Genomic DNA, 144,179 nt, shown 5'->3' with positions numbered 1-144,179 from the left:
TTGATGAGTTGCCACCACAATCGAAGAAAGAACCATGCAAATTTGGTGATAGATTTTGGTAGTCTTACTCGGGTTTCCAGTGCGTTAGATGCTGCGACAGATATTGTCAAGAAGCACATGCGTGGGGCACGTCATGAGATCCGAAATCTCAACATGTTAAGGAAGAAGAAGCCGGCAGTACCTCCCACTGGGCCCACTGGTGATCCTCCACCATCAACTGGTGGTTTCTGCACCACCACCGAGTAATACTCGGGCAACTAGAGGCCCTGCGTTGGATGCTGATGGACCTACAAAAGGACCTTCTGGTTCTAGGCAGCAGAAACCTACTTCTGCAGCATGCAGAAAAAAAGCAGCACTGCAAGCTGGTAACTCTGTGATTGAAGGTGGATGCTACTGCAACAAAAGACCTTCCAACGGCGCCAGAAATAGGAGTGTTGTTTGATACTCCTCAGGAACGGCACCAGGAATTCTTCTGCTACGGCTACGCCTGAAGGGACTTCCTAGGCAAATATGCAAAGGATTTCCCCCGTGGCCTTGGAGCCTTGCGTTGGTGTTCCCTCGAAGCGGAAAGGGTGATGTAGCACAGCGGTGGTAAGTATTCCCTCAGTTTGAGAACCAAGGTATCAATCCAGTGGAGGAGTATCACAAGATCCTACACAAACACAAAAGCTTGATCCCAACGCTATGAAGGGGTTGTCAATCCCTTATAGATTGTTCGCCAAGTGAGAACTGAAAGCAACAAAGTAACAAAGCAAAGTAAAAGCGGAGGTGTAAACGATGGATGTGAATAGACCCAAGGGCCGTAGTGTTTACTAGTGGCTTCTCTCATAAAAGCAAGTAGACGGTGGGTGAACAAATTACTGTCGAGCAGTTGATAGAACCACACAAAGTCATGACGATGTCTATGGCAATGATTATATCTATAGGCATCACGTCCAAAACAAGTAGACCGGTACTTTCTGCATCTACTACTATTACTCCACACGTCGACCGCTATCCAGTATGCATCTAGTGTATTAAGTCCAAAAGAACAGAGTAACGCCTGAAGCAAGATGACATGATGTAGATGGACAATCTCATATCAACGCTAGATCCCATCTTGTTACCCTTGATGGCAACTACTTAATGTGTGCCTTGCTACCCCTACTGTCACTGGGAAAGGTCACCACATGGTAGAACCCAAAACCAAGCATTTCTCCCATTGCAAGAATCATAGATCTAGTTGGCCAAACAAAACCCAAGACTCGGAGAGACTTACAAGGATATCAAATCATGCATATAAGAAATCAGCAAAGACTCGAATATATATCATAGATAATCTAATCACAAATCCACAATTCATCGGATCTCGACAAACACTGCCAAAGAAGATTACATCGGATAGATCTCCATGAAGATCATGGAGAACTTTGTATTGAAGATCCAAGAGAGAGAAGAAGCCATCTAGCTACTAACTACGGACCTGTAGGTCTGAAGTCAACTACTGACGAGTCATTGGAGGGGCGATGATGATGATGAAGAAGCCCTCCAACTCCAAAGTCCCCTCCGGCAGGTCGCCGGGAAGGGTCTCCAGATGAGATCTCGCGGAAACGGAATCTTGCAGCGGCGGAAAAGTATTTTCGAGGCTCCCCTGATTTTTTGCTGAATTTTTGGGAATATATAGGCCAAAGATCTAGGTCAGGGGGCGGCCAGGGAGGCCACAAGCCCTGCCACCGCCGCCTCCCCCTGGTGGCGGAGTGGGAGCTTGTGGGCTCCCTGGAGCCCACTTGGCTTGGCCCAGAGGCCCCCTGATCTTCTTCCGTTCGAAAAAAATTCATTTCGGGATTTTTATTCCGTTTGGACTCCGTTCCAAAACCAGATATGAAAAGAGCCAAAAACACAGAGAAAACAGGAACTGGCACTTGGCACTGAATTAATAACTTAGTCCCAAAAAAGATATAAAAGGTACATAAAACATCCAAAGATGACAAGATATCAACATGAAACCATCAAAAATTATAGATACGTTTGAGACGTATCAGTGGACAACAACAAACAACGCTGAGGGCTGCACCACTTCCTAGGAAACCTCCAGTGCCAAGCTAGTGGCATGCACAACAGCTGTCAGGATATATGCCAGAGCTTTTGGGGGATTCAACAATGACAAGGCTTATGCAAACACTAAGAGGGGTTGTGCCACATATATTTGGGGATGCAACACTGGTGAGAGGCCCTGTACCAACCCATATGGGTCCTAGACCAATAAACTGGCCTGCATCACAACTTATGGGGGCTATACAACCAAACCAGGGGCCTAACGCAGCAAACACAATGTATGTGACTAGTGTTGGACTTGAACCATCACCTAGAGCGTCAGCAACAGTTGATGGTGGGTATGGACAGCGTCCCAGTTCTTTTACTGTGCAAGAAGAAAGTCGCAGCGCAGTTTCAACTACCATTGGGCAACCTCCTGGTGGACATGCACACCCGCCACTCAATATAGCATCACCACATCCAGCTGCTGCGGCCGCGCAAGGTGCTTCCATGGTTGAACCACATTTCGGAAAAACTACTACCACACCTGATCCTACAATTCCTAGAGACCCTCCAAAATCAACTACAAAAGGTAGGGCAAAGTTAAAAATAATTGAATCAACACTTGAGCTGCACCCGAAGAGGAAAAACAAGTGCAGCTATTGTGGGTCTGTTAACCACAATGGTGCACAGTGCCAGACCAGATTGGTGTGATGTACACACAATGACCGGATGGTTGAAAAGATTTTGCATTGACAAATTCCTACTATCTACCCCCACAATCTTTAAAATTTGTTTGAACACCCTAAACTTCTTGTGTAATGATCATACTATGGGTTTCTGTTTTATGGTTTTGTGACTATCGTGCCTCACATTGTAGTTTATTTTGCGTGTTGATGGGATGTGAGTTGCTTGTTGGGGTACTTTGTATTGCGTAGCAAAAAACGAAAACAGGCAACTCACCCTGGTGGTCCAAAATTTACAAGCAAAAATCTGTAATGCTGAATATGCAATAATCTTCTACTTATGTAATGATCATATTAATTTTCTTTTATCATTTTTATTATTAGTTTTCCTCACAATATAATTTGGGATGTTTGGATATGCCATTTGAGTTGCCTGGTCCCAGTTTCTTATACAGGCAACTCCCGGGGTCCAAAAGAATTCAATCCCGCGGTCCAAAAAAATTCACATGCATTTCCGTAGTGCTGATGATGCAGTAATCTTTAAAAATGTTGGCAAACTTCAGTCTTAATAAACAAGAACATAAAGAATAGTACACGTGAGGGAAGAAAGAAGCTGACCTTTGCTATGTTCAGGATGGCTTTCCATGGAGCATTGTTGTACACGTTGTCAACCCATGAGTTGGTCAGGTGTTTCCTCATGTTTGGGACAACCTCGACCGTGAATTTTGGAACAACCCTTCCCTCCCAGCTATTTCTATTGTAAGGGAAAAAATACCAGAGTCGAACCTATCCATTTACATTATGTTTTCTAGTTAGCTGGTTTACTCTATGTACTACTGTCACTTGAAAAATTCTGAAAAAGTAGAGTTTGTGTGACTGGATGCTTACTCGTTGTCTTGTTGTGGCACATCAATGCTGATAAGTCCAAATTCATCCAATGAGATGTGAGACCTGGCGTAGTGCTCTTTCCACATAACACGAAGACTTGCAACAATTTTCCTAGCACAAACATCTAGACTATTGTTCTTAAGCGTCCTCCAAGAATCAAGAACCTCAAAACATCGGTCGCTGATGTTCACATTGAAAATCCAATAATGATTCCCTATAACTGGCTTTGTCTTATCAATGTTCTCTAAACCCGAGAACATAATCTGTTAGAAAATAACATCTGCGGTTAGTAGTAAAAATAAGCAACTTCAATAGTCGTACACGCGCAAAAGTACTACCATGCAAAAAACATGCCACGTGTTGGATGTAAGCAAGCTTTTTTGTCTACTCATGTAAGCAGCTTGCATAGATAGATGCAGAGGCGAAAAATATCGTGAGTGTAGGCAATTTGGCAAGCCTAAATTTTTTTCCATTTGTGTGAGGAAGATTTAAGCAGGAAAAAGTGATAGAAAAAAGAAAAAAAAGGAAAATGCAGTTGTAGAAAATCAAGAAACCATTAACTTACCATATCTTGACGGTCCAAGTGATTTGATTTCTTGAAACGAGAAATGAGCTCCTGGTCGGTCAATTCCATTTTTTGCAGCCAAATCTTGTGACCAAGAGAATATGGAGATGACTGATACGTCCATTTTGCATCATGCTTTCATGTTGATATTTATTTCTTTTTGGGTTGTTATATTATTTGTGGTACCATATTCATGCCTTCTCTCTCTTATTTTGCAAGGTTTATTTGAAGAGGGAGAATTCAGGCAGCTGGAATTCTGGACTGGAAAAGGAGCAAATCTTAGTGCACTATTCTGCACATCTCCAAATGCCCTGAAAAGTTACGTGGATTTTTTTGGGATTATATAAAAAATACTGGGCGAAAGAACTACCGGAGGGGCGCTGCCAGGGCGCCACAAGCCCTGCCACCGCCACCACCCCCTGGTGGCGGAGTGGGGGCTTGTGGGCTCCCTGAAGGCCCACTAGCCCCCTCTTTTGCTATATGAAGGGTCTTGGTCCAGAAAAAATCATACGGGAGCTTTTTCGTGGTTTCGCCGCCGCCACGAGGTGGAACTTGAGCAGATCCAATCTAGAGCTCCGGCAGGACGATCCTGCCGGGGAAACTTCCATCCGGGAGGGGGAAATCGTCGCCATCGTCATCAGCAACACTCCTCTCGTCGGAGGGGAGGCATCTTCATCAACATCTTCATCAGCACCATTTCGTCTCCAATCCCTAGTTCATCTCTTGTAACCAATCTTCGTCTCACAACTCCGATTGGTACTTGTAAGGTTACTAGTAGTGTTGATTACTCTTTGTAGTTGATGCTAGTTGGATTACTTGGTGGAAGCGTTTATGTTCAGATCCTTGATGCTATTCATTACACCTCTGATCATGATTATTATTATTATTTGTGAGTAGTTACTTATGTTCCTGAGGACATGGGATAAATCATGCTGATAATAGTCATGTGAATTTGATATTCATTTGGTATTTTTATATGCTCTATGTTGTCTTTTCCTCTAGTGGTTTTATGTGAACGTCGACTACAGAACACCTCACCATATTTGGGCCTAGAGGAAGGCATTGGGGAGTAGTAAGTGGATGATGGGTTGCTGGAGTGACAGAAGCTTAAACCCCAATCTATGCGTTGCTTCGTAAGGGGCTGATTTGGATCCACTAGTTTAATGCTATGGTTAGACTTTGTCCTAATTCTTCTTTTGTAGTTGCGGATGCTTGCGAGAGAGTTTAATCATAAGTGGGATGCTTGTCCAAGTAAGGGCAGTACCCAAGCGCCGGTCCACCCACATATCAAACTATCAAAGTAACAAACGAGAATCATATGAACATGATGAACTAGCATGACAGAAATTCCCGGGTGTCCTCGGGAGCGTTTTTCCTCCTATAAGACTTTGTTCAGGCTTGTCCCTTGCTGAAAAAGGGATTGGGCCACTTGCTGCACCGTTGCTACTACTTGTTACTTGTTACTTTTTTCTTGCTATGTTTCACCTCGCTACAGAATCACTTGTTACCGCTACTTTCAGTGCTTGCAGTTATTACGTTGCTGAAATCCGTTTATCAGAGCCTTCTACTCCTCGTTGGGTTCGACACTCTTACTTATCGAAAGGAATATGATTGATCCCCTATACTTGTAGGTCATCAAGACTCTTTTCTGGCGCCGTTGCCTGGGAGTGAAGCGCCTTTGATAAGTGGAAATTGGTAAGGAAACATCTATATACTATGCTGAAATTTATTGTCACTTGTCACTATGGAAACTGTTCCTTTGAGGAGTTTGTTCGGGGTATCTTCACCATGAACGGAAGCACGAGGAGTTGTTCCTCAACCTGAGGTACCTACTGAAAATATATTTTATGGAAGTCCTTCGGATATGCTTGAGAAACTGCTGGCTAATCCTTTCACACGAGATGGATCTTCACATGCAGACTTCCATCTGATCTATGTAGATGAAGTTTGTGGTTTATTTAAGCTTGCAGGTTTGCCCGAGGATGAGGTAAAGAAGAAAGTCTTTCCTTTACCTTTGAAGGATAAGGCGTTGACATGGTATAGGCTATGTGATGATACTCGATCATGGGGCTACAATCGGTTGAAATTGGAATTTCATCAAAAGTTCTATCCTATGCATTTAGTACATCGTGATTGGAACTTTATTTATAACTTTTGACCTCGTGATAGGGAAAGCATAGCTCAAGCTTGCGAGAGGCTTAAATCAATGCTATATTCATGCCCCAATCATGAGCTCTCGAGATAAATCATCACACAAAACTTTTATGCTCGGCTTTCTCATGAAGATCGTACCATGCTTGACACTTCTTGTACCGGTTCTTTTATGAAGAAGGATATTGATCACAAGTGGAATTTATTGGAATGAATCAAACGCAACTCTGAAGATTGGGAACTGGAGGAAGGTAAGTAGTCAGGTATGAATTTCCAGTTTGATTGCGTTAAATCTTTTGTTGAGACAAACACTTCTAGAGATTTTAGCGCTAAGTATGGACTTGACTCTGAGATAGTAGCTTCTCTATGTGAATCTTTTGCTGCTGATGTTGATCTTCCCAAAGAGAAGTGGTTTAAATATCATCCTCCTGTAGAAAGCAACATAGCCAAGACCAATCTAGTTGAGGAGAAAATCATTGCTTTTAGTGATCCTTTTGTTCGTTGTGCTTACACTCAGAAACCACCATACCCTGCTAGGATAAAGGATTATTCTAAAGCTCCAACTGTGATACGCAGGGGTTACATTAGACCACTTGCACCCCTGAGGAGATTAGAGTTGAACCTAGTGTTGCTATTATCAAAGATCTCTTAGCCGAAGACATAGATGGGCATGTTATCAAATTCCGTGAGGACTCCGCTAGAATTGCTAAACCTCGCACGAAAGACAAACACAGACCTGTAGTTGGCATGCCCGTTGTTTCTGTCAAGATAGGAGATCATTGTTACCATGGTTTATGTGATATGGGAGCTTGTGTTAGTGCAATACCCCATTCTCTATATGATGAAATCAAAGATGAGATTGCACCTGCTGAGTTAGAACCCATTGATGTCACTATCACGCTAGCTAATAGAGACACTATCTGCCCTCTGGGAATTGTGAGAGACGTAGAAGTCATGTGTGGTAAGACGAAGTATCCTACTAATTTCCTCGTCCTTGGTACTGCACAAGATAGCTTTTGTCCCATCATATTTGGTAGACCCCTTGTCAACACTGTCAATGCTCACATTGATTGCATTAAGCAGACCGTCACAGTTAGTTTCGAGGGTGTGTCTCATGAATTTAACTTCTCCAAGTTTGGAAGACAACCCCATGAAAAAGAGTTGTCTCGTAGAGATGAAATTATTGCTCTTGCCTCTATTGCCGTACCTCCTACGGATCCTTTAGAGCAACATCTTCTTGAGCATGAAAATGATATGCATATGGAGGAGAGAGATGAGATAGATAAAATTGTCTTAGAACAATATCCTATTCTCAAGAATAATCTGCCTGTTGAACTGCTTGGGGATCCTCCCCCACCAAAGGGTGATCTTGTGTTCGAGCTTAAAGAGTTGCCTGATACTCTTAAGTATGCATATCTTGATGAGAAGGAGATATATCTTGTCATTATTAGTGCTCTCCTCTCAAAGCATGAAGAGAAGAAGTTACTAAAGACTCTGAGGAAGCACCGTGCTGCTATTGGATATACTCTTGATGATCTTAAGGGTATTAGTCCTACTCTATGTCAGCACATGATTAAAACCGATCCTGGCTTTAAACCAGTTGCTGATCATCAAAGGAGATTAAATCCTAAGATGAAAGAGGTCGTTAGAAAAGAAATATTAAAGCTTCTGGAAGCAGGAATCATTTATCCTGTTACTCATAGTGATTGGGTAAGTCCAGTACATTGCATACCTAAGAAGGGAGGTATCACCGTCGTTCCTAATGATAAGGATGAACTAATCCCACAAAGGATTATTACCGGCTATAGGATGGTGATAGACTTCCGGAAACTGAACAAGGCAACCAGGAAAGATCATTATCCTTTGTCGTTTATTGACAAAATGCTAGAAAGGCTATCCAAACACACACACTTTTGTTTCTAGACGGTTATTCAGGTTTGTCGCAAATACCTGTTTCACAATCTGATCAAGAGAAAACCACTTTCACTTGCCCCTTTGGTATCTTTGCCTATAGACATTTTCCTTTTGGCTTATGCAATGCACCTGCCACCTTCGAAAGATGTATGATGGCTATATTCTCCGACTTTTGTGAAAAGATTGTCGAGGTTTTCATGGATGACTTCTCCGTTTACGGGTCTTCCTTTGATGATTGCCTCAGCAACCTTGATCGAGTCTTACAGAGATGCGAATAAACCATCCTCATCTTGAATTAGGGGAAGTGCCACTTTATGGTTAATGAAGGTATCGTCTTAGGACACAAAATCTCTGAAAGAGGCATTGATATTGATAAGGCTAAGGTTGATGCAATTGAGAAAATGCCTTGCCCCACAGATATTAGAGGTATACGAAGTTTCCTAGGTCATGCTGGTTTCTATAGAAGGTTCATTAAAAACTTCTCTAAGATTTCTAGGCCTCTTACCAACATCTTGCAGAAGGATGTTCCTTTTGTTTTTGATGAGGATTGTGAGGAAGCTTTCGAAATACTTAAGAAGGCTTTGATAACCGCACCTATTGTTCAACCACCTGACTGGAACTTGCCCTTTGAAATCATGTGTGACGCTAGTGATTATGCTGTTGGGGCTGTTCTAGGGCAAAGAGTTGACAAGAAGTTGAATGTTATTCACTACGCAAGTAAAACTCTAGACAGTGCCCAAAGAAACTATGCCACTACGGAAAAGGAATTTTTAGCAGTCGTGTTTGCATGTGAAAAGTTCAGATCTTATATAGTTTACTCCAAAGTCACTATTCACTCTAATCATGCTGCTATTAAGTACCTTATGGAGAAGAAGGACGCTAAGCCTAGGCTGATCAGATGGGTTCTCCTGCTACAGGAATTTGATTTGCACGTCGTTGACCGAAAGGGTGCTGATAACCCTGAGGCAGATAACTTGTCTAGGCTAGAGAATGTCCTTGATGACCCACTACCTATTGATGACAGCTTTCCTGATGAGCAACTAAATGTCATCCGCACTTCACATAGTGCACCGTGGTATGCCGATTATGCAAACTATATCATAACCAAATACATACCACCCAGTTTCACCTATCAGCAAAAGAAGAAATTCTTCTTTGATTTGAGACACTACTTTTGGGATGATCCTCACCTTTATAAGGAAGGAGTAGATGGTGTTATTAGACATTGTGTGCCTGAACATGAACAGGGACTGATCTTGCAGACGTGTCATTCCGAAGCCTACGGAGGACACCACGCTGGAGATAGAACTGCCCATAAGGTATTGCAATCAGGTTTCTATTGGCCCACTCTCTTCAAGGATGCTCGTAAGTTTGTCTTGTCTTGTGACGAATGCCAAATAATAGGGAACATTAGTAAGCATCAGGAAATGCCTATGAACTATTCACTTGTCATTGAACCATTTGATGTCTGGGGCTTTGATTATATGGGACCCTTCCCAAGTTCCAATGGGTACACTCACATCTTAGTTGCTGTGGATTACGTCACTAAGTGGGTAGAAGCTATCCCCACTAAACATGCTGATCACCACACCTCTATTAAGATGCTTAAAGAAGTCATATTCCCAAGAGTTGGAGTCCCTAGATACTTGATGACTGATGGCGGTTCACACTTCATTCATGGTGTTTTCCGCAAGATGCTAACTAAGTATGATGTCAACCATAGAGTTGCATCTCCTTATCATCCTCAGTCTAGTGGTCAAGTGGAGCTGAGTAATAGGGAGATCAAGTTGATCTTACAAAAGACCGTCAATAGATCTCGAAAGAAGTGCTCTAGCAAACTTCACGATGCACTATGGGCTTATAGGACTGCTTATAAGAATCCCATGGGCATGTCACCGTATAAAATGGTTTACGGTAAGGCCTGTCATTTACCTCTTGAGCTGGAACACAAAGCTTATTGGGCAATCAAAGAGCTCAACTTTGATTTCAAACTTGCCAGTGAGAAGCGGTTGTTTGATATCAGCTCGCTAGATGAATGGAGGGCCCAGGCATACGAGAATGCCAAGTTGTTCAAGGAAAAGGTTAAGAGATGGCACGACAAACGAATACAGAAACGAGAGTTCAATGTAGGTGATTTTGTCTTGCTATACAATTCTCGTTTGAGATTCTTTGCAGGCAAGCTTCTCTCTAAATGGGAAATTCCCTATGTTATCGAGGAAGTATATCGTTCCAGTGCCATCAAAATCAATAACACGGAAGGAAATTTTCCTAGAGTGGTAAATGGGCAAAGAATCAAGCATTACATCTCTGGTACTCCCATAAATGTTGAGACCAATATCATCAATGTCATAACTCCAGAGGAGTACATAAGGGATGTTTATCAGCCTGTTTCAGACCCTAAAAGCGAAGAGGTATTTGTTTCGGTAGGAAATTGGACTCCGATGCTTTTCCAATAAGAAATTTCCTCCGTTTTGGATTTTTTGGAAAACTAGAAAAATAAAAAGCAGTCCGGAGAGCGAACGAGGCGGCCACAAGCCCTGCCACCGCACCGTACCCCTCTGGTGGCGGTGGGCAAGCTTGTGGGCACCTCGTGTGCCTCCCTGACTCCGTTTTCTTGCAGAGGACTCCTTCTGGTCCAGAAAAAATCAATATATATTCGCCCGAAGGTTTTGATCTCCGTATCTTGTAGTTTTCCTCAGTTTTCATTTTGAGCTTGTTCTGCCGCAGATCTAGGTCAAGATGTCTTCTCAGGATTCAGAGGAGGAGAGCTATGTGGTTGAGTACCTTGCTAACCCCAAGGTCTATGGGGACTTGGAACCATATGGCTGGACCACTGATGAGGAAGAGGACTATGAGCCCAAAGGGAAGGATCAAACGAGTTCCGATGAAGAGGAGGCTCCTCTACCTCAACCTGCAAACACCCATGTGGAGTTCAAGAAGTCAAGCCTCCCTGACCATAGGAAGAAGCCTAAGACCTTGTTTATCCGTTCTCGTTTCTTGCAAGAGAGCAAACAGGAACTTTGCCATAGAGTGTTGAAACTTGAGGAAGAAAATGACGATCTAAGGGAGCAGAACTTTTTGCAAAAGTGGAAATTAGACAAGCTCAAGACTGCTCCAACAACACCACCATCACCACCGAAGGAAGACAACTAAGCATTGGTATGGGCAATCCCCTTGGCTTCTGCCAATCTTGGGGGAGTTGCCCTGGTATCGTATCACCTTTTTATCTTTTGCTTTTACCTTTGTTTTAGTTCTTTCCTTTTCAGTTTTTATTTCTTCTCTTAGAGGAATAAGTATTTAGTTTTTAGTTTGAGTCTTTTGCTTCTGTCTCTCCCTCGATATATTCGAGCTTACGAGCTATATAATAAAGAGTATCTTAGTCAAGGGCTTTGCTTTGTGCCATGATCAAAAGTATGAAAAGAACGATAGCATGAAAGATCATGAGACGATCTTATGGACAGTGATAACTTCACATATGCCACGTATGATGATTGAAACTTGTTGAGAATAAATCAACATAGACCTCAGTCATTGTTGCAATTAATAAGAAGTAATAAGGAAAGAGAGGTTCACATATAAATATATCATCTTAGACACTTTTTATAATTGTGAGCACTCACCAAACTATTACATGCTTAGGAGTAGATGTTGGCCAAGGAAGACAACATAATGAATTGTGTTTGCTTGGTTCCAAACAATGTTATATGATTAGAGATCCCTTAGCATGTCACGATTGCTTCCACCTCATCTTAGCCAAAACTCCCGCACAAAGTAGAGATACTACTTGTGTATCCATAAACCTCTAACCAGTTTTGCCATGAGAGTCCACCATACCTACCTATGGATTGAATAAGATCCTTCAAGTAAGTTGTCATTAGTGCAAGCAATAAAAATTGCTCTCTAATATGTATGATCTATTAGTGTGTGGAAAATAAGTTTTATACGAACCTGTGATGAGGAAGACATAAAAGCGACAGACTGCATAATAAAGTTCTTTATCACACGAGGCAATATAAAGTGACGTTCCTCCGCACTAAGAGGACACACATTCAAACCTCAAAAGCGCATGACAACCTCTGCTTCCCTCTGCGAAGGGCCTATCTTGTACCTTTACTTTTTGCCCTTGTAAGAGTCATGGTGATCATCACCAATTCCCTATTTTTGCCTTTGTCTTGGCCACCGTCACATGTTTGGGAAAGATCTATATTCATATATCAACTTGGAGTTGAGTACTTATGCTATATTGTTGTTGACTTTACCCTTGAGGTAAATAGTTGGGAGGCAAAACTATAAGCCCCTATCTTCCTCTGTGTCCAGCTGAAACTTTCACACCATGAGTACCACGTGAGTTGTAACAATTGTGGAAAACAAAAGAGATGATTGAGTATGTGGATTTGCCTTACAAGCTCTTATTTGAATCTTTCTGATGTTGTGATAAATTGCAATTGCTTCAATGACTATGGATTATTGTTGGTTACTTCTCGGTAAGGTTTTTGATTCATGCTTTACTTTGTGATGGAATTGTTACTTTCCCATAAGAGTCTTTATGATGTATTGTTGTTCTATGTGTGATCATGATGCCCTCATGTCCGTATTATGTTGTATCAACACCTTCGTCCCCAAACATGTGGACATGTTTATGGAACTTGGTTTTCGCTTGAGGGAGTTGATACGTCCATTTTGCATCAGGGTTTCATGTTGATATTTATTGCTTTTTGGGCTGTTATATTACTTGTGGTACCATATTTATGCCTTTTCTCTCTTATTTTGCAAGGTTTATTTGAAGAGGGCGAATTCAGGCAGCTGGAATTCTGGAATGGAAAAGGAGCAAATCTTAGTCCCTTATTCTGCACATCTCCAAATTCCCTGAAAAGTTACGTGGATTTTTTTGGGATTATATAAAAAATATTGGGCAAAAGAACTACCGGAGGGGGGCTGCCAGGGCGCCACAAGCCCTGCCACCGCCACCACCCCCCTAATGGCGGATTGGGAGCTTGTGGGCTCCCTGACGGCCCACTAGCCCCCATCTTTTGCTATATGAAGGGTCTTGGTCCAGAAAAAATCATACGGGAGCTTTTTCGTGGTTTCGGTGCTGCCACGAGGCGAAACTTGAGCAGATCCAATCTAGAGCTCCGGCAGGACGATCCTGCCGCGGAAACTTCCCTCCCGGAGGGGGAAATCGTCGCCATCGTCATCACTAACACTCCTCTCGTCGGAGGGGAGGTATCTTCATCAACATCTTCATCAGCACCATCTCTTCTCCAATCCCTAGTTCATCTCTTGTAACCAATCTTCGTCTCATGACTCCGATTGGTACTTGTAAGGTTACTAGTAGTGTTGATTACTCTTTGTAGTTGATGCTAGTTGGATTACTTGGTGGAAGAGTTTATGTTCAGATCCTTGATGCTATTCATTACAACTCTGATCATGATTATGATTATGTTTTGTGAGTAATTACTTTTGTTCCTGAGGACATGGGACAAGTCATGCTGATAATAGTCATGTGAATATGATATTCGTTCGGTATTTTGATATGTTGTATGTTGTCTTTATCTCTAGTGGTTTTATGTGAACGTCGAGTACATAACACTTCACCATATTTAGGCCTAGAGGAAGGCATTGGCGAGTAGTAAGTAGATGATGGGTTGCTGGAGTGACAAAATCTTAAACCCCAGTCTATGTGTTGCTTCCTAAGGGGCTGATTTGGATCCACTAGTTTAATGCTATGATTAGACTTTGTCTTAATTCTTCTTTTGTAGTTGCTGATGCTTGCGAGAGAGGTTAATCATAAGTGGGATGCTTGTCCAAGTAAGGGTAGTACCCAAGCACCGGTCCACCCACATATCAAACTATCAAAGTAACAAACGCGAATCATATGAACATGATGAAACTAGCATGACAGAAATTCCCGTGTGTCATCGGGAGCGTTTTTCCTCCTATAAGAGTTTGTTCACGCTTGTCCCTTGCTGCAAAAGGGATTGGGCCACTTGCTGCACCGTTGCTACTACTTGTTACTTGTTACTTTTTGCTTGCTACGTTTCACCTCGCTACACAATCACTTGTTACCGCTACTTTCAGTGCTTGCAGTTATTACCTTGCTGAAATCCGTTTATCAGAGCCTTCTGCTCCTAGTTGGGTTCGACACTCTTACTTATCGAAAGGACCACGATTGATCCCCTATACTTGTGGGTCATCAATGACCATGAGCAGATATTCACAAAAGGAAAATAATTGCAGAACTACATGTATTAATGCTTCAACTTTTCTTACCAAGGGCCTGAGCGGCATCACGACCTTCTTTGAGTCTGGTGGCAAGTTAAACATTATAGATCGAACTCCAACTTCCATTACATGGATCAAGACAAAACCTTCCTTCTTCATTGACTTTGTGAGGTCCCTCTTCATGACAAGGTATCCACCATATTCAAATACCATTGGGCTGCAAGAAAACAAAGACATTTAGCTAAAAAATCCTTCTTGATTTTCCTATCACCATCCAGCTAAGAAAAACAATGAGGGAATGGTCATATGAAAAATAAAAAAATGCAGAAAACATTTCAAACTAAACCAAATTGCCCGATTCTATGATTTGGATTGCGTGTAAAATTAGTTTGAATTGCTTGCATAAAAGCATTAACTTGCTTAGAAAAAGTGCATTGTGCATTACTTTACAAGGAAAATGGAATGGGTATATTGTCATACCTAGTATCTGCATCTGGTGATGCTTCTTCATTAAGTCTCCCATGCAAGATAACCGATGCACACAATCTATTTGCTTCAGGTTTGGACATATAGACTTTTTTCTCATTGTAGTCAATGACTCGGGACCTCTTGAAAGGAGGTGGCTTGATAATCCTTCTTTCAAATCGATGTGGGGGCATCTCTCCTGAGCTACTACTGCTATAATCTTGCTGCGTGATCCCACTTCTTGGTTGGAAATTTTGTCGGGTGTTTGATACATGTTTCGCTCAGTTATGATACCAGCTGAACAAGCTGCTTCTACACACTGTTCATCTATGCCTTCAAGGTCCAAAACATAACCGTCATCGATTATTTCAATGGTTGGGTGCATAGGTACAGACAATTCCTTGAACTCGTCCTCTGTCATCTAGAGATGCTGTGGGCAAATCATCTATGCCTAGATTGAAACTTGGTGCTGGGCAGTAGTCACTATAAAATACAGGTGATCTTTCACTGTTGCTTTGCTAAAACTGTTGTTGTTCTATCTTTGCTGGGGCATGATTTGTGGAGTCTTGTTGTTTGGATGGACAAACCTTGCTAAGAGCTCACTGACATTTAGAACATAGATTTCTAGTGCATTTGTTGTCTTCCCACTAAGAGGCACAAACTGCTGGAACAGCTCCTCCACATCAGAGAAATGGAAAAGGTTGTCCTGGCTACTTGCTTGTACTACTTCTGAAACACTTTTGGCTTCATGTTGGCCAATTGTAGTTGAACATATGATACCTCTTGATCTTGCGTTGGATTTTCCCTTGAAGAGGTAAGGGTGATGCAGCACAGTAGCAGTAACTATTTCCCTCAGTTTGAGAACCAAGGTATCAATACAGTAGGAGTATCAAGGACGAAGCACCAATGTACCTGCGCAAACACGGACGAGCTTGCACCCAACGCTATAAAGGGGTTGTCAATCCCTTCAAGATTGATTGCAAAGTGAGATCTGAAGGCAGAAAGTGCGACAAAGTAGAATTGTAAGGCTGAAAATATGATGTGAAGTAGACCCCGGGGCCAAAGTGTTCACTAGAGGCTTCTCTCAAAATAGCAAATATTACGGTGGGTGAACGAATTACTGTCGAGCAATTGATAGAACCGCGCAAAGTCATGACGATACATATAGGCATCACGTCCGAGACAAGTAGACCGATACATTCTCAATCTACTACTATTACTCCACACATCGACTGCTATCCAGCATGCATCTAGTGTATTGAGTTCATGACGAATAGAGTAACGCCTTAAGCAAGATGAAATGATGTAGAGGGATAAATTCATGCAATAGATATAAACCCCATATTTTTAGCCTTGATGGCAACAACATGATGCGTGCCTCGCTACCCCTTCTGTCACTTGGTGAGGTCATCGCACGGTATGAACCGAAAACCAAGCACTTCTCCGATTGTAAGAATCATAGATCAAGTTGGCCAAACAAAACCCACAAATTCGAAGAGAATTACAAGGATATGAAATCATGCATATACGAGATCAGAAGAAACTCAAATAAGATTCATAGATAATCTGATCATAAATCCACAATTCATCGGATCTTGACAAATACACCGCAAAAGAAGATTATATCGGATAGATCTGCATGAAGATCATGGAGAACTTTGTATTGAAGATCCAAGAGAGAGAAGAAGCCATCTAGCTACTAGCAATGGACCCGAAGGTCTATGGTGAACTACTCACGCATCATCGGAGAGGCAATGGTGTTGATGGAGAAGCCCTCCGTATCCGAATCCCCCCTTCGGCAGGGCAGCAGAACGTGCCCCAGATGGGATCTTGTGGAGATAGAAGCTTGCGGCAGCGGAAAAGTATTTTCGTGGATCTCTCTCGTGGTTTTGGAATTTGCGGGGATTTATAGGCGGAAGAAGTAGGGTAGACGAGCCATAGGGGCCCAGAAGCCTGCTAGGCGCGCGACCCCGTGAACGCGCCTAGGGGGCTTGTGGCCTCCCCTGGTGGCCTCTGCCTTGGTTCTCACGCCCCCTGCGTATCTTCAGTTCTGGAAAAAAATCTTTTCGGAAGTTTTATTCCGTTTGGACTCCGTTTAATATTCTCCTCTGAAAAGGGTAAAAAACACGGAAACAACAGGAACTAGTACTTGGCACTGAGTTAGTAAGTTAGTCCCAAAAACAATATAAAAGGCATACAAAACATCCAAAGTTTGACAAGATAATAGCATCGGACCATAAAAAATTATAGATGCGTTGGAGACGTATCAAGCATCCCCAAGCTTAACTCCTGCTCGTCCTTGAGTAGGGAAGTGATAAAGACTGAATTTTTGATGTGGAATGCTACCTTGCATATTTGTCCTTTGTAACTTCTTTCATGTGACATGAATGTTCAGATCCGTAAGATTCAAAACAATAGTTTGCTATTGACATGAAAAGAGTAATACTTCAAGCAAACTAGCAAGGTAATCATGAAGTTTCGAAATAACAAGGCCAAAGAAAGTTATCCCTACAAAATCATATAGTCTCGCTATGCTCCCTCATCCCCACACAACTAATTTAAATCATGCACAACCCCGGTATTGGCCAAGTAATTGTTTTCGCACTCTTACTTTCTCAAACATGTTTCAACTCTCACGCAATACATGAGCGTGAGCCATGGATATAGCACTATAGGTGGAATAGAGTGTGATGGAGGTTGTGAGACAAAAAGAGAGGAGATGGTCACATTGACTCAACATATCAAAGGGCTATGGAGATGCCCATTAATAGATATCAATGTGAAAGAGTAGGGATTACCATGCAATGGATGCACTTAGAGCTATAAGTATGTGAAAGCTCAAAAGGAGAACTAGTGGGTGTGCATCCAACTTGCTTGCTCACGAAGACCTAGGGCAATTTTGAGGAAGCCCATCATTGGAATATACAAGCCAAATTATATAATGAAGATTCCCACTATCATATGGTGGTGACAAATCAAGAGACTCACAATCATGAAGAACATGGTGCTATTATGAAGCACAAGTATGGAAAAGATAGTAGCATTGTCCCTTCTCTCTTTTTCTCTCTCTTTTTTTGTTTGGGCTCTTTGGCTTCTTTCCATATCTTATTTTTGTGTGGGCAACTTTGGCCGCTTTTTTTTATTTCCTCACATGGGACAATGCTATAATAATGATGATCATCACACTTTAATTTACTCAAATCTCAATGCTTAGAACAATGATGACTCTATAGGAAATACCTCCGGTAGTGTACCGAGATGTGCAACGATCTAGCTTGGCATATGACTCGCTAGCTATCTTACGATCATGCTATGGCAATATGAAAGTGACGGCACAAGTCATGAGATGGAACGGTAGGAGTTGCATGGCAATATATCTTGGAATGGCTATGAAAATGCCATAATAGGTAGGTATGGTGGCTGTTTTGAGGAAGGCATATGGTGGGTTTGTGCACCGGCGAAAGTTGCACGACAATAGAGAGGCTAGCAATGGTGAAAGGTGAAAGTGCATCTATACCATGGACTCACATTAGTCATGAAGAACTCACATACTTATTGCGAAAGTTTTTATTAGTAATTGAAACAAAGTGATAAATGCATACTCCTAGGGGAAGGGTTGGTAGGTGTTAACCATCGCGCGATCCCGACCGCAACACAAAGGATGACAATCAATGAATCAATTATGCTCCGACTTCCTAACGTAGCGGATCACCATACGTGCATGTTACGGGAATCACCAACTTCAACACAAGTATTTCTAGATTCACAATACCCTACTAACATAACTCTTAATATTACTAAATCCATGTCTCAAAACTATTTGAGAGGAATCAAACTTCTCTTTCTAATCAATGCACATGAAGATGGAAGTTTTATTGTATCCTCTTTGGGTGCCTATCACCTTTGGGACTACTTTCATAGCACAAGCCAACTACCAAGTTACTCAGAGAGATCACTCTCAAAAAGATATAAGTGAAGATCGAGAGTTCTCATTTCTCCAAAATATAACACCGCCGTGCTCTCAAAGATCTGAGTGAAGAACATGTGAGCTATATTGCCTAACTCAAAAGATATAAGCGAAGCTCAAAGAGTATTCTAGAAAATTCACAATGAGTGCATGTCTCTCTCAAAAGGTGTGCAGCAAAGATGATTGTGACACAACAAAAAGAAAAGACTCCTACGATAGAAGACGCTCCAAGCAAAACACATATCATGTGGTGAATAAAAATATAGCTCCATGTAATGTTACCGATGGAATGAAGACGAAAGAGGGGATGCCTTCCCGGGGCATCCCCAAGCTTAGGCTTTTTGGTGTCCTTGAATTTGGCTTGGGGTGCCTTGGGCATCCGCAAGCTTGAGCTCTTTCCACTCTTTATCTCATCGTCCATGAGAACATCACCAAAAACATGAAAACTTCACAACACAAAACTTAAATACAAACTCGTGATATCATTAGCACAAGAAAACAAACTACCACCTCTTTAGGTACTGTAGCAAACTTGATTTCTATTTATATTGGTGTTAGATTACTGTATTCTCACTTTTCCATGGCTAGTACCCCCGATACTATCCATAGTTTCATCAAAATAAGCAATCAACACAACAAAAACAGAATCTGTCAAAAACAGACCAGTCTGTAGCAATCTGTAAACTTCGTATACTTCTGGTATCTCACAAATTCTGACAAATTACTACAGACTGGGCAATTGGCATATAAACCAGCAGCAAAAAGAATCAACTCAAAATCTCTTTCTGGATAAAAATGAAAAATAATTTCGTGAGCGAAAAGTTTCTGCCTTTTTCCAGCAGGATCAAACAACCATCACCAAACTAGTCATAAAGGTTTTACTTGGCTCCAACACAAAAATAAACACAAAAGACACAATCATAACAGAATTATGATGGTGTGGACGCAACAAAAAATAAAGCAAAAAATCAATGATAAATTCATTGGGTTGCCTCCCAACAAGCGCTATTGTTTAACGCCCTTAGCTAGGCATAAGATGATAGAATCACGTATCGTCGTCTTTGGTACTCAAACCATAAGTAGCCATGTGATACGTCTCCATCGTATCTACTTTTCCAAACTCTTTTGCCCTTGTTTTGGACTCTAATTTGCATGATTTGAATGGAACTAACCTGGACTGACGCTGTTTTTAGCAGAATTGCCTTGGTGTTGTTTTTGTGCACAAATGAAAGTTCTCAGAACGTCCTGAAAATTTATGGAGAATATTTCTGGAAAATATGAAAAATACCTGCGCAAAGATCCACCGGAGGGGATGGGCCAGTGGGCCACAAGCCCTGTAGCCGCCTCCCCCGTGGTTGCGGCTAGCAAGCTTGTGGGGCCCACGTGGCTCTGCCGCCCCCAATCTCAGCTCTATAAATTCACTTTCGTCCCAGAAAAAATAAAAAGAGAAGATTTTGTCGTGTTTGCGATATGGAGGTGCCGCCACATCCTGTTCTTCATCTGGGGGGCAGATCTGGAGTCCGTTTTGGGCTCCAGAAAGGGAAAATCGTCGCCATCGTCATCATCAACCTTCTTCCCTCTCCAATTCCATGAAGCTCTTCGTCGTTCATGAGTAATCTATTCGTAGGCTCGCTGGGTGGTGATGAGTAGGATGAGATCTATCATGTAATCGAGTTAGTTTTGACGGGGATTGATCCCTAGTATCCACTATGTTCCGAGATTGATGTTGCTACTACTTTGCCATGCTTAATGCTTGTCACTAGGGCCCGAGTGCCATGATTTCGGATCTGAAATTATTATGTTGTCACCAATATATGTGTGTTTTAGATCCGATCTTGCAAGTTGTAGTTACCTACTATGTGTTATGATCCAGCAACCCTGGAGTGACAATAACCGGAACCACTCCCGGTGATGACCATAGTTTGAGGAGTTCATGTGTTCACCAAGTGCTAATGCGTTGGTCCGGTTCTTTATTAAAAGGAGAACCTTAATATCCCGTAGTTTCCTTTTGGACCCCGCTGCCACGGGTGGGATGGATAATAGATGTCATGCAAGTTCTTTTCCCTAAGCACGTATGACGACACACGGAATGCATGCCTACATCACATTGACGAGCGGGAGCTAGCCACATATCTCTCCGTGTTATATCTGTTGCATGATGAATATCATCCAAACAAATCACCGACCCATTGCCAACGAGTTTGTCCCACTGCTGCTGTTACTTGTTTTGCTCTGCTGCTGTTACTACTGTTGCTGCTGCTATTACTTGCTCTGTTGTTACTTGCTACTGTTGCCGCTGCTGTTACTCCCTCTGTTGCTACTTTGCTATCAATACTTTGCTTGCAGATATTAATCTTTCAGGTGTGGTTGAATCTAACACATTCAGCTGCTAATACTTGAGAGTATACTCTCACTTCCTGTCCAGCGAATCAACAAATTTGGATTGAATACTCTACCCTCGAAAACTGCCTCTATCCCACGCGCTGGTGGGTTATTGCAAGACAATTTCTAATTGTTGAGCAATTGAGAATATCATTCGTCTAGACATTGCGAGAGAGTGCCAATCAGCATTTTTCTGGCACCGTTGCCGGGGAAGGATTGCTATATTCTCTGAGTTACTTGGGATTTATATCTGCTGATCACTATGAATAATCTGAAGGATCCAAAAACCAAAGTCTTGCCCTCAACTACGAGGGGAGGTAAGGAACTGCCATCTAGCTCTGCACTTGATTCACCTTCACTTATGAGTAAGTTTGCGACATCACCCCCTGCTAGAAATATTGATATGTCGCTTGTGCTCGATGATGCTAGAGATGCTATTATGCCTGATGATGCTATGCCTGATACTGCTTTGCCTGATGATGCTAGAGATGCTATTATGCCTGATGATGCTATGCTTGATACTGCTAGAGATGCTATGCCTGATGATGCTATGCTTGATACTGCTAAAGACACTACTTTTCCTGATGTTCCACTAGGGGTATTCCTTGATGCTCATATTGCTAGAGTTACTGCCAATGCTCGTGATGCTTCTAAAACTGCTGATACTACTGAGATAGAACCTGCTTTTGCTCCTGCTAGATCTAGCTCTCCTAGATATGAATTTCTTGATATACCTGAGGGTTATGTTATGGAGGGAGAGATAGCTGAGGATTTTCTTGCGTGTAAGGATGCTTATGACGCTGAGAAATTACTTCTCAAGTGGAAGGAAAAATCTCAGAAAGCTAGGATGAAATACGACCCGAAATTTGCCACCTCACCTATCTTTATCACCGATAAGGATTATGAATTCTCTGTCGATCCTGAGATAATCTCTCTAGTCGAATCTGATCCGTTCCACGGTTATGAGTCTGAGACGGTCGTAGCCCATCTTACCAAACTACACGATATAGCCACCCTTTTCACTAGTGAGGAGAAGATCAGTCACTACTATGTCCTTAAGTTGTTTCCTTTCTCTCTAAAGGATGACGCTAAAGCCTGGTTCACCTCTCTTGCTCCTGGATGTGTGAGTAGTCCCCAGGAAATGGTCTATTACTTCTGTGAGAAATATTTCCCTACCCATAAGACGCAAGCTGCCTTGCAGGAAATATACAACTTTGCTCAACTCCAAGAAGAGAGTCTCCCACAAGCTCGGGGGAGGCTCGTCCAGCTACAGAATGCTTTGCCTGATCACCCTCTTAAGAAGAACGAGATACTTGATATCTTCTATAACGGACTTACTGATGCTTCTAGGGACCACCTAGATAGTTGTGTCGATTGTGTTTTTAGGGAACGAACTGTAGAACAAGCAGAGATCCTTCTGAATAATATCTTGATCAACGATAATGCTTGGACTATTCCGAACCACCTCCTAAGCAAACTCCAAAGAAAAGAGGTATTCTATTCCTAGTCCCGAAGATATGCAATAAGCCAAGAAATCTATGCAAGAGAAAGGTATTAGATCTAAAGATGTCAATAATCTACCACCTATCGAAGAGATCCATGGTCTCGATAACCCGATACGGGTAGTAGAAGTAAATTCTCTACGTAGGTTTGATGAGAGTGATATTCCTTTTGACAAACCTGCTAGCCTATGCTTTGATGAATTTGACAACTTTGTTGCCAAACAACAGAGTTTCAATGATTATGTTAGCAGACATTTGGAACCAAGTACGTGTATGCTTAGCCATTTAAGTGCTTGTGTAGACAGAAATGTCAATGATCTGAAGCTTCTCAGTAAACATGCCTCTATGATTACTACTCAGGTAGAACAAGTACTTAAAGCTCAGAATAACTTGCTCAATGAATTAAATCACAATTCTGTGAGAGTCATTACTAGAGGAGGCAAATGACTCAGGAACCTTTGTATCCTTAAGGTCATCCTAAGAGAATTGATCAAGATTCTCAAGGAATTAATGCTGATACACCCAGTCATCCTAAGGAGAAGAAGAAGGATGATAGAAACCTACATGCCAGTTCACCAAATACTGTCACACCTGAAGAACCTAATGATATTTCTGCGTCTGATGCAGAAACACAATCTGGTGATGAACATGAACCTGGTGACAATATGGACAGTGATGTTCATAATAATGCTCAAACTAGCAATGATGAGGATGTGGAGATTGAACCTACGGTTAATCCTGATAACCCACAACCGAAGAGATACGATAAAAATGACTTCACTGCTAGGAAGCATGGTAAAGAAAGGGGGCCATGGGTTCAAAGACCTATGCCCTTTCCTCCTAAGCCATCCAAGAAAAAGGATGATGAGGATTTTGAGCGCTTCGTTGAGATGATAAGACCCATCTTTCTGCAGATGCGGTTAACTGATATGCTCAAAATGTCTCCGTATGCCAAGTACATAAATGATATCGTGACTAATAAACGGAAGATACCAGATCTTGAGATCTCCACCATGCTTGTCAATTACACTTTCAAAGGTGGAACTCCTAAGAAACTTGGTGATCCCGGAGTGCCCACTATACCTTGTTCCATTAAAGGAAACTACGTAAGAACTTCCTTATGTGACCTTGGAGCCGGTGTTAGTGTTTTGCCGCTCTATCTTTATCATAGACTTGAATTGGATAAGTTGTCACCCACTGAAATTTCTCTGCAAATGGCCGACAAATCAACTGCTTTCCCTGTCGGCATTTTGCGAGGATGTCCCTGTTGTGGTTGCTAACACCACTATCTTAACAGACTTTGTTATCTTGGATATTCCCAAGGACGATGCCATGGTTGTCATCCTCGGAAGACCCTTTTTGAACACTGCAGGGGTTGTTATAGATTGCAACAAAGGCAATGTCACTTTCCATGTCAACGGTAATGAGCATACAATGCACTTTCCAAAGAAACGATATGAAGTACATTGCATCAATGCTATGGAAAAGACTTCATCGATTCTTATTGGGAGCTTTGAATGCCCTATTCCTCGTGTCAAGATGAAGTATGATTTGCTTGTTGGGGAGATACAAATCCCCATTGAGGTGACTTAGTGGCTATTTGAAAATTCTCCGTTCTCTCTTGCAATTCGAAAAGGTTTTGTCATGAGGACTTGATCAACCCCATTGACGGAATTCTTTCGATGACCATGAAATGGATGAATCAAAGAGTCACATACCTCTGTTTTGAGCTTTCATTTTCTGTTGCTTAGAAGAAAAATGATAGATTTAGTTTAGTTTTTCTTATTTTCTGTTTTAGCGTCCCAGAGAAAAATACCCCCAAAATAAAAGTTCTACGATGGTCCTGAAAATCTAGTATGATTTTTTCGGGAATATTTGAAAAATACTGGGCCTGAGAGCTGGCCTGGGCGCCAGACCAGTGGGCCACAAGCCCTGCAGCCGCCGCCCCTGGTGGCGGCTACCAAGCTTGTGGGGACAACAGGGACCCCCTCCACTCATTCTAGCTCCCATCCTCTTCTTCCACCTCTAGAAAAAATTGTTTCGCAACTCAAACCCGTGTTCTTGCTCATTTGGCTATGATTTTCGATCTCCTTGCTCAAAGCACCATTCTCCGAACCGTTTTGGGGAAATTGCTCCTTGGTAAGTGACTCCTCCATTGGTCCATATAGTGTTTGCTCTAATGCTCTATCCTTCGCGTATTCTTGCTACCTTGGTGACCCTGTTCTTGAGCTAGAAATGTTGATTTTAGCTGGTCCCAAGTAGTTTTAGCGCGTGATACGGTCTCTAGGAACTAGTAGGAGTAGTTGCTACAAGGTGTGGTTGGCCTTCATTCACTTTTCTCTTGAACTTCAAAAATTTCAGCAAAAGGAAATTATGTTCGGGAGGAAGTTTCATGGTGGTTCCTCGAGTAAGAAGGGTCCCTGTCTTTCTTTTCGGGAGCCCGAACCTTTTCAACTAAGGGACACACCGGTACAACCATGTGAATGGCCTTCCGATGAGTTCATGATCGAACCAGGTTTCAAGTATGAGTTTGATACACTTGTCCGCAATGCCGAGTTAGAAGAATTCCTCTCAGATAAATGTGAACAGTATGCTATGCTCACTGCCTCTTTCGTGCGTAGATTTAAATTTTCAGTTGGTCGTGATTCATCCATACTGTTTGATCTATATGATAAATCCTACGCCATGGATTTGGAGGATTTCAATAGGATTTGCAAGATACCCGATGGGGGTAGTATTAATGATCGTCTTCGGTGAGAGACTTTGTCTCCAGTATAACTGTTGGAGAAACTAGAGATATCACACAAGCCACCATAGGAAGCATCCATTTCCCTGCCTTGCACTACTTTGCCCTCTTCATAGGTAGGTGCATTAACGGCAAGGGTGCACATTGTCACCTATGCGCTTCTGACCTTAGTATCCTTAAGAGCGCAGTAACAGGTGACAAGAGCTCCAATATGGGAGCTATAATAGCAAGGAGGCTGAATAATAATGCCATTGAGGGGGATTTCTTTGGTGGAATTTATGCTACACGCTTAGCAAATTTTCTTGTAGTATCCATCCGTTCAGAAGACCCTCCTCTCCGTACAGCCTACCTTGATCGTGTCGCTCTAACACGCTACGAGTTCCTTGAGAGGGATCATGGATCCCTCCTATACCGCTTGATGTTTAACCGGCAGCGTGTTTTCCATATTACCCTTCCTGCTCCTGCTTTCTTTGACTTTCAGGTAAAACGAAGATACTACGTAACCATAGGAGAAGCAGAGGAGTATGAGAGGGAGGCGACGACTGCTCCACTTTGAGAGGCAGCTATTTAGGCAGTGGCTGCAGCACTCCCGTATAACACCCATTATTATTTTGGGTTTCATCAGGACCATCCTTGGGAGTAGACCAAGCTGGGCCAAAAGCCTAAGCTTGGGGGAGTAGGTGTTCTCACCGACTTTACATTCATGCTTATGCATTCACTTTGTTAGCTGGTGTTTACACTTTGTCACTCTATTATCCATGCTAGTTTATTTTCGTTTTCTTGTTTTGTGTCCTTCTGATAAAACCCAAAAAGATTTTCCTTTCTTCGTTTGCTTGTTGGGAGCTTTCCCGTGTAAATAGTTTTCTTTTTCTTTGGGTCAAGGTAGAAGATATTGGTTACAGTGTTTAGTGGTTCTTGCATGCATACATGTTTAGCTTTCAAAAAGCCATATTACTTTGTGTTTGCGTGCAGATTCAGCTTAGTCCAATGCACGAGCACTCGTAGTATTGTTCTCATCATTCGATCGTGCAAATGAAAGGCAATAATGATGATATATGATGAAGTGACTGAGACTGGAAAAGCTGGTATGAACTCTATCTATTTTGTTTTTGTAAATATGACTAGCTTGTCATCCCAGATTTAGCTTTGTTGTGAGAGAACCATGTTTGCAATGACAACTTAGAGATCATAGTTTCTGATGCCATGCTTAATTAGCTAGGAGTTTATAATGGTTTGTCTTGAATGCCAACATAGATTATGAGATGACTATGATGTACTATGATAGGATGGTATTCTCCTTTGAATGATTCAAGTGGCTTGACTTGGCGCATGTTCATGCATGTAGTTGAAACAAAATCAACATAGCCTCTATGATCTTCGTGTTCATAGTGATTTATATGTTGTTCATGCTTGCATTCAATGTTAGTCAAACTTATTGCATTTTGATGACTGTTGTCGCTCTCTAGTTGGTCGCTTCCCAGTCTTTTGCTAGCCTTCACTTGTACTAAGCGGAATACTGCTTGTGCATCCACCTCCATAAACCCAAAAGTTTTTCCATGAGAGTCCACCATACCTACCTATTTGCGGTATCTACCTGCCGTTCCAAGTAAATTTGCATGTGCCATTCTCTAAACCTTCAAGAAATAATCTGTTTTGCACGCCCGAACCGCTCATGTGGTGACAGGGGTCTATTGGTATCTTCCATGCTAGGAGTGTTATCCTCTACATGTGTTTATTCACTGTCTTTCACGAGAAAGGGGTCGGTAATTGGAATGCCCAGTTCCACGCTTAAATGGAAAACATAACTGGAAAACAAGACTCCCCCCGGACTGATGTTAGTATGGACGGTACCCAAGGATTCGGCTAGCTGTGGAGTGTGATTGATTGGTGGTGGGGGAGTTAAAACTTTACTTTTTTGTTTGGGAACCGCCTATAGCATGAGTAGCATGGAGGATATTGAGAACTCTTGGTCATTGCGTTGACAATGAAAGCATGCCACCCAAAATTATTATCTCTGTTTTCAAAGCTTGAGCTCTGGCACCTCTGCAAGTCAATGCTTCCCTTTGCGAAGGGCCTGTCTATTTATTTTCCAATTGAGTCATCCTCTTCTTATATAAACACCAATTAGAGAGCACCTCTGTCATTTTTATGCTTTGCTTTTGATTGTTATTGAGTAAGACTATGACTGGATATTCGTTGCTATGAATTACAATGTTTAGTCAGCCCTTGATCTTTGAAAGTGCTCTGCATTTATGTTTTGCGGTCTCAGAAAGAGCTAGCGAGATACCACCTATTCATATTGCTTCATGCTTGTTCTGATTGAAGTGTTGGTATTTGAAACTCATTAATATTTGCTCGCTAGCTAATTATGCCATTGATATTAGTTTACAGTGAGACCTTTGAGTCACTTGCTTATGTGGTTAACTTGTGATCTTGCTGAAATTCTGGTTATGAGTTAGACATAGTTGCAACAACAAGATCAAACAGAGTTTTTCAAAGTTTTTCTTTCTCCCTCAGTTTGTCAACTGAGTTGCTTGAGGACAAGCAAGGTTTTAAGCTTGGGGGAGTTGATGCGTCTCCATCGTATCTACTTTTACAAACTCTTTTGCCCTCGTTTTGGACTCTAGTTTGCATGATTTGAATGGAACTAACCTGGACTGACGTTGTTTTCACCAAAATTGCCTTGGTGTTGTTTTTGTGCAGAAATGAAAGTTCTTAGAACGTCCTGAAAATTTACGGAGAATATTTCTGGAAAATATGAAAAATACCTGCGCAAAGATCCACCGAAGGGGATGGGCCTGTGGGCCACAAGCCCTGTAGCCGTCACCCCCCTGGTGGCGGCTAGCAAGCTTGTGGGGCCCATGCGGCTCTGCCGCCCCCAATCTCAGCTCTATAAATTCACTTTCGTCCCAGAAAAAATAAAAAGAAAAGATTCCATCGCGTTTGCGATACGGAGGCGCCGCCACATCGTGTTCTTCATCTGGAGGGCTGATTTGGAGTCCGTTTTGGGCTCCGGAGAGGGGAAATCGTCGCCATCGTAATCATCAACTTTCTTCCCTCTCCAATTCCATGAAGCTCTTCGTTGTTCGTGAGTAATCTATTCGTAGGCTCGCCGGGCGGTGATGAGTAGGATGATATCTATCATGTAATCGAGTTAGTTTTGACGGGGATTGATCCCTAGTATCCAGTATGTTCTAAGATTGATATTGCTACTACTTTGCCATGCTTAATGCTTGTCACTAGGGCCCGGGTGCCATGATTTCAGATCTGAAATTATTATGTTGTCACCAATATATGTGTGTTTTAGATCCGATCTTGCAAGTTGTAGTTACCTACTATGTGTTATGATCTGGCAACCCCGAAGTGACAATAACCGAAACCACTCCCGGTGATGACCATAGTATGAGGAGTTCATGTGTTCATCAACTGCTAATGCATTGGTCTAGTTATTTATTAAAAGGAGAACCTTAATATCCCGTAGTTTCCTTTTGGACCCTGCTGCCACGGGAGGGTTGGACAATAGATGTCATGCAAGTTATTTTCCCTAAGCACGTATGACGACACACGAAATGCATGCCTACATCACATTGACGAACGGGAGCTAGCCACATATCTCTCTATGTTATAATTGTTGCATGATGAATATCATCCAAACAAATCACCGACCCATTGCCTACGAGTTTGTCCCACTGCTGTTGTTACTTGTTTTGCTCTGCTGCTATGACTACTGTTGTTGTTGATGTTACTTGCTCTGCTGTTACTTGCTACTGCTGCCGCTGTTGTTACTCGCTCTGCTGCTACTTTGCTATCGATACTTTGCTTGCAGATATTAATCTTTCAGGTGTGGTTGAATCTGACACATTCAGTTGCTAATAATTGAGATTATACTCTCACTTCCTGTCCGGCAAATCAACAAATTTGGGTTGAATACTCTACCCTCGAAAACTGCCTCGATCCCACGCGCTGGTGGGTTATTGCAAGACAATTTCTAATTGTTCAGCAATCGAGAATAGCATTCGTCTAGCCACTGCCAGAGAGTGCCAATCACCCTCATAATGGATTCATAAGAAAATCTTATTTTCTTTCTAGGAAAATGTTCCATTCCCTTCTTTAAAGGAAATTGAAATTTAATATTCCCTTCCTTCATATCGATGACAGCACCAATAGTCCTTAGGAAAGGTCTAACAAGAATGATAGGGCATGTAGGATTGCAATCAATATCAAGCACAATGAAATCCACAGGTACATAGTTCCTATTTGCAATAATAAGAACATCATTGATCCTTCCCATGGGTTTCTTAACAGTAGAATCCACGAGATGCAAATTAAGAGAGCACTCATCAATCTCATTAAAGCCTAGAACATCACATAAAGACTTTCGAATCGCGGAAACGCTAGCACCCAAATCACACAAAGCATTGCATTCATAGTTTTTGATCTTGATTTTGATAGTAGGTTCCCACTCATCATGAAGCTTTCTAGGAATAGAAACTTCCAACTCAAGTTTCTCTTCAAGAGATTTCATCATAGCATCGACGATATGATCGGTAAAGGCCTTGTTTTGGCTATAACCGTGTGGAGAGTTTAGCATGGATTGCATCAAGGAAATGCATTCAATCAAAGAGCAACTATCATAATTGAATTCCTTGAAATACAAAGTAGTAGTTTCATTACTACTCAGAGTTTTGATATCTTCTACTCCACTTTCAATGCTTTTAGCATGAAGATAGATAGACTCCGAATCATTGGGGCGTTTTTCAACCAAAGTGGATTCATATCCAGCCCCATCATCATTAGGTTTGACACTAGAAAACAAGGATTCCATGGGAGTCACACCAAGCACTTTAAGATCTTCGTGATTCTCATCACGAGAACACGCCTTTTTAAGCCATTCATGTCTAGCACGAATTTGGGTAGTTCTTTCTTTACTCTCATTCATAGAAGCACGCATAGCTTTCAAAGTTTCATCCATATTGATCTTGGGAGGAGCACATGTAGCTTTTAAAGCATCAATATCAAGAGACATTCTATCAACGCTCCAAGCCAAATCATCAATTTTGAGTAGTTGTTCCTGTATGGACGCATTGAAAATGTTTTGGGAGTTGATAAACTCTTTAATATTACTCTCTAGATAAGACGGCAATTTATTGTAATTTCCGTGAGTATTGTTGTAGGATTTGCCAAAGTTATTAGAGGGATTACTAGGAAAAGGCCTAGGAACATAGTTTCCTCTAAAAGCATTGTTGTGGCCAAAATTATTCCTACCAACAAAATTAACGTCCAGGCTCTTATTGCTACTCTTAATCAAGGAAGACAAGGGCATATCATTTGGATATAAAGGAGCACCTTTACTTGTAAATAATTTCATTAACTCATCCAACTTAGCACTCAACGAGTTAATTTCTTCTATAGCGTGTGCATTTTTACTAGTAGGTGACCTTTCAGTGTGCCACTGAGAATAGTTTGTCATGATGTTGTCTAGGAGTTTTGTGGCTTCTCCTAATGTGATTTCCATGAACGTTCCACTGGAGACGGAGTCCAAGATATTTCTAGAAGCAAAATTCAAACCAGCATAGAAGATTTGTATAATCATCCATAGACTCAAGCCATGAGCGGGACAATTTCTAATCATCAATTTCATTCTCTCCCAAGATTGTGCCACATGTTCATGATCAAGTTGCTTAAAATTCATGATATCATTATGGAGAGAGATAATCTTAGCCGGCGGAAAAAACTTGGATATGTAAGCATCTTTGCACTTATTCCAAGAATCAATACTATTTTTGGGCAAAGATGAAAACCAAGTTTTTGCTCGATCTCGCAACGAGAACGGAAATAGCTTCAATTTAATCACATCATTGTCCACACATTTCTTCTTTTGCATATCGCAAAGCTCAATGAAGGTATTAAGATGGGATGTGGCATCTTCACTGGGAAGGCCGGAGAATTGCTCTTTCATAACAAGATTCAGCAAAGCAGCATTGATTTCATATGATTCCGCACTAGTGGCGGGAGAAATCGGAGTACTAATAAAATCATTATTATTAGTACTCGAGAAGTCACAAAGTTTGGTGTTTTCACTCATGGTGACTTCAGCAAGCAGACAAGCACACAAGCGAACGGAAAGCAACCGAAGGAAAAGGGAGAACGAAAAAGGCAAATATTTATGTTTTCTTTGAGAAGTGGGGGAGACGAAAACGAGAGGCAAAAAAGTAAATGCAAGAGATGAGTTTGCGACACTTACTTGGATAAGCTTCACTTGATGCTCCCCGGCAACGACACCAGAAATTCTTCTTGCTACCTCTTGAGCTTGCGTTGGATTTTCCCTTGAAGAGGAAAGGGTGATGCAACACAGTAGCAGTAAGTATTCCCCTCAGTTTGAGAACCAAGGTATCAATCTAGTAGGAGTATCAAGGACGAAGCACCAATGTACCTGTGCAAACACAAACGAGCTTCCACCCAACGCTATAAAGGGGTTGTCAATCCCTTCAAGATTGATTGCAAAGTGAGATCTGAAGGCAGAAAGTGCAGCAAAGTAGAAGTGTAAGGATGAAAATATGATGTGAAGTAGACCCGAGGGCCATAGTGTTCACTAGAGGCTACTCTCAAAATAGAAAATATTACGGTGGGTGAACGAATTACTGTCGAGCAATTGATAAAACCGCACAAAGTCATGACGATAATTAAGGGAATGATCATACATATAGGCATCACGTCCAAGATAAGTAGACAAATACTTTCTCCATCTACTACTATTACTCCACACATCGACCGCTATCCAGAAGCAAGATGACATGATGTAGAGGGATATATTCATGTAATAGATATAAACCCCATCTTTTTACCCTTGATGGCAACAACATGATGCGTGCCTCGCTACCCCTTCTGTCACTGGGTGAGGTCACCGCACGGTATGAACCCAGAACCAAGCACTTCTCCCATTGCAAGAATCATAGATCAAGTTGGCCAAACAAAACCCACAACTCAAAGAGAATTACAAGGATATGAAATCATGCATATAAGAGATCAGAAGAAACTCAAATAAGATTCATAGATAATCTGATCATAAATCCACAATTCATCGGATCTCGACAAACACACCGCAAAAGAACATTACATCATATAGATTGCCATGAAGATCATGGAGAACTTTGTATTGAAGATCCAAGAGAGAGAAGAAGCCATCTAGCTACTAGCTATGGACCCAAAGGTCTATGGTGAACTACTCACGCATCATTGGAGAGGCACTGGTGTTGATGGAGAAGCCCTCCGTATCCGAATCCCCCTCCGACAGGGCACCAGAACGTGCCCCAGATGGGATCTTGCAGAGACAGAAGCTTGCGGCGGCGGAAAAGTATTTTCGTGGATCTCTCTCGTGGTTTTGGATTTTGCGGGGATTTATAGGCGGAAGAAGTAGGGCAGACGAGCCAGAGGGGGCCCACAAGCCTGCTAGGCGCGGGCCCCCCTGGCCACGCCTAGGGGGCTTGTGGCCTCCCCTGGTGGCCTCTGCCTTGATTCTCACGCCCCCTGTGTATCTTCTATTCCGGAAAAAGTCTTTTCTGAAGTTTTATTTCGTTTGGACTCCATTTAATATTATCCTGTGAAAAGGGTCAAAAACACGGAAACAACAGGAACTGGCACTTGGCAGTGAGTTAATAAGTTAGTCCCAAAAATGATATAAAAGGCATACAAAACATCCAAAGTTTGAGAAGCTAGTAGCATGGAACCATAAAAAATTATTGATACGTTGGAGACGTATCAACATACACGCAATTTCCCAATGGCTATTAGGAACTTTTGTTCTGAACTTTTCCGCATGGTTTCAGTGATTTTTTCTTGCCCCCTTTTGATCTCCATACATGACACTGTCGGAGATATGTTCTCTTTCTCCTTTTCCTGACTTGCATCATTTAACGCTACAACCTGTGGTGATGCCTTGAGATCTTGCACCTTGCCCCTCTAGATAACATTGCCTCATTACGTTACATTTCCTCGAGACGAAAAAGGCACCTGGCCATTTAAGTCACCTAGTGGTTGTGTTCCACCAGGTTTTGCTTTACTTACTGACAGAGTGTTGCCTCCTTTTTAACTTGAACTTGTACTACTTTTGTGGGGTCAAGTGTTGCCTCTGCAAGATTTGCCTGAAAAGTAGTTGGACTTGCCTCCTGCTTGGACTCATTTGCCAGAACTTGTGTGCAACTTGCCTGTTTACCAGTCTTCTTTGAGGCTAGCCCTGGAGATACTGAGCTTGGTAGGATATTGTTTAGCAGTTGTGTTTCATCAATTCCATTACTTGCCCCCTTTTACTTCACTTATTGCATCGTATTGCTGCTGAGAAGCCTCGGATTTTTTCATGGATGCCTGCCTTGCCTTCGCCCCTTGGTCATATTTTCTATTTTCCGCACGAAATGTTTGTGGACCCCCTACTATTTTATTCATCACAATTGTCTCTAATATGAAGCTGACACTTTTCCTCTTCCTCTTTGGTGGTGGAGGTGGTGGAACTTGGTTGTGACCAACTTGCTTTTGTTCTCCAACTTCAAGTGCAGAACCAATTTCTCTCATAATTTTTCGGCGAATCTCCTTTGGGCATATTTCCTCAGGGTTGAATGTGTACGGCAGATCCAATTCTTTTCCCCTCAACAACTCTTCAAAAATCATCCTCGCTTCCAATGCAAGGGATGTGTCATCAATGTCCAACATTTCTCTCACTTCAAACAATGAGAAGCATGGCATTGGGGATGCAGCAGTTTTAAGGTTTGTCATCACAAGATCTCTGACACATATGCTATCTGCCTCATCCAGTGCTTTTTTCTTGTTATCTCTCCTCTTTTCAAGTAGAAATTGCAGTGTGCATTCTTCATCATCATCGCTGGCCGATGTCCCAATTGAGCCACCGTTGCCACCTGAGGCAGCGTTGCTGCTTGAGCCACCGTTGCCTCCTACATTGTCGTCATCATCACCCCCTACTCATCATCTTCCTTCTCTTCTTCGTTGTCATCACCTTCATCATCATCATCGTCTTCCTTTCCTTCCTCCTCATCTTCTTTGTCCTTGTTTCCATCAATTTCGACTTCCCTCCCAATGTGAACACTTGCCTCCACATAATTTAGGTTTGCGTGTTCTCTTTCCTAACAACTTGTTCCCACCTCGTCACCATCATCATTGTCCGAACTTCCATCTTCTTTGCTTTCATCATTATCTTTCTCCTCATAAACTTCGTCATTTTCACTATCATCTTCCTCACTGCCATCATCATCGGAAATAAATAACTCTTCATCACTTGGCAAGCTGTCTATGCCGGCTGGTACTTGTTGACGTCTTCTCTTTGACTGTCACATGCTTGTCTCCACATCAATAGGATCGGTCGTCCTTGCCCCCCATTCATCATCATCGATCCTACAAAACCCAGTCATGAGTTGTCCAACTGCATTTGAAATTATGGAACACATTTTGTGCACCATACATGTGAGCTTCTTTTGCTTCTACAAAACATAAAAGTGGGTAATAAAAACCCTGATAAGAATCACCATATGTTGAGGGTTCAAAAAATAGAACAAATATATAAATGATCAAAAAAATAGAATCACTGTTACAAGAAAAACAGCCATCGGTTGACTTACTGTTTTGTCATATTACTCGGGCAATCTTGTGGCAACAAATTTGGTGATGTGATCCATGCTTCCAAACAAGCTATCATCCGCACACCGTGAAAACTCGGTCTTAAGCTAGTGTTTTGTTATCAAAAAGAGGGAAAATATGAGTCACAAGAAATGTGGCAGATGCATATTTCAAATGAAAAAAATGGTAATTCTAATTGTATGAATTTGCCTGCATCCACTATCAGATTTCTTGATGGCCACTATTAATATAATGGATAGTTAAGATTCAGTAGGTGTTAGAGTTGCAGAAAAATGTCTTTAGTTTGCTAGTTTTCAGTGCATAATTTGCTTCTGTTGCATGAGAAACTACCTGCTATTAAACATATAAAATGGTAATTAGTTAAACTATGCATTGTTTGCCTACTTTTCATTTCAAAAGGTAGTACAAAACATGTGCATTACTGTCACAAACACAAGTTCAAAATAAAACTGAAAATTACTTCAAATATGTGTAAAGGAGTTGCCTAGAAAGAATTATGAACTTGCTTGCTCTTTCAAATTCAGTTGCCTCCTCCAGTAGAGTGCATCGAGTTTCTTTAGAAAACGTAGGTCCTTACAAACAAAAAAGGATTGCGTTTGCACATGAAAAAAGTCTAACAGAAAAGAAAAGAAATGACGTTACCTTCAAATTGTCGTATTCTTCCATGGCCTTCCTGCCCTTCTTGATAACTTTAGCAATTAAATCTGAATTCCAAACTAACACCCTTGGTACCAAGTTGGGAATTGGCTCATCAACATCCAATGAGTCTAGATGCAACGAGTGTGTGATGACAAAAAAACCCGACGTTTGAAAAATAGTGGATGCTAGCAACAAATAGCTACAAGCACTTACAACAAGGTGGAAGACACAACAACAAACAGCCTTGTTGTTGTAACGACCCAATGTGAATGCTACCTTCAGTTCATCAACAACAAACTGACATATGTTGGTCTCTGTTATCACAATTACATCCATGCCCGCCGGGAAGCTTTTTGTGGAAATACTTAAACTAGTTGAGGGGGCAAGGAAGCAAGAAAAAACAAAGAGCTATCCTAGTGATACGTCCCAAACGTATCTACAATTATTTGGGTGACATTGTTATATGTTTTGCTACACTTTTATATCTTTTTACACAAATTTGGACTAACCTACTAACTCAGTGCACCCAATGTCAGTTTCTGTCTGCTGATGTATTTTTTGTAGGGGCTTTTACCCAATTTTCCGGACCCCCAAAAATCCCGAGATAAATATATAAAAATCAGCGTAACGGAAGCTTCCGGATCACCGAAGATAGGCCAGAGGGGGGCCAGGGCCTGCCCAGGCAACCTCCCGGCCCAGCCTGGCCCCTGGCCGTGCCCACAGGCCGCCTGGGTAGGTCCCACCTCCTCTGAAGTCCTCCTTTGGCTTATATTTACTCCTCCACGAGGAAACCCTTCCAACACATCCAAATTAACGAATTTCTCCATCGTTCCGCCGGCGCAGCACTTCCGAGATCGGGAGCACCAGGAGACCTCTTCCCGGCACCCTGCCGGAGGGAGTATTGACCTCTGGGAGCTTCTCCACCGCCATGGACGCTTTCCGGACGTGTCGTGAGTAGTCCTCCTTGGACCATGAGTCCATGACCAGCAGCTATGTGATGTCTTCTCTCCAATCTTGTGCTTCAATGATTAGCCCTTGTGAGCTGCCCTACATGATCAAGGCATCTATGTAATTTTCCTGCTATTGCTATGCTCGGTTTGTTGGGTTCCGATGGATTATGAGATTATGTTATGATTGTTATGAGTTATATATTTGATTATCCTTTTATATTATGTTCTTTAGTGATTCATGCATGTTCTCCGTTGCTTTGTATTGCTTTGGCAGAGTAGTAGCTTGTAACTCCAAGAGGGAGCGTTATGCATGATTGTGGGTTCATGATCCCTGATGTCTAGCTTGAGTGACAAAAACATGAGACTAGGGGATGTGCTGTTGCCACCAGGGAGAAACCAACGGTGCTTGTGACTACAGTTGCAAGGATTGTTTACCTTACGCATAGTTCGTTAATGCAGTTATCCGTTGCTTTGAGTTTACACTTTGGGTGGGGCTCGCATCTTAATACGAGCGAGATGTTCTGAATAGATATATCAAGGTGGATGATTAGTAAGTAGATGCTGATGAATAAACAGTCTACTTGTCTTGGTGTAGTGCCCATTACTATTGAGCCTCTAACTTTCAAGTAGCATAATTAGCATTGCGATGCGTCTATAATTCCGTCAATTGCCCAGTTGTAATTTGTTTACCCAAGCATAGTTGTTTATCGTCTTTTGGGAGAGAGACATCACTAGTGAGCATCATATGACTCCGGTCCATATCACCACCATTGCTTACACCTCCATCATTTACCGCTTTCATTTACTTTTCCGTTGCAATCACTATCACTATTCCTGCTTGTGTTTTGATCCTTTGCAAACTACAAGGCCGAAGAGATTGACAACCTCACTGTACTCGTTGGGAGAAAAGTTATTTGTGTGTGTGCAGGTCCACGTCTTCTGCTTGCGCCTTCGCATGGGACATCTACTTGTTGATCCTCGGAGTCTTCCTGGTTCGATAACCTTACAGTCTTCGTGTAAGGGAAAACTTGATGCTGACTACATCTCCACCTTCCACTTGGGGTAACCAACGAGGTGAGAGAAGTATATTCATCATCTCGTCATCAAGCAAGTTTTCTGGCGCCGTTGTCGGGGACTCCAGTCTTCAAGATAGGGGAGTTGCATGCTATCTTTTACTTTTGCTTTTAATCTTGTTAGTTTGCTTTCTAGTTTTTTCTTTAGAGTCCTATACCAAAAAACACAAAAAAATTAGTTGCTTTGTTCTTTCTTGTTGCTGCTGCTATGGGTTCCACTGAGAACACCAAGTTGTGTGACTTCACTAGTCACAACAACAATGACTTTATCTCCACTCCTATTGTTTCTCCCGCCACTAGGTTACCTCCTATGAGATTAAACCTGCTTTACTGAACCTTGTTAGGAAAGATCAATTCTCCGGTGCTAGAGATGATGTTGCCTTGCACTTGAACAATTTTGTTGAGCTTTGTGATATGCAAAAATATAAATAAGTAGATGGTGATATTGTTAAACTTAAGCTTTTTTCCTTTCTCCTTGAGAGGAGGAGCTAAAGTGTGGCTTCAATCTTTGCCTAGGAATAGCATAGATTCTTGGGATAAGTGCAAAAATGCTTTTATTGGGAAGTATTACCCGCCTACTAAGATTATCCAGTTAAGAAGTAACATTATGAATTTTAGGCAACTAGATAATGAACACGTTGCTCAAGCTTGGGAACGTATGAAATCTCTTGTTAAGAATTTCCCTACACATGGTTTGACTACTTGGATGGTTATCCAAACTTTCTATGCAGGATTGAACTTTACCTCGTGGAATCTCTTAGACTCGGCCGTGGGAGGAACCTTTATGTCAACTACACTTGGTGCTGCCACAAAGCTATTGGATGAGATGATGAAAAATTATTCTCAATGGCACACCGTGAGAGCTCCAATAGGTAGGAAGGTAAACTCTGTTGAGGAGTTCTCCTCCCTTAATGATAAGGTTGACATGATCATGACTTTACTCACTAAGCAAGGTCCTATTGATCCTCATGATGTTCCTTTAAATTCTTTGGTTGCTCAAGAAAGAGAGCAAGTTGATGTTAATTTCATCTCTAGGAATAACTTTAATAGCAATGCTTATAGGAGTGATTTTGGTAGCAATCCTAGACCTTTCCCATTGAACAACCATGGGAACAACAACACCTATAGTTACACTCCTAATGATAGAAGAATGCCTAGTTATGAAAAACTTTTAGAGATAGAGAAGGCTACAAAGAATTATATGCACACCCAATATGAACAAAACAAGTCCTTCTCTAGACAATTAGATGAGCATTCTTCTATTTTGCAAAACATTGGAAGACAACTTGAGAGCCTGAACAGTGAAATTTCCAATCTCCAAACCAGACTCACCACAACGGAGACTCAGGTCTCCAATATGTCTCACACACATGCCGCTTTGATAAATCAAATGGTGGCCAAACCTGAAGTGGTTGTACTTCAAGAATAGGAAGATAGGATTAAGAGCCTTCCTACACACACCACCATTGCTACTATACAAGTTGTTGAGGATCTCAAAACCTTTAGCACCCATCACACCCATAGTCCCAATGGACCTATTAATGTTGATGTTAATACCTCAACTATAGGACAAGAAGGCCCTTTGAATTTAGAGACTACCAAAAGAATGAGCTTAGATGACATTACTACCACTTTAATTAATGGTAGTAACCTTGATTTTGACATTTGTATTCTTTCAGAAGTTATCACTTTTTTTTCCAAAGAATGGCTAAAGACCCCCACACTAGTACACTCAATATTGCCTACACCGAGCATATTACCAATGCTCTTATCAAAGCTAGGGAGGAGAAGCTCAAGCTAGAGACTTCTATTCCTAGAAAACTAGAAGATGGTTGGGATCCTATGGTCAAGGTTAAATTGAATAATATCTCTTGCTTTGCTTTTATGTGATGTTGGAGCTAGTGCCTCCATTATGCCCAAAAGAATGTATGATATGCTTGATTTGTAACCTTATGATCAATGTTATTTTGGTGTTCCTCTTGTTGATTCTTCCATGAAGAAACCTTTAAAAATAATTGATGATGTTCTTATTGTTGTCAATGATAATTATGCGCCCGTTGATTTTCCTATTATGGAGATTGAGTGAGACCCTTCATGTCCAATTATTTTGGGACGCCCTTTTCTCCGCACCGTGGTTGCTATCACTGACATGAAAGAAGGGACCATTAGATTCTAATTTCCCCTTAAAAAGGGAATGGAACACTTCCCTCGAAAGAATATTAAGTTACCTTATGATTCTGTCATTCGGGCAAGCTATTCTTATGGAGTTGATAATACTTGATCTTTTGCATCATGCCTAGCTCAAAGGCATAAAAGAAAGCGCTTGTTGGGAGGCAACCCAATTTGTTTTTACATTCATTTTTAGTGGTCTTTATGCTTGTTACTACTGTAGCAATATCATTATATCTTTATTTTCAAGCTTTATGCCAAGTTTTAGCCTCCGATTGCAAGAAAGTTCAAAAGTTGTGACATGTTGTCCAGAAACAGATTATGTCTGCTTGACGGAACAATTCACCAAAAATCACCAGATCATCTTTTTGATCTGAATTGTTTTGACAGCATGCTCTATATAATTGTATTTCTGGCATCTGTTCTGAGTTTTTTGATTTGAGTTGCAGAAGTACCCCGAATAAATTATTTACTACATGTTGTTCTGTTTTTCACAGATTCTGCCATGTTTTGCGTTTTCATCATTTTGCAAATCTTAAGCTTGCTTTTCCTGTGCAAAAACCTTTTGGCAATCATTATAAACAGTATATTTTCATGAAAATATTTATTTCTAGTAGGTAATGAATTATTTTATCATGGGTACTAACCACTCTAATCAGCTTATGTTGAGTTTCATATGAAGGGAGTTTTCAAGTATGCGATGGAAGATGATGAAAGAAGATCCAGGAGTGTCAAACGCTCAAGCTTGGGGATTCCCCCATGCACCCCTAAGAAATATTCAAGGATACTCAAGCGTCTAAGCTTGGGGATGCCCCCGTGAATCCCCTTCTCTATCAACAATCATCAGTTCGTCCATCTCCATGCTATACTTCTATCACTTCATATGTTATGTCCTATACTTGGAGTGTCCCACTCTTTACTCTTCAGTTTGTTTTAGTTTTGCTTGCTGTTCATAAGAATTCGGAACCTAGCCTTCTTTGTTTGGGAGGGAAACACGCTCTGTTCCACTCTAGAACACAACATAAGTTTTCATGCTTATCTTTTGTGTGTGTTCTTTATCTTTACATAGCTACTGTCACGCTTAGCTCTTATTTTTCATGCTATATCTTTTTAAGAGATTTTATTTAGTTTGCTTTTGGAAATCTCTTGAGTTATCATCCTTATCTTGTTCAGAGAGTTGGCTCGTTGCACTGACTTGTGTGTCTTGCATGAGTACGTAATTGAGGTTGCTATTTAAGTATAGTAGCAACTTGCAATAGTTTTGAGGTATGGATTTGAGTAATGTTTGGACTATTGGTGCCAAGAGCTTGAACCTATTAGTGATATGTGTCGTATTTTGGGAAATCTGTGTGTTCTTCAAAAACTAAAAAAATTAGTTGAGAACTCTAGCTACTAAATTGATCGCTAACCTCTGGAGGGGTTGGAATATATAGAGTACCCTCACATTACCATGGGTCGAGGATGCGCAAGGATAACCAAATCCCCAAACACTCCTCCTCGGGGTACTTGTCTCTTTGTGAATCTCCTAACTAGATAGAGAGTTACTGATAATAAGTGTATGAGTTCTTCGGACTAATGTGAGTATTCGATTGTTGGCACTTCCACCATCCATATTTTGCTAGCCTCTTCGGTACCGTGCATTGCCCTTTCTCATTTTGGGAGTTGGTGCAAACTTCGTCGGTGCATCCAAACCCTTGGCATGATACGCTCTTTCATCATAAGCCTCATTATATCTTTCCTCAAAACAGCCACCATACCTACCTATTAAGGCATTTCCATAGCCTTTCCGAGATACATTGCCTTGCAACATCCACCATCTCATGACTTGATCTTCATGTCATACAAGCTTTTGCTTGATCGAGGAGCCGCATGCTAGTTGGGCCTTGCCCTTATTATTGCTACATGACACGCTAGTTTCATTGCATATCCTGCTACACTGGAAGAGGCATACATTTGCATACATCATGATAGTCTTCACTTGTCTTCATGTTGAGTACTTCTTATAAAGTGTGATGATCTTCTTTTTATTCTTGTAAAACATAGAGTGTTGCCCTTAAGTGAGGAAAAGATCCCAAAGAGGACAAATGAAAAGATCCCAAAGAGGACAATTGAGAGATAAAAATAAAGAGCCAAAGAGGCCACAAAAAAAGAGAAAAGAAAAAAAAGAGAGAAATAAAAAGAGAGAAGGGGGCAACACTACTATTCCTTTTGAAAGATCCACACTCATACTCCATAGCTATATTTGTACTACATGGAAATTATCATTCATGCATAACTATGTGGGAACCCTTACACTATAGAACTTGGTTTGCATATTCCAATGATGATCCTCCTCAAATGAGCTCTAGGTCTTCATGAGAAAGCAAGTTGGATGCACCCCCACTAGTTCCATTGGAGATCTTACCTTAGCTCATATGTGCATCCGTTGCATGGCAATCCCTACTCCTCACATCATATCTATCATTTGGCTTTCTCTCGCCTATGGTTGTCCTCATTGATGTGAGCCTTTCACACCTTTTTGTCTTCCTTCCCCATCATTATTCTCTTTGCCATCCTAAGTGCCAACATATCTTGCTTGCGCTCATCCATTGCATGAGTGCTCAAAGTCGAAAGGGAGAGGATCATTTTGGCTTGTGCCTGACTAGTGGTCTGGAGATGAGTCAAAATAAGATTACGAAGGAGACCAAGTGTGAGGTTTAGTAGATTGAGTTCTCAATTAAAAAATATATTTTATGATCTAAACCCATCTCCCACTTCTTGCACGCAAACATCATTTGGAGACATTCGAGTCACGGACAGCGAGAGCTCTTGCACTTTTATGTTCTTACGTTGCTAAAATCAATATTAAATATAGACTCTTGCATGTTATTGTCTTGACTTGAATTGCATATCTTACTTGCTTTACTTCTTATATGTGTGTTAGCATGTCACCACATAAATTATTGTGTTATCATTTACCTACTTGAGGACGAGCAGGAAATAAGCTTGGGGATGTTGATACGTCCCAAACATATGTATAATTTCTGCTTGTTCCATGATCTTTTGGGTGATGTTATTATATGTTCTTCTACACTTTTATATCTTTTTACACATATTTGGACTAACCTACTATCTTAGTGCATCCAGTGCCAGTTTCTGTCTGTTGATGTCTTCTTTGCAGGGGCTTTTACCCAAATTTCCAGAGCCCCAAAAATCCCGAGAAAAATATATAAAAAACAACGGAACGGAAGCTTCTCGATCACCGAAGATTCTCTAGAGGGGGCCAGGGCCTGCCCAGGAGACCTCCCGGCGCGGCGTGGCCCATGACTGCACCCACGGGCCGCCTGGGTGGGTCCCACCTCCTCTGACGCCCTCCTTTGGCCTATATTTATTCTAGCACGAGGAAACCCTTCCAACACATCCAAAATCGCGAATTTCTCCATTGTTCCACCGCCACAGCGTTTCCGAGATCCGGAGCGTCAGGGAACCTCTTCCCGGCACCCTGCCGGAGGGAGGATTGACCTATGGGAGCTTCTCCACCGCCGTGGACGCTTCCAGGACGTGCCGTCAGTAGTCCTCCTTGGACCATGAGTCCATGACCAGTAGCTATGTGATGTCTACTCTCCAATCTTGTGCTTCCATGATTAGCCCTTGTGAGCTGTCGTACATGATCAAGGCATCTATGTAATTTTCCTGCTATTGCTATGCTCAGTTTGTTGGGATCTGATTATGTTCCGATTTTTATGAGTTAGATATTTGATTGTCCTTTTATATTATGTTCTTTAGTGATTCATGCATGCTCCCTCTTGGAGTTACAATCTACTACTCAGCCAAGGAGAAAATAGTGGTGCTTGTAACCACGGTTGCAAGGATTGTTTACCTTACGCATAGTTCATTAATGCAGTTGTCCATTGCTTTTAGTTTTCACTTTGGGTGGGGCTTGCAACTTAATACCAACGAGATGTTCTGGACAGATATCTCAAGGTGGATGATTAGTAAGTAGATGCTGATGAATAAAAGGTCTACTTGTCTTGACGTACTGCCCGTTACTATTGAGCCTCTAACTTTCAAGTAGCATAATTAGCATTGCAGTCCATTTATAATTCTGTCAATTGCCCAGTTGTGATTTGTTTACCCAAGCATAGTTGTTTATCGTCTTTTGGGAGAGAGACATCACTAGTGAACATAAAGTGACTCCGGTCCATATCACCACCATTGCTTACACCTCCATCATTTACTGCTTTCATTTACTTTTCCCTTGCAATCACTATAACTATTCCCGCTTGTGTTTTGATCCTTTGCAAACTACAAGGCCGGAGAGATTGACAACCTTTCTGTACTCGTTGGGAGCAAAGTTATTTGTTTGTGTGCAGGTCCACCTCTTCTGCTTGCGCCAGGGCATGGGACACCTACTTGTTGATCCTCGGAGTCCTCCTCGTTCGATAACCTTACAGTCTCCGTGTAAGGGAAAACTTGCTGCTTACTGCATCTCCACCTTCCACATGGGCTAACCAACGAGGAGCGAGAAGTATATTCATCATCTCGTCATCACCAAGCGCGAACGAAGTCATCATCATGAGATCCATTCATCTCCTTAATCATCTTGCACCAATTTGTGAGACTCGGTGAATTCTTGGAGGTAATATTGTAAATGTTGTACATTGCCTTTGTGATTTCGGGACGGTTATCAAAGAACACCTTCATCCCCCTATTTGGCAAACCCCATATCCTATGGACACTTGCAGCATCTATAGGAATATTGCCCCTTTCCAGAATAACTATCTGCGACATCTTAGGATCATAATGCCTCATTATCCATTGGCTCAGATCTCTAGGCATGCTATTCGCTGCAAGGTCCAGAAGGCCACCAAATTCTTTTTCAATGATGACACCTTTTTGCTGAATAATCAAGTCCTTGTTCAACTTGAAGAGCCTTGCAGGTTATGCCCTATTCCTATGTCCCTATTGCACAACAAGATGAAAAAGAAGGAAGGAATTAGCAATAATGTTCGTTAGTGGACAAATTGTTGGGCAACTGTTTTGAAAAACAAAGGCAACCATGCAAATACCTCAGTTCCTCCGGTCCTGTGTCGTTTCGGATTTTAAGGTTGATCCACAATTGGACCTTTAGCATTTACATTTTTAGAATCTCCACCTAGGCTCTGATTTGAATAAATATCATGAGGATGCATCCCTTGGGGAATAATAGCCTTGCAACTCTGACGCTTGTAACCAATCATTGTTGAACCACTCGGTGGAGGAAGAGTAAAAACACACAATTCAGTAACAAAAAAATATGTTATATCCAAAAATAACATAAAACTTCAAAGGAATAGGAATAACATAAAACTTTTCTGTTTCGCACAAAAAAGGGAAACAATTAGCAACATCAAACAAAACTCAAACAATTTAGTTCTAGAAAAAACCGTATATCCTGCGACTTAAAAAATTTAGGTGAAGTATACAGAAGACAACACGATAACAAAGCACGACTAAAGGGCCAAAAGGATTGTTGGACAAATATAGGACTGTCCACTATATGAAATTCAATCTGTTCCAACAATAGAAACTACTTAAGTAGGAGAGATCCAACATTAGAAACTACTTAAGTGGCAGAGCAATGTAAACAAAAAATAGAAAAAAATCTGGAACACAACAGGCAAGTGGAACATAAAACCTAGGCAACACAGGATACGATAGTGGGTAAGTGAAACCCAAAACTGAAGCAACACTCAGAAAATTAAAGCACCAAAAAACAGCCCCCTAACCCGTAGCCCTGATGAGCATCATAACACCAACACCCCTCCCTCACACACACATGACCTACAACATTAAGCCTTGCCTTGTTCAACAGGATAGCAATATGCAACTCAGGAGCCATTGTTGGGCAACTCAAACACAAAACTGGAGCAACAAACATTCGCCTGATCTACAAACGATGAGCTAATCCTAGGCCCAATGTTGACCCCCCGCACACCCACCCACCTACTTAGCAATCATAAAAACCTCGCAGGAGCTCGCATGCATTCAAACCCTAGCTCAAGTCGTCGCATATATGCACTAGAAGGACCCTAGGACAACAGTACTCAAAACGATGTGCCAAAACAGAGGAGATCTCAAACCCATGCCTCAAAACGGAATCCATAAACTCACCATGTGGAGCTCACGGCGATTGTACCCTGCGATGATGTCCTCGGCTGTTGTTCCTCTCTGCCGCGTCTCAGGTGCTGCAACACCTTCCACCGTCGATTCCTACTACCATAGCAACAACTATTGGGGAACGTTGCATGGGAAACAAAAAATTTCGTACGCACACGAAGACCTATCATGGTGATGTTCATCTACGAGAGGGAGATCCGATCCACATACCCTTTCAGATCGCTAAGCGTGAAGCGTTAATAAACGGGGTTGATGTAGTGGTACAACTTCGTCATTCAAATCACCATCATCCCATGATCCATCCCACGATCCGTTCCGATCTAGCGCCGAAATCCGGGACTAGTAAAACATGGGTGCCCAATTTGCTTTTCCGTGCTCCGCCACCTCCGCGTTTGATACGTCTGCAACGTATCTATAATTTTTTATGGTTCCATGCTATTATCTTGTCAACTTTAGATGTTTTGTATGCATGAATATGCAATATTATATATTTTTTGGGACTAACCTATTAACTCAGGGCCAAGTGCCAGCTTCTGTTTTTTCCGTGTTTTTGACCTTTTTTAGAGAAGAATATTAAACGGAGTCCAAACGGAATAAAACCTGTGGGGTGATTTGTTCCATAACAGAAGATACGCACGGGACTTGAGAACCAAGGCAAAGACCTCGGGGGAGGTCACAAGCCCCCTAGCCGCAGCCGGGGGGGCGCCTACCAGGTTTGTGGCCCCCCGTGGCTCCTTTGCCCTACCTCTTCCGCCTATAAATTCTCTAAAAATCCAAAACCACCAGAGAGAGCCATGAAACTACTTTTCCAACACCGCAAGCTTCTGTCTCCGCAAGATCCCATATGGGGACCGTTCTGGTGCCCTGCCGAAGGGCGATTCGGACACGCAGGGCTTCTTCATCAACACCATTCCCTCTCCGATGATGCGTGAGTAGTTCACCACAGACCTTCCGGTCCATAGCTAGTAGCTAGATGGCTTCTTCTCTCTCTTGGATCTTGAATACAAAGTTCTCCATGATCTTCATGGAGATCTATCCGATGTAATCTTATTTTGTGGTGTGTTTGTCGAGATTCGATGAATTGTGGATTTATGATCAGATTATCTATGAATATTATTTGAGTCTCCTTTGATCTCTTATATGCATGATTTCGTATCCTTGTCATTCTCTTTGAGTTGTGGGTTTTAGGTTCGTACCGTGCGGTGTCCTCACCTAGTGATAGAAGGGGTAGCGAGGCACGCATCGTGTTGTTGCCATCAAGGGTAAAAAGATGGGGTTTATATCATATTGCATGAATCTATCCCTCTACATCATGTCATCTTGCTTAAGGCGTTACTCCATCGATGTGTGGAGTAATAATAGTAGATGCAGAAAGTATCGGTCTACTTGTCTCGGACGTGATGCCTATATGTATGATCATTGCCTTAGATATCATCATGACTTTGCGCGATTCTATCAATTGCTCGACAGTAATTCGCTCACCCACCATAATACTTGCTATCATGAGAGAAGCCTCTAGTGAACACTATGACCCCCGGGTCTACTTCACATCATATTTTCAGATCTACACAATTACTGTGTTGCACTTTTCGCCTTCAGATCTCACCTTGCAAATAATCATGAAGGGATTGACAACCGCTTTATAGCGTTGGGTGCCAGTTTGTTTGTTTTTGCGCAGGTACATTGGTGCCTCATCTTGATACTCCTACTGGATTGATACCTTGGTTCTCAAACTGAGGGAAATATTTATCTCTACTGTGCTGCATCACCCTTTCCTCTTCAAGGGAAAAACCAACGTAAGCTCAAGAGGTAGCAAGAAGAATTTCTGGCGCCGTTGCCGGGGAGGATCAAGTCAAGAATAGTCTCCCGTCAACGTGCCAATTTCTGGCGCCATTGCTGGGAGTATTCAAAGTGAAGCATATCCAAGTAACTATCTCAAACTCATCTCTTGCATTTACATTATTTTCCTTTTGTCTCTCCTTTTCCTCTCCCCCACTTCTGAAAAAAAAAATTACAAAAATATTTGCCTTTTTCGTTCGCCCTTTCTTTCGCTTGCTTTATGTTCGCATGTGTGCTTGTCTCCTTGCTAAGTCACCATGACTGAAAACACCAAATTGTGTGACTTCTCGAATACTAATAATAATGATTTTATTAGTACTCCGATTGCTCCCACCACTGGTGCGGAATCATATGAAATCAATGCTGCCTTGCTAAATCTTATTATGAAAGACCAATTTTTCGGCCTTCCTAGTGAAGATGTTGCATCCCATCTTAATACCTTCATTGAGTTATGCGATATGCAAAACAAAAAATATGTGGATAATTATATGATTAAATTGAAGCTATTTCCGTTCTCATTACGAGGTCGAGCAAAAAGTTGGTTTTCATCTTTACCCGAAAATAGTATTGATTCTTGGAACAAGTGTAAAGATGCTTATATTTCCAAGTATTTTCCACCGGCTAATATTATCTCACTCCGTAATGATATCATGAATTTTAAGCAACTAGATCATGAACATGTTGCACAGTCATGGGAGAGAATGAAATTGATGAGTAGAAATTGTCCCGCTCATGGCCTCAGTCTTTGGATGATTATACAAATCTTCTATGTTGGTTTGAATTTTGCTTCTAGAAATATTTTGGAGTCCGCCTCTGGTGGAACTTTCATGGAAATCACACTAATAGAAGCCACAAAACTCCTAGATAATATCATGACAAACTATTCTCAATGGCACACTGAAAGGTCACCTATAGCAGAAATTAACTCTTTTTGAGTGCTAAGATGGATGAGTTAATGAAATTGTTTTCTAGTAAAAGTGCTCCTTTAGATCCAAATGATATGCCTTTGTCTTCCTTGATTGAGAATAGCAATGAGAGCTTGGATGTTTTGGTAGGAATAATTTTGGCAACAACAATGCTTATAGAGGTAACTTTATTCCTAGGAATTTTCCTAGTAATCTCTAATAACTTTGGAAATTCCTACAACAATTCTCATGGAAATTACAATAAATTACCCTCTGATCTTGGGAGTAATATTAAATAGTTTATCAACTCGCAAAAGATTCTCAATGCGTCCATAGAAGAAAAACTGCTCAAAATTGATGACTTGGCTAGGACCGTTGATAGAATGTCTCTTGATATTGATGCTTTGAAATTGATATGTGCTCCTCCAAACATTAATATGGATGAAACTTTGAAATCTATGCATGTTTCCATGAATGCGAGACATGAATGGCTTAAAAATGCGTGTTCTCGTGATGAGTATCACGAAGATCTTAAAGTGCTTGGTGTGACTCCTGTTGAATCCTTGTTTTCTAATGTCAATCCTAATGATGATGGGGCTGGATATGAATCCACTTTGGTTGAGAAATGCCCCAATGATTCGGAGTCTATTTATCTTAATGCTAAAAGCACTGAAAGTGGAGTAGAGGATATCAAAACTTTGAGTAGTGATGAAATTACTACTTTGGATTTCAAGGAATTCAATTATGATAGTTGCTCTTTGATTTAATGTATTTCATTGATGTAATCCATGCTAAACTCTCCACATGCTTACAGCCAAAACAAGGCTTCTACTGATCATATCGTTGATGCTATGATGAAATCTCTTGAAGAGAAGCTTGAGTTGGAGATATCTATTCCTAGAAAACTTCATGATGAGTGGGAACCTACTATCAAAATCAAGATTAAAAACTATGAATGCAATGCTTTGTGTTATTTGGGTGCTAGTGTTTCCGCTATTCCAAAGTCTTTATGTGATGTTCTAGGCTTCAATGAGATTGATGAGTGCTCTCTTAATTTGCATCTTGCGGATTCTACTATCAAGAAACCTATGGGAAGTATCAATGATGTTCTTATTATTGCAAATAGGAACTATGTACCCGTAGATTTCATTGTGCTTGATATTGATTGCAATCCGACATGTCCCATCATTCTTGGTAGACCTTTCCTTAGGACTATTGGTGCTACCATCTATATGAAGGAAGGGAATATTAGATTTCAATTTCCATTAAAGAAGGGCATGGAACACTTTCCTAGAAAGAAAATAAGATTGCCTTATGAATCCATGATGAGGGATACTTATGGTTTGAGCACAAAAGACGACGATACTTGATTCTATCGCCTTATGCCTAGCAAAGGGCGTTAAACAATAGCACTTGTTGGGAGGCAACCCAATGAATTTATCTTTGTTTTTTTTTATTTCTGTTTTGTTGTTTCCACACCATCATAATTCTGTTATGATTGTGTTTTTTGTGTTTCTTTTAGTGTTTGTGCCAAGTAGAACCTTTATGACTAGTTTCGGTGATGGTTGTTTGATCTTGCTGAAAAAGACAGAAACTTTGCGCTCACGAAATTATTTTGAATTCCTATACAGAAAGAAATTTTCAGTTGATTCTTTTTTCTGCTGGTTAATATGCAAATTTCCCTAATTTTCATAATTGTTCAGAATTTTTTAGATACCAGAAATATACCAAGTATACAGATTGCTACAGACTGGTCTGTTTTTGACATATTCTGTTTTTGTTGTGTTGATTGCTTATTTTGATGAAACTATGGTTAGTATCGGGGGGGGGGGGGGTACTAGCCATGGAAAAGTGAGAATACATTAATCTAACATCAATCTAAATAGAAATCAAGTTTACTACAGTACCTGAAGAGTTGGTGGTTTGTTTTCTTATGCTAATGATATCACGAGTTTCTGTTTAAGTTTTGTGTTGTGAAGTTTTCAAGTTTTGGGTGATGTTCTCATGGACAATGGGATAAATAGTGGAAAGAGCTTATTATTGGGGATGCCCAATGCATCCCAAGCCAAATTCAAGGACACCAAAAACCTTAGCATGGGGATGCCCCGGGAAGGCATCCCCATTTTCGTCTTCAATCCATCGGTAACATTACTTGGAGCTATATTTTTATTCACCACATGATATGTGTTTTGCTTGGAGCGTCGTGTATTATAGGAGTCTTTTCTTTTTGTTTTGTCACAATCATCCTTGCTGCACACCTTTTTGAGAGGGACATGCACTCATCGTGAATTTGATAGAATACTCATTGAGCTTCAGTTATATCTTTTGAGTTAGGCAATTTAGCTCGCATGTGCTTCACTTATATCTTTTGAGCTAGATAACTTTGCTCTAGTGCTTCACTTAGATCTTTTTAGAGAACGACGGTGTCATATTTTTAAGAAATAAGAACTCTCGATCTTCACTTATATCTTTTTGACTGTGCTCTCTCTAAGTAACTTGGTAATTGGCGTGTGCTATGAAAGTAGTCCTAAAGATGATAGGCATCCAAAGAGGATATAATAAAAACTTCCATATTCAAGTGTATTGATTAGTAAGAGAAGTCTGATTCCTCACAATTAGTTTCGAGATATGGATATGGTAATATTAGAGTTATGTTAGTAGGGCATTGTGAATCTAGAAATACTTGTGTTGAGGTTAGTGATTCCCGTAGCATGCACGTATGGTGAACCGCTATGTTAGGAAATCGGAGCATAATTGATTAATTGATTGTCATCCTTGGTGTGGCGGTCGTGATCACGCGATGGTTAACACCTACCAACCCTTCTCCTAGGAGTATGCGTTTAGCACTTTGTTTCGAATACTAATAAAACCTTCGCAATAAGTATATGAGTTCTTCATGACTAATGTGATTCCATGGTATAGATGCACTTTCACCTTCCACCATTGCTAGCCTCTCTACTGCCGCGCAGCTTTCGCCGGTGCACAAACCCACCATGTACCTTCCTCAAAACAGCCACCATACCTACCTATTATGGCATTTTCATGGCCATTCCGAGATATATTGCCATGCAAATCCCACCGTTCCGTCTCATGACATGTGCCGTCACATTCATATTTCCATTGCATGATCGTAAGATAGCTAGCGATATGTTTCAACGTCATACGCTAAGCTAGATCATTGCACATCCCGGTACAATGCCGGAGGCAATTCCTATAGAGTCATCATTGTTCTAAGTATTGAGTTGTGAGTAAATAAAAGTGTGATGATCATCATTATGAGAGCATTGTCCCATGTGAGGAAATAAAAAAAGAGAGAAAAGAGGCCAAAGATGCCCACCAAAAAAATATGAAGAAAGAGGCCAAAGAGCCCAAACAAAAAAATGAGAGAAAAAGAGAGAAGGGACAATGCTACTATCTTTTTCCACACTTGTGCTTCAAAATAGCACCATGTTCTTCATGATAGAGAGTCTCTCGTTTCGTCACTTTCATATACTAGTGGGAATTTTCATTTTATAACTTGGCTTGTATATTCCAATGATGGGCTTCCTCAAAATTGCCCTAGGTCTTCGTGAGCAAGCAAGTTGGGTGCACACCGACTAGTTTTCCTTTTGAGCTTCCACACACTTATAGCTCTTGTGCGTCCGTTTCATGGCAATCCCTACTCATTCACATTGATATCTATTAATGGGCATCTCCATAGCCCGTTGATACACCGAGTCGATGTGACCATCTCCTCCTTTTTATCTCACAACCTCCATCAAACTCTATTCCACCTATAGTGATATATCCATGGCTCACGCTCATGTAGTGCGTGAGAGTTGAAAAAGTTTGAGAAAGTAAGAGTGCGAAAACAATTACTTGGCCAATACCGGGGTTGCGCATGATTTAAATTCGTTGTGTGGGGATGATGGAGCATAGCCAGACTATATGATTTTGTAGGCATAACTTTCTTTGGCCTTGTTATTTCAAAAGTTCATGATCACTTTGCTAGTATGCTTGAAGTACTATTGTTTTCATGTCAATAGTAAACTATTGTTTTGAATCTTACGGATCTGAACATCCATGCCACAAGAAAGAAGTTACAAAGGACAAATATTGTAGGTAGCATTCCACATCAAAAATTCAGTCTTTACCACTTCTCTACTCGAGGACGAGCAGGAGTTAAGCTTGGGGATGCTTGATACGTCTCCAATGTATCTATATTTTTTTATGGTTCCATGCTATTACCTTGTCAACTTTGGATGTTTTGTATGCATGAATATGCTATTTTAAATCTTTTTTGGTACTAACCTATTAACTCAGTGCCAAGTGCCAGTTTCTATTTTTTCCGTGTTTTTCACCTTTTTCAAAGAAGAATATTAAACGGGGTCCAAACGGAATAAAACCTGCGCGATGATTTTTTTCCATAACAGAAGATACGCAGGGGACTTGAGAACCAAGGCAAAGGACCTCGGGGGAGGTCACAAGCCCCCTAGTCACGGCCTGGGGGGCACCTAGCAGGCTTGTGGGCCCCTCGTGGCTCCTTTGCCCTACCTCTTCCGCCTATAAATTCTCTAATAATCCAAAACCACCATAGAGAGCCACGAAAATACTTTTCCGCCGCCGCAAGCTTCTGTCTTCGCAAGATCCCATCTGGGGATAGTTCTGGTGCCATGTCGGAGGGGGGGTTCGGACACGGAGGGATTCTTCATCAACACCATTGCCTCTCCGATGATGCGTGAGTAGTTCACCACAGACCTTCGGGTCCATAGCTAGTAGCTAGATGGCTTCTTCTCTCTCTTGGAGCTTCAATACAAAGTTCTCCATGATCTTCATGGAGATCTATCCGATGTAATCTTCTTTTGCGGTGTGTTTGTCGAGATCCGATGAATTGTGGATTTATGATCAGATTATCTATGAATATTATTTGAGTCTCCTCTGATCTCTTATATGCATGATTTCGTATCCTTGTAATTCTCTTCGAGTTGAGGGTTTTGTTTGGCCAAATTGATCTATAATTCTTGCAATGGGAGAAGTGCTTGGTTTTGCGTTCATACCATGCGGTGTCCTCACCTAGTTAGAGAAGGGGTAGCGAGGCACGCATCATGTTGTTGCCATCAAGGGTAAAAAGATGGGGTTTATATCATATTGCATGAATCTATCCCTCTACATCATGTCATCTTGCTTAAGGCGTTACTCTGCTTGTTATGAAGTCAATACACTAGATGCATGCTAGATAGCGGTCGATGTGTGGAGTAATAGTAGTAGATGCAGAAAGTATCGGTCTACTTGTCTTGGATGTGATGCCTATATGTATGATCATTGCCTTAGATATCATCATGACTTTGCGCGATTCTATCAATTGCTCGACAGTAATTCGTTCACCCACCATAATACTTGCTATCATGAGAGAAGCCTCTAGTGAACACTATGGCCCACGGGTCTAATTCACATCATATTTTTAGATCTACACAATTACTTTGTTGCACCTTTCGCCTTCAGATCTCACCTTGCAAATAATCGTGAAGGGATTGACAACCCCTTTATAGCGTTGGGTGCAAGTTTGTTTGTTTTTGCGCAGGTACATTGGTGCCTCATCTTGATACTCCTATTGGACTGATACCTTATTTCTCAAACTGAGGGAAATACTTATCGCTACTGTGTTGGATCAACCTTTCCTCTTCAAGGAAAAACCAACACAAGCTCAAGAGGTAGCAGCGTTCAGCACACGTCTCGATGACAATTTCCGCCTTCTTGATCCAGCAAGACAGACGGGGAAGTAGATGAGTTCTCCGGCAGCGTGACGATGCGCCGGTGATGGTGATGATCTATTCCTGCAAGGCTCCGCCCAAGCTCCGCAGAAATCTAATCTAGAGGAAGAACTATGTGGTATAGGTTTGAGTTGCACATGGCAAAAGTTGTGTCTCAAAAGCCCTAAAACCACCAATATATATAGTAGGAGGGGAGGGGCTAGCCTTGGGGCTCAAGGGAGCCCCAAGGGCGCCGGCCGAAGGGAGGAGGTGGACTCCCACCCCAATTCGATTTGCGGGAGGGAGTCCACTCCTTCCTTCCCAGCTCCCTCTTTCCTTTTTTCCTTTCCTTTGGTTTTTTCTCCTTGTGGCGCCATAGCCCACTTGGGCTGGCCTCACCAGCCCACTAAGGGCTGGTGCACCACCCTAGTGCTATTGGGCTCACTCCCGGGTGGGTAGGCCCCTCTCGGTGAATACCCGGAACCCATTCGTCACTCCCGGTACACTCCTGGTAATGCCCGAAAAAAATTCGGTGACCAAATGAAACCATCCTATATATCAATCTTCGTTTCCAGACCATTCCAGAAATCCTCGTGTCGTCCATGATCTCATCTGGGACTTCGAACAACCTTCGGTCACCAACACATATAACTCAACTATACTAAAACATCATCGACCTTAAGTGTGCACACCCTGTAGGTTCGAGATCTATGCAAACATGACCCCAGACACTCCTCGGTCAATATCCAATAGCCGGACCTGGATGTCCATATTGGATCCTACATATTCTACGAAGATCTTTTCGGTTGAACCTCTGTGCCAAGGATTCATATAATCCCGCATAACATTCCCTTTGTCCTTCGGTATGTTACTTGCCCGAGATTTGATCGTCGGTATCCCTATACCTATTTCAATCTCGTTAACGGTAAGTCTCTTTACTCGTTCCGTAATACAAGATCCCGTGACTTACAGTTGAGTCACATTGTTTGCAAGGCTTATATGTGATGTTGTATTACCGAGCGGGCCCGGAGATACCTCTCTGTCACACGGAGTAAGAAATCCCAGTCTTGATCCATGCTAACTCAACAGACACCTTCGGAGATACCTGTAGAGCACCTTTATAGTCACGCAGTAATGTTGTCATGTTTGATACACACAAGGTATTCCTCCGGTGTGAGTGAGTTACTGATACGTCTCCAACGTATCTATAATTTTTTATTGTTTCATGCTATTATCTTGTCAAACTTTGGATGTTTTGTATGCCTTTTATATCTTTTTTAGAACTAACTTATTAACTCAGTGTCAAGTGCCAGTTCCTGTTTTTTCCGTGTTTTTGACCCTTTTCACAGGAGGATTTTAAATGGAGTCCAAACGGAATAAAACTTCTGAGAAGATTTTTTCCGGAACAGAAGATACGCAGAAAGCTTGGAAACCAAGGCAGGAGTCCCGGGGGAGGCCACAAGCCCCCATGGCGCAGCCAGGGGGCCCGCGCCTCCCAGGCTTGCGGGCTCCCTAGGCCTCCCCTGCCCTAGCTCCTTCGCCTATAAATTCCATAAAATCCCTAAAAAAATCAGGAGAGCCACGAAAATACTTTTCCACCGCCGCAAGCTTTTGTCTCCGCAAGATCCCATCTGGGGCACGTTCTGGTGCCCTGTCGGAGGGGGGATTTGGATACGGAGGGCTTCTTCATGAACACCATGACCTCTCCGATGATGCGTGAGTAGTTCACCATAGACCTACGGTTCCATAGCTAGTAGCTAGATGGCTTCTTCTCTCTCTTGGATCTTCAATACAAAGTTCTACATGATCTTCATGAAGATCTATCCGATGTAATCTTCTTTGCGGTGTGTTTGTCGAGATCCGATGAATTGTGGATTTATAATCGTATTACCTATGAATCGTATTATCTATGATTATTGCAATGGGAGAAGTGCTTGGTTTTGGGTTCATACCATGCGGTGATCTCACCCAGTGACAGAAGGGGTAGCAAGGCACGCATCGTGTTGTTGCCATCAAGGGTAAAAAGATGGGGTTTTCATCATTGGTTTGAGTCTATCCCTATACATCATGTCATCTTGCTTAAGGCGTTACTCTATTCGTCATGAACTCAATACACTAGATGCATGCTGGATAGCGATCGATGTGTGGAGTAATAATAGTAGTTGCAGAAAGTATTGGTCTACTTGTCTCGGACGTGATGCCTATATCTATGATCATTGCCTTAGATATCGTCATGACTTTGCGCGGTACTATCAATTGCTCGACAGTAATTTGTTCACCCACCGTAATATTTGCTAATTTGAGAGAAGCCTCTAGTGAACACTATGGCCCTCGGGTCTACTTCACACCATATTTTCATCCTTACACTTCTACTTCGTTGCACTTCCCACCTTCAGATCTCAGTTTGCAATCAATCTTGAATGGATTGACAACCCCTTTATAGCGTTGGGTGCAAGCTCTTTTGTGTTTGCGCGGGTACTCTGGACTTGACGCGATTCTCCTACTGGAATTATACCTTGGTTCTCAAACTGAGGGAAATACTTACTGCTCCTGTGCTGCATCACCCTTTCCTCTTCAAGGGAAAAACCAAGGCAAGCCAAGTCTCCGTCAACGTGCCAATTTCTCGCGATGTTGTTTGAGAGGTAGCAGAAGGATTTCTGGCGCCATTGTCAGGGAGGATCAAGTCAAGAACTCATCCAAGTAAGTGTCACAAACTCATCTCTTGCATTTACTTTTTTGCCTCTCGTCTTCCTCTCCCCCCCCCTTGTGAAAAACAAAAATTTACAAAAATATTTGCCTTTTTCGTTTGCCTTTTTCGTTCGCCCTTTTCTCTCGCTTGCTTTCTGTTCGCTTGTGTGCTTGCTTGCTTGCTAAATTCACCATGACTGAAAACACCAAACTTTGTGACTTCTCAAATACTAATAATAATGATTTTATTAGTACTCCGATTGCTCCCGCCACTAGTGCGGAATCATACGAAATCAATGCTGCTTTGTTGAATCTTGTTATGAAAGAGCAATTCTCTGGCCTTCCTAGTGAAGATGCCGCATCCCATCTTAATACCTTCATTGAGCTTTGCGATATGCAAAATAAGAAATATGTGGATAATGATGTCATTAAATTGAAGCTTTTTCCGTTCTCGTTGTGAGATCGACCAAAAACTTGGTTTTTGTCTTTGCCCAAAAATTGTATTCATTCTTGGAACAAGTGCAAAGATGCTTATATATCCAAGTATTTTCCGTCGACTAAAATTATTTCTCTCCGTAATGATATCATGAATTTTAAGCAACTTGATCATGAACATGTTGCACAATCTTGGGAGAGAATGAAACTGATGATTATAAATTGTCCCGCTCATGGCTTGAGTCTTTGGATGATTATACAAATCTTCTACGCTGGCTTGAATTTCGCTTCTAGAAATATATTGGACTCCGCCTCAGGTGGAACGTTCATGGAAATCACGTTAGGAGAAGCCACAAAACTCCTAGACAATATCATGACGAACTACTCTCAGTGGCACACTGAAAGGTCACCTACTAGTAAAAAGGTACACGTTATAGAAGAAATTAACTCGTTAAGTTCTAAGATGGATGACCTAATGAATTTGGTTGCTAGTAGAAGTGCTCCTTTAGATCCTAATGACATGCCCTTGTCTCCCTTGATTGAGAGTAGCAACGCTAGCTTGGACATTAATTTTGTTGGTAGGACTAATTTTGGCAACAACAATGCTTATAGAGGAAACTATGTCCCTAGGCCTTTTCCTAGTAACCCCTCTAATAACTTTGGCAACTCCTACAACAATACTCATGGAAATTACAATAGATTACCCTCTGGTCTAGAGAGTAATATCAAAGAGTTTATCAACTCACAAAAGATTTTCAATGCGTATATAGTGGAAAAACTACTCACAATTGACGATTTGGCTCGGAGCGTTGATAGAATGTCTAGTGACATTGATGCTTTGAAAGTTAGATGTGCTCCTCCCAAGATCAATATGGATGAAACTTTGAAAGCTATGCGTGTTTCCATGAGTGAGAGCAAAGAAAGAACCGCCCAAATTCGTGTTATACATGAATGGCCTAAAAGGGCGTGTTCTCGTGATAAGAATCATGAAGATCTTAAAGTGCTTGGTGTGACTCCCATTGAATCTTTGTTTTCTTGTGTCAAACCTGATGATGATGGGTCTGGATATGAATCCACTTTGGTTGAAAAACGCCCCAATGATTCGGAATCCATCTATCTTGATGCTAAAAGCATTGAAAGTGGAGTAGAAGATATTAAAACCTTGAGTAGTAATGAAACTACTACTTTGGATTTCAAGGAATTCAATTATGGTAGTTGCTCCTTGATTGAATGCATTTCCTTGATGCAATCCATGCTAAACTCTCCACACACTTATAGCCAAAACAAGGCCTTTACCGACCATATCGTCGAAGCTATGATAAAAGCTCTTGAAGAGAAACTTGAATTGGAAGTTTCTATCCCTAGAAAGCTTCGTGATGAGTGGGAACCTACTAACAAAATCAAAATCAAAAACTATGAATGCAATGCTTTGTGTGATTTGGGTGCTAGTGTTTCTGCGATTCCAAAGTCTTTATGTGATGTTCTGGGTTTAATGAGATTGAGGAGTGTTCTCTTAATTTGCATCTTCTGGATTCTACTGTTAAGAAACCCATGGGAAGGATCAATGATGTTTTTATTATTGCAAATAGGAACTATGTACCCGTGGATTTCATTGTGCTTGACACTGATTGCAATCCTACATGCCCTATCATTCTTGGTAGACCTTTCCTAAGGACTATCGGTGATATCATCGATATGAAGGAAGGGAATATTAGATTTCAATTTCCTTTAAAGAATGGCATGGAGAATTTTCCTAGAAAGAAAATAAGATTGCCTTATGAATCTATGATGAGGGCTACTTATGGTTTGAGCACTAAGGACAACGGTACGTGATTATATCGCTTTATGCCTAGCTAAGGGCGTTAAACAGTAGCGCTTGTTGGGAGGAAACCCAATGAATTTATCTTTTTCTTTCTGTTTTGTTGCGTCCACAACATCATAATTCTGTTATGATTGTGTCTTTTGTGTTTCTTTTTGTGTTGGAGCCAAGCAAAACCTTTATGACTAGTCTTGGTGATGGTTGTTCGATCCTGCTGAAAAAAGACAGAAACTTTTCTCTCACGAGATTATTTTTCATTTTTATTAAGAAAGAGATTTTGAGTTGATTCTTTTTGCTTGTGGTTGATATGCCTTTTTCCCAGGCAGTCGTAACTGTTCAGAAGTTTTGAGGTAACAGAAGTATACGAAGTATACAAATTGCTACAGACTGGTCTGTTTTTGACAAATTTTGTTTTTGTTGAGTTGGTTGCTTGTTTTGATGAAACTATGCATAGTATCAGGGGGTACTAGCCATGGAAAAGTGAGAATACAGTAATCTAACACCAGTATAAATAGAAATCAAGATTGCTTCAATACCTAAAGAGGTGGTAGTTTGATTTCTTTTGCTAATGATATCACGAGTTTCTGTTTAAGTTTTGTGTTGTGAAGTTTTCAAGTTTTGGGTGATGTTCTCATGGACAAAGGGATAAGGAGTGAGAAGTGCTTGGTTTTGGGTTCATTCCAGGTTGTGACATCACCCAGTGACAGAAGGGGTAGCGAGGCACGCATCGTGTTGTTACCATCAAGGGTAAAAAGATGGGGTTTTCATCATTGGTTTGAATCTATCTCTCTACATCATGTCATCTTGCTTAAGGCGTTACTCTGTTCGTCATGAACTCAATACACTAGATGCATGGTGGATAGCGGTCGATGTGTGGAGTAATAGTTGTAGATGCAGAAAGTATCAGTCTACTTGTCTCGGACGTGATGCATATATGTATGATCATTGCCTTAGATATCATCATGACTTTGCGCGGTTCTATCAATTGCTCGACAGTAATTTGTTCACCCACTGTAATATTTGCTAATTTGAGAGAAGCCTCTAGTGAACACTATGGCCCCCAGGTCTACTTCACACCATATTTTCAGCCTTACACTTTTACTTCGTTGCACTTTCCACCTTCAGATCTCACTTTGCAATCAATCTTGAAGGGATTGACAACCCCTTCATTGCGTTGGGTGCAAGCTCTTTTGTGTTGCGTAGGTTCTCTGGACTTGACGCGATTCTCCAACTGGATTGATACCTTGGTTCTCAAATTGAGGGAAATACTTACTGCTCCTGTGCTCCATCACCCTTTCCTCTTCAAGGGAAAAACCAACACAAGCCAAGTCTCCGTCAACGTGCCAATTTCTGGCGTTGTTGTTTGAGAAGTAGCAGTTACATGATCTCATGATCATAGGAATGAATACTTGACACGCAGAAAACAATAGCAACAGAATGACACGATCACATGCTACGTTTATAATTTTTGTCTTGTCCATCACATCCCTCTCCTAATGATGTGATCCAGTTATCAAGTGACACGACTTGCATATGGTCAGAAAACCTTAACCATCCTTGATCAACTGACTAGCCAACTAGAGGCTTACTAGGGACATTGTTTTGTCTATGTATCCACACATGTATCTATGCTTTCATTCAATACAATTATAGCATGGATAATAAATGATTATCTTGAAACAGGAAATATAATGATAACTAATTTATCATTGCCTCTAGGGAATATTTCCAACAGTCTCCCACTTGCACTAGGGTCAATAATCTAGTCTCACATCGCCATGCGATTTACATTGGAATGAATCTAACACCCATACAGTTCTAGTGTTGATTATGCTTCGCTCTTGGAAGAGGTTTAGTCAGCGGATCTGCTACATTTAGATCTGTGTGCACGTTGCAAATATTTACGTAATCTCCTTCGACGTAGTCGCAGATGAGGTTGAAGCGTCGTTTCATGTGTCTGGTCTTCTTGTGAAACCTTGGTTCCTTTGCTAAAGCAATGGCACAAGTGTTGCCACAGAACAGAGTTATGGGATTCAGTGAAACCTTGATTCCTTTGCTAAAGCAATGGCACCACTCCAAGATCTGTCATGAACTGCTTCATCCAGACACCCTCCTTAGCTGCCTCCGAGGCAGCCATGTACTCCGCTTCACATGTAGAATCTGCTACGACGCTTTGCTTGGAACTGCACCAACTTACCGCACCCTCATTAAGAATAAATATGTATCCGATTTGAGACTTAGAGTCATCCGAATCAGTGTCAAAGCTTGCATCGACGTAACCCTTTACGGCGATCTCTTCGTCACCTCCACAAACAAGAAACATTTCCTTAGTCCTTTTCAGGTACTTCAGAATATTCTTGACCACCGTCCAGTGATCCACTCATGGATTACTTTGAAACCTTCCTGCCATTCTTATGGCCAGGCTGACATCCGGTCTAGTGCACAACATTGCGTACATGATAGACCCTATGGCTAAAGCATAGGGGACGGTGCTCATCTTTTCTCTATCTTCCGCAGTTACTGGACACTGAGTCTTACCTCAACTTTATACCTTGTAATACTGGCAAGAACCCCTTCTTGGACTGTTCCATTTTGAACTTCTTCAGTTATCAAGGTATGTGCTTTGTGAAAGTCCTATTAGGCGCCTTGATCTATCCCTATAAATCTTAATGCCTAATATGTAAACATCTTCTCCTAGGTCCTTCATTGAAAAACATTTGTTCAAGTAATCTTTTACGCTCTCTAAAAACTCCACATTGTTTCCAATCAGCAATATGTCATCCACATATAATATTAGAAATGCCACCGAGCTCCCACTCACTTTCTTGTAAATACAAGATTCTCCAACAACTTGTATAAACCCAAATGCTTTGATCACCTCATCAAAGCGCTTATTCCAACTCCGAGATGCTTGCACCAGTCCTAAATGGATTGCTAGAGCTTCACACTTTTTTAGCATTCTTTGGATCAAGAAAACCTTCGGGTTGCACTATATACAACTCTTCCTTAAGAAAACCGTTAAGGAACGCCGTTTTGACATCCATCTGCCAGATTTCATAATCGAAAAATGCAGCTATTGCTAACATGATCCGGACGGACTTAAGCATCGCTACCGGTGAGAACGTCTCATCGTAGTCAACTCCTTGAACTTGTGAAAACCCTTTTCCACAAGTCGAGATTTATAAACGGTCACATTACCGTCTGCGTCCATCTTCTTCTTAAAGATCCATTTGTTCTGAATAGCCTTGCGACCTTCAGGTAATACTTCCAAAGTCCATCACTTTGTTTTCATACATAGTCCTATCTCGGACTTCATGGCCTCCAGCCATTTGTTGGAATCCGGGCCCACCATTGCTTCTTCATAATTCGCAGGTTCATTGTTGTCTAACAACATGATTGATACGACGGGATTACCGTACCACTGAGGAGGAGTACGTGATCTTGTCGACCTACGAGGTCCGGTAGTAACTTGATCTGAAGACTCGTGATCATCATCATTAGCTTCCTCCTCAACCGGTGTCGCTTCGACACAGGTTTCCCCCTGCCCCGCGCCACCATCTAGAGGGAGTAGAGGTTCTAAAACCTTATCAAGTTCTATCTTCCTCCCACTCAATTCTTTCGAGAGAAACTCCTTCTCAAGAAAAGCTCTCTTCTTAGAAACAAGCACTTTGCCCTCGGATCTGAGATAGAAGGTGTACCCAACTGTCTCCTTTGGGTAGCCTATGAAGACACACTTTTTCGCTTTGGGTTCCAGCTTTTCAGGCTGAAGCTTTTTGACATAAGCATCACATCCCCAAACTTTAAGAAACGACAACTTTGGCCTCTTGCCATACCATAGCCCATATGGTGTCGTCTCAACGGATTTTGACGGTGCCCTATTTAAAGTGAATGCAGCTGTCTCTAATGCATAACCCCAAAACGATAATCGAAAATCAGTAAGAGACATCATAGTTCACACCATATCTAACAAAGTACGATTACGACGTTCGGACACACCATTACGCTGTGGTGTTCCACGCGGTGTCAATTGTGAAATGATTCCACATTGTCTTAAGTGAGCACCAAACTCGAAACTCAGATATTCGCCCCACGACCAGAACATAGGAACTTGATCTTCTTGTTACGATGATTTTCAACTTCACTCTGAAATTGCTTGAAATTCTCAAACGTTTTAGACTTATGCTTCATCAAGTAGATATATCCATACCTACTCAAATCATCAGTGAAGGTGAGAAAATAACGATATCTGCCACGTGCGTCCACACTCATTGGACCGCATACATCAGTATGTATGATCTCCAATAAGTCACTTGCACGCTCGATTGTTCCGGAGAACAGAGTCTTAGTCATCTTGCCCATGAGGCATGGTTCGCACGTGTCAAGTGATTCAAAATTAAGTGACTCCAAAAGCCCATAAGTATGGAGTTTGTTCATGCGCTTTACACCAATATGATCTAAGCGACAGTGCCACAAAAACGTGGCGCTATCATTGTTAACTCTACATCTTTTGGTCTCAATGTTATGTATATGTGTGTCATCACAATCAAGATTCAATATGAACAATCCTCTCACATTGGGTGCATGACCATAAAAGATATTACTCATAAAAATAGAACAACCATTATTCTCTGACTTAAATGAGTAACTGTCTCGCAATAAACAAGATCCAGATATAATGTTCATGCTTAACGCAGGCACTAAATAACAATTATTGAAGTTCATAACTAATCCTGATGGTAACTGAAGTGAGACTATGCCGACGGTGATTGCATCAACCTTGGAACCATTTCCCACACGCATCGTCACCTCATCCTTCGCCATCGTCCGTTTATTCCGCAGTTCCTGCTTCGAGTTGCAAATATGAGCAACAGAACCGGTATCAAATACCCAGGCACTACTACGAGAGTTGGTTAAGTACGCATCAATAACATGTATATCACATATACCTGATTTTTCTTTGGCCGCCTTCTTATCAGCCAAATACTTGGGGCAGTCGCGCTTCCAGTGACCCATCCCGTTGTAGTAATAGCACTCTGTTTCCGGCTTAGGTCCAACCTTGGGTTTCTTTGTTGGATTGGCAACAGTTTTGCCGCTCTTCTTGGAGTTACCCTTCTTGCCTATGTCGTTTCTCTTGAAACCAGTGGTCTTATTGACCATCAACACTTGATGCTCTTTCCGGAGTTCTAACTCTGCGACTTTCAGCATCGCGAATAACTCGCCGAGTGACTTGTTCATCACTTGCATGTTATAGTTCAACACAAAGCTCTTATAGCTAGGTGGCAGTGATTGAAGAATTCTGTCAGTGATAGCCTCTTGCGGGGGTTCCATCCCCAGCTCAGCTAGACGGTTTGAGTACCCAGACAATTTGAGCACATGTTAACTGACAGATGAATTCTCCTCCATCTTGAAAGCATAGAATTTATCGGAGGTCTCATACCTCTCGATCCGAGCGTTCTTCTAAAAGATAAACTTCAATTCCTGAAACATCTCATATTCTCCATGACGCTCAAAGCGTCGTTGAAGTCCCGGTTCCAAGCCATACAAGACCGCACATTGAACTACTGAGTAGTCCTCCTTACGCGATTGCCAAGCATTCAAAACATCTTGGTCAGACGGAGCGTGTGGTTCATCTCCTAGCGCAGCATCAAGGACATAATTCTTTTTCCCAGCTTGTAGGTTGAGCCTAAGATTACATGCCCAGTCTACAAAGTTGCTCCCATCATCTTTCAACTTAGCTTTCTCTAGGAACATATTGAAATTCAGGGTTGCTATTGCGTGAGCCATTGATCTACAACATAAAATATTGCAAAGTGGACTTAGACTATGTTCAAGAAAATTAGAGTTTAACTAATCAAATTACTAATAAACTCCCACTCAAATAGACATCCCTCTAGTTACTTGAGTGTGGCATGATCCAAATTTACTAACTCAAGTCCGATCATCACGTGAGTTGAGTATAGTTTCACTGGTAAACATCTCTATGCTAATCATGTCAACTATACGATTCATGCTCGACCTTTTGGTCTCTTGTGTTCCGAGGCCATGTATTCACATGCTAGGATCGTCAAGTTTACCCGAGTGTTCCGCGTGTGCAACAATTTTGCACCCGTTGTATGTGAACGTTGAGTCTATGACACCCGATCATCACGTGGTGTCTCGAAACGACGAATTGTTGCAACGGTGCATAGTCGGGGAGAACACAATTTTATCTTGAAATTTTAGTGAGCGATCACCTTATAATGCTACCGTAGTTCTAAGCAAGATAAGGTGCATAAGAGGATTAACATCACATGCAATTCATAAGTGACATGATATGGCCATGATCTTGTGCTTCTTGATCTCCATTACCAAAGCACCGGCATGATCTTCTTGTCACCGGCGCCACACCATGATCTCCATCATCGTGCCACCATCGAGGTTGTCGTGCTATCTATGCTATTACTACTAAAGCTACAAACTAGCAATATAGTAAACGCATCTGCAAACACAAACGTTAGTTTAAAGACAACCCTATGGCTCCTGCCGGTTGCCGTAGCATCGACGTGCAAGTCGATATTAACTATTACAACATGATCATCTTATACATCCAATATATCATATCATGTCTTTGGCCATATCACATCACAAGAATACCCTGCAAAAACAAGTTAGACGTCCTCTAATTTGTTGTTGCATGTTTTATGTGGCTGCTATGGGTATCTAGTATGATCGCATCTTACTTACGCAAAAACCACAACGGAGATGTGCAAATTGCTATTCAACCTCTCTCCAAGGACCACCTCGGTCAAATCCAATTCAACTAAAGTTGAAGAAACCGACACCCGACAGTCATCTTTATGCAACAAGTTGCATGTTGGTCGATGAAACCAGTCTCTCGTAAGTGTACGAGTAATGTCGGTCCGGGCCGCTTCAATCCAACAATACCTCCGAATCGAGAAAAGACTAAGGAGGGCAGCAAATCGAACATCAACGCCCACAAAAACTTTTGTGTTCTACTCGAGATAACATCTACGCATGAACCTAGCTCATGATGCCACTGTTGGGGAACGTTGCATGGGAAAAAAATATCCTACGCATACGAAGACCTACCATGGTTATGTTCATCTACGAGAGGGAGATCGGATCCACATACTATTGTAAATCGCTAAGCGAGAAGCGTAAAGAAACGCGGTTGATGTAGTGGTACAGATTCGTGATTCAAATCACCATCGTCCCACGATCCGTTCCGATATAGCACCGAACGGACGACAACTCTGCGTTCAGCACATGTACAGCTCGATGACGATCTCCGCCTTCTAGATCCAGCAAGAGAGACGGGGACGTAGATGAGTTCTCCGGCAGCATGACAGCGTGCCGGTTATGGTGAAGATCTATTCCTGGAGGGCTTCGCCCGAGCTCCGCAGAAAACTAATCTAGAGGAAGAACTATGTGGTATAGGTTTGATTTGCACGTGGCAAAAGTTGTGTCTCAAAAGCCCTAAAACCACCAATATATATAGGAGGAGGGGAGGGGCTAGCCTTGGGGATTAAGGGAGCCCCAAGGGCGCCGGCCGAAGGGAGGAGGTGGACTCCCACCCCAATTCGGTTTGGGGGAAGGAGTCCACTCCTTCCTTACCACCTCCCTCTTTCCTTTTTTTCCTTTCCTTTGGTTTTTTCTCCTTGTGGCGTCGTAGCCCACTTTGGCTGGCCTCACCAGCCCACTAAGGGCTAGTGCTCCACCCTAGTTCTATTGGGCTCACACCCGGGTGGGTAGGCCCCTCCCGGTGAATACCCGGAACCCATTCGTCACTCCCGGTACACTGCCGGTAATGCCCGAAATCCTTCCTGTGACCAAATGAAACCATCCTATATATCAGTCTTCGTTTCCGGACCATTCTGGAAACCCTCGTGACGTCCGTGATCTCATCCGGGACTGTGAACAACCTTCGGTCACCAACACATATAACTCAACTATACTAAAATATCATCGAACCTTAAGTGTGCAGACCATGCGGGTTCGAGAACTATGCAGACATGACCCGAGACACTCCTCGGTCAATATCCAATAGCGGGACCTGGATTATGATTGGCGTGCGTTGCTGCATCCATCTATTTTATTGTTATAATGATAGGAATTCCCCTAAATTATATAAAAAGACGAAATGTAGATATAATCGAATCATAACTGAAACATAAATAGGAAATATATTATTTTCTTTTTGAAACGTGAGATACTCCAGTAGTAGCAAGCATACTAACCAGAAGAGGAAAATACTAAGTTTGGTCATGTTATTTCCCATTTTAATTCATGTATACAATGCAAATGCCCTTTTGTGATTATGGCTACTTTCAAATGAGAAGGTTGAGAGTGAATTGATGTAATAGGCACTTACTTTAACTTATACTCGTCACGGACTACCATGAACATACAAACACGTCTAAAGGTTAATAGCTTCAATCAAGAGTAACAACTAGCCTTCACTTTTCCAAGAATTGATGCAACACAACTCTCCCAAAACCGCTGGATGGAGCTTACAATTTTTGTGACTGCTGTAGTATACAAAACAGCTCCAATCAAATAATTGTCGAATATAAGTTCAAAACATAAATTGCGTCATAAGAAGAAAATCTTGCATGTGTGCATCTCTGATGAAGGATCGTGGTAAAAATTTCCACATCAAAAGATAACCACACATGATTATTATTCGAATATTTCAGAAAATCAAAGGTAATATACAGATGCTTTATCTTTGGATTATTATGTCATCATAGGTTGATTTATGTTCTTCTGTTATGTATTGGAACAGTACTATGAAGACGTGTACAATGTATCAACTAAAATGATACGTAATGAGCCAAAACACAAATAACTTATTAAATAGAAGACATATAATTCAATGGCAAGGAGTGATACATATAAATAGCCAATATGTGCAAGAATCCATACAATGTTCTGGAGGTAAATCTATACTGAAATGGGAACACAGAAACAATGCATGACTTATCAGCAGATCAAAACCTATATTATCGCCCTTACATCCCTGCTTTATTCGTATCTAATTCAACGACTACACGGTTACATGCTGCTCTACTTTTATAAATGATTCACAAGCATTTGAAAATTAAACAAGGAAAACATGCATATGATGTGAGCAACTGAGCATATAAATGTAGTACCTTCTGGATAGCCTTTTTGTTGTTGTAAGAAACCTTCTTAAAAGAGCCTTAGCTTTTCCAATTTTCTATTAAGAGCCATACATGAAATTTACTTTAAAAGCAAATGCTTCAGTACAACCTCAACCATCTATCTCTTATCGTAATCCAGTTTAAGCACTACCTATAGAAACTCAAAAAATAATATTGTCAGTGCATCTTTGCTGAAGATCGTTGCACAAAAAGTAGAGTTACTGAACATAATTACCAATTCGAGCAAGGTACATACACCTAGCTAGGTTGTAGATAATAGTGAAAATCTAGCAGATGTTGGGACGATACCTGGACATTCCATGCAAGCTTTATTGATTTGTAGAAGTGAAGTGCAGAGAGCCAGGGATGAAACATTGAATTCGGAGTTGATTGAGGCATAATACGATGCTCTTTCCCCAAACCGAAGGAACGCATAGGAGATGTCATCTCCGAGGGGCTCCACGCACAGCTCCTGAATGAGGAGGAGCTGATTTCCGAAGAAGCCACACTGTTGGGGCGAGGAGCACAACCTGCTCAGTTGCCGCTCTGTTGGTGGCATATTTCCTTTCGGGTTCGCCTCTCGTACACCTGCAGCTGCCGCAGACCTAGACATGAAACACAGCTGCCCGAGTTAGGACGGGAAAGGAGACGTCCAGATGAGACGGCTGACGCCCGACTCCTCCTCCCGCCGGAGATGACGACGGAGCCGAATTGTCAAGATCGTTTTCCAAATAAAATAAATTTATTGAAAATAAGTCGTGAATGTCACCCGTGTAGAAAATCATTCACACTGATAGACCAATCTTGATACAAAAAACCAGTAGTACTTAATATTAAACAGGATAGAACGAAGGTCGCTCTACAATTTATTACAACACACCTATGCTAAGATAAGGGAAAACGTTTCTGACCGATGCGCCGGCCGAACCGTTTGGCCGGCCGCACATGACCCGCGCGACCCCGCTGATTAGGCATGCAATATTTTTTCGTTCAAATTGGTGCAACCAGCGTCATATTTGCTACAACCGCTTTTTTGCTACATTTGTCTAGTAAAAAAGCTGCATATACGTTTGGTTGCAACTCCAGTTCATCGGATTTTTCGTTACAATCGGTGTTTTTTACTTTTGCTACAACAGTGTTAATTTTTGCTACAACCGACATCATTTTTTGCTGCAACCGTTCATTAAAAAAGTTACATACACGTTCACATAGATATTTGTTACAACCGGCGTTTGACTTTTGCTATCACGCACCATCAGCTTCGCTTTTTTGCTACGATCACGTAGATATTTTTTGCTACAAATTTTGTTTTTAGCAACAGTTGAAAAAATTGTTGGATCGCGTCGAAATTTTGCTGCATCAGGGAAAAAATGTTGCATGAAGATCTAACGGTGCGGACGCGAGGCAGTTGGCGGATCTTGCGGCCCGCGCGCGCGGCCGACCGAAAGTTTCGGCCGGCGCGCCGGCGCAGAGCACTGGCCTAAGATAAGGGCGGATATATCAAAGTGGTCATGGGGTAACTCTACTGCTCGCATAAAAGGTAGACATGTCACATCGGAGTGAAGTGATACAGTTAAGTACTACTACATGTCAAGCGTGAGAATGAGGCTTGACTATTTATTCGTGATGACGGAAGCGGTGAAATAATACAACGACGGACTCCTTGATCGCAAGACTGACTCGGACCCCTCTAGGCGTCGGACTCGCAATCGAACTCTTCATCCATGAGGTCTCCTTCATCCATATCTGACCACATCAACAAGCCAGCGAGTACTTTAAAAAGTACTCGCAAACAGTTTGCACAAAAGATTAGATGAATGTTACACTTTCATATGCATGGTTGATTATCACGGTTACATGATAGAAAAATTTAATAGCAGTGAAGTTAGAGTAGATAAGTCGGACGGTATCCCTCCCGAAATATCCGAACAAAAATAAAATTCACTGATTGGGTATGTGAAGCGACACATCAAAAGGTTAAGCAATAAAATAAATAACCACCGTCGGGCGTCTAAGCGACACCACATACAGGGTATGATAAATAATAAGCCACAGTCTGCATCTTAGCGACACCATAGAAGGGACATAAAAATAAATGCTCTCCTCAGACGGGCGTCTTAGAGAGACCACAGAAAGGGTACAAAACTAAATGCCCGCCTCACTCGGGTGTCTTAGCGACACCATAAAAAGGGCATAAAGGTAAATGCTCGCCTTAGTCGGGCGTCTTAACGACACCACTAACAGGGCATAACAAAAATAAAGGATTATCCGGGAGGTACAACCAACCTTCAGGATATTCCAAAACCAAGTTTTCATCAAATTAATTCCCACATCACTGTTAGATGTTAATAATAAGCATTTTGATAAACCAATACTTGTGCTCAAGGGACCGACACTTGACCTGTCAACCAACTGTCCTTGACGGGGGACACGGCTACTCGAATAGTCTTGATTATGTAGAGGATGTACTCTTTACCCACAACCAACGGGTTCCAATAGTCACTAGGACTAATCCCACGTACGGTATTTTAGAAGAAAATACTCACAACCAACACACACCCATTTTACCCCCGCGAAGGCCGACATCACCCGGCTACGTGATGCCAACTGTTCTTCCACTTTGCAATGGCACCAGAAGAATGCTGCTAACACTCCCCGGCAATCGAAACTAGAAGAATGTTGATGACGGCCCACAAGCGCATGGGATCGCAGTAGTTTTCGAGGGTAGAGTATTCGACCCAAATTTGTTGATTCGCACGACGGGAGGTGAGAGAATACTCTCAAGTATTAGCAGTTGAATTGTCAGATTCAACCACACCTGAAAGATTAGTATCTGCAAGCAAAGTAGTAGTAGCAAGGTAACGAGTAACGGCGGTGTAACGAGCAGTAGCAGCGGCAAGGAAAAGCAGTAGTGACAGCAGTAGCAAGCAACAGTATTAGCAACAGTAGCAGCAGAGCAAGACAAGTAACAACAGTAGCAACAGTAGTAGCAGCAGCAGAGCAAGACAAGTAACAGCAGGAGCAACAGTACTAGCAGCAACAGAGCAAGACAAGTAACAGCAGTAGCAACAGTAGGACAAACTCGTAGGCAATGGGTCGGTGATTTGTTTGGATGATATTCATCATGCAACAGTTATAACACAGAGAGATATGTCGCTAGCTCCCGTTCGTCAATGTGATGTAGGCATGCATTCCGTGTGTCGTCATACGTGCTTAGGGAAAAGAACTTGCATGACATCTATTGTCCATCCCTCCCGTACCAGCGGGGTCCAAAAGGAAAGTATGGGATATTAAGGTTCTCCTTTTAATAAAGAACCGGACGAACGCATTATCACTTGGTGAACACATGAACTCCTCAAACTATGGTCATCACCGGGAGTGGTTCCGGTTATGGTCACTCCGGGGTTGCCGGATCATAACACATAATAGGTAACTACAACTTGCAAGATCGGATCTAAAACACACATGTATTGGTGAAAACATAATAATTTCAGATCTGAAATCATGGCACTTGGGCCCTAGTGACAAGCATTAAGCATGGCAAAGTAGTAGCAACATCAATCTCAGAACATAGTGGATACTAGGGATCAATCCCCATCAAAACTAACTCGATTACATGATAGATCTCATCCTACTCATCACCGCCCAGCGAGCCTAAGAATAGATTACTCACGAGCGACGAAGAGCTTCATGGAATTGGAGAGGGAAGAAGGTTGATGATGACGATGGCGACGATTTCCCCTCTCCGGAGCCCAAGAAGGACTCCAGATCTGCCCTCCAGATGAAGAACAGGTGGTGGCGGCGCCTCCGTATCGCAAATGTGATGAAAACTTCTCTTTTTATTTTTCTGGGACGATGTTAGAGCATATATCTCCATATGTGATTTTGGTAATTGATGACAATTCCTATGGACTAATGGTTGCCTTAAGTTACATTTATAGGATTTGTCCATAGGCACTTCTTGAAGTCCATCTGTTGGGTTCAAGGAGTTTATATGATGACCAAGATGGTATTCAAGGTATTATCCAAAGAATGGTCATAGAGACACATGGTTGATCAAGATCTCAGACAAAGAGTAAATCAAGATGATCAACACACAAAGCGTACAAGATGTACCGAGAGGGATCAAGTGATCCCATGGTATGGTAAGCATTGTCCATTACGTGTTTGTGTACTAACCCATGGTCTTCGTGAGAGTTCTATGTGGGGGTTAGGTGTGTTTCCATGGGCTTGCGTCTAGAGGAAGATCTCATACAACCCATGAAGGATGCCGTCAAGTGGTGATCGTCATCAAGACACAAGGTTGATCAAGATCTCAGACAAAGCGTAAATCAAGATGATCAACACACAAAGCGTACAAGATGTACCAAGAGGGATCAAGTGATCCCATGGTATGGTAAGCATTGTCCATTACGTGTTTGTGTACTAACCCATGGTGTTTGTGAGAGTTCTATGTGGGGGTTAGGTGTGTTTCCATGGGCTTGCGTCTAGAGGAAGATCTCATACAACCCATGAAGGATGACGTCAAGTGGTGATCGTTATCAAGATGGCGGTGTGCAAGTTCAAGTGGATCAACACGAAGATATCTTGCTTGAAGCTTGCTGTTCATTGTGGTGGCAATGGACTTGTGAAGATATGCTGAAGTGTGGCTCACCCATAGTGAGTATGGGGGAGCAATCAACTAGTCTTCGTCAAGCCAACGCAATCAAGAAAGGTGGTCCATCTTGAGGAAGCCAAGATCATCATCATCTAGCTCAAGAGGACGAGGTGCAAGGTATAGGTTTGCCCTTGATAGGTTTTCTGTTGAGATCTCAAACCATTTGCATCCTTGCATCATACTTCTTGGTTCTTATTTGGTGTTTCTCTTTGTGAGTTTTAGAGCGTATGGTCATCTTCATGACAAGCTCGAGTTCATCAAAAACGGAGTACATATGCAACTACTATGATGTTTTTGATGTTGGAGTTTTTGCTGGTTCTTCATTCTTAGAGGACTCACATCTTTATATCATTCGCATAATCATAACCGCATGGTCTTAAGATTTCCAACAAGCTTGGGTTTGCTCGATTCGGAGCTCGTATGCGAAAGTTATGGTTGTTTCAGTGGCGAGCGGTAGTACCGCTGGACCTAGCGGTAGTACCGCTGGAGTTGGCGGTAGTACCGCTGGCCCTAGCGGTAGTACCGCTGGCTGGCGGTAGTACCGCCCCTGGTCAGCGGTAGTACCGCTCCAGGAGCTTAGTACCGCCTGCCTAGCGGTTGTTCGTGGACGGACCTTTTTGCGAAGACTTTCTTGGCGGTGGTAGTGCCGTTGCACTACCAGGGGCCCAGCGGTAGTACCGCTGGAGTGCCAGGGGTAGTACCGCTGCAGCCAGCGGTAGTACCGCTAGCTGGCGGTAGTACCGCTGGAGTGCCAGCGGTAGTACCGCTGCAGCCAGCAGTAGTACCGCTGGAGCTCGGGCAGAAAGTGGGGGTAACGGTCTGATTCCTTCCCCCACTATATAAAGGGGGTCTTCTTCCCCCTTGGTCTTATCCATCCATTGAGCTCTTGTTCTACCTCCATTGTTGACATTCTTAGAGCTTGATTACTCTCTATCCCTCCAATGATTCTTGCTTGTCCTCGAGGGAAAAGAGAGAGGAGATCTAGATCCACATCTCCACCAATCACTTTCTCCTCTATGTGAGGGGAACCCCTTGGATCTTGATCTTGGAGTTCTTTCTGAGCTCCTTGTTCTTCCTCTCATATTTCTCCATAGCTTTTGTTGTTGTGGAGGGATTTGAGTGTGAGGGACTTGACCACTTCGTGTGTTCTTGCCATTGCATTAGTTGCATCGGTTTGAGTTCTCCACGGTGATACGTGGAAGTGAGAAGTTGAGAAGCTTACTACCTTTGGTACTTAGTACCCTTGATATTGTTCTTCGTGGATGCTTTGGCGTCCTAGAAGCTTGGTGGTGTCTCGGAGCTCAATCATTGTGGTGTGAAGCTCCGGGAAGCGTCGGGGTCTCCAATTAGGTTGTGGAGATTGCCCCGAGCAATTTGTACGGGTACCGGTAACCGCCCCCAAGGGTTGCCACGTGTACGGGTTCGGTGACCGCCCCCAAGGGTTGCCATTTGTACGGGTTCGGTGACCGCCCTCAAGGGTCCCTTAGTTGAATCACGGCATCTTGCATTGTGCGAGGGCGTGAGGAGATTACGGTGGCCTTAGTGGCATCTTGGGGAGCATTGTGCCTCCACACCGCTCTAACGGAGATTAGCATCCGCAAGGGTGTGAACTTCGGGATACATCATCGTCTCCCCGTGCCTCGGTTATCTCTTACCCGAACCCTTTACTTATGCACTTTACTTTGTGATAGACATGTTGTTTATTGTAATATATCTTGCTATCACTTAGTTGTTTATATTGCTTAGCATAAGTTGTTGGTGCACATAGGTGAGCCTAGTTGTTTGTAGGTTTTGTGCTTGACATATTAAACGTTAGTTTTATTCCGCATTTGTTCAAGCCTAAACCTTAACTATTTTAAAGCGCCTATTCACCCCCCCTCTAGGAGACATCCACGTCCTTTTCAGACGAAAGGGATCTTATAGACCTGAGATTGGGGGCGGCAGAGCCGTGTGGGCCCCACAAGCCTGCCCACCGCCACCAGGGGGGTGGTGGCGGAGCCAGGGCTTGTGGCCCACTGGCCCACCCCGTGAGGTGGAACTTGGTGCATATATTTTTCTTATTTTCCAAAACTGTACCCCGTAAATTTTCAGGACGTTTGGAGAACTTTGATTTCTGCACAAAAATACCACCAAGGCAATTCTGCTGAAAACAGCGTCAATCCAGGTTAGTTCCATTCAAATCATGCAAATTAGAGTCCAAAACAAGGGCAAAAGAGTTTGGAAAAGTTGATACGATGGAGACGTATCAACTCCCCCAAGCTTAAAACCTTGCTTGTCCTCAAGCGACTCAGTTGACAAACTGAGAGAGAAAGAAAAACTTTGAGAAACTCTGTTTGATCTTGTTGTTGCAACTATGTCTAACTCATAACCATAATTTCAGCAAGATCACAAGTTAACCACATAAGCAATGACACAAAGGTCTCACGGTAAACTAATATCAATGGCATAATCAGCTAACGAGCAAATAATAATGAGTTTCAAATAACAACACTTCAATCAAAACAAGCATGAAGCAATATGAACAGGTGGTATCTCGCTAGCTCTTTCTGAGATCGCAAAACATAAATGCAGAGCACTTCCAAAGATCAAGGGCTGACTAAACATTGTAATTCATAGCAACGAAGATTCAGTCATAGTCATACTCAATATCAATCAAAAGCAAAGCATAAAAATGACAGAGGCGCTCTCTAATTGGTGCTTATATAAGAGGAGGATGACTCAACAGGAAAATAAATAGACAGGCCCTTCGCAGAGGGAAGCATTGATTTGCAGAGGTACGAGAGCTCATGCTTTGAAAACAAAGATAATAATTTTGGGTGGCATGCTTTCATTGTCAATGCAATGACCAAGATTTCTCAATATCTTCCATGCTACTCATGCTATAGGCGGTTCCCAAACAGAAAAGTAAAGTTTTAACTCCCCCACCACCAATCAATCGCACTCCACGGCTAGCCGAATCCTCGGGTACCGTCCATACTAACATCAATCCGGGGGGAGTCTTGTTTTACATTATGTTTTCGATTTAAGCGTGGAACTGGGCATTCCAATTACCGGCCCCTTTCTCGTGAATGACAGTGAATAAACACATGTCGAGGATAACACTCCTAGCATGGAAGATACCAATAGCCCCCTATCACCACATGAGCGGTTCGGGCGTGCAAAACAAATTATTTATTAAAGGTTTAGAGAATGGCACATGCAAATTTACTTGGAACGACAGGTAGATACCGCAAATAGGTAGGTATGGTGGACTCTCATGGAAAAACTCTTGGGTTTATGGAGGTGGATGCACAATCAGTATTCCGCTTAGTACAAGTGAAGGCTAGCAAAAGACTGGGAAGCGACCAACTAGAAAGCAAAAACAGTTATCAAGATGCAATGAGTTTGACTAACATTGAATGCAAACATGAACATGATATAAATCACCATGAACACGAACATCATAGAAGCTATGTTGATTTTGGTTCAACTACATGCATGAACATGCGCCAAGTCAAGCCACTTGAAATATTCAAAGGAGAATACCATCCTATCATACTACATCATAGTCATCTAAAAATCTATGTTGGCAATCAAGACAAACCATTATAAGTCTCAGCTAAATAAGCATGGCATCAGAAACTATGATCTCTAAGTTGTCATTGCAAACATGGTTCTCTCACAACAAAGCTAAATCTGGGTCGACAAGCTAGTCATATTTACAAAAACAAAATAGATAGAGTTCATACCAACTTTTCAGGCTCAGTCACTTCATCATATATCATCATTGTTGCCTTTCATTTGCACGATCGAACGATGTGAACAATAATAAGCGCATTGGACTAAGATGAATCTGCAGGAAAACACAAAGGAGAAGACAAAGTAATATGGCTCTTTGAAAGCTAAACAGGTAACCATGCAAGAACCACCAAACATTGTAACCAATATCTTCTACCTTGACCCAAAGAAAAAGAAAACTATTTACACGGGAAAGCTCCCAACAAGCAAAAGAAGAAAGAAAAATCTTTTTGGGTTTTCTCAAAAGGACACAAAACAAGAAAACAAGAAAACGAAAATAAACTAGCATGGATAATACAGTGGCAAAGTGTAAACATCGGCTAACAAAGTGAAAGCATAAGTGTGAATGTAAAGTCGGTGAGAACACGTACTCCCCCAAGCTTAGGCTTTTGGCCTAGCTTGGTCTACTCCCAAGGTGGGAAATAACCAGCTCCGGGATACTCTGGAGCAGACTGTGGATGCCACTGCTGTGTGAGCTCCTCTGGTTCCCACTGATAAACTGGCGTCTGGTACTCGATTGGCGGCTTGGGCACGGGCGCCTGTGGTTGGGCCAAGCCCCAATATACGTGGATGTCCGCGGGCATAATAGTGTACCTGCCTGCATGAAGATCGAACAAAGAAGGAGCAGGCAAAGTAATAGCCTCTCAAGTACCTTGACTAAACACCAGGTTATAAATCATCCGTCTACTAGCATCTCTATCAAGAAAATCATGGCGAACCATGCTGTCATAATCCAGATATCTCTTAGGGAGAAGCATCTCTCCTTCCTCTCCCAGTCTAATGGGTATCTCAAAGTGTCTGGCAAGACGGGTAGCATAGATACCTCCATAGACAACACCTTTAGAACGGTTTAGGTTCAACCGTTGAGCTACTATAGCGCCCTACCTATAAGTCTTATCGTTATAAAGGCCTTCGCGCAAAACCACAAGGTCTGGAGAACTAAGTGATCCAGCCTCCCCACGGCCAATCAAACACTTTCCCACAAATAGTGAGAAGTACCGAAGCACAGGAAAATGTATGCTAGCAATTCTAGCACGAGACACTCCTCTCTCCTCTCCAACAGTAATAGAACCAATGAAATCCTCCAAGCCCCGTGGACGAGGGTCACGGATATCCCCAACATAAGGTAATTTGCATACATTGCAAAAGTCCTGCAGCGTCATGCACTGGGGGACATCGTATATCATGAACTCAACCATGGGAGGACTCTTCCTCGAATAAAAGTTGAAGCTTTGAACGAAAATATTGGTGAGGAGGAGATATTGTGGGCACTAATCTTCAACAAACGCAGTAAGACCTACGTTCTCCACCAAGTAATAAAAGTCTTCACAAAGTCCGGCGGCGCGCAAAAATTCATCACTTGGCCACTCGCACGCTCGAACTTCTATGACTCGAGGGTCTACGTACTTGGGGTGGTTCTTCTCGTCCTCCTTGGGGTTACGGCTTGAAGAGCCTCTCAAGAACCTCCTCATCTTTTCCCTTTTCTAGCTCTAAAAAATTCTGAAATTTTTTAGAGACATCAAAAGAAAACTGAATAAGCATTAACCCAACTTGTAGCAACTACTCCTACTAGTGCCTAGACACCGTATCACGCGCTAAAACTACTTGGGACCAGCTAAAATTAGCATTTCCAGCTCAAGAACAGGGTCACCAAGGTAGCAAGAATACGCGAAGGATAAAGCACTAGAGCAAAAACTAATTGGACCAATGGAGGAGTCACTTACCAAGGAGTAATTTCCCCAAAACGGTTTGGAGAATGGTGCTTTGAGCAAGGAGATCAAAAAATCACAGCCAAATGAGCAAGAACACGGGTTTGAGCTGCGAAACAATTTTTTCTGGAGGTGGAAGAAGAGGCTGACAGCTGGAATGAGTGGAGGGGGTGCCGATGGGCCCCACAAGCTTTCACCCCGCCACTAGGGGGTAGGTGGTGGTGGCAGGGCTTGTGGCCCACTGGTCAGGCCCCCAGGTCAGCTCTCAGGCCCAGAAATTTTCTAAAATTCCAGAAAAAATCATACTAAATTTTCAGGACCATCGGAGAACTTTAATTTTCGAGGTATTTTTCTCCAGGACGCTAAAACAGGAAAAGCTAAACTAATTCTATCATTTTTCTTCTAAGCAACAGAAAAGGAAAACTCAAAACAGAGGTATGTGACTCTTTGATTCATTCGTTTCATGGTTATCGAAATAAATCCGTCAATGGGATTGATCAAGTCCTTATGACAAAACCTTCTCAAATCGCAAGGGAGAACGGAGAATTTTCGAATAGCCACTAATTCACCTCAATGGGGATACGTATCTCCCCAACAAGCAAATCATACTTCATCTTGACACGAGGAATAGGGCATTCAAAGCTCCCAATAAGAATCGATGAAGTCTTTTTGAATGCATTGATGCAATGTACTTGATATCGTTTCTTCGGAAAGTGCACTGTGTGCTCATTACCGTTGACATGGAAAGTGGATTGCCTTTGTTGCAATCTATAACAGCCCCTGAAGTGTTTAAAAAGGGTCTTTCGAGGATGATAGCCAAGGCATCGTCCTCGGGAATATCCAAGATAACAAAGTATGTTAAGATAATGGTATTAGCAACCACAACAGGCACATCCTCGCAAACGCCGATAGGGAAAGCAGTTGATTTGTCGGCCATTTGCAGAGAAATTTCAGTGGGTGTCAACTTATCCAACTCAAGTCTACGATAAAGAGAGAGCAGCATAACACTAACACCGGCCCCAAGGTCACATAAGGCAGTTCTTACGTAGTTTCCTTTAATGGAGCAAGGTATAGTGGGAACTCCCGGATCACCATGTTTCTTAGGAGTTCCACCTTTGAAAGTATAATTGGCAAGCATGGTGGAGATCTCAAGATCTGTTATCTTCCATTTATTAGTCATGATATCTTTCATGTACTTGGCATATGGAGACATCTTGAGCATATCAGTTAACCGCATCTGCAGAAAGACGGGTCTTATCATCTCAACGAAGCGCTCAAAATCCTCATCATCCTTTTTCTTGGATGGCTTAGGAGGAAAGGGCATAGGTCTCTGAACCCTTGGCTCCCTTTCTTTACCATGCTTCCTAGCAGTTAAGTCATTCTTGTCGTACTTCTTAGGTCGGGGATTATCAGGATTAACCGTAGGTTCAATCTCCACATCATCATCATTGCTAGGTTGAGCATTATTATGAACATCACTGTCCATATTGTCACCAGGTTCATGTTCATCACCAGATTGTGTTTCTGCATCAGACACAGAGATATCATTAGGTTCTTCAGGTGTGACAGTATTTGGTGAACTCGCGTGTAGGCTCCTATCATCCTTCTTCTTCTCCTTAGGATGACTAGGTGTATCAGCATTGATTCCTTGAGAATCTTAATCAATTCTCTTAGGATGACCTTCAGGATACAAAGGTTCCTGAGTCATTTTGCCTCCTCTAGTAACGACTCTGAGAGAGTTGTCATTTAATTCATTGAGCAAGTCATTCTGAGCTTTAAGTACTTGTTCTACCTGAGTAGTAATCATAGAGGCATGTTTACTTACAAGCTTGAGATCATTGACATTTCTGTCTACACAAGCACTTAAATGGCTAAGCATACGAGTACTTCATTCCAAATGTCTGCTAACATAATCATTGAAACTCTGTTGTTTGGCAACAAAGTTGTCAAATTCATCAAAGCATAGGCTAGCAGGTTTATCAAAAGGAATATCACTCTCATCAAACCTACGCAGAGAATTCACTTCCACTACCTGTATCGGGTTATCGAGACCATGGATCTCTTCGATAGGTGGTAGATTTTTGACATCTTCAGATCTAATGCCTTTCTCTTGCATAGATTTCTTGGCTTCTTGCATATCTTCGGGAGTGAGGAATAGAATACCTCTTTTCTTAGGAGTTGTCTTGGGAGGTGGTTCGGGAATAGTCCAAGCATTATCGTTGATCAAGATGTTATTCAGTAGAGTCTCAGCTTGTTCTACAGTTCGTTCCCTAAAAACACAACCGACCCAACTATCTAGGTGGTCTCTAGAGGCATCGTAAGTCCGTTATAGAGGATATCAAGTATCTCGTTCTTCTTAAGAGGGTGATCAGGCAAAGCATTTTGTAGCTGGATGAGCCTCCCCCAAGCTTGTGGAAGACTCTCTTCTTGGGGTTGAGCAAAGTTGTATATTTCCTGCAAGGTAGCTTGCTTCTTATGGATAGGGAAATATTTTTCACGGAAGTAATAGACCATCTCCTGGGGACTACGCACACATCCAGGAGGAAGAGAGGTGAACCAGGATTTAGCGTCATCCTTTAGAGAGAAACGAAACAGCTTAAGGATATAGTAGTGGCGGATCTTCTCCTCATTAGTGAAAAGGTTGGCTATTTCGTGTAGTTTCGCAAGATGGGCTATGACCGTCTCAGACTCATAACCCTGAAAAGGATCAGATTCGACTAGAGAGATTATCTCAGGATCGACAGAGAATTCATACTCCTTATCGGTGACAAAGATAGGCGAAGTGGCAAACTTCGGGTCATTTTTCATCCTAGCTTCCCGAGATTTTTCCTTCCACTTGAGAAGTAATTTCTCAGCGTCATAGGCATCCTTACACGCAAGAAAATCTTCAGCTATCTCTCCCTACATAACGTAACCCTCAGGTATATCAGGCAATTCATATCTAGGAGAGCTAGATCTAGCAGGAGCAAAAGCAGGTTCTATCTCAATAGTATTGGCAGTATCAGAAGCATCACGAGCATTGGTAGTAACTCTAGCAATATGAGCATCAAGGAACACTCCTAGTGGAACATCAGGCAAAGCAGTATCTCTAGTAGTATCAAGCATAGCATCATCACGCAAAATAGCATCTCTAGCATCATCAGGCAAAGCAGTATCAGGCATAGCATCTCTAGCAGTATCAAGCATAGCATCTCAAGCATAGTATCAAGCATAGTATCATCAAGCATAGTATCAAGCATACCATCTCTAGCAGTAGCATCATAAGCATCATCAAGCACAGGCGACATATCAAGATTTCTAGCAGGAGGTGATGTCGCAAAATTACTCATAACTGAAGGTGAATCAAGTGCAGAGCTAGATGGCAATTCCTTAGCCCCCCCTCGTAGTTGAGGGCAAGACTTGGTCTTCGGATCCTTCAGATTCTTCATAGTGATCAGCAGATATAAATCCCAAGTGACTCAGAGAATATAGCAATACCTCCCTGGCAACGGCGCCAGAAAAATGCTTGATGCCAACTGTTCTTCCCCTTTGCAACGGCACCAGAAGAATGCTGCTAGCACTCCCCGGCAATCGAAACTAGAAGAATGTTGTTGACGGCCCACAAGCGCATGGGATCGCAGCAATTTTCGAGGGTAGAGTATTCGACCCAAATTTGTTGATTCGCACGACGGGAGGTGAGAGAATACTCTCAAGTATTAGCAGTTGAATTGTCAGATTCAACCACAACTGAAAGATTAGTATCTGCAAGCAAAGTAGTAGTAGCAATGTAACGAGTAATGGCGGTGTAACGAGTAGTAGCAGCGGCAAGGAAAAACAGTAGTGACAGCAGTAGCAAGTAGCAACAGCGGAAAGGCATGCATTCCGTGTGTCGTCTTACGTGCTTAGGGAAAAGAACTTGCATGACATCTATTGTCCATCCCTCCGGTGGCAGCGGGGTACAAAAGGAAACTACGGGATATTAAGGTTCTCCTTTTAATAAAGAACCAAACCAACGCATTAGCACTTGGTGAACACATGAACTCCTCCAACTATGGTCATCCCGGGAGTGGTTCCGGTTATTGTCACTCCGGGGTTGCCAGATCATAACACATAGTAGGTAACTACAACTTGCAAGATCGGATCTAAAACACACATATATTGGTGACAACATAATAATTTCAGGTCTGAAATCATGGCACTCGGGCCCTAGTGACAAGCATTAATCATGGCAAAGTAGTAGTAACATCAGTCTCAGAACATAGTGGATACTAGGGATCAATCCGCATCAAAACTAACTCGATTACATGATAGATCTCATCCTACTCATCACCGCCCAGCAAGCCTATGAATAAATTACTCACGAACGACGAAGAGCTTCATGGAATTGGAGAGGGAAGAAGGTTGATGATGATGATGGCGACAATTTCGCCTCTCCGGACCCCAAGACGGACTCCAGATCTGCCCTCCACATGAAGAATAGGTGGTGGCGGCGCCTCCGTATCGCAAACGCGACGAAAACTTCTCTTTTTTTCTGGGACGAAAGGGATCTTATGGACCTCAGATTGGGGGCGGCAGAGCCGTGTGGGCCCACAAGCCTGCCCACCGCCACGAGGGGGTGGCGGAGCCAAGGCTTGTGGCCCACTGGCCCACCCCCTCAGGTGGAACTTGGTGAAGATATTTTTCTTATTTTCCAAAACTGCTCCCCGTAAATTTTCATGACGTTTGGAGAACTTTGATTTCTGCACAAAAATAACACCAAAGCAATTCTGCTGAAAACAACGTTAGTCCAGGTTCGTTCCATTCAAATCATGCAAATTAGAGTCCAAAACAAGGGCAAAAGAGTTTGTAAAAGTAGATACGATGGAGACGTATCACTATGCTGCGAGGGAAAAACCGTAATACAGGGAGGCCAACATCCTCGACTAGCATGGGATCAAATTTCTACCACGCGCTACAAGGGAGTTCCCTCCCTCTCGGTCCCAGACCGTAAACACCCATGGCCCTGACCGGATGACTAGATTTATTCCAGGGCAATGGAGACCTTCATCCCGGCCACTCTACGTGGTGTGTGACTGATAATAGGTTCACGACCTACTACGACGTATTCCTTTTCGGAAAGAACTATGGCAGCACGAAATAAAAGGTCACGCACTGACAAGACTCGATCTAGGTCGACACATGAGTTATTTAAATTCATCCTATCACGGTCATACATCCGGCATGCCGAGGCCATAACCTATCACGTCCTACGTGACTAGGCTGTTCACGACCTCTCATCACCACATCAGTCTTCATTGTCACAAATATAGTTATATCAAGTAATATTTAATGTGTTTGTTAATGCAGAAGTTGATCAAACAGTTTTAATCACCAAACATCACAAATTGTTCAAACATGCTTGCCGAGTTCGACGAAGTCGGGATCGAGCTTGGTGAAGTTGACATCGGCACTTCCCTCATCGGTATCTATGTTATACAAATCTGTTCTAATATAAATACCATAGTACAAAATCTTGTCTCAAAATATTTTTGAATAAATATGAAAATAAACTAGACAGTAAGAGAAAGATTTTTCAAAATGATCACTGGAAAACCCCCTACAATTTAAAAGTTATGAAGAAAATGAACTCGGGGACTAATCTGTAATGAAACTGTAATTTCCCAAGGGGCAGATTAGAAAGAAGCAAAGTGCCCGGTTGAAAGTACACAAACCTGAAGAGAAAACGTACTCTGGAGAAGTGCGCTTTTGGAAACACGTTTTGATAAAAATAAAATCCCGAGAGTGGGCCTCCACTGTCAGGTTTGAACTCACCTGACCAGCGGTGTCACCGGCGGTGTCCTATGATGAATCAGAGGAGAAAGAGCATGCAGGTGCACTCAGCAGGAGGTTCCACAGCTGATGGATGTGGAGTTACTCACCGACGGGCACCACATCGACGGCAGCTCCAAACTGCGGCGGACGGCGTTTCGGGTGTAGCAGGATCTCGGTGGAGAGGCTTGCACTCACCGAATTCGCGCACGGGTTAGAAGGGCTAGTGCTCGAGGAGCTTGGTGGAAAATTCTAGGCTGCGGGGTTGCCTCCACCTGGGCTAATTTTTCTGAAGCCCAAACCAAATCTGGGTGACCGGAGGCGGGGAAGAAGGCCCTCCCGGGTTCCTCCGATGGTCTTGACGGGGCTGTGGGAAGTTATGGTGTGTTTGTTTGCTTCACAACGGCTTGGGGTGCCTTTTTATGGGCGGCCGAGAGGGGGTTCCAGGGGGACCAACTCCCGCGACAAATAACAGCGAGTCAGAGGGATTTGCTCGCATGCACGGGGCTGGATTAGGTGCTACGGTCTACGGTTGCTTCGTTTTGCTCCTAAGCTCGGGCTATTACGCGTTGAGGCAGGCTCTCTATAGAGAGACTTGTCACGGGCATGTTGGCGGAAGAAGACGCGCTCTATGCGGTCCAGAGTGTGGTGACAAACACCATGGAGCGCATGTGTGGGGGACAAACACACGAAGCTCGCAGGACACTTGGGCGGTGTCGGCCGACGCGGCTTTGCAGCAATGGTTGCTGGCGGTCGCGGCAACCGTCGTTGGTGCTACTACTAGAGTTGTCGGGCTCAGGCCATCTCACCATCGATGCACGCAACCGCCCAAAGGACCGTGCGGCGCGGTGGATAGGCTCGCGGCACAGTGCGGAAGCCGCCAGGGCTTGCCACTAGTGAGATTGACGACGAGCTCTCTCCTCCCTCGATAGTGAATGCAACATATTCGACAGAATGAAAACTGCACAAGGAAAAAAGATGTAGATGTCGAAAATTTATTGGGTGGCCCCTCATTGATCCGAGAGGCTGCGTGTAAATTTTCAGAACTTTTGAAAAAGGTTAAGTTAGATTTTTAACAATAACATCCAAATTTGGTCAAAATTTGGTCAAATATAATTTGAAATATTTAAACTAGAAACGAGAATGTTTTTGGTGAAATGGGTTGAGGGCACCTAGAGCTACAATGGATATGAATTTTAGGGTTATCAACCAAAGGGAACTACTAGTTCCTTTGCAAAATTCTAGGGCCCAAAACTGGTTATAGAAATTTCCTTTGGTTAAAATAAAATATGAAGAATAGTTAAACTTCCCCCAAACTTTGAGAAACTATTTTTAAAAGATGTTTTGATGCTAAATGAGGGTTATGGTGAAGAAATCAGAGAGATGGGAAGCGGAAAGAATATTTGGAAAATACTTATAAAAATTTGGGGTACTCATCACATAGAATATTTTTAAGAAGAAGTTTAAAAGGGGTTCTCCAACTAAAAAAACTTGTGAAGAAGAATTCTAGTAAAACTCTTCCCAAACTAGGGTAGTTATCAAAGAAACCTCAAAAGGGTTTTTCTCAAGAAAGGATTTTTCAAAAGGTTCCAAAAATGCTTTTATCAAAATTTTGGAAATCCACTTAAAAATAATTAAAAATTAGCAAAATCCAAATTGAAAATTTGAGGGTGTTACAAAACCTACCCCAGTAGGAAAAATCTAGTCCGTGAGATTTCAACCATTCCCCAAGTAAGTGCGGTTGTACCTTTTGCAAAAAGTCTTCTCTTTCCCAAGTAGCCTCATCCTGTGAATGGTTACTCCATTGTACCGTGAATAGCTTGGTGACCTTTTGACGTGTCTTCCTTTCTGCTTCCTCTAGTATCCTTATGGGGTTTTCCTGGTAAGTGAGATGTGGTTGCACCTCTATGCTGTCGTGTGATACTTGTTGTTGTGGATTGCGCACACATTGCCGCAGTTGAGAAATGTGAAAGACGTCTTGCACGTCTGACAATTCTACGGGTAGGTTTAGCTAATAGACAACGTGGCCTCTTCGCGCAATTATACGAAATGGTCCGACGAAGCGGGGTGCCAGCTTGCCCTTGACTTTGAATCTTTGTAATCCCCTCATTGGTGATACTTTGAGGTACACATAATCGTTTGGCTCAAAGCCGATGCCAAGATGTTTTTGATCATAATAGCTTTTTTGACGGCTTTGAGCGGTCTTTAGTCTTTCCCTAATGAGCTTTACTTTCTCCTTAGCCTCCTGAAGCATCTTTGGACCGAAGATACGTTTATCTCTGGTCTCTGTCCAATTTAGCAGTGTAGGACACTTTCGTCCATACAAGTCTTCAAAGGGTGACATTTGTAGACTTGCCTGGTAACTATTGTTGTAGGAGAACTCAGGGTATGGCAAGCTGTCCTCCCATCTATTCCCGTAGGCTAGAAGACACACCCTGAGCATGTCTTCCAGAATATGGTTCACACGCTCCGTCTTTTCTCCTGTGTGGGGGTGATATGCTGTACTGAACATTAACTGCATGCCCAAGGCTTGTTGTAAATAATCCCAAGACCTTGAGGGAAACTGAATGCCTCGATCGGACACTATGGTCTTCGGGATCCCGTGTAAGCACACAATACGAGCAAGGTACTACTTGGCTAGCTTCTGTGTGGAGTAAGTGGTCTTCACTCGAATTAAGTGAGCCACCTTGGTGAGTCGGTCGGTGATAACCCATATAGTGTTGTGTCCATGTCGTGACCGGGGTAGTCCGACGACGAAATCCAAGCCGACCTCATCCCACTTCCATTCGGTTACCTTCATAGGTTGTAATAGTCCTACTGGCTTCTGGTGCTTTGCCTTGATTCGCTGGCAAGAATCACAACATGCAATTTAAGAAGCAATATCCCTCTTCATTCCGTGCCACCAATATTATGTGTGTAGGTCCTTGTACATTTTTGTACCTCCTGGATGGATTGAATATATCACGTTGTGAGCCTCTTCCAAAATTTTCACCGTATCATAATATCCTCTTGGGGAACGTCGCATGGGAAACGAAAATTTTCCTACGCTCACCAAGATCAATCTATGAAGACTAACATCTATGAGAGGGGGGAGTGATTTTACATTCCCTTGTAGATCGCTAAGCGGAAGCACATATAAAGCGATTGATGTAGTCGAACGTCTTCCCGATCCAATCATGATCCGCCCCGCGATCTCATCACGATCCGCCCCGCGATCCCATCACGATCCGTCTCGATCAAGTGCCGAACGGACAACACCTCTGCGTTCAACACATGTACAACTCGATGAAAATCTCCACCTCCTTGATCCAGCAAGCAAGGATGGAAGGGTAGATGAGTTCTCCATGAGCACAATGGCATGGCGTCAATGGTGGTGCGGCTGTTTCGGGAGGGCTTCGCCAAGAAATACTGAAACCGATCTTTAGGAGAAAACTGATCTATGGGAGAGATAGGGATGCGCCGTGGCATAGGTGTGTTGCATTCCTTTCTCCCCATCTGTATATATAGGGGGAAGGGAGAGGAGGTTGCCCTCTAGGGTTCCCCCCTAGGAGGGGCGGCAACCAAGGCAGGGAGGGGCGGCTGCCCTAAGGATGGCTTGCCACCCAAGTTAGGGTGGCGCCCCCTCTAGGGTTAGCCCTCCACCAGCCCAGCCTCATGGGACTTAGGTCGGGAGGTGTGCCCAGCCCACCAGGGGTTGGTGCGCATTCCTCAGAGCCCATGTAGCCCCTCCGGGGCTGGTGACCCCTTTCGGTGGACGCCCGGAACCCTTCGGCACCCCCGGTACGCTACCGGTGACGCCCGAACTTTTCCAATTGACCAACATGGGACTTCTCATATATCAATATTTTCCTCCGGACCATTTTGGAGATCTTGTGACATCCTGGATCTGATCCGGGACTCCGAACAACCTTCGGTCACCAACATACATAACTCAACTATAACGAAACGTCACTGAACCTTAAGGGTGCAGACCCTGCCGGTTCGAGACCTATGGAGACATGACCTGAGACATAGTAATAGCCCAAGTGCACCCCTTTCCATTGTACGTAACCTTTCCATTTGTGGAGACCTTCCAACTTGCCATGTGTTTGAATTAATAAAAGTTTTGCTTCCCATCTTCTTTCTTGCGTCATGGCATCATGTCATCATTCATGTTGTGCATCTTGTGTTCCTCTTGTATGATGTTGTGTGAGTGTGAGCAATGGTGTTGTGTGCTTGCAAGTGATGGGTCAGCCTAAGTCAACTCCTTGTCACTATGAAAAAACCTTGTTTGTTTGAAAAACCTTACAAAACATTCCTTCTTCCCATTTAATAGGATGTGTGTTTCAAAAGTGGCTCTTCTATTCAAATAAAAATGTTGCACCCCTCTATAATATTCTCTTATAAATTGTGGGAATAGCCCTTGGATTGTTTGGGAATTTTGCCTTTGTGCTTTCGCAAAAACAGATTTGGTTAATTAATATTTGGGTTTTATTTCTTTGCTCGAGAAAAATGCCATGTCATTTTTATAAATGAGTGCTTATTGGTGTGAGCCCAAAAGTATTTTTCATTGTGTCCAAAACCCATCTATTCTTTCTCTGTGAATTTTGGTTTGTGTGGTTTTAATAAAAAAGAAAAAACCTTTTCCTAAGAGAGAGAGAGAGCCGGACCTGGGCCTCCTTTGCTTTCATGGGCCAGCAGCGCACAGTGCCGCAACCTAGCAGGAGGTGCGTAGCACAACCCACCAAGCCTCCTCGCGGGCGTCGTCATCTCCTTGTACGACAGCGGATCCGAGTGCTCCACGTCGGCCATGGCTCGATTAGACGACCGTCCGGCGCCTGCAACCCCGATATAAGATGTCCCACATGCCCTAGAAAATCCCCTCGGTCGATTGCTCCACTCCTCTCTGCCTGCCGCCGCTCAGGTAAGCTGCCCACGCTAGAGCCATCGCTTGTCCGCTATGACCTGTCCGAGCTCAAGGTCATGCTCGGTGTAGTGCCACTGACTCATCTACGACCTCCCCGATGGCGTGGATCGAACCCTGGGAGCACCATCCATCTTCCTCGGCTCCGCACGCCTCGCCTCTGACTCGAAGCCCCCTCCCTTAAGGTCTTCTTTTTTTCTTCTTCGCGGGCACAAACTCGTGTTGTTCGCCGCCTCATCGCCGTCGCTTTGGTCCCTCTGCGTCGACGTCGTCTCGCCGGCGGGTAGTTAGGTAAACCCTGTGTCCGTCCTATAGTTAAACCTAAAAATGGTTTCATACTTGAACCATATTTGAACCATACCCGTTCATTTATCCCTCAAAACCATACTTGAACCATACCCATTTAATGTCATATTTAGCCCAACCAAAACTGAACCCATTATATTTTCCACCCAAACCAATTTAAACCCGATACATAACCGTGGGTTTAAACCCAGTACATAACTATGGGTTTGCTTTAATGTACATATGATTGCACAAATTGACATGTTAAGAAGCAAATGAGATAGAAAAGGCATAAGTGCATCTACAATAGTTTGAAAACAAAGTTATCCTTGCGATACAGTCAGCACACAGTAGGAGGCAAAAGGAACATGCCCATGGCTGAAACATTCACTAACAAGTGTATTAAAACCAAATTTCTTAGCGAAAGCACAAGCAAACACTTCCGATTTTCATGTGGTGTTTCCACATAATACATAATTACATATTGCATTACAACATGTACGCGGATCAAAGATACTCATTCTCGATCGCCGTTGATTATTGCATATAACCAATGCCTAGAAACCGGTTTGGACCCATAGTTTATAACCGCTAATAACCAAACTGATTAAACCCATAACTAACTATATCCAAACTGGTTTCTCCACATACCCAAACCAAAACCAAACTAAAAAAATCCCCGCCCAATAAAACCTGAACCAATCAAACCCAAGAACCGAACCGTTACACCCGGTTTTTTAATAACCATTCTCAGGTTTACCTATAGTTGCTCTCCGCCGATACTTCTTTGTAGACCACGCGTAATCCGTGCCAAGCTTGCGCTCCTGTTTTTCCTACCATAGTCGCAGCATATGCGTACTATTTTTTTGCTTGTGTTCTTGCTCTCCTCTGCGCATGCAACCGCTCCAGACCCCGGGAATGGATAGCCCCCTCCATTCCGCACCCCCGCCGGGGCTCTGCTCGTTCGGTTGCTGCCGGAGTAGCCACCCGTGTCGTCGTCTTCTTCTTTGTATGAAGGATGACCCGCTTCCGCTAGGGTCTAGCTCAAGAGAGGCCGAGCCCCCTTTAGTTCGAATCCCTCATCCTAGACCAACGGTTGAGCCCCCACTTCCTCCGCATGGGAGACCGTTGGTTCGAATCCCAAGGGTGCCCTTTTTTCCATTTGAGTTAGCCCTGACAGTGGGCCCGACCCCACATGTCGTACCGCCACAGAGCCTTGGTGCCACTGCCAGGTGCCCCCTTTTTTAATTTTTGTTTTCTTTGTTATGTTTTGTTTTTCAGTGTTTTGGAGATACTTCCTTTTAGGGAATATTGTCAGATCTGGGTATTTCCAAATCTGCCTAATTCCTAGGACATGCCAAATCTGGCATATCAGTGGCTATAAGTGCTACTCCCTCCGTTTCTAAATATTAGTCTTTTTAGAGATTTCACTAGAAGACTATATATGAAGAAAAATGAGTGAATTTACACTCTAAAGTATGTCTATATATATTCGTACGTAGTCCCCTAGTGAAACCTTCAAAAGATACTTATATTTACGAACAGAGGAAGTAGGTGATTTTTTGTGAATGCAATTGTGTGAGATTTTTCTAGAGAAACCTATGCTTATAATATATGACTTTGGGGTAGAAAACCCCAAGGAATCCATGGTGGCATTGGATATCACTTTTGAGCAAGTTTGCAAAAGTGATATTTTGTGGTGATGTGGCATTTTGTGAATTTTGTAGTATTTTATCTAGGCACGCTTTGGTGAAAGTGTCAATATGAAAATGCTAGTGTTTTGTGGGTACTAGACCCTAGTAATTTTGTTTGCCATGGTAATCTAGTAGATGAGTGGATTTCTTGTTGTTTAGTAGCTAAGAAATTATTGCAGATTCACATGCTAGATTTGTTCTAAGTGTTGGAGACTATTAATTTCTTCCCATGTTGTGATGATGGTTCCCATGGATATGTTGCTCCTTAGAGTTTTATCAAATGACATGATTTGTTCTCTTTGATATCCTCTACACTTTGGTGCCTCAAGTGTGTCAATAGGGTCTTGCATCATAGTTTTATTCACTGTCAAAATTGCTATGCTGATATAAATTGCTACTAGTTTCACTTGTGTTTTTCACTAAGTGTGAGATTCTATAGTTAATTTCTTGCCATGTTAGATTGGTGATATTAAGTATTATGTGTGGATTTAGCCTAAGCTCAGTGCTAGTGATTTGTATTACATTTTTTCCTCTAGCACCCTCCTAAATTTCTTGCCATGAGGTTTGCTGTAGCATAATATTTTGTTATTGTCAATATGCTACCAGGTTATAAACTGCAAGTGCAATCTTTAATTTTTCACTAAGTCCTAGACTGTGATGATTTTTTCCATGTTTAGAGCTTCGTAGCCACTGATTCTTGCACCTAGTGATTTAGCTATTGGTTAGTTGTTGTTGTGCTATTTGATAGCTTCATTTTCATGCCTTGATTGAATTGGTCGAATGGTTGTAGCTACTATATTTGCTTTGAGCAAAGTGGTATGATGCTGGTAATGAACATATTGCTTGCTATTTTGTTTTGGGCTTTGTGTGAGATGTGCTTAATGGAATTGCATGATTTTTAGGTCCATTCCACCTGGAATTTTATGCTTAGTCTAGTGGAAACCTTGGAATGCCAAGTAAATGCCCATAGTCTCTGTTATATTGTTGTTTTGTCTCTGTCGCCTTCCGTATCTTGTTTTGTACTTTGTGACATTTTCATGCATGTCCAAAGAAGATAACTTGAGGTTCTTTCCACAATGGTAATAACTTAAATAATGCATGAAAGATGACTTGTATAGCAATGCCATGATTTCTTTCATGCCAGACATGCATGATATTGTTTGTAGCATTATTACTTGATGTGTGTTCATTGGATGTATATTTATTTTGGGTAGCAACGGGTTTGGAGAACGAGTGTGAGGATTTCGTCGAGTATGTTCACGAAGACCAAGACCAGTTCCAGTTTGAAGATCCAACATGCAAGATGATTATGACTTGATAATGTTTCTAACTTTGTTATGCCTAGATGAACCATTTCCATCGTTACTTATCGCTGCCTACCATCTGAGTGTTAAGCCTCCAAACATTACCATGAAAACATCTAACCTTCCACCTCCTAGCAAAACATTGATTGGCTAAGTTTGTGCTTGTTCAACCATCTTATAGCATGGCTAGTTGCAGGTGCAAGATGGAACATGTGATAGCATGGGCAATTTGATTATCATCTTATTTAATGCTATTTAATTAATGCACCTACATACTTGGTAAAAGGCAGAAGGCTTGGCCTTTTGCTGGGTGATTTATTCCACTTTTGTCGCCTTAGTTTCAGCTACCGGTGTTTTATTTCATAAGACCCAACTTTGGTACTATATTTGCTAACAACTTCATAATTAAAAAGCAAGGGAATAGCTACCCCGAGGAGACTTAATCAACCCCCGGTAAAGTGCTCCTCATGAGTGTTGGTCCAAACTAGAGCACCGTGCGGGGCCACCCTGGGGCAACTCGGGGGATTTCTATTAGGCCACCGTATGCTTAGCTTATCCGACGTGTTGTGAGACTGAGATACACGATTCTTATCAGGGTCGTCGCCATGTCGGCTAGTCTTGTTGGACTTGTTCTTACCTTAACGATATATCTTGTGCATCGGGATTCAGATGAGATTTTGGGTTATCTCAGAGTTGAGGTTTTCCACTAAGGAATCACAGGAGATCACGAGTTTCGTGGTCGAGGCTTTCAATGCAGCTTGTGGTAATTTGTGGTGGATTAGTTGGAGCACCCGTGCAGGGTTAAATCTTTTGGAAAGTCGTGCCAGCAGTTATTTGGCAAACATGAAAACTTTGGTTAACATACGGTTCTAGATAACTTGAAATAATTTAATTAAAACCTGCCAACTGTGTGCGTAACCGTGATTGTTTCCTTCAGAGCTCCTTCTCTGACCGAGAACACGGTGAGGTTATGACTGGCATAATTAGGTGTTCAGGATCACTTAATGATTCTTCTTAGTCCACGACCATCAAGCATAGACCACTCAAATTACTTCATGCTCTCGTAAGTTCGCCACCATAAATGCTTAGTCCTGCTTCCAACTCAAACACATACCCCATCCTCACCTATTAACTTGGTTAGACCCGCTATCATGGTCATGATATTGTTGAGTCCTTGTGGCTCATAGATTACTACACCACCCCACAGGTATAGGTACAACAGATCCAGATGCTTTTGATGCTACTGAGTTGCACTGGGAGTTCAACGAGGCAGTGGGCGTATGTACGTGACGTACCCCGATGATTAGAGGACCTTGGTCGTCTCTTAGGCCTAGCAAGACGAGAATATTGCTATTTTGTTGTTTATCTTGTCCATAGTCGGACCCCGCCTTATGAATGCTTCAATAAATGTTGAGTGGATTTGTAAGTTATTATGTGGCGAGTATAAGCTAACTCATATACTCATCCCTTCTTGTATGTAATGCAATGTTTAACGTTCATGCAAAACACTTAGATGTGCCCCTTTCCCCTTTTGAGGCCTCGCCCCCGAATAAGGAAAGTATCACATCTTGGACATTACAAGTTGGTAATCAAAGCCTTACGACCATATGAACCTTTGGTTGATCGAACTTGGCCAAGTCGAGTCTAGTGAAAAACGGTTTTGAGTCTTAGTTATATCAGAGAGTAGGCTTCTATTTTACTCTTCTTCCTACTCTGGTGAGGTTCACGACTTAGGAGTTTTAATTCTACTCCTCTTATCGCTAATTTTTTAGGATCACGCGGATATTTTAAAATCTATATGATACCGATGTGACAGAGTTCTGTCTTGGTGCCTCCTGTCTGACTTGATATCTTCCGGGGAGTTGAGCTCCACGGGATTCTTGTGCACATCGTTATAATTCAGATTTCTTATTATCTAAGAATGGAGGATGTTCGAAATTGCTTCAATACTAGTAGTGGCGAGATGAGGCCGCTTTCCCCAGTAATGGTGCAGAGTGTCCGGATGTACCTCCATACTGAGTATCATTGTATTTTTGAGGAACTGAGATAGATTAATTTGCGTATGTTCTCGCTTGTGTTTTGAAAAGTTGCGGGAAAGGTGTAGCTAATTACACCGAGTACGTTCCCAGACCCGCAACCATATTGCACAATCAAGAAAATTTTCGGAAGTTCTTAGGTGGGAATTCAAGTATTTCGCTATAGTATTATCTTCCAACAGATGCATGATGTCAGGTTGTCGTTCGACATCTAGTGGAATACCACAAAAATGTTGAACTAAATCACTTTCATGAATTTGTTTCCGGCTTGTTTCATAAGCCTCACCCTTTGTTTTGTTTGAGTATGGTAATTCGAGTTGCTTCAATGTCAAGTGGTGATTTCATATATTTCCAAGAGGTGTTCTCATATTTTTATGAGATTGCTAATCCTTTTGCTCATTCAAATTGTCTTGTCAATCCGTGTCAACCGTAGTCGTCATGTCATTTCTTTTCCAACCAGTGTGCTTCTCTTCAAGTCAATTCTATCCTTATCAGTATTTGCAAGATCAATCTCTCATTTCTTTCCAGAGTTCATTTCATCCATCCAAGTTGTCTTTCTCCCCCCCCCCCCCCCCCCCGTGCTCATTTTCTTCAGTGATTTAATTATCATCCAAGTCCTTTTCTTTCCATGTAATGCTTCTGCTATGGTTCCTTCCGTATTCTATCTGGTGATTCATTGTGAAGATTTTTAGGAGTTTCGAGTTTATCATTTCTTTGTCTCCATGTTCTTCTCTGGTGGATTCAATTCAAGCATTCGGTGTTCATCATATTCTTTTGATTTATTTAGTGCTTTCCATGTGGAAATTCTTATTCATGTCTCTCTTGTTTGCCACCTCTCTCTATTCTATCCGGAGTGCTGATGATATCTCAGAAGTTTCTTGTTTTCAATCCTTTCAATTGTTTCAAGGCTCTCATCTCATCAAGTTCTTCATTTATACCGGTGCAACCTCTCTTTTCTAATCAATTGTTCCGATGGTGGTTTCTTTGGAGTGGGCCCATAACCCACAGGTTTTCTTCCAGGATCTTTCCTGGGTCTTCTAACCTTCTCCGGGGATCTCTAATTCTTTTAAAGTGTGACGTAAGTATGGATTCCATCGGTCATATTCCTTCTCAAGGTGGTTTTCAATTTTTTTTCATTGTTGGCTCAACTTTTTCCTTACTCATTGTTCCAGAGTGGCTCGGTAAATCTTGGTGGTGCTTCTGCCGTCATTCTGTGCATTGAAGACCGAAGAAGTGGTTATCTTAAATCTTTGTCCATTCTTTTGAAGATAGTCATATCATCTTCGTGCTCTCTCTTAAATTATTTTTGATCATGAGTAATTCCTTCTATATCTATCTGGTGCATTTCAAGAGTTGTTTTCATTTCTCGATCCTCCAAAGGCCATCATTTCAGAAGATTTCTTCGTTCTCAGCTTTCATCTTTCGTTCTCAAATTCTTCTCAATTGTTGCCTCTTCGTTCGTCTCTCAATTATTCTGGTGCCTTGTTCAAGTTCTCTTCTAGGTGGATCATGGTCTCTTCGTTCTCAAGTATCTCCGTTCATTCTTGGTATCCTCATTCAGTTGGAAATTCTTACCATTGTTTCATTGAAGAATTGTTTAAGTTTGTGCTCTCTCACTCTCTCACTCTCTCTCTCTTCAATTCTTTGCAAGAAGAATAGGTGGTATGCTAAACCCATTGCTGGTCATCACTTAAACTTGATGAAGGATAAGCATAACATAGTTCTTGTTCTTGTTTCATTAAGTGAGTTCAATTCTTTCTTCCGGAGTTGTTCATGGTATCAAATTCTTTATCCCAAGTGCTTCATCTTTTCTTTTTCCAGAGTTCCAAGTATTTCTCAAGTATCTCTTTGTGAAGATTCATCTAAATTGTTGCAAAGTCATAATCTTATTCTTTTCAACCTTGATTGTAACATCACGATGTTCGAAATGTTTAAGATTTTTTTTTCAAAAATGAGGGCGAGAAAATTTTGTTTGTTTTATTTGGTTAACAAAGCTTAAGTTGAGTTTTTCTTTACAAATTAGTGTTTCAATTAATTAATGTGAACTTAAATGTAAAATTGATTTTCATTCTTTATTTAAGTTGGGTTCTATGCTTCTTGTTTTTGACTTATTAAATTATGCACGTGTATATATTTCTTTGGAGTTTCTGAAGCATTTTTTTGTTGAGGCTCTGTTCATTTTCTACCTTTTGATCATTAAAAGAAACTCATTTCTTTCCTCCTGCGAGTTGTAAGTCTCTCCCTTCTCTAGGTGCAGCCCAAATCTTTCTGTTCCTTCCAAACCGAATGGGACAATCTCATCTTTTGTTTCCTTGGGCCTTTCCTATTTCCATCAAGTGAGGACCACCCACTGTGCTTCTTTCCTATCATGAACCAACGCACAGAAGAGTAACAACCACCACTTCACCATCTAATCTTACACACAAGAAACTGTTGTCTTTCTTTTAATTCCCCTCTCCACTTGTGTGATCTCACCTCCACCCTAAACGCTTACTCTTCCTTCTCCACCCACGCACCTACAGAGAAAACAAAAGTTTAGCTTCCTTCAAAGAAACGTACAGGCACATCTACATGTACAGAGAAGAGGAATGTATGGCCACTCTTTTGCCCTCCTATAACTCCCATCGGTCTCAAGCGTTTCACAACGTGTGAGTATATATATGTGCGTCCCGAGTTCCTATTCCAATTCCCGCACCAACCCCTGCCCTCTCCCTTCCTCGTTCTACCATCATCTCTCCTCGAACTACTGCTACTTCATGGATGTGTGTGCTCGTTCCCTACGTCTCCAAGTACCTCCACCCAAATCCTCGTGCCAGAAGATTCTTCTTCATGCCATGAATCCATTCAGAGAAGAAAGAACGCGATCCGTCCACCACACGAGTAGAACTTCGCATGTACGTCTACACTGTTCAACGAGTTCGTCACGTCTATTTATTGGGCTCGGTAAGCCTCTATCAACTTTCTTTTGTACATGTACTCGACATTATCCGGTGTATTCCATAGACACCATGTTTCAACCTATCACAGTCGTTGGCCACGCGCATCCAAAACCAGGTCCACTGTCTTTATTTTCTGTCCCTCGGATGACTTTGTGGCCAACATATGAATGGTTATTTAGGCCATAGGAACTCAACGATTGAGTTGGATTGTCATGTTCATATGTAGGTTGTATGGTGGATTTAGTATAGTTATTTTGGGTTAAAATCAAAGTGGGTTTCTTGTTCGATTAGCTTTTGTGTCAATATATTATTTGTATATGTGATATCATGGTTAGGAATATTCTAGATTTCACTTGATTGATTTGAATGTACGTTTTATTTTATAGTTTTTTTGGTTTGTTTTAGATAATTCCGTGCATCATATAGAAGTATGATATGGCTTTGTATTACTTCCTTATATTTATTATCACGTGTAGGTGTTGATTCAATTTACCGGATTATCAATGTTCATACATGCTTGACGGGTGTTATTATTTTAATTCGATTTGGAGAATCCTTAGGATAATCTTATTATTACTATTTTGGTAATGCGCGATACATATTGTATGTGTGCGTACAATTTTAGTGAATGTTCGTCATGCTTATAGTTTCATAGAATAAATTATTTTTGTTTAACATGGCAAATATATTAGATTGTTCCATATTTTCATTCTCAATTATGTTGCTTATGTGTTTTGTTTATGTGTGAAGTCATGGCATTTTGTTGGTTAGTGCTTATCTAATCATATGTGCTATATATTTTCCATTTAGTAATTATTATGAGCATGTTATGTTGCATTAGATTTTAGAATAGGGTCGATATTGTTTGAGTTGCTATAAGCTAAACGAAGCCAAGGTTAATCCATGGTTGTTGCATATAATTAAATGCCATTTAATTTGTATAAATATTTAGAGTTATCTAATATTTAGTGGTTGACTAACATTTAGTCATGCATAATTGTTTTATTTCTTGCGTTATATATGCATATGTTAATTATGCTAGATGTGAAATGAAATGCTTTCTTATAGGAGATGACTACATTATAGTTCGTTGTATAGAATATTATTGCCTAGCTGATCATCTAGTTTTATAGATGTCTGCTATCCATTATGTCATGGTTGGTTGCTTCATGTCACGTTTGAGATTTGTATTGCTACATATGATTTATGTTGTAGCATATAACCTATTTCCTATTAATTATTTAAGGTATTTTATTTACCTAGGATGGTAGCTATGCATGCTTAGTTGACTGGCGTGTTATGTTGTGTACCAATTCATGTATTATATCATACCCAAGTTGTCCACTAAGTATTTGTAAGTGTAGTTTGTATTACATAGTAATGCATGTCATCTTGTTCCTCATTGTAGTATAGTATATTGTTTGATATTATTGATGACATGATTTAGTTGTTTAATTTGTCTACATGCTTAGTGAGATACGTCTATGTGTTGCATGTTACAAACACCAATTGTGGTGTGCTCTTTTCTGCTTCCACTGGAATCCCGTGCTGAAACCTACAGATATGCACCTGTGCGGACCAACCTGGCAATCCTCATGTCTATTCTTTCTATCTGGACTAGCGTTCATACATGTCAACTAGTCTCCTAGAGTTCTGTCATATTGCCATGCTTTATTTATGTTACTAGATATCAACTAAGTTATGTTCTAGATACGTGGTATATTATATTTGTACCATATCACACAGATTATGTGGTGTTCATCCATGCTTAGCATTACATCTAGTTGTTGCATTGTTGTATGTCTAGCTATCATTCATGCAAGTTATAGTTCATGTATTATTATGTTCCATGTGCTATGATTAAGTAATTAGTCCATTTGTTCGTTCAATATGATTTCCGTTGTCTCGTGTTAGTATTATGAATGTCTGACACATGTCGCCATAGTTCATCACATGCTTAGGGTGGTTTATCTTTTATGTTAGTCGAGTTGTGTTTTCCTCATATGCTTAGCGGGTATAGCTTGCTAAGTTATTACAAACATCTGGTGGTAATCCTATTGCTAGTGGTTACTGATATTTATTGTCTCTTAGTATTAAGAGCATGTCCTAGTTTAGTATCTTCTCATGGTTACTCATGTGGCTGATGGTTGTCCTATTAGTTAACACATCTTTATGATCCTATACACAAAGCATGTGTCAGATGTGTCTTATTATTAAGTTAATTAATTACTTTGTACCATAGTATTGGTTTATCTTTGTTCTAGAAATGCTTGTTAATTCTTATTATGGATGATGTTTGATTTTGGTTGTGTTGAACCATTATAAATATTTAGAAGTATCTAAATATATATTTATGGTTATTCTTACTCTTATTCATGCCCTTCCACTAGTAGAAAAGAGGGCTTTGGTCCAGGGCCTGAAATCCCGTTAGTCCTGGTTCACAAACGAACCGGGACCTATGGTGCCATTGGTCTCGGTTCGTGAGGCCAGGGCACCGGCCGGGCATCGTGGGCCATTGGTCCCGGTTCGTCTCACCCCTTTGGTCCCGGTTCCAGACATGAACCGGGACCAATAGGCCGGCAACCGTTTGTATCCCCCTTTAGTCCCGGTTGGTGGCCCAAACCGGGACTAAGTGGTGGTGGCAACCATTTGTATCACCCTTTAGTCCCGGTTGGTGGCTCAACCCGGGACTAAAGGTCCAAACAGTTCGCCTCCTGCGTCATTTCCAGCGATGAAAAGCAGAACCGAAGCAGAGTCTCTCGCCATTCTCTCTTCTTCTCCTCTCTCTCTCCTCTCTTCTTCCCCTCTCTTCTTCCCTTCTCTTCTTCCATCATGCCAACCACTCGCTTCGGAGATGTGCTTGCACATGGCACGACCCAACTCGATGTCGTGTACACGAACGACAACACGGAGGTGTCGCATTTTCTTTCCTATTTCCAGGAATGGCTTGAAGAGGTGGAGGAGAATGAGAATTTCTTGGGGCTTGACCTGGAGTGCACGGCCAATCAACAAGGTGTTGCCATCATCCAACTATGTTTCAAACTCCATGTCATGGTCTTCCAATGGGTGAGGTAAGTTTTGAGGCTTTCTTTGATCCAAGGTTATGAAAATTGCATATAGTGATCTCTCTAGGTTCCATTGGATAGCAATATGTAGTTTCTATATATGTTCCATTGGATAGTTAATTGAGGGTTTCTTGATCTATTCATAGGATATGAAAATTTCGTAGGATAGCAATATGTTCCATTGGGATCCTATAAAGATCAATTTCTCTTTAGTTGTAGTGAAACAATTTTCCATTGGTAAGTTTTGAGGATTTCTTTGATCCAAGGTTATGAAAATTGCATATAGTGATCTCTCTAGGTTCCATTGGATAGCAATATGCAGTTTCTATATATGTTCCATTGGATAGTTAATTGAGGGTTTCTTGATCAATTCATAGGATATGAAAATTGCATAGGATAGCAATATGTTCCATTGGAATCCTATAAAGATCAATTTCTCATTAGTTGTAGTGAAACAATTTTCCTTGTTGCATATTGGCAAAACCGTGGGAGAATATCTATATATATATATATATATATATATATGTCATAGTGAATTTACGGTTTCTTGATCAATTCATAAGATATGAAAATTTTAGAGGATAGCAATATGTTCCATTTGAATCCTAAAGATCAATTTCTCTTAAGTTGTAATGAAACAATTTTCCTTGTTGCATATTGGCAAAACCGTGGAAAAACATATATATATATATGTCATAGTTGATTTAGGATTTCTGGATCAATTCATACGATATGAAAATTGCATAGGATAGCAATATGTTCCATTTGAATCCTAAAGATAAATTTGTCCTTAGTTGTAGTGAAACATTTTTCCTTGTTGCAGCAGTACCATTTTAATTTGTTGTTGCTGCAGTAGTGACAAGCATTGTCCAGAACTCATGAACTTCCTTCGCAGCAGCATACGTTTTGCTAGCATTGAAATAAGGAACGGCAAGCTCAAGATGAGGCACAACTTTGGTATTGAGATACCAACTAAGTGCCACATTGATATCCAAGACAAATTCATGCTTCAACATGAGAGGACTTCAATGGCTCATATGGCAGTCGCCTTGATCAACGAGGAGTACGCTGATATGAAGACCAAATTCCCAAAGTATCAGCACAAACAGTGGGAGGGACCCCACTTGACGCTATCAACATTGAGTATGCAGCAAAAGATGCATACGTTTCATACGAGTTGTACCGCAAGATTCGAATCATGAACTATGGCCAGCGTCACCTTGCACAATCTTGGTGACTTTCTGATTCAGACGAGTAGTGTTCACAATGACCAACACTTGTATATATATCTTGTTGGGGAATGTCGCATGGGAAACAAAAAAATTCCTACGCGCACGAAGACCTATCATGGTGATGTCCATCTACGAGAGGAGATTTCGATCTACGTACCCTTGTAGATCGCACAGCAGGAAGCGTTAAGAAACGCGGTTGATGTAGTGGAACGTCCTCACGTCCCTCGATCCACCCCGCGAACCGTCCCACGAACCGTCCCGCGATCCGTCCCCTCCGATCTAGTGCTGAACGGACGTCACCTCCACGTTCAGCACATGTACAGCTCGACGATGATCTAGGCCTTCTTGATCCAGCAAGCAAGATGGAGAAGTAGATGAGTTCACTGGAAGCATGACAGCGCTCAGGTGGTGGTGAAGGATCTACTCCTGCAGGGCTCCGCCCGAGCTCCGTAGAAATACGATCTAGAGGTAAAACTATGGTGTCTAGATCTGAGTTGCACGTGGCAAAGTTGTCTCAAATCAGCCCTAAATCACTACTCCCTCCGTTCCTAAATATAAGTCTTTTTAGAGATTTCATTAAATGACTACATACGGAGCAAAATGAATGAATCTATATTCTAAAGTATGTCTATATACATCTGTATGTAGTCTTCTAGTGAAACGTCTTCAAAGACTTATATTTAGGAACGGAGGGAGTAGTATATATAGGAGGGAGGGGGAGGGACTTGCCTTGAGGGCCAAGCCCCCAAGGTGCGCCGGCCAAGACGAGGAGTAGGACTCCTACTCCAATCCTACTCAAAATAGGATTGGAAAGTAGAGTCCTTCTCTTCCTTCACACCTTTTTTTTGTTTGGTTCTCTTTACACGGCGCACATGCCTTATTGGGCTATCCCACCAGCCCAGTAAGGGCTGCTGCGCCACTCATAAGTCCTTTGGGCTTCCCCCGGGAGGGTTGCCCCCCTCCCGGTGAACTTCCGGAACCCATTCGTCACTCCCGGTACATTCCGGTTAATGCCCGAAAAATTTCCGGTAACCAAATGAAGTCATCCTATATATGAATCTTCGTCTCCGGACCATTCTGGAAACCCTCGTGACGTTCGTGATCTCATCCGGGACTCCGAACAACATACGATAACCACGCATATAACTCAACTATACTAAAACATCACCGAACCTTAAGTGTGCAGACCCTGCGGGTTTGAGAACTATGTAGACATGCCCTGAGGTACTCCTCGGTCAATATCCAATAGCGGGACCTGGATGCCCATATTGGATCCTACATATTCTCCGAAGATCTTATCGGTTGAACCTCAGTGTCAAGGATTTATTGTCACATCCCTAGCTACCCCTCTTATGAATAGAAAGATTGTACTCATATTTTCATTCTTGCATTAAAAATGAAAACGGAAATCAAAAGAAAATCCCTAGCAACCTCCTATTCAAAGCAATTCAAGTGGTGACAGATCAATGAACCCAAAATGGCCTTCATAAAAGTCCATCATTTTTGATAAATATTGGAAACCACAATTCAGGGGTGGATTTATTTTTAAATCTACTTTTGGTATTTTATTTCAAACACAAAAGCCACTAGAATCAAATATAAATTTGATTTCAAATATTTCAAAGTTTTATAAAATGCTAAAAACTTTATGTGGGTTTGGAAATATTCCAATTAACACCCCAACATTTTTTATACTATTTTAGAAATAGTTTGGAGCCAAAAGGAAAATGAAACCAATGTCAGAAAGTTTAAAACAGAAATATAAATGAAAAAAAGGTGTTGAAGCTTACCTGACGCTCAGGCCGAGCCCAGCTCCACCTCCTGTCGTCTCCCTCGTGCCAGCGAGCAGCAGGAGGTGGCCACCGCTCGCTCCGGCGCGGCAACACACATGCGTGCTTGCCTGGACCTCCCCGTCGTGCTGGCAAGGAGGATAAGCCTCCCCGTGAACCATTTCACCTCTCTCCCTCTCCTCACTCACTCTCCATCTCCTCTCTCTCTCTCAGCCGCCATTAGATGTCGAGCTCGAGCTCGAGCTATCCGTCGTCTCTGGCCACCGGAAGTCTCCCTGAACACGCCGTTCGCCCCGCCTCATTGAGCTGGTCGTCCTTGCCAAAGGAGAAGAGCCCCCGAGCCCTGCATAGCCAGATCGTCGTCGTCTTCTTCCTCAGGCCGCCGTTGATCGCCACCGTCGTTCTCCCTCCTCAGGTCATCCCCGAGCACGCTTTCGACGCCTCTGCACTCCTCGTGAGCCGAGGGTGCTTTCCCCCTCGATCCCGTGACCTAGCGTCCGATTCCACCGAAGGCCGACGGGATCCGCCGCGGAGCTCGTCGCCGGTGATGCTCCAATGATGGGTTGGTCCATCTGAGACCACCATCAGCTTCGGTGTGTCATGTAGATGTCGTAGGAGCTAAGCCCCGTCCCTTTTGCCCTCTGGATCGATGATCCCGATGATGCCCAAGCTCCGGCAGTCGCTGAGCTCGTCGTCGGCGTCATCTCCGGCCATTTCACCCCCTGCAACATGCAAAAATGGAACCGCGGGCGAGTGGCCGTTCCCCTGGTGCCCTCCGCCGTCCTTTTGGTCGCCGGAAACGCAAACCTGATGCCCTCCGCCATCCCTGTGGTTGCCGGAGCCTCATCGCCGGTGGGTTTGACCCCATCGTCTGTGGAGTTGACTCCCGAGAGTCATTGACATGTGGGCCAAGCCCAAAACGATTAAGCTTAATAAAAATAAAAATAAAGAATTTATTAAACCCTAAACAGTCACTCACATGTGGTTCCAACCCTATTAATTATCTAATTAGATTAAAACTTAACTAAAATCTGGCCAGAGTCACTGACCAGTGGGTCCCACTGCTTAGGTTTGACTTTCAAACGGCCAGTTGGACCTGCAGATGTCATGCTAATGGAGTAACTATATTTCTGATTTAATATAATTCTAGAAAATGCTAAAACTGTGGAAATTCATAGAGAATTAATTATAACTCCAAATTTGAAAAATAATATATGCAAATTGAGCAGAAAAATCAATGAACACAATGGTGCTACTTTCATGCATGAAAAACAAAGTTATGAAATAGAATCAGGTCAAATCAATTAAATAATTATGATAAATATATTATTTCAATAAATATTTGAATTTGAATTGAAATTAGCATCATCCTAAGAGTTTGATAGCACATTAACTCATGTTACAATTCATTTCATGCCATGTTCATGCATCTTATTGTTGCATATGAATGTTATTGATTGATTGTTATTATTTCGGTAGGCTCTGCCCTTCCCGATACGTTCGAATATCCGTCTAACGGATTTAATCCCTCTGCTGAGCAATAAGGCAAGCACCCTTTTGACCATCCCGATATAATCCCATGTTCCTGCTCCTGCTCCCACTTTTTGCATTAGGACAAAATATTTCAAATGCTTTAGTTCGGTAGCTGAACCTATTCCTTTGCATGACCAGTCATTGTCACAGTAAATAGCCAAACCTTGCAACCTAGCATACCTGGTAGATGCTTGAGTTGTGATGCGATTTATCCTACTATGCTTGCTATGCCTAGAGTTGTGTCAGGTCTGTTTCATATGGGTGATGAACGGGAATAGTAGAATGTGTTCTAGTGACAAAGAATAAGTGTGGACCTGATTTGGTAAAGGTACCAATGGAAGGCTATGTAGGAGTACATGGTGGGTTGTTTCATTGGAACTGTCCTTAGGAACTGAGTTCCATGTATGTAATCCAAGACTAGATACTACCACACGTTGGGACACTTAATTGACCCTCTCGGCTTATTAATCGCCTAGTACTCAGTCATAGAGTTGCAGATAGTTTCTAGTGTTTAAAGTCATGCTGGAGGCCGTGCATAGTGCTGACCTTAGAGGTGGGCTATGATGCGGTAGGCAGTGGCACGGTGTACCAAGTGTCACCCGGATGGTGGGCTTGGAACCCTGCGCACATCGTTTGGGGCCGTGGCGGAAACCTCGGCCGGACTTTCGTGCGGGTTCACTCTCAAATAGGCGATACACCTAGACTAGGTATTAGCATGATTAACGGTTGTGGCCGACTCCCTCGCTGGGCTTCCGCTTGAAGGTTGCCGAGGTGCATGACGTGCACATAGCGATAAGTGGCGAGAGCGTGTGTGAAAAAGTACACCCCTGCAGGGTTGTGATCTATTCGAATAGCCGCGTCCGTGGATATGGACTACTTGGAGACATATGTTGTTCATAGATAACTTTAATGGCTACTCATAGAAGTATCAAGATAAGCGTGAGTATCATGTATGGCATTTCCGTGGGGAGACGGAAAGGAGTTCATGATAGTGTATTGTTGTGGTGGTAGTGGACTCGTGTACGACTTATCAAAGTTGTTAAAACTATTTAAAATTGTAGTTTAGTCTAGCCAAAAGTCAAAGCTGGCTTGCTACAAGAAAGACCAGAATCCCCGTTATTGACACCTGAGCATGAGTAGATAGACCTGTTTTAAAGTCTTGGTGAGTAATCTTGTACTCATGTTTGCTTAATAATTGTTGCAGAGGATACCCACGAGCCAACAGGTTGGTTCTTTCTAGATATCGATGATGACGAGTAGCTAGTGTCCCAGCTACGACCTGGCCCCTTTCAGAAGGGATCTGTAGATAGTCAGGCTTTATGCCTTATCCTTTCAACTGTCTGTACTCAGACAACTTTTATGCTTCTGTTGGTTTGTATGACTCTGTGTGTATGACTTTGAGTGTCGGGTCATGTGACCCCTGCTTGTATGAACATATTATGCAAGACTCTTCCGAGTCTTCTAAATAAATGGTGTGTTGTTGTATGGTTATGTTGTGATGTCATTGTTGTATCTATGCATATCAAGTATGTCATGCATACGTGTGATGCACTATGATATGTATGGGATTCGACACCTAGTCGTATGCCCTTAGTAGCTCTCTATACAGAGAAATGCCCCTTTGTGATTCCACCGAGCCTTGGTAGTTCGCTACTGCTCTGGACACATTGGTTGACCGGCATGTATCCTTCTTAGCTGTTGTATCTATCCCTACGGGGAAATGTCACGCGGTGTAATGGAGTCCTTGTAGCTTGCTACGACTCATCTACAATCGCTGATGACCGACACGTGCTTTGTTGGGTTATGTATGCCTGTCTCTGTACGCACGAGCCACTTGAGTTTGTGACTAGATATGTCAACCCGGGTTCTTTGACATTGAATGCTAGCGACACTAATGCATACGTGATTCAAAAGGCGCAAACGATCCCGGCTAAGGTAAGGTGGCAGCCGTGGGGTTAACCGTGCATGAGACCGCAAAGGGATGCAATGTGTTACAGGCTGGATTCCTACGGCTTAGGATCGGGGTCCCGACAGCGTTGGTATTAGATCCTGACTGACTGTAGGATTACCAAGCCAAACTGGTCGAAGTTGAGTCTAGAATTGCTTTAGTTATGTATAAGGGAATTGTTTGTGGAAGGGAACGTAAGATTCTTGCTTCTCTTCTCAAGTCATTCTATTCTTGTCATCCTCGTCTTTTCTATGGGGATTAAGAACTAGGTTACCTATCTATCTCTCAGGATCGCGTGTTACTAATCGGTAGATTGTAGGAAAACGGGTCGAGGGTTACTCCGAGTTTCTTTTGTTCCAAGGAAAAGAAAACAAATTTTGATGACCATGGAATTGAACTTGATAGTTGAGTGGTTATGCTATCCTATCTTTTGTGGGTTGTCTCAAAATTGTTTTTGAGCAATTACAGCCGTTATGCTGCCCAATTTTATCTCCAGAGCTCTGATGCCTTTTGCATTACCCTCTATTTTAGATGCCTGGCCATCCTTCTCGTCAGGTGGTTCGTTTGACTAGGTGCACTGATGTGCCGGGTCACACAACCATGCTGGTCAGGATGATGTCAGATTACCGCTGGTACCCAGAGTATACAGTGGAGGAGCACTACCGGGATTTCAACCAGAGTCTGTTCCTGTGCACTGTTAGGGTATTCCCAGATTACCCTGGAGCCGAGCAGCCGATCCATTGGTCTTATGAATTGGGGGTTACTGTTGCCATGGCGGTACAAGAAGCCGCCTATTCAACGTTGACCATCATGAGAGCCACACATGCACTGCTGCAGAATTCAGAGTTCTGCTATATTCCCGCTTCTCAGCCAGGAGAAGAAGGATACCTCGGTGGGGTCTACTTTGATTCAATTATTTGCCGTCAGCCATGGCGGACGGCAAAGGGGGCTACCCCGGACGGCAAAGGCCTTTGCCGTGCATTAGCAGACGGCAAACTGGACAGCAAATGAAAATCCGGTGAAGGGCCTCTTTGCCGTCTGCATTGGGACAGCTAACGGCAAAGGGTCGTTGCCGTGAGGGGCTGGCTGCAAAGAATATGGGACGACACATATGCGGGCACCTCCGTCAAGTGCTAACGGCGACCTGCTAGGCCCACAGATAGTTTGCCGTCGGCCATTGGCCCCTTTGCCGTCTGCCGTGCTGGTGGACTGACGGCAAAGGCATCGCCAAAGCCCTCTCGTTTGCACCTTTGCCATCTGCCCTTTGACCATTTGCCGTCTGCCCCTTTGACCCTTTGTCGTCCGCCGTCTGGTGGGCTGACGATAAAGGTACCAACAAAACCCCTCTCACTTGCCCCTTTGTCGTCTGCCCTTTGACCCGTTGTCGTCTGCCCTTTGACCCGTTGCCGTCTGCCCTTTGACCCTTTGTCATCCGCCCACCAGCACGCCAGACGGGAAAGGGGGCACCCAGTTTGATTCAAAACAGGCGAGTTTGGCCCCTTTGCCGTCTGGTGTACCTCCTTTGCCGTCGGTGGGCACACGACAAAGGCTCCAAATTAAAAGAAGTTTATTTTATTTTAATAATATCCAGCAATTTTCACACCAATTAGGAATATATCTCACACAAACTTCCCCAAATGACATAACATATTTCACACAAACTACCCATACTCATAACCATATTAAAATAAGTTTCATCCATAATCCATACATATTATGCGAATTTCATCCGTACCAAACCATATATTACACTAGTTTCATCCATACATACAAAGTTTCATATCCATTTACTACAATAGTTTCAATCCAAGCTTTTGTGAAGCCATTTTAGAAGAAACCATATTGAAGCACTCCATCAATATAATCCAAGCTTCCGTGAATTGAATGTAATCTGCAAAATGGGAAGTATGTAAGTTAGAAGAAGAAGACTAGATGAAGAGGAGAAGAAATAAGTAAGTTTTGTATCCATTTGGCTCAAAGAAGACATACTTAGCTAATTTAGCTCCAAGAAGAGGAGAAGAGGAGAAATGAAAAGAAGAAGAGAATAAGAAGAAGAAGGAGGAGAAGAAGGAGAAGAAGGCTCCTCCTTCTCCTTATCCTTCTCTTCTTCATCTTCTTCCTTCTTTTCATTTCTCCTCTTCTGGGAGCTAAATTATCTAAGTAAGTCTTTTTGGAGCTAAATGGGATAATTATGTCATTTTAGAGGAAAACAAGCTAAGTATATAATATTCATGAGCTAACCAAGGTTCTTATGCCATTATGAGCTTATTATGTCATTTTGGAGCTAAATTAGTCATTTTAATGAGCTAACCATGGTTCTTATGATGTTTTTACCTAAATAAGCTAATTATATCATTTTGGAGGATAATTAGCTAAGTATGTCTATGTTGGGGAAAATAAGGTATGTAGAAGAAGAAAGAGAAGAAGAGGAGAAGAAAAAGAAGAAGGAGGAGCAGGAGGAGGAAGAGGAGAAGAAGAAGAAAAGAAGAAGGAAAAGAAGGAGGAGAGAAGAAGGAGGGATCCTTCTTCTTCTTCTTCTCCTTCTCCTTCTCTTCTTCTTCTCTTCTTCTTCTTCTTCCTTCTTTTCATTTTCCTCTTTCTTCTCCTCTTGTCCCCTTCTTCGGGCTAAATTAGCTAATTATGCCTTTTTGGAGCTAATTATATCATTTCGAGGATAATTAGCTAAGTATAGGTCATGTTTTATTAAATAGACCATTTTGGACCTAACTAAGCTAATTATGTCATTTAGGTCAAAGCCTAGCTAACTATAGGTCATTTCGGAGCTGACTTGGGTAAAATAGGTCATTCCGGAACAAACTATGCTTATTAAGCAATTTTGGATCTAGCTAAGCTAATTGTAGGCCATTTAATACCTAAGTTAGGGGGAATAGGTCATCTTGGATCTAAGTTAGCCTTATTATGTCATTTAGGAGAGAACTTAGCTAAGTATAGGTCATTTTTTATTAAATATTTCATTTTGGAGCTAACTAAGCTAATTATGTCATTTAGGTGGAAGCCAAGCTAACTATATGTCGTTTTGGAGCTAACTTGGGTTAAATATGTCATTTTGGAGGATAATTCGCTAAGTATATGTCATTTTTATTAAATAGACCAGCTAACTAAGCTAATTGTGTCATTTAGATGGAAGCCAAGCTAACTATATGTCGTTTTGGAGCTAACTTGGGTTAAATATGTCATTTTGGATCTAACTATGCTTATTAAGCCATATTGGAGCTAAATTGGCTAATTATATCATTTAGGTGGAAGCCAACCTAAGTATATAATATTCATGAGCTAACCAAGGTTCTTATGCCATTTTGAGCTTATTATTTCATTTTTTAGCTAAATTGGTCATTTTATTGAGCTAACCAAGGTTCTTATGCAGTTTTCACCTAACTAAGCTAATTATGTCATTTTGTAGGATAATTAGCCAATTTAGTCTTTGTTGGATGAGTCTAAGCTACGTAGAAGAAGACAAAGAGAAGAAGCAAGAAGAGAAGAAGAAGGAGAAGTAAAAGAAGAAGGAGAAGGAGGAGGAGAAGGAGAAGGAAGAGGAGAAGAAGAAGAAAAGAAGAAGGACAAGAAGAAGGAGAAGAAGGAGGGGAAGAAGGAAAAGGAGCTTCTCTCCTCCTTCTCTTTCTTATTCCTCCTTCTCCTTCTCCTTCTTCTTCTCTTTTCCTTCTTCTTCCTTCTTTTCATTTTTCCTCTTTCTTCTCCTCTTGTCCCCTTCTTCGGGCTAAATTAGCTAATTATGCCTTTTTGGAGCTAATTATGTCATTTTGGAGGATAATTAGCTAAGTATATGTCATTTTTATTAAATAGACCATTTTGGAGCTAACTAAGCTAATTATGTCATTTAGGTGGAACCCTAGCTAACTATAGGTCATTTCGGAGCTAACTTGGGTAAAATAGGTCATTCCGGAGCAAACTATGCTTATTAAGCGATTTTGGATCTAGATAAGCTAATTATAGGCCATTTAATACCTAAGTTAGGGGCAATAGGTCATCTTGGAGCTACCTAAGCCTTATTATGTCATTTAGGAGAGAACTTAGCTAAGTATATGTCACTTTTATTAAATAGACCATTTTGGAGCTAACTAAGCTAATTATGTCATTTAGGTGGAAGCCAAGCTAACTATATGTCGTTTTTGAGCTAACTTGGGTTAAATAAGTCATTTTGGAGCTAACTATGCTTATTATGCCATATTGGAGCTAAATTGGCTAATTATATCATTTAGGTGGAAGCCAAGCTAAGTATATAATATTCATGAGCTAATCAAGGTTCTTATGCCATTTTGAGCTTATTATTTCATTCTTGAGCTAAATTGGTGATTTTAATGAGCTAACCAAGGTTCTTATGATGTTCTCACCTAACTAAGCAAATTATGCCATTTTGTAGGATAATTAGCCAATTTAGTCTCTCTTGGATGAGTCTAAGCTACCTAGAAGAAGAGAAAGAGAAGAAGCAAGAAGAGAAGAAGAAGGAGAAGTAAAAGAAGAAGAAGGAGGAGGAGGAGAAGGAGAAGGAAAAGGAGAAGAAGAAGAAAACAAGAAGGACAAGAAGAAGGAGAAGAAGGAGAAGAAGAAGGAGAAGGAGCTTCTCTCCTCCATCTTCTTCCTCCTTCTCCTTCTCCTTCTTCTTCTCTTCTCCTTCTCTTCTTCTTCTTCTTCCTTCTTTTCATTTTTCCTCTTTCTTCTCCTCTTGTCCCCTTCTTCGGGCTAAATTAGCTAATTATGCCTTTTTGGAGCTAATTATGTCATTTTGGAGGATAATTAGCTAAGTATATGCACTACAAGAAATATGTTTGTTTATGACAAAAATATAATGACCATGGTTTATTGGTCATAGATCAGTGACCAAATTTTACAAAATGGTCAAGGGGTGTCCAAGGGGGTCTAAAACCCCCACCATTGTGACAATTTATGTCAAAAAAGTCATTACCTCATCGCGCTAATTGGCCATAAAATGTATAGCACTATCCATGGCCTTATTTTGGGTCCACCTTGACCAAATTAATATGGTCATATGCCTAAGTAAGGGTGGCTGGACACACACCTGAACATGTTTTCCTTTGTGTCATGTATTCATGCAGTAGATTTGTCTATGTGTTAGCCATGTGTGTCAAATCAACCTACATGTGCACGGCCAACGAGGGGCCTCACTATCCGACAAGTCCCAGATTTGACGCGTGGGACCAACAGACCTAAATATATTGGTCGCTTGACGAATATGCATTTTTAACGTTGTTTCCTTTGAAAAAAATCAAAACCTTATGCAATGCAAGGAGACCATTAGGCCCATATAGTGGATTATTTATACTAGTGTTGTCATGAAATCCTAGACCTATGGAGCTCGTCGCCGCTCTTGTTAATGTATTGTTTAGATGTCATATTTCTACTACTCTCTCATCATCTCAAAATAATTTGAAATAAACCACGATTTGTATTTTGGAACGAATGGAGTATATGATTTAGGCATGGCATCATGGCATCTTTCTACTGATTTTTGCCTGTTCTAAAAAATATTAGAGTATGCAGGTTTAGTTTTCTAACGTGTGCAATTGTTGCTTAACTAGAATTTCTCAAACTAGATAAGAATTAAAATTACTATAATTCTTAACTATTTTGCTACGTAATAGCAAAATAGAATACCTTTTTGTAAAAAAATAGAATACTTGTTTGTTATACATTAATGGCATTAGTAATTTCTATCGAATCCACAGACCACACTAGTATGTTAGCGCTAAATGCCTATCGATTTTCGGACTCATGCCAACTTATTCCTTAGGCTCGCGCCATATGCCCACTAATGCTTGTGTTAAATTTCCCACTCAATGTTCCCGCAAATCGAGTACGCGCGCGCCTTCTGAGCCCAAAACAGAGCAGCCCATGTCCTATAAAATATATGAAAACCTAACTCCTCCCGAACCCACTCCACCACCGCCACCCCCTCCCCTTACCCCGGGTCTAGGATTCTCGCCGCTCCTCCTCCTCTCCTCCTCGTCCAGCCTCGATCTATCCAGATCCATCCAATCCTCACACGGATCCGGCCTAACCATCCCGCAACTGTGGTGATAGGCCACCAGGACGATGGTGGGAGCCACTAACCATCTCGAGACCCCGACGACGGCGGGTAGCAAGAATGGTTGTTGCACCAGCCGCACGCGTCACAACTGAGGGCGGGGCTTGATGGATCACCGCTTCGCCGATGTGGTCATTACCGCCTCTGCTGGAGCAGCGCACGGTGTGCTTGTCCCTAAACCAGCGAGGGCTGGGTGAGCCGCGTCGCTTGACTGGGTCAACTCCAATGGTCTCGCCGTCGCCGGCGACGAGGCGCCGGACAATCGGCACATGCCACAGGCGGCGGTGCTTGTAGCGGCTAATGGGATGTGTGCTTTCGCGCGCAAGGCCCCCGGGAATCCCGTGTACGCGGCCAAGGTGACCATGCCATTCATAGCCCCGTCTGGGCCACTCACTATCGTCGTTGCCTTAGAGTTCAGAATCAGTCAGTCCCTTTCTTTTCTTTCTCAGCACTATCAATCGATGAAGGTGTTTGTGGCTGCTCAAATTAATTTCTGAATGTGCCAAATCTGCTTATATGTACAGGAACTAAAATCTCCTGCTCTGAAGGTGCCAGCGTCAGTGAAGAAATTTATCAATGGTGGGTTCAGTAGACAGTAGTAACTCAAATCTGATGTTATGTTGTGTGCAGCAAGAGAAGATAGATGTTCATGCCATTTTCTTAACTGTGTCACCCGTTTTCAGCTAGGTTTCTTGTTTTATGATGATTGTAGGCTTACATATTTTTATGAATGTATATAATGCAGAGACACAGCAAGGAATATTTAATACTGTACTGAAAGGTGTCATTGATTTTGATTATGAACCCTGGCCAGTGGTATGTGATAGTGCAAAATATCTAATAATAAGAATGCTCAATCCTCACCCAGCTGAACGCTTGACAACACACGAAGTTCTATGTTAGTTTCTTTCACTACGTTATACTCCTGGTTCCACGTATTCTCTATTCCCTTAACACGTTCATTCAATTGACATACTTGCAGAAATTGCATTCAGGCCATCCATGGATTCGTGATCATGGAGTTGCTCCTGATCGTCCTCTTGACACAGCTGTCTTATCTCGCATCAAGCAATTATGTGTGATGAATAAGTTGAAGAAGATGGCTTTGCGGCTAAGTTCAATTCTTCTTGAGCTCAAGTTTTTAATTGCCTACTTTGGATCCATGAGCTTGCAAGGAGGTTATTTTTGGCGTTTGGATCTACACGAGACTCTTGTTCACTCTGCCAGAATTGATTTACAGATGCATTCTTTGTCGGTTGTTGATTTTTTAAATGATCTAGTATGCAAAATAGTACTTTGGCTGTTCCATTGAATCTGTTCAGGCTATCTATGATTTCTATTGGGCTGTCAGCCTGTCACCTACAGATCAAATGTAGCGACCCGACTCAAGACGAGTCAAGCCTCTGTGTTTCTGTGCCATCCCTGGATCAGTATGCTGGCACACACAGTACATCAATGTATATATCAAAGTGCAATCACATGTAAATAGCGTAAAACTGATATATACCTTAAATATCTCAGCGGAAGCGGTCAAGGGAGTGGAGTCCCAATAAACACCAATGGCAAGTTGAGTGTAGACCGTAACCCTGAATCGTACTCTTACTCGTCGAAGAAAAATATCTGCAACATAAGACGTTGCAGCCGTGTAGGTCAGCATATTGAATATGCCGGCATGTCACATATGAGAGGGGGTAAAATATCATCTATACTATATGCATATATGGCAGGTGGGGCTGTAAGTTTTAGCGTAAAGCAAATTTTCTCCTACAACAAGAGGGGCTAAAAGCAAAATATTACTACAAGGTTGGTTGTTAACGAGATGGTTCCGCCAACCAGTTCTCATACCCAAGTTATAAATATTACCCTCATCAAATATATATAATGGTGTTGAGAATTCCAGATAACTTCAGTTCCTTTGGCTCAAGTTGTCCATGACCGTGGACACGGCCAATCGATTAGGTTTGAGTACTCTGCAGAGTTTTGCACACGTTCCCCACAAGATTTGTTCGCCTCCGTGTATGTCCTCGCACTTCAGGGTGTTTGAAGACCGGATGATCAAAACATGGTCTTTCAACGGGTCCCTCTGAATCCTTGTCGGTGCCCATCCATTCCTACCGTTCGTCTACATCTGCTAGCACCGCCTGTCCAGAGTCGCCGCGTTGTCCAACCAAGCCAGAGCCCATAATGACTTGTGGCTGTGCAGGTAAGCCTTGGGTCTTGAAAATATCCGTCCGTCTCTTTGAGCCTGGGTGAAGCTTTCCGCAGGATGTCATGGCCGTCCCCAGCATCCCGGGTCATCCACTGGGTTCTCCAGGGAGCCGATCAACCGTCCTTCACCCAGAGTTGCATTGCGTCCGAGGTCTTGAAAATCTTGTCTTAACCGGTCTTGATTATTTAATCAACATTGCATCACTCGTGTGATGCACTCAACCGAAATCCCGTCTACTCAAGCATAGCAATATGAAATTTGTCGTCCCGGCCAAGTAACGGGGTTGTTGGGTGCCTACCACATGATACTACAACCTATACTAAAATTTCCAAGTACCTAAGCAGCATGCAATTGGGCATAGGATGGTAGAACTACGATGCATAAAACATAGGTGATAGTATGATCAAGGTGACTTGCCTGGTGATGTTGACGAAGAAGAATTTCTCGAGAAAATAACTTGATAGACTACTCGTCACTCTCCTATGAAATCTATATAACAAACATATCATTCACATAAGCACTCATACTAGAAATCATTCTAGCAATCAAAACAACAGAGAGAGCGAATAGGAATCCGAAGGAAACTTCAAATAAGACTAGGGAGTCTTCTACTACGTCAAACACTAAATAGTTTTTGTCTAACAGAAAATAAAACACTAAAATAGAAAAAATAACAGAAAACAAAATATAAAATAACTAAGATAACAGAAGTAAAATTTACAAAACAATATTTTTTATAAGTATTTTCAAAATAGGAAATCAAACTAGCAATGCAATCAATTCGCAAGTTAGTATAGAACTAGAATTGATTCCATGCAAACAAATAAGAATAAATAAAATAAAATTTTGTTGTTGTTGAAAAGTTACTTGTAAATATCATAAAACAAAATATAACTTGTCACAATTACAAAAAAACCAAATTAAGAACAATTAATACAAAAGAAATAGCAAGAAAACAAAAAAGGCTAAAACAGAATCTGTTTTGCTTAAAACCCTAAGTAAAATTATTTAAAAAAAATTCAAACTTAAACAACTGAAAGATATGATCAATAAGAAATAGCAGCAAAAAGAATCAAATTAAAAGCTATTTTTAAACTCCCGGAATAAGCAACACAAGCTTTAATTCAAATCTGATCTAACTCAATTTTTATAAATCCAACATAGACAAATTATATATCTACAGAAACTGCATAAAATTTTTGATCCAACGCAAAAAGAATTATCTAATTTGGAGTTACACACTAATAGATATGAATTTTCTAAGATTGCAATTTTCTGAAAAAACTGCAATACGGGATTTCGTGGATCTCACCGGAGTTAGTCGCCGGAGTTGGAGAAGACGGCGGGAAGGTTGCTCCGGTGGCTGGCCGAGGCGATGGAGGGGTCCAGGTGATGGAGGAGGGCTCGGGCAGAAGGTTGGTGGTGTCGGCGGGGCGTGGGGGCGACGGGAGGGAGAAGCAGGAGCTCCGGCGAGTTCCTGTTGGAGGCGAACTCCGGCGAGGTGGGGGCTGCGTTCCGACGAGGGGAGGCGCTGGGCTATGGAGAAAATGGGGAGAGGAGGTTGAGGGGAGTATTTATAGGGGCTCGGGGTGCTCAGAGAAGGAAGGAGCAAGGAGATCGGGAAGGTGGAGATTCATCTCACCATGGCTATGGAAGTTTCCTGTGCACGTGAGGAAGGAGATAGAGGAAGAAGAAGATCCTGTTGGGCCAGTTTTTGGAAAGGTCTTAATGGGCCACCGTTTATTTTCGTTTAAACACGATTTCTTTCCTTTTTCAAAACTGGGAAACTAAAACGATAAAAGGGAAATCAAATCAATTCGGAATATAGAGTTTATATATACTAAAATTATCAGAAAAATAAAATCTAAATGATAGGCATTTTTCCACGGCAAAAATAAAAACTTCAGAAAAAATTATTTTCACAAAATTGCCTAATAGATTTATTTTCTTTTGCAAATAATTTTCAAATGACCCTCTAAGTTTTAGGGTTCAAATAACTTTCAAAATGCCCGTGGGTCTGAGGGTCATGTTCCTCCTCTCTAGAATGTATTTCCCGGCATTTCTTGCACGAAGAAAACAAATGGAAATGCAAAAGAATTCAAATGCAAATATCTCCATTCAAATTATTTATAGTTGAAGAAGTCATGTCATCTTCTCTCTTTGCTCTTAAAAGATTGAATTTGAATTTACCGGAGAAGGGGAAAGTCATTTTATTCCCTCTCATTCAAAAGTTTTTGAAAAGTTTCAAATTTCACACAAGTTTCAATCACTCAAGCAAACAAACAAACAAACTAATAATTATTATATTAACATTCCAAAATTTATAATTTTGGGATGTTACATCAAAGACTTACCTAACTGGATTCACATTATCCTGTACATGCATTTTTATACTAATAAAGTTACACGCTCACAGCCTACTAAAAAATGCAGGATTTTTGTCTTTACACTAATGTTACACAAATAATTATTATTTGGCAGTGATTACACTTATATCCTGCACGCATTCATATGTCAAATATTTAATATGCATTATTGGAAAAAAAATATAAGCTATTTTTCTTTTTGAGTTTCATAAATCCAAAGAGTATGATTTTGCTTACTAGATAAAAATTTGTACTTTTTCTGTGATAAATTGGTCAACTTATAATTTCTTAACACGTGAGATAATCTTAAAGCTATTTTAGAGCAAAAAAATAGATAATCTTCCGCCACAAAAAAATAGATAATCTTCCGCCACATGCAAGAAAAGTATAAACAAGAATCAAGTGAGCGTTCTTCATGGCGTTGCTTGTTTATATAATTTGTTTGTGTTCTTCATGTTGCTATTCAGTCAAGTAAAGACTAATGAAACGTGCTACCCTCTTTGTAACCGATGTTTTGCAACCATGTTAATATTTAATGGAAATTGATGAGACTCTTCCGAGAACATTATTTCAACAGTTCATTTCCTTAACTAGGTTGGTAGCATTTTCCTTTTCAACAGTAAAGGTTGAGATCACTACAAGAACTAGTTTTGATTGTTACTCCTTAGATTCAAACTGATGAATTATGTTAAAATTTATATATGAGGTTGTGTTTCTGCCATGCATACTTTGTGTGCATATGTTGTTTGCATTGAGGTCAACTTATAGTTTGCAACGATCAATTTTGTTTGGTGACTTATGAGATGTGTTGTGTAGTGCCCCTCATTGTGGTGTTGTTTATTTTACTGTGTTAAATATACATGATTCACATCTCTTGATCTTGGAAGTTACTAATGTGAGCTTTTTTTGCACAAAGTATTGAGCTAAGAAAAGAATAATTGTGCAATTTCTGAAATTTCCAGGGGTACATGTGTTAAGTCTTGTGTTTCTTTTAAGTCTAGCTGTTGAATGTAAAACCTCCATTTGTATTTTGTTTGCTCATATTTTGTATGGTTTCTTATGTTTGATTGTTCAAATTACCAGGATGCTTTGAAGCACTCAGAAGAAGCGAAGGCCAGAAGAAACTTTGTTTCTCATTGTTGTTATGTCTCATCGCTAAAATGTGTGCTTCTTGTCAAATATTGTATGACTATGTTGCTATGTGCTTGTGCCCTTGTTGGGCCTTTCTGTTGTGCACTTGCACTTGTAGAACTATTTTGTTGTGCACTCTAGAATTATTTTGATGTGCTATTGTGCACATGTTAGGAGTTTGTTGGATGATGTATTGTATTTCATGTGATGTTTTACTGAATTAAATATACATTTTATCTGCCATATTGTTTCTGTTGTACGTGTTCTCTAAGGGGCGTTTTAATAAAAAAAAAACTAAAATGATCCAGACCATTTCAATAAAAAAAGGTATTAGGCCAGGCCCATGTAGGCTAGAATGGTGGATTGGGCTGTGAAATTTATGATGATCTCATTAGGTCACTTGCAATGCCACATCAGATCCTACGTGGCTCGGGCAATTGGGTAATGACCAAACCAAAATTTTGGTCAATAGAGATCTACGACAAAAATTTCAAAAAGGTCATCTATGTTCGTTCTTGACGGCCAACTGTTGACCTTTTGAATTTGGTCATAAGAAGGTCATAAAATATAAATAATGACAATTTAGTGACTGAAATACAGGGTCAACAATGTACAAATTTCTTGTAGTGATGTAATTTTTATTAAATAGACCATTTTGGAGCTAACTAAGCTAATTATGTCATTTAGGTGGAAGCCTAGCTAACTATAGGTCATTTCGGAGCTAACTTGGGTAAAATAGGTCATTCCGGAGCAAACTATGCTTATTAAGCCATTTTGGATCTAGCTAAGCTAATTATAGGCCATTTAATACCTAAGTTAGGGGGAATAGGTCATCTTGGAGCTACCTAAGCCTTATTATGTCATTTAGGAGAGAACTTAGCTAAGTATATGTCATTTTTATTAAATAGACCATTTTGGAGCTAACTAAGCTAATTATGTCATTTAGGTGGAAGCCAGGCTAACTATATGTCGTTTTGGAGCTAACTTGGGTTAAATATGTCATTTTGGAGATAACTATGCTTATTAAGCCATATTGGACAATTATGTGGTTGTTCAGCAAAACACTAGAAATAACATACCATTATCGTCATCACGGTGGTGAAGCACGGTGGCTCTGGCTTGTTTCACCTGGAGAAGGCTCCACTGTAGAAGGGTCGTGCGATGCGTTTCGGGAGATATTCTGCACCAAACATCGTTTCCCATGTGTTGTTAGCATGAGGACACTCTTAAGATCACTGCACTGAAATGAAACTCACCGTCCCTGCCATTTTAATGACTGGCATCGCCGGAGGGACTTGGCCGGTCTTCTCGCACATAGACTGTACATTTCGTTTTGACAAGTCAAACTTTTTAGTTATTAATGAAACGGACATTAAAATGCAAGATTTGAAATAATATGAAGAAGAAACTTACCACGAAGAGCTCGTATATGGCCCTATTAGACGCATCATTCCATGCCCTCTCCGCCTCCACCAATGCAGTCGTCCTCTCCTCCAGCTCCCTCATCTCCTTATCCTTCTCCGCCGTAACCGCCTGCATTGCCTCTCTCTCTTTCAGAATAGCAGCCTGTAACACAACTCATTGTTAGCATTGTAATCATATTGGTTCCAACGCACAACATAATGCAGAAAGATAGTTAAGTCCATTAAACTAACCTTGATGGCGAGATCGACTAGCCGTGGACGAGGTGTTATCTCAGGACAAGAGCTCGTTTAGCGTGCCTTTATCTGTCGGAGAGTGCCCGGACAACGTATAAGGCCGTCTCCAATGGCGATCGAGCCATGGGGCCTCCCTTTGCCAGCTATCATCACCACCTCTGGATCAATAGGCCCCTCGCTCGGGTTAAAGTCCTCCCCTTTACTTGCCTTCCCGTGATCTTTGTACTTCACGAGCTTGTGGTGGGAGGAGATGTTGGTGAAGTTTTCTGGATGCTCGAGGTCAGACTCAGAGAATGCCTTGACCTTCTTGTACGAGGCAGTATGGGCCATCACATACAGGTCGTACATCTGTGGCACCTCCGTCTTATTGTGACGCGCCTAAAAGAGAGAGAGAGGAAAATTGCATTAGTAAAGGGCTCAAGATAGCATTAAGAATGAATTGCATGAGGCATGAAGCAAACCACATACCCAGTTCTCACCAAATTGGAGTAAGTTGATGCTCCCTTGATGGTGTGGCACACCAACCATTTTGCCACACCTCTCCTTGGCGTTGTTGTGGCTGGCCTCCCACGTTTCGGAGCACCACTGATCCACCAAGGCCTCCTAACAATCCATCTTATCCACACACCATCTCGGGGGCACCAAAGTTAATAAAGAGAAATTTGAGCGCGTAAGAACCAAATCAAGGAAACTAACTACAAAGCCTTAATAATATGTAATTACCTTCATGTAATGCTCCTTCTCCATCTTAGAATCACGACACTTCACCTTGTCGTTCCTAATATGCTGCGTGGCATAGTAGTCTCGAACAGCCTACACCCGAGCCTCGTGCCAAAAGTTTTAAAGTAGGCGGTGACATTCGGTTTCGATAACCTTTGTCGCGTCGTCATCGTATCCTTCCTCACACCTGTAGTAGGTCTGCAAACGAGACAACACCGATTAGTACAATAACTAGCTATGGTTGATTTATAATTGTGTGAAGGAGAAATTACCCAGAACTGTCGGATCACCATGTCGGCCCTCGTATGGCACAAAACACCGCCGATCTCCACCTCCGGCGGGGCCGGGGCACCCAAGTAGTGCTCCCAGGTCATTCCTACCTCCCGCTCCCGACCGGGCAACGTAAAAAATCATGGGAAGTTTTGACGGCAAAGCACACCAAGGACGTTGTTGGGCTTGCGGACACCCTTGGCAACAATCCAACCCCTGCGGTTTGACAAATTAAAGGCAAAACATTAGATATTTGAGAAAACGTCAAGGCAAAAGGTTAAATAAGAGTAAATTACCTTACTTGTCCCCATTTGGCTTAATCGACCACCTCTGCTCGCGGGTCGTTGGCACGAGCGGGAGCCCCAAACTACCACGCTGGTAGACAGTAGCCCCCTCACCCAGCTCCTCGTCGCTACCAGCATGGCCACTTGGCTCAGCCCAGGTATCCCACTGGGTCTCTGGGGACGTACCCTCATCCCTACTTTGCTCCGGAGTCGCCTGGAACGACGCCTCTGGGACCTGAGGCTCGTCGACCCGAGGCTCGTGAACCGGAGACCGTGTGGCCTCCACCTCAAACGAATCCACCCTAAAAGTCCTGTGCTCAGGTGAATCAGCTTGGGGTGGTGGCGGAGACCGTGTAGCCTCCACCTCAAAAGGTGTGGCAGCCACCGCCCTACCTCTCCCACGGCCACGTGTACCTTTAGTACAACATAAATACCAACATGTGTAATAAAATGTATATAAATACCAACATGCATACAACATGCGTACAACAGAAATACCAACATGAATACAACATGTACCTTTAGTACCTCTCGGCTTCGCGGGGGGTCGACCTCCTCTCACGAGGGGCGCTCCTTGCAGAGTAGAGAGCAACACTCTCCGAAGAGGCGAGGCAGGAATGGAAGTACCCATCCCATCACCCGCCGACGAAGAAGGAGCTGCGGAGTGCTTTCGACCCTTTCCCACCATCTTTCAACACCTGTCATGAAAAAGAGTAAATGAAATTAGTACAGCATAAATAGCAACATGAGTAATAAAATGTATATAATTTAAGTGTATCATCATCATAAATACCAACATGGCTAAGAAAAATTGAATACCTAACATGAACTCAAAATTTATATATAGTAATAGTTGAATACCTGACATGAACTAATAACAATTGTGCTCGTCTATATATGCTTCGGGGTCAATAAATGCATCATGATCATCACTGTCATCAATAAATGCATCATCATCATCACTATCAGGAAGAACATGTGGAAGGCCACCATTATGTAATCGGTCAAGAAGTGACAGGTCATCCGCAGCAGTAACCTCTTCTTCTTCCAGCTCTTCCTGTTCAGGCTCAGGGGTTAAGACGGATTCACTGTCGCTGTCTACTTCAATGTTCTGGGGTGAAGTAGAGCGGTTCTTGAAACGTTTCTTGTACATACGTGTTTCTTGGAAGAATTCGCCTTCATATGTGTCTGGGTTAATGTGATGTTCATAATCCTCTTCATTGAGGGTAGGTGGTCTAAAATGTGGTGGCACTTCATAATCGACATCCCAACCTTTGAGATTTGTATCAGTTTGGGAGGCCCACGGTAGATAGAAAACTTGTGTCGCCTATTGACCCGTAATATAGACATCGGGAACATCTAAGTGGGTGTTTTGGTTGATTTCGACTAGTCCTATATGTTCATGAGTCCTTCTTGTCTCCCTCGGCTCAAACCAATAACATTTGAAGACTACGACGGTCGGTGGGTTTTCACCATAGAATAGAAGTTCATAAATTGCTTCAACTCTTCCATAATACTCGGTGCCTCCTTCGCCGATAGCGGAGACAGAACAATTTGTAGTCTTTAGGTCGGGCATAGATAGCTCTTTGCCAAACGTACGAAAGTGATACCCGTTGATGTTGTATTTGTCAAATGAACGGACCTTATAGTCAAAACCATTAGCGGCTTATCTCAACTCGGCGTACATAAACTCTCCATCAGCCTACAAGTTTAATATGAAAGAATTGATGCATTAACCAAAAATTAGACCAAGAAATCAAATGGGCCCTTAATGGTAATTAATTACCCTTTGTTTGAACCAAGAGATGAAACCGGGATAGTCGCCTCCATGCTTTGCGAGAAGCTCATACTCTTCGACGAAATCCTTTTTGATGACCGATCCATCCGAGAATTCGGCGACGTATCGACTATATCAAATATCCGGGAATAAGAGTAGTTCAAAGGAATTAGAAGTTGCGGAACAATAATTTACCGAGAACTTACTCGATGTACGGCCGCACTTCTGTTAGGTTGGTGAAGATATACAATGAAATGGTCCACCATTCTTCGACATCCAATGATTTCCCTTTCGAAGCACCGGATGGTGCGAGCTTATTTTTGAATAGGCTAAGGTTGGATCGAACTTTTTTTGGATCGCCATCATTGTACCGAGGCTTCGGGTTATGCAAATGATGATTTTTGGCTTCGTAGTGTGTTGTCACTAAGTTTGTCGCCTCCTCAGTAATGAATGCCTCGGCCATCGATGCTTCAATTCTACGTTTATTTTTACACTTAGCTCGAAGCGTCTTCTGCATCCTCTCAGTTGAGTAGCACCATCGATTTTGAACGCCCCCCCCCCATTCTTGCCTCGGTCGGGAGATGCAAAATCAAATGTTGCATTGGATTAAAGCAGCCCGGTGGAAAGATCTTTTCTAATTTGCAGATCAACTCCGCCGCCAACTCTTCCATTTCATCTAGCACGCCAGGCGATAGTTCTTTCGCACAAAGAGAACGGAAGAAATAGCTCAGCTCTGCCAATACTAGCCATTCATCCTCAGGGATAAAGCCACGCAACATCACGGGCATTACCCGCTCAATCCATATGTGCCAATCATGACTCTTGAGACAAATATTTTCAATTTCTCAAGACTCGCTCCCCTCTTTAGATTCGCAGCATACCCATCGGGGAACATCAACCACATTTTCACCCACAATAGCATTTCCCTCATAGCTGGTCTTTCAAGATTGAACCATGCCTTTGGCTTCGCTATGCTTTGCTTTCCTTTCCGTTGTCGCAAGTTTTGCAACGGTCTATCACATAGATCCTCCAGGTCGATTCTAGCCTAGGATTACCTTTTGACTTCCCCTCTATGCCGAACAATGTACCCAAAATGGCCTCCGCAATATTCTTTTCAGTGTGCATCACGTCGATGTGGTGTGGGCAAAGGAGGTATTTGAAGTAAGGCAGATCCCATAAGCATGACTTGTGAGTCCAGGCGTGTTCCGTATTATACTCTTTGAAGTATCCTGGACGCAAAGGATCAAGCTCGAGAGCGTTTAACTGATCAAGGGTCTGTTGGCCTGTCAACGCAACTGGTGCAGTGTTTTTGACAGCTCTACCTTTGATGAAATTCTTCTTGTCTTTTCTGAACTTATGGTCAGGATCCAGGAATTGTCTATGCATGACGAAGCAAGAAAACTTGCGACCAGCCTGCAACCAACGGAACTGAAGAGCTGCCTTGCATGTGGTGCACGGGAACCTTCCATGCACACACCAGCCAGCGAATAGCGCAAACGCCGGATAATCATGCGTCGAGTACATGTACCACACATGCATTTTGAAATTTGTTTTGGTAGCCGCATCGTAGGTCTTGATTCCATTATCCCAGGCTTCTTGCAACTCATCCTTAAGCGGCTGCATGTACACATTCATATTCTTCCTCGGATAGTTGGGCCCTGGAATTATCAACGTCAGGAAAATGTTCTTTCTTTTCATAATCTCTCCGGGTGGCAAATTGAGTGGAATGACAAATACAGGCCAACAACTGTATTGTGCTGCCGTCGTACCATACACATTAAACCCATCCGTGCTAATGGCAACTCTAGGATGCCTTGGATCTTCCAATTTATCCTTATGTAATGCATCGAAGTGCCTCCACGCAAAACCATCTGAAGTGTGTACGAGCATCTTGTTCTCATCCGCATCTAGTTCGGTTCTTTTGCCCAATTTGTGCCATGTCATCTATCTGGCCGTCTCTTCGACAATGAAAAGTCGTTGAAGTCTTGGTGCGATTGGCAGATACCGAAGAACACTAATGGGGATTTTGGTCTGATTCTTCTCACCCGTACCGTTGTCTACAGCTGCTGGCTACGCCTATAGGGATTTCCTTGGTAAATATGCAAAGGATTCCCCCGCCGCCTCGGAGCCTTGCGTTGGTGTTCCCTTGAAGAGGAAAGGGTGATGTAGCACAGCGGCGTTAAGTATTTCCCTCAGTTTGAGAACCAAGGTATCAATCCAGTAGGAGGATCGCGTCATGTCACAAGTACCTGCACAAACACAAAGAGCTTGCACCCAACGCTATGAAGGGGTTGTCAATCCCTTATAGATTGTTTGCAAAGGGAGAGTTGAAAGCAAAAAGTAAACAAAGCAAAGTAAAAGTAAAAGCTGAGATGATACTTGTGAGTAGACCAGGGGGCCGTAGTGTTCACTAGTGAATTCTCTCATGAAAGCAAGTAGATGGTGGGTGAACGAATTACTGTCGAGCAATTGATAGAACCGCGCAAAGTCATGACGTTATCTATGGCAATGATCATACATATAGGCATCACGTCCAAAACAAGTAGACCGATACTTTCTGCATCTACTACTATTACTCCACACGTAGACCGCTATCCAGGATGCATCTAGTGTATTGAGTTCATAAGAACAGAGTAACGCCTTAAGCAAGATGACATGACATAGATGGACATTCTCAAATCTATGGTGAAAGCCCATCTTGTTACCCTTGATAGCAACAACACGATGCGTGCCTTGCTACCCCTTCTGTCACTGGGAAAGGTCACCGCACGGTATGAACCCAAAACCAAGCACTTCTCCCATTGCAAGAATCATAGATCTAGTTGGCCAAACAAAACCCAAGACTCGGGAGACTTACAAGGATATCAAATCATGCATATAAGAAATCAGAAAAGACTCAAATATAATTCATAGATAATCTGATCACAAATCCACAATTCATCGGATCTCGACAAACACACCGCCAAAGAGGATTACATTGGATAGATCTCCATGAAGATCATGGACAACTTTGTATTGAAGATACAAGAGAGAGAAGAAGCCACCTAGCTACTAACTACGGACCCGTAGGTCTGAAGTAGACTACTCACGAGTCACTGGAGAGGCAATGATGTTGATGTAGAAGCCCTCCAGTTCCAAAGTCCCCTCCGACAGGGCACCAGGAAGGGTCTCCAGATGAGGGATGTCAGCTGAGCTTCCCTTGCAACGGCGTCAGGAATCGTCGTGTCGACGGCACCGGGAATCCTTCTGCTGTGGCTATGCCTTAAGGGACTTCCTAGGCAATTATGCAAAGGATTTCCCCCGTGGGCTTGGAGCCTTGCGTTGGTGTTCCCTCGAAGCAGAAAGGGTGATGTAGCACAGCGGTGGTAAGTATTTCCCTCGGTTTGAGAACCAAGGTATCAATCCAGTGGAGGAGTATCACAAGATCCTGCACAAACACAAAGAACCTGCTCCCAACGCTATGAAGGGGTTGTCAATACCTTATAGATTGTTTGCCAAGTGAGAACTGAAAGCAACAAAGTAACAAAGCAAAGTAAAAGCGGAGGTGTAAACGATGGATGTGAATAGACCCGGGGGCCGTAGTGTTTAATAGTGGCTTCTCTCATGAAAGCAAGTAGACGGTGGGTGAACAAATTACTCTCGAGCAATTGATAGAACCGCGCAAAGTCGTGACGATATCTATGGAAATGATTATATCTATAGGCATCACGTCCAAAACAAGTAGACCGATACTTTCTGCATCTACTACTATTACTCCACACGTCGACCGCTATCGAGCATGCATCTAGTGTATTAAGTCCAAAAGAACAGAGTAATGCCTTAAGCAAGATGACATGATGTAGAGGGATAATCTCAAACCAATGATGAAAACCCCATCTTTTTACCCTTGATGGCAACTACTTAATGTGTGCCTTGTTGCCCCTACTGTTACTGGGAAAGGTCACCACATGGTAGAACCCAAAACCAAGCACTTCTCCCATTGCAAGAATCATAGATCTAGTTGGCCAAATAAAACCCAAGACTCGAAGAGACTTACAAGGATATCAAATCATGCATATAAGAAATCAGCAAAGACTCAAATATATATCATAGATAATCTGATCACAGATCCACAATTCATCGGATCTCGACAAACACACCGCCAAAGAAGATTACATCAGATAGATCTCCGTGAAGATCATGGAGAACTTTGTATTGAAGATCCAAGAGAGAGAACAAACCATCTAGCTACTAACTACGGAACCGTAGGTCTGAAGTAAACTACTCACGAGTCATTGGAGGGGCGATGATGATGATGAAGAAGCCCTCCAACTCCAAAGTCCCCTCCGGCAGGGTGCCGGGAAGGGCCTCCAGATGAAATCTCGCGGAAACGGAAGCTTGCGGCGGCGGAAAAGTATTTTCGAGGCTCCCCTGATTTTTTCTGTATTTTAGGGAATATATAGGCCAAGGATCTAGGTCAGGGGGCGGCCAGGGAGGCCACAAGCCCTGACATCGCCGCCTCCCCCCTGGTGGCGGAGTGGGAGCTTGTGGGCTCCCTGGAGCCCACCTGGCTTGGCCCAGAGGCCCCCTGATCTTCTTCCGTTCGGAAAAAAATAATTTCGGTGATTCTATTCCGTTTGGACTCCGTTCCAAAATCAGATCTGAAAAGAGCCAAAAACAAAGAAAAAACAGGAACTGGCACTTGGCACTGAATTAATAAGTTAGTCCCAACAAAGATATAAAAGGTACATAAAACATCCAAAGATGACAGGATAACATCATGAAACCATCAAAAATTATAGATACGTTTGAGACGTATCAAGCATCCCCAAGCTTAACTCCTGCTCGTCCTCGAGTAGGGAAGTGATAAAGAATGAATTTTTGATGCTTTCATGCTACCTAGCATAGATGTCCTTTGTAACTCCTCTTATGTGACGTGAATGTTCAGATCCATTAGATTCATAACAATGGTTTGCTATTGACGTGGAAACAATAATAATTCAAGCAAACTAGCAAGGTAATCATGAACTTTCAAAATAACAAGGCCAAAAGAAAGTTATCTCTACAAAAGCATATAGTCTGGCTATGCTCTATCATCATTGCACAACGAATTTAAATCATGCACAACCCCGGTATTGGCCAAGTAATTGTTTCACACCTTTACTTTCTCAAACCTTTTCAACTCTCACGCAATACATGAGCATGAGCCATGGTTATAGCACTATAGATGGTGTGGAATGTGGTGGAGGTTGCAAGACTAAAAAGGAGAAGATAGTCACATTAACTAGGCGGATCAATGAGCTATGGAGATGCTCATCAATAGATATCAATGTGAATGAGTAGGGATTGCCATACAAATGATGCACTAGAGCTAAGAGTATGTGAAAGCTCTTAAAGAAAACTAGTGGGTGTGCATCCAACTTGCTTGCTCACGAAGACCTAAGGCAATTTTGAGGAAGCCTATCATTGGAATATACAAGCCAAGTTATATAATGGAAATTTCCCACTAGCTATATGGTGGTGACAAAACGAGAGACTCTAAATCATGAAGATCATGGTGCTTAATATGCACAAGTGTGGAAAAAGTGGTAGCATTGTCCTTCTCTCTTTTTCTCTCTTTTTTTGGTGGGCTCTTTGGCCTCTCTTTTTTATTTTTTGGTGGGCATCTTTGGCCTCTTTTATTTCCTCACATGGGACAATGCTCCATCAATTATGATCATCACACTTTCAACTCAAAACTTAGAGCAACAATGACTCTATATGGGATGCCTTCGATAGTGTACCGTGACAATGATCTAGCATGGTATAGACATCAATGGAAACATCATGCTAGCTATCTTACGATCATCCAATGGCAATGTAGACGTGGTGGCACATGTCATGGTGGTAGTTGCATGGCAATATATCTTGGAATGACTTTGAGAAAGCCATAGTAGGTAGGTATGGTGGCTGTTTTGAGGGAGGCTAATGGTGGGTTTTCTCGACCGGCGAAAGTTGCACGACACTAAGAAGATAGTGATGGTGGAAGGTGAAAGTGCATCTAAACCATGGACTCAACATTAGTCATGAAGAACTCATATACTTGTTGCAAAAGTTTTATTAGTAATTGAAACAAAGCATTCAACGCATACTCCTAGGGGAAGGGTTGGTAGGTATAAACCATCGTGCGATCCCGACCGCCATGCAAAGGATGACAATCAATATACTAATCATGCTTAGATTTCATCAAATAGAGGTTCACGATACGTGCATGCTACAGGAATCACTAACTTCAACACAAGTATTTCTAGATCCACAACACCTTACTAGCATGACTTCAATATTACCATAACCACTACTCAAAACTAATTGAGATGAATCAAACTGCTCTAACTATTCAATGCACATGAAGGTGGAAGTTTTCGTATCCCTTTGGATAACTACCCCTTTTGAGACTACTTTCAAAGCATAGATCAACTACCAAGCCACGCACCACTGTGATCTAAAATATATAAGTGAAGCACATAGAGCAAAAGTATCTAGCTCAAAATATATAAGTGAAGCACATGTGAGCTGAATTGTCTACCAAAAGATATAAGTGAAGCTCGACAAAATCACGGTGAGTGCATGTCTCTATCTCTAGGTGTGCAGCAAGGATGATTGCGACACAAAAAAAATGAAAGACTCCTACGATACAAGACGCTCCAGGAAAAAACACATAACATGTGGTGAATAAAAATATAGCCCCAAGTAACATTACCGATGGATTGAAGACGAGAGAGGGGATGCCTTCCCGGGGCATCCCCAAGCTTAGGCTTTTACGGCATCCTTGATTCTCTTGGGGTGCCTTGGGAATCCCCAAGCTTGAGCTCTTGCCACTCTTTATCTTTTTGTCCATAAGAACTTCACCCAAAACTTGAAAACTTCACAACACGAAACTTGAACAGAAACTCGTGATAACATTAGTATTAGAAAGCACACCACCACTTCCTTAGGTACTGTAGAAAACTTAAATTCTACTTGTTCTGATATTGGGTTACTGTATTTTCAATCTTCCATGGCTAATACCCCCCGATACTATCCATAGTTTCATCAAAATAAGCAACCAACACAACAAAAACAGAATTTGTTAACAGCAAACTAGTCTGTAGCAATCTGTATATTTCGTATACTTGTGGTACTTCAGAAATTCCAAAAAATTACGGTAGTCTAAAGAATTTGCGTAGCAATAAGCATCAAAAAGAATCAACTCAAAATCTCTTACAGAAAAAAAAATTGACAATTCTTTTCGTGAGCAGAAAGTTTCTGTCTTTTAGAGCATGACCAAACGATCATCCCCAAGACTAATCATAACGGTTTTTCTGGGCACAAACGCAAAAGGAAACACAAAAAACACAATCATAACAGAATTATGAAAGTGTGGAAAACACAAAACAGAAAGAAAAAGGATAGATTCGTTGGTTTGCCTCCAAACAAGCGCTTTTGTTTAACGCCCTTAGCTAGGCGAAAGGTGATGAAATCACGTATAGTCATCTTTGGTGCTCAAACCATAAGTAGCCCTCATCATAGATTCATAAGGCAATCTTATTTTATTTCTAGGAAAGAGCTCTATGCCCTTATTTAAAGGAAATTGAAATCTAATATTCCGTTCCTTTATATCGATGATAGCACCAATAGTCCTTAGGAAAGGTCTACCAAGAATAATGGGACATGAAGGATTGCAATCTATGTCAAGTACAATGAAATCCATGGGTACATAGTTCTTATTTGCAACAATAAGAACATCATCGATCCTTCCCATGGGTTTCTTGACAGTAGAATCCGCAAGATGCAAATTAAGAGAACACTCTTCAATCTCATGAAAACCAAGAATATCACATAAAGACATTGGAATCGCGGAAACACTAGCACCCAAATCACACAAAGCATTGCACTCATAGTTTTTTATCTTGATTTTGATAGTAGGTTCCCACTCATCATGAAGTTTTCTAGGTATAGAGACTTCTAGTTCGAGCTTCTCTTGAAGATATTTCATCATAGCATCTACGATATGCGCGGTAAAGGTTTTGCTTTGGCTATAAGCATGTGGAGAGTTTGCGATGGATTGCATCAAAGAAATGCATTCAAACAAGGAGCAATTATCATAATTGAATTCCTTGAAACCCAAAGTGGGAGTTTCATTACTACCCAAAATTTTGACTTCTTCTACTCCACTCCCCACACCTTTATCATCAAGATAGGTGGACTCCGAATCATTGTGGCGTTTTTCAACCAAAGTGGATTTGTATCCAGCCCCTCCATAAATAGGTTTGACACGTGAAAACAAAGATTCAAGAGGAGACACACCAAGCACTTTAAGATCTTCGTGATTTGCATCACTAGAACGCACCCTTTTAAACCATTCATGCCTAGCGCGAATTTGGGCGGTTCTTTCTTTGCTCTCATTCATGGAGACACGCATAGCTTTCAAAGTTTCATCCAAGTTGACCTTGGGAGGAGCGCATCTAACTTTCAAAGCATCAATATCACAAGTCATCCTATCAACGCTCTTAGCCAAATCGTCAATTTTGAGTAGTTTCTCCTCTATGGACGCATTGGAAATCTTTTGAGAGTTGATGAACTCTTTGATATTACTCTCTAAATCAGAGGGTAATTTGTTGTGATTTCCATAAGTGTTGTTGTAGGAATTGCCATTATTGTTAGAGGAGTTACTAGGAAAAGGTCTAGGAACATAGTTTCCTCTAAAAGCATTGTTGTTGCCAAAATTGTTCCTACCAACAAAATTCACGTCCAAACTAGCATTGCTACTCTCAATCAAAGAAGATAGTGGCATGTCATTAGGATCTACGGTAGCGTTTCTACTAGCAACCAAATTCATCTACTCATCCATCTTAGCACTAAGCGAGTTAATTTCTTCTATAGCATGCACCTTTTTGCTAGCAGGCGACCTTTCAGTGTGCCACTGAGAGTAGTTGGTCATGATATTGTCTAGGAGTTTTGTAGCGTATCCTAACGTGATTTCCATGAACGTTCCACCTGAGGCGGAGTCCAAGATATTGCGAGAAGCGAAATTCAAGCCAGCGTAAAAGATTTGTATAATCATCCACAAACTCAAGCCATGAGCGGGACAGTTTCTAATCATAAGCTTCATCCTCTCCCAAGATTGTGCAACATGTTCATGATCAAGTTGCTTGAAATTCATGATATCGTTACATAAGGAGATGATCTTAGCCGGCGGAAAATACTTGGATATGTAAGCATATTTGCACTTATCCCAAGAATCGATACTATTTTTAGGCAAAGAAGAAACCAAGTTTTTGCGTAAACTCGCAACGAGAAAGGAAAAAGTTTCGACTTAATCACGTCATTATCCACATCTCTTTTCTTTTGCATATCAAAAAGCTCAATGAAGGTATTGGGATGGGATGCGACATCTTCACTAGGAAGGCCAGAGAATTGCTCTTTCATAACAAGATTCGGCAAAGCTGCATTGATTTCATACGATTCCGCACGAGTGGCGGGAGAAATCGGAGTACTAATAAAATCATTATTATTAGTGCTCGAGAAGTCGCAAAGTTTGGTGTTTTCAGCCATGATGACTTCAACAAACAAACAAGCACACAAGCAAGCAAGAAAACTGGCAAAGGGAAACGGCAAAGGCAAAAGAAAACGGCGAAGGAGAAAGGCAAATGAAAATGGCAAATGTGAAGTGGGGGAGAGGAAAACAAGAGGCAACCGGCAACAAAAGTAAATGAAGGAGATGAGTTTGTGAGACCTACTTGAATAGATCTTGATCTCTCCTCCCCGGCAACGGCGCCAGAAATACTTCTGATGTCAGCTGAGCTTCCCTTGCAGCGGCGGCAGGAATCGTCGTGTCGACGGCACCGAGAATCCTTATGCTGCAGCTACGCCTTAAGGGACTTCCTAGGCAAGTATGCAAAGGATTTCCCCTGTGGCCTTGGAGCCTTCCGTTGGTGTTCCCTCGAAGCGGAAAGGGTGATGTAGCACAGCGGTGGTAAGTATTTCCCTCAGTTTGAGAACCAAGGTATCAATCCAATGGAGGAGTATCACAAGATCCTGCACAAACACAAAGAACCTGCTCCCAACGCTATGAAGGGGTTTTCAATCCCTTATAGATTGTTTGCCAAGTGAGAACTGAAAGCAACAAAGTAACAAAGCAAAGTAAAAGCAGAGGTGTAAACGATGGATGTGAATAGACCCGGGGGCTGTAGTGTTTACTAGTGGCTTCTCTCATGAAAGCAAGTAGACGGTGGGTGAACAAATTACTGTCGAGCAATTGATTGAACCACGCAAAGTCGTGACGATATTTATGGCAATTATTATATCTATAGGCGTCACGTCCAAAACAAGTAGACCGATACTTTCTGCATCCACTACTATTACTCCACACATCGACCGCTATCCAGCATGCATCTAGTGTATTAAGTCCAAAAGAACAGAGTAACGCCTTAAGCAAGATGACATGATGTAGAGGGATAATCGCAAACCAATGATGAAAATCCCATCTTTTTACCCTTGATGGCAACTACTTAATGTGTGCCTTGTTGCCCCTACTGTCACTGGGAAAGGTCACCACATGGTAGAACCCAAAACCAAGCACTTCTCCCATTGCAAGAATCATAGATCTAGTTGGCCAAACAAAACCCGAAACTCGGAGAGACTTACAAGGATATCAAATCATGCATATAAGAAATCAGCAAAGACTCAAATATATATCATAGATAATCTGATCACAAATCCACAATTCATCGGATCTCGACAAACACACCGCCAAAGAAGATTACATCGGATAGATCTCCCTGAAGATCATGGAGAACTTTGTATTGAAGATCCAAGAGATAGAAGAAGCTATCTAGCTACTAACGATGGACCCATAGGTCTGAAGTGAACTACTCACGAGTCATTGGAGGGGCGATGATGATGAAGAAGAAGCCCTGCAACTCCAAAGTCCCCTCCGGAGGGTACCGGGAAGGGTCTCGAGATGAGATCTCGCGGAAACGGAAGCTTGCGATAACGGAAAAGTATTTTCGAGGCTCCCCTGATTTTTTGCTGTATTTTAGGGAATATATAGGCCAAGGATCTAGGTCAGGGGGCGGCCAGGGAGGCCACAAGCCCTGACACCACCGCCTCCCCCCTAGTGGCGGAGTGGGAGCTTGTGGGCTCCCTGGAGCCCACCTGGCTTGGCCCAGAGGCCCCCTGATCTTCTTCCGTTCGGGAAAAAATCATTTCGGGGTTTTTATTCCGTATGGACTCCGTTCCAAAATCAGATCTAAAAATAGCCAAAAACACAGAAAAAATAGGAACTGGCACTTGGCACTGAATTAATAAGTTAGTCCCAAAAAGATAGAAAAGGTACATAAAACATCCAAAGATGACAAGATAACAGCGTGAAACCATCAAAAATTATAGATTCGTTTGAGATGTATCAATGAGATCTCGCGGAAACAGAACCTTGCGGCGGCGGAAAAGTGGTTTCGTGTACGCCCTTATTTTTTCTGGGATTTTAGGGAATATATAGGCCAAAGAGCTAGGGCAGGGGAGCTCCAGGGAGGCCACAAGCCTGGTAGTCGCGGGCCCGCTAGCCGCGGCTACACGGCTTGTGGGCTCCCTGTGGGCCTCCTGCCTGGGCCCTCAAGTCCCGCGATCTTCTTCTGTTCTGGAAAAATTCATTTCCGGGATTTTTTTCCGTTTGGACTCCGTTCCAAAATCAGATCTTAAAAGTGTCAAAAACACAGAAAAAACAGGAACTGGCACTTGGCATTGAATTAATAAGTTTGTCCCAATAAAGATATAAAAGGTATATAAAACATCCAAAGTTGACAAGATAACAGCATGAAACCATAAAAAATTATAGATACATTTGAGACGTATCAAGCATCCCCAAGCTTAACTCCTGCTTGTCCTCGAGTAGGGAAGTGATAAAGAATGAATTTTTGATGCTTTCATGCTACCTAGCATAGATGTCCTTTGTAACTCCTCTTATGTGACATGAATGCTCAGATCCGTTAGATTCAAAACAATAGTTTGGTATTGACGTGGAGACAATTATACTTCAAGCAAACTAGCAAGGTAATTATGAACTTTCAAAATAACAAGGCCAAAAGAAAGTTATCCCTACAAAATCATATAGTCTGGCTATGCTCTATCATCCTTGCACAACGAATTTAAATCATGCACAACCTCGGTATTGGCCAAGTAATTGTTTTCACACCTTTACTTTCTCAAACCTTTTCCCCTCTCACGCAATACATGAGCGTGAGCCATGGTTTTAGCACTATAAGTGGAATGGAGTGTGGTGGAGGTTGCAAGGCAAAGAAGGAGAACATGGTCACATTGACTAGGCATATAAATGAGCTATGGAGATGCTCATCAATAGATATCAATGTGAATGAGTAGGGACTGACATACAAATGATGCACAAGAGCTAAGAGTATGTGAAAGCTCTTAAAGAAAACTGGTAGGTGTGCATCCAACTTGCTTGCTCACGGACCTAAGCCAATTTTGAGGAAGCCCATCATTGGAATATACAAGCGAAGTTATATAATGAAAATTTCCCACTAGCTATATGGTGGTGACAAAACGAGAGACTCTCAATCATGAAGATCATGGTGCTTAATATGAAGCACAAGTGTGGAAAGATAGTAGCATTGTCCCTTCTCTACTTTTCTCTCTTTTTTTTTGTGGGCTCTTTGGCCTATTTTTTTATTTTTTTATTTTGGTGGGCATCTTTGGCCTCTTTTTGTAAATGGGCTTCGCTGGCCTCTTTTATTTCCTCACATGGGACAATGCTCCATCAATGATGATCATCACACTTACAACTTAAAACTTAGAGCAATGATGACTCTATATGGAATGCCTTCGGTAGTGTACCGTGACAATGATTTGGCATGGCATAGACATCAATGGAAATATCATGCTAGCTATCTTATGATCATGCAATGGCAATGTAGAAGTGGTGGCACATGTCATGGTGGTAGTTGCATGGCAATATATCTCGGAATGGTTTTGAAAAAGCCACAGTAGGTAGGTATGGTGGCTGTTTTGAGGGAGGCTAATGGTGGGTTTTATGCACCGGCGAGAGTTGCACGGCACTAAAGAAGATAGTGATGGTGGAAGGTGAAAGTGCATCTAAACCATGGACTCAACATTAGTCATGAAGAACTCATATACTTGTTGCAAAAGTTTTAGTAGTAATCGAAACAAAGCATTCAACGCATACTCCTAGCGGAAGGGTTGGTAGGTATAAACCATCGCGCGATACCGACCGCTACACAAAGGATGACAATCAATAAACTAATCATGCTCAGACTTCATCACATAGTGGTTCACCATACGTGCATCCTACGGGAATCACTAACTTCAACACAAGTATTTCTAGATCCACAACACATTACTAGTATAATTTCAATATTACCACAACCACAACTCAAAACTAATTGAGATGAATAAAACTTCTCTAACTACTCAATGCACATGAAGGTGGAAGTTTTCATATCCCTCTGGATAACTACCCCTTTTGATACTACTTTCATAGCATAGATCAACTACCATGCCACGCACTGTCGTGCTCCAAAAGATAGAAGTGAAGCACACAGAGCAAAATCAACTAGCTCAAAAGATATAAGTGAAACACATGTGAGCTGAATTGCCCAACCAAAGGGTATAAGTGAAGCTCGACAAAACCACGGTGAGTGCATGTCTCTGTCTCTAGGTGTGCAGCAAGGAAGATTGTGTCACAACAAAAATAAAAGACTCCTACGATACAAGATGCTCCAAGCAAAACACATAACATGTGGTGAATAAAAATATAGCCCCAAGTAACGTTAACGATGGATTGAAGACGAAAGAGGGGATGCCTTCCCGAGGCATCCCCAAGCTTAGGATTTTTCGACATCCTTGAATCAACTTGGGGTGCCTTGGGCATCCCCAAGCTTGAGCTCTTGCCACTCTTTATCACTTTGTCCATAAGAACTTCACCCAAAACTTGAAAACTTCACAACACGAAACTTAAACAGAAATTCGTGATATTATTAGTATAAGAAAGCAAATCACCACTTCCTTAGGTACTGTAGAAAACTTAAATTCTACTTATGTTGATGTTGGGTTATTGTATTTTCAATCTTCCATGGCTGATACCCCCCGATACTATCCATAGTTTCATCAAAATAAGCAACCAACTCAACAAAAACAGAATCTTTTAACAGCAGACCAGTCTGTAGCAATCTGTATACTTCGTATACTTCTGGTACTTCAAAAATTATGAAAAATTACGAAAGTCTGAAGAATTTGTGTAGCAATCAGCAGAAAAACGAATCAACTCAAAATCTCTCACAGAAAAAAAAATGAAAATTCTTTTCGTGAGCAGAAAGTTTGTGTCTTTTCTAGCATGATCAAACGATCATCCCCAAGGCTAATCATAACGGTTTCACTTGGCACAAACGCAAAAGAAACACAAAAAACACAATCATAAAAGAATTATGAAAGTGTGCAAAACACAAAACAGAAAGAAAAAGGATAGATTCGTTGGGTTGCCTCCCAACAAGCTCTATTCTTTAACGCCCTTAGCTAGGCATAAGGTGATGGAATCACGTATAGTCATCTTTAGTGCTCAAACCATAAGTAGTGTGATCATTTCTCATCTTAAGATCTTCATCTTTATTTGATGACTCGCCACTAGCTTTAGGAACAAAAACAGACTTGACGGTCTTTTTGAGAGTGAGATTTGGAGTATTTTGCACAGCGGCAAAAGCGGAACCCAAGTTGGTTATGACATCTTCTAGTTTGCCAATTCTAGAGGAATCATTAACTATAGGTTCCTTCTCCCTTAAATTTTTCAAAACCATTCCCACTTTGGATCCGTACTGAGTCATTTGATTGTGGATCTTTCTATCCAAATCCTCAATAAGTTCAACTGTGGCAATTTTGTTTTCAATGGCGTCAAGCCTTTGCATCACGTATTCCAAGGTCAAGGTAGTTCCATTAACCATGAGCGGGGGTGAGCCTACCAAATTCATGATAGCTCCATAGGAGTCAACAGTATGGCTCCCCAAAATATTCCCTCCTACGATGGTATCAAGAATATACCTATTCCAAGGAGAGATTCCAACATAAAAACTGCGAAGAAGAACGGTAGTGGATTGCTTACGAGTAGATCTACTTTGAGCATTGCAAATCCTATACCAAGCGTCCTTTAAATTTTCTTCCTCATTCTGCTTGAAATTAAGAATTTTGTTCTTAGGGGTATCGTTTGGAGTGGTGGGTCTAGCCATTGATGGACTATCCCACACACAAACGAGCACGAAGTAAGCGAGTGAAACGGGCAAAAGAGAACTGCAAAAAGGCAAATGAAAACGGCAAATGTGAAGTGGGGGAGAGGAAAACGAGAGGCAACTCGCAAAAGAGGTAAATGCAAGAGATGAGTTTGTGACACTTACTTGGATAGATCTTGACTTGATCTCTCCCAGGCAACGGCGCCAGAAATCCTTCTACTCCTGGCTACGCCTATAGGGATTTCCTTGGCAAATATGCAAAGGATTCCCCCGCCGCCTTGGAGCCTTGCGTTGGTGTTCCCTTGAAGAGCAAAGGGTGATGTAGCACAGCGGCGGTAAGTATTTCCCTCATTTTGAGAAGCAAGGTATCAATCCAGTAGGAGGATCGCGTCAAGTCACAAGTACCTGCACTAAAACAAAGAGCTTGCACCCAACGCTATGAAGGGGTTGTCAATCCCTTATAGATTTTTTGCAAAGTGAGAACCGAAAGCAAAAAGTAAACAAAGCAAAGTAAAAGTAAAAGCTGAGATGATAATTGTGAGTAGACCCGGGGGCCGTAGTGTTCACTAGTGGCTTCTCTCATGAAAGCAAGTAGACGGTGGGTGAACGAATTACTGTCGAGCAATTTATAGAACCACGCAAAGTCATGACGTTATCTATGTCAATGATCATACATATAGGCATCACGACCAAAACAAGTAGACCGATACTTTCTGCATCTACTACTATTACTCCACACGTCGACCGCTATCCAGCATGCATCTAGTGTATTGAGTTCATAAGAACAGAGTAACGCCTTAAGCAAGATGACATGATGTAGATGGACAATCTCAAATCTATGATGAAAGCCCATCTTGTTACCCTTGAGGGCAACAACACGATGCGTGCCTTGCTACCCCTTCTGTCACTGGGAAAGGTCACCACACGGTATGAACCCAAAACCAAGCACTTCTCCCATTGCAAGAATCATAGATCTAGTTGGCCAAACAAAACCCAAGACTCGGAAAGACTTACAAGGATATCAAATCATGCATATAAGAAATCAGCAAAGACTCAAATATAATTCATAGATAATCTGATCACAAATCCACAATTCATCGGATCTCGACAAACACACCGCCAAAGAGGATTACATCGGATAGATCTCCATGAAGATCATGGAAAACTTTGTATTGAAGATCCAAGAGGGAGAAGAAGCCATCTAGCTACTAACTACGGACCCGTAGGTCTGAAGTATACTACTCATGAGTCATTGGAGAGGCAATGATGTTGATGTAGAAGCCCTCTAGCTCCAAAGTCCCCTCCGGCAGGGCACCCGAAAGGGTCTCCAAATGAGATCTCGAGGAAACAGAAGCTTGAAGAGGCGGAAAAGTGGTTTCGTGGACGCCCTTATTTCTCTGGGATTTTAGGGAATATGTAGGCCAAAGAGCTAGGGCAGGGGAGCTCCACGGAGGCCACAAGCCTGGTAGCCGTGGCCCCCCTGGCCGCTGCTACAGGGCTTGTGGGCCTCCTGCCTTCGCCCTCAAGTCCCCCGATCTTCTTCTGTTCTGGAAAAATTCATTTTGGGGATTTTATTCCGTTTGGACTCCGTTCCAAAATCAGATCTGAAAAGAGTCAAAAACACAGAAAAACAGGAACTCGCACTTGCCACTGAATTAATAATTTAGTCCCAAAAAAGATATAAAAGGTATATAAAACATCCAAAGTTGACAAGATAACAGCATGAAACCATCAAAAATTGTAGATACGTTTGAGACGTATCATCTACTGATGACCCACAAGTATAGGGGATCAATCGTAGTCTTTTCGATAAATAAGAGTGTCGAACCCAACGAGGAGCAGAAGGATCTGACAAGTGGTTTTCAGCAAGGTAAAATCTGCAGGCACTGAAATTGTCGGTAACAAGTGATTGTGTGGTGAGATGATTCGTAGCAAGCAACAAGTAACAAAAGTAACAAAGGTGCAGCAAAGTGGCCCAATCCCTTTTGTAGCAAGAGACAAGCCTGGACAAAGTCTTATAGGAGGAAAAACGCTCCTGAGGACACACGGGAATTTCTTTCATGCTAGTTTCATCATGTTCTTATGATTCGCGTTCGTTACTTTGATAGTTTGATATGTGGGTGGACCGGCCCTTGGGTACTGCCCTTACTTGGACAAGCATCACACTTATGATTAACCCCTCTCGCAAGAATCCGCAACTACGAAAGAAGAATTAAGACAAAGTCTAACCATAGCATTAAACTAGTGGATCCAAATCAGCCCCTTACAAAGTAATGCATAAACTATGGTTTAAGCTTCTGTCACTCTAGCAACCCATCATCTACTTACTACTTCCCAATGCTTTCCTCTAGGCCCAAATAATGGTGAAGTGTTATGTAGTCGACGTTCACATAACACCAGTAGAGGAAAAACAACATACAACATATCAAAATACCGAACGAATACCAAATTCACATGACTACTATTAGCATGACTTATCCCATGTCCTCAGGAACAAAAGTAACTACTCACAAAGCATAATCATATTCATGATCAGAGAGGTAATGAGTAGCATCAAGGATCTGAACATAAACTCTTCCACCAAATAATCCAACTAGCATCAACTACAAAGGGTAATCAACACTACTAGCAACCTTACAAGTACCAATCGGAGTCGCGAGACGGAGATTGGTTACAAGTGATGAACTAGGGTTTGGAGATGAGATGGTGCTGATGAAGATGTTGATGGTGACGAGTCCCCTCCAATGAGAGGAGTGTTGGTGATGGCGATTGATACGTCTCAAACGTATCTATAATTTTTGATGGTTTCATGATGTTATCTTGTCATCTTTGGATGTTTTATGTACCTTTTATATCTTTTTTGGGACTAACTTATTAATTCAGTGCAAAGTGCCAGTTCCTGTTTTCTGTGTTTTTGGCTCTTTTCAGATCTGATTTTGGAACGGAGTCCAAACGGAATAAAATCCCCGAAATGATTTTTTCTCGAACGGAAGAAGATGAGGGGGCTTGTGGGCCAAGCCAGCAGGGCTACAGGGAGCCCACAAGCCCCCACTCCACCACCAGGGGGCGGCGGTGGGCAGGCTTGTGGCCTCCCTGGTGCCCCCCTAACCTCGATCTTGCGCCTATATATTCCCTAAAAATCAGAAAAAAAAATCAAGGGATCCATGAAAATACTTTTCCGCCGCCGCAAGCTTCTGTTTCCACGAGATCTCATCTGGAGACCCTTCCCGGCGCCCTGCCCGAGGGGACTTTGGAGTTGGAGGGCTTCTTCTTCATCATCATCGCCTCTCCAATGACTCGTGAGTAGTTCACTTGAGAACTACTGGTCCGTAGTTAGTAGCTAGATGGCTTCTTCTCTCTCTTGGATCTTCAATACAAAGTTCTCCATGATCTTCATGAAGATCTGTCCGATGTAATCTTCTTTGGCGGTGTGTTTGTCGAGATCCGATGAATTGTGGATTTGTGATCAGATTATCTATGATATTTATTTGAGTCTTTGTTGATTTATTATATGCATGATTTGACATCCTTGTAAGTCTCTTCGAGTCTTGGGTTTTGTTTGGCCAACTAGATCTATGATTCTTGCAATGGGAGAAGTGCTTGGTTTTGGGTTCTTACCGTGTGCTGACCTTTCCCAGTGACAGTAGGGGCAGCAAGGCACACATCCTGTAGTTGCCATCAAGGGTAACAAGGTGGGCTCTGTCGTAGATATGAGATTGTCCATCTACATCATGTCATCTTGCTGAAGGCATTACTCTGTTCTTTTGGACTTAATACACTAGATGCATGTTGGATAGCGGTCGACGTGTGGAGTAATAGTAGTAGATGCAGAAAGTATCGGTCTACTTGTTTTGGACGTGATGCCTATAGATATAATCATTGCCATAGATGACGTCACGACTTTGCGCGGTTCTATCAATTGCTCAACAGTAATTTTTTCACCCACCATCTACTTGCTTTCATGAGAGAAGCCACTAGTAAACACTACAGCCCCCGGGTCTATTCACACCTATCGTTTCCACTTTTGCTTTTACTTTGCTTTGTTACTTTGTTGCTTTCAGTTCTCACTTGGCGAACAATCTATAAGGGATTGACAACACCTTCATGGCGTTGGGAGCAAGCTTTTTGTGTTTGTGCAGGCTCTTGAGATACTCCTTCACTGGATTGATACCTTGGTTCTCAAACTGAGGGAAATACTTACCACTGTTGTGCTACATCACCCTTTCCGCTTCGGGGGAACACCAATGCAAGGCTCCAAGGCCACGGGGGAAATCCTTTGCATATTTGCCTAGGAAGTCCCTTAAGGCATAGCCATAGCAAAAGGATTCCTGGTGCCGTTGCTGAGGAGTATCAAGCAACACTCCTATTTCTGGCGCCGTTGGAAGGTCTTTTGTTGCAGTAGCAGAAGTATTTCAGGCGTCGTTGCCGGGGAGGGAGAGATCTATCCAAGTAGGTGTCACAAACTCATCTCTTGCATTTACTTTTTTGGCAGTTGCCTCTCGTTTTCCTCTCCCCCACTTCACATTTGCCGTTTTCATTTGCCTTTCTCCTTTGCCGTTTTCTTTTGCCTTTTGCCTTTTTCGTTCGCCCTTTTCTCTCCCTTGCTTTATGTTCGCTTGTGTGCCATGTGCCTTCAATATGCTTGCATCTTCGCTTGCTGAAAATCTAGTGATATGGATCCTCATCCACTAGCTAATCTCTTTAAGAGACCCACTTATGTGGAACGAATTGCTAGTGAGTTGAGTGCACTTGACTTTCTCTATGGAGTTTTGCTTGAGATGCGTGAATCTGAAAATCGTGATGAAGAAATTCATGAAGTGATTCACGAGGGCTCCTTGGATGAAAAGAATGATTGCAATGGTTTCACTATAAATTCTATTACTGACAATCATGCTAAAAATATGCAAACCCCTAAGCTTGGGGATGCTAGTCTTGCTATGACCACTACTTGTTGCAAAGATCATGATTGTGGTGATGATTTTTCGTTTGATCTTGAAAATTTGTTCAAGCCTCAAGATGAACATGATATTTGCAATATTATTGAAAGTGGGTTTGGAGAAGTCATGACTTTAGATGATAATTCC

General features: G+C 42.1%; 1 pseudogene; it reads left to right on the top strand.

Moving 5' to 3' along the window:
* The window catches only part of LOC123450306, a 17,623-nt pseudogene extending 17,377 nt beyond the window's left edge, over positions 1-246 (top strand).
* The last annotated feature ends 143,933 nt before the right edge of the window (positions 247-144,179 follow it).

The sequence above is a fragment of the Hordeum vulgare genome, chromosome 4H (genome assembly GCF_904849725.1).
Source record: "Hordeum vulgare subsp. vulgare chromosome 4H, MorexV3_pseudomolecules_assembly, whole genome shotgun sequence".
Classification (NCBI taxonomy): domain Eukaryota; kingdom Viridiplantae; phylum Streptophyta; class Magnoliopsida; order Poales; family Poaceae; genus Hordeum; species Hordeum vulgare.
This window is presented reverse-complemented; position numbering and strand designations above follow the sequence as displayed.